This window comes from Rhodnius prolixus, unplaced genomic scaffold (assembly GCF_049639745.1).
Source record: "Rhodnius prolixus isolate KJV_2025 unplaced genomic scaffold, Rpr scaffold_3, whole genome shotgun sequence".
Lineage (NCBI taxonomy): Eukaryota > Metazoa > Arthropoda > Insecta > Hemiptera > Reduviidae > Rhodnius > Rhodnius prolixus.
The window spans coordinates 35,725,918-35,839,650 of NW_027411603.1; the positions used below are offsets into that span (position 1 = coordinate 35,725,918).

Here is a 113,733-nt window from a genome sequence, read left to right on the forward strand (position 1 = left end):
ATATGGTGTTTTACTTATTGTTCTTTAAATTATTTCCAAGAACTATAAATTTGATCTTTACGGTCAGAAACGATCCTTAATAAATGATATATAGCAATTTTCTTGATGAAAAACAAAATTGGAATAACATCATGTAAAATTTTAGCTGTATAATACAGAAATGAACTCAGGGTACGCTGGTTCCAACCGTTCTGTAGGAAGTAAAATTGCTTAATAGATCGAAGTGAAAATTTTACGTGGATTTCTTATCAAATTTTTACTCAAATCTGTTGCTCACAAAGCTAATCGAATGTAGGACTTGAAATTTAAAATGTCAGAATAAATTTTATAATACGTTTACTGTATTATAAACCTGATGAGTTACTCTCTCATTGCAAATTCTCATTAAATAAAAAATAAAATAATACATTTTGCTTCAGCTCTCAATTGGCTTCTCACCCCAAATTTAGTTATGGTAGGTAATTTAGATATCAACTTTGGCCGTGACGATACTTGATATGATCGTTTAAGACTTGAAAATATGTCGCGAAGTCTCTTAGCCGGATTTCAGCTGATAAATTGAAATCGTGAGTGACAAGACAGTATTGCAATTTCTGCATTAATTATTTTTGAAGAAATTGCGTTCAGTATGAACATATAAACCTTGCGGTAAAAATATTTCTTTATTTTTTTAAACATTTCATCTAATTTTAAGTAAATCAAAAAATATGCAATTTGGTGACTGTGTGTGATTTTTCTGCTTAAAAAATGAAAAATAAAAATTGTAAGCAAATATTTTGGATGAAATGGAAAATTAGAATTCAATTAAGTAGCTAGAATAATTAATGAAACTTCATACGACAAATGCCGTCAATTCGGATCAAAATTTGAAAGAGTAAGAATGTAATGTATACTATACAGTAATGGTAGTATGAAAAATAGTTTTTTAGTAATTCCCAATATTTAACTTGTACTAGTATGTAAAAGTACAAATTATGAAAATTTGTAGATTAAAAATGAACGATGAAACTTCTTTAATAACGTAATGTGGAAGAAAAGTTGTAAGAAGGACAATAGAAAATGGGAACTGAGTTGCTTTACTTTCACAACATACATTTCACTGATTAACCTTGATTTTAAAGATTTTGATAGTTTTCTTGCTGGATAATATTTAATCCGATCACTAATAAAAAGGTAATTTGTGGGAAACATGTGTATTCTTCAACAAGCTATCTGAACTGAGAAGTTGAACATATTCTTTTCCTATCTCAAGCAGTCGGAGATTAATTAAGATAGCTTTTTCCTTTCGCCATCTCTACAAAAAGAAATCTGGTATAAGCCCCATGATATAGAAATTTCTTGGAAACCACAATGTTCTGTAAGGAATCCAACTAGGAATCAGAGAGATTGCTGTGAAAGACGCAACAAATTCCTATTTATTTAATCAGCATTTTTATAGCATCTCAACCAAACAAACTCAGTGAAAAGAATGAATGGTTTAAGCTTCTAAATTCAGTTTACAGTAAAATCTTAATTTTGGAAAACAATTTAAATATATGCTCGTACTAAGAAATGATAACGTTTAATTATTTAAATATGATTTACTTTTATGTTTGTTGATATCGGTTCCTGGTTTATGAGTAATGAAAGAAGGCTGTCAAATTTCAAGATAAAATATGAATTTAGAAATGAAATCATTAATGCCTATTGACAATTACAGAAGAATTGGAGAAGTAAGTCTTTAGAAGATAGAAAAAAATCACCTTCTCTTCATGAACTGTACCTGTCAAACATTTCAAAGAAAGCTGATGGACTTGTATACAGTCGATGTAAGTACATCAATTAACTTTGAAAGATTAGTGACAGAAAATAGGTATTTCTTATTAGTGTGTGAGTCGTGACGGTTTTAACCATATATAGAAATTCTGGATTATTACGGAACATGTTTTATTAAAATAAATTCCATTTGCCTTTTAAAGTAACCTCAGATTTCCACAAAAACACATTTAGCTTTAACTGAAAAAATAAATTAATTGTTAAATTACAGAAAAAAAGTATTTAATATTTTTAAAATCTTCCTTTTTCAATGCTACTTGTAATGATGAGAAAATCAACATATGTCTTTGCTGCCCTAGCGGTGAATTGCGAGATGCTCTTTTTTTCTGCACAAATAGTGCAGCCAGTTGCTCTCGTTTTCAGCAAACTATTATGATCTAAGTGCATGCCATCAAAAAACCAAACTCAGTATTTAGAGATCAAGCCTCGACCACGCCTTTTAATAATAATAATAATTTAGTTTTATTCAGATTTTGATTACTTTTCTTTGCAAAATACAATATTGAAACATTAAAAGGAACTCTATGAGCTTTTGACATAGCCGTCTACCACGGACTGAGAGTCTACCAAGGACCTCTCTCGAACACTTTGTGAGGTGACTTCTCACTCAACTTACGGATTTAAGAAGTCATCTCATGCCCGATCCCTTTTGTGGGGTTCGTATTTCGAAAGAGGAAACATCCATCTGTTATGACGGATAGTGTAGGATATGAGAAGTTCTAGTTCAAGATTTTTAAAAGGAATAGATTCACTGTAGAGGATCTTAGGATGTTTCCCCTTTAGGGAACATTTCTTTGACTTTTTTTTTACCCATCGACTTAATCCTAATTTAAATAGATAAATGCTGTACGCTTTGTTACTAGTAAATATCCTCTTTTTAGGTTTAAAGGTCCAGTGACCATCCATTCCAGAAAACTCGTATTCAAAGATCTGCAAGAAAACAATGCTAAATAAATTCCTTTGTTACGGGGAAGCCGTTAAATAATATGTAGGTTTTTTTTACAAAAATAGTTTCGAACTAAGCGCGATTATTTAAAATAAGTTCAAACGTTAAAAAAAATAAAATAAAAACAGGAACGATAAAAGAAAAATGAAATATTAACCGTAGATTCATCTCGGATCCCAAGTAGGACTAAATAGAATATTAAGCCATACATTTTTTACTTCAAGTTTATATACATTATTTTTATATATTAAGACTTGCACTTTTTGTAAGATATATTTTATATCAGATTATTGGCAGAACTCATATTTTTCTGTCTTATTGCTTAAAAAAGTATTATTTTATTTCAAAACTCATTTTCGAAGATTGGATAAGCCCTAAAACGAATAGAACTTCAAAACAATTAATTAATTCTAGTAGATTGTATTTTAAATGTATGTCATGCACTTATCACATTTCATTCTTTAATGAGTTCAGAAAGTAATATGATACTTTGAAGTACCTGTTGGTATAGAAACTAGTAGGACGTGTATTGTTGTACCAAATGTTTTGAAAGGGTGTGACAAGTGGAAGTTGGGGGAGTTACCCCAAGGTCTCTTTTCCTTCCCATAGGGCGGCGGCACAAGATTCCTTCTCATATGCATTAAGTTTGAAGGGTGAACCTAAATCTATTATAACATTACAACACGGGTATGAATTTCAAAAAAGATGTCTATTCTATAGAATAAAATCTATTTCCCTCAATCTAAACATTAAAGATAATGCAGTTTATTTCAATTAATGAATTTGGGTGACAAACCAAAAAAAATATTGAAAATATTAATGCTTAACATCATTCAAAGTTGTTTACTTCAAATAAAAATTGTAGTAGAAAAAGAAGTAAGACAAATGTAGTTATTCCTTTAAAAAGTGTCTAAGGTAAGAAGCAGATAACCATATAGGCTGGATGCCAAAAGGTTAAATGGTCAGCAAAATGGGACGCTGAAATATGAAAGAAAGGAGCATCATTTAGACATCGACAGGGTTCAGTTGTCTGTCTGAATTGACAGATCAAGGACTACTTCGATCTGTACCGTCAGAAGAAGATATGATGAACCAATGATATATTTGTCCATGTTTTTTTTTTCTTACATATCTTTTTTCCGATTTTTCTCCAAGTATAAATAATAATTATTGAAGTCGTGTCGAATACTCGGATATGTGTAACTTAACAAATTAAGGTTCAAAACAAATCTGTATCGATACTAGTTCATCAAAAAGCTAGAGAACTGTTTGATGAAGTTGTCTGGTAAAGATTTTGAAGTGATAGTGATGAAGGCCGCCGCGCAGAAGTACCCTTCTCAAACCAGAAATACTCTGATGAGTGGTCCTGTAGGGGGCAATTCAGAAGACAAGCTCTACACTTTGTTCAGCGGCAGAGAACTTCATGGGCAGTAGGCTTTGATTTTGAAGCGGCAAGGATATGATTTCAATAGCTGAAAACCTAGATTAGCTTAAAATCGGTTGTCGTGCCCACACTATTCGATTAAAAATAGTTTTGTGGTTGCTTCTTTGTTGCAGACAATTTATTTCTCGTTTCCCATTTCTTTATAGTAAAGTTTGAAGTGGCTCTTCAGAAAAATAGTTAGTTCCTATGAATAATACGCTCCACTCAATGAGTAACACAGCTGACTGTACAGCCTCTATGGCAAACAGATTAGCCATTAAACCTGTGTGCACTGTGGCCCATGCAAAGTGGATGACCTAACTATTTACACTTGATTCAAACTCTCCTTCTCCTTTGCTCTTTCAATAAGAGGTAAGTGATTGGCAATAGTGAAGACATTAGCCACTGCAGAGGTTACCTTTATGTCTGTCTGCGCAATACTAAAACAAAATCGACAATAACTTTTTGACAAAATCAGACCTCTGGAAGTTTCTATTTGCTTAATTTTCTGGTTCAGAATTCGTTTATTTTTTGAAAACAGCTCCCACTAAGCAGGGTACTAAATGCGTTAGTTTATAAATTTATTATATGAAACGTACTCTAAAAAAAACATAAACAAGTTCATTATAAGTTACTTTTGGAGGGATGGCTTCCTTCTCAAGTGTAATTTCATGTAATGTACGGTCCTCACCACTATAAAAAATATTAATATCACATAGTTATTTTTTTGTTTAAATACTGAGAAGTTTGTCAAGTTTACATAGTACTGTAGTCATTGCAATAATCTTATATAATAAATATAAACAATTTATATAATTTCAGTTTAAAATTATTTCTTATTTTAGTTAATAAATTTTATTTAAATGGTTTTGTTTACTTATGTTGAATTTATTTTTCATGCATGCACATATTTAATTTATGGTAGAAAGCATTACCTAAGAGATAATAGGGTCTATTTCATTTGAAATTATACAAATGATATGAGATACATAAATGTGTATGAATGGTTCTTAAATTTAGAACTGTGACACCTGAATACATAAGTTAGCACTACCTTGAGCTCACACTTACACATAGCAAGAAGACTTATGTTACATGTCGTTGCCCTAACAGTATCTAATTATAAAGAGAGAGACTTATGTAAGTTGACTCGCTAATGATTTTCGTCACACGTGTTTGTGTTTGTCGTTTATAGTCTCACTCTAGCTCTTTCGCCATATTTACAATGTTCCTAATTTTCTACATTTACAGGCTCTATTTATAGATAACTCTCTGCAGAGGTAATTTTCACTTAGATTATTATTCTTAATACAACTGAGGACAAAATTTTATTTATTTTTGTTATTTAAACTATAGTAATTAGAATAAGTATTTCTTAATATTTATTGCTTAATAAAGCTTTCAAAGAACTGTCTTAAACACCTATTTCGCTAGAACAGGACAAAAAAGTTGTGAGCTACTTTGTACGAAATCGGTGGACGAAATAAAGAAGGGCATTAAACAATATTATTAATACAATTCCATCATAAAAATCAGAATAAGTGAGCATAACGTGCCACTTAGACGGATAGAATTTGATAAACAAAAAACATAAAAGCTGTATTGGATCTCGAGTGGTAGGTACAGGTAAGCATCATCTAGAAAGATAAATCAAAAGATCTATTATAAGTGCGGAAATCTTATTGGAATGCGTTTCTCTTTGCTAAAGTAAATGCTAACAATGGTTAGTAACAGCTGAAAAGTTGAAAATTCCATGATCTCCTCAAATATTTTTGGAAATAATCAACGGGAAAATTCGTGAAGGGAAATTATTCTTGAAAAAGAAAACTAATGTATGTTAAGTGATAAAATATCCTCATTTAGGGCATTAAAATAAAAAAAAGAGGGCATATCATGGAAAAAGAAGATAAAGATAAGCGAGTGAAGATAGACTAAGAATAATGAGAATTTGGTGAACCACGGATTGAAAGGGCAGAGTGTTCAGTCAGGCGAGAATCGGAACACGAAAAAAATTCATAAGATTTCTCAACGTCCAGACAAAATAACCAAGGGCTCATTCCTATCTTGCCGGGTAAAGTTGTGCGGACACCACTAAAGATAAATAAGAGCCATTCAAGTACAAGTGTAATTGTATAGAAAATGTTTGAGGGGCGCTATTGGCCCAGCAGCAGATGCGCCAAAAAGAAAAAAGAAAGAAAAATAACAAAGGTTATTTAGGAATTAGTAAGGTTATCGGGTATCCCGATTTTTAAATTGTCATTTTTGTATTTCTCTGCATCAATCTCATTCCTTTCTTTAACATAGTTTTCGGCAAATCAACCTATTCCTTCTTCCTATTAACTATTATTAACTTAATTTCCCTTTCAACCTGTTATCCTCTTCAGCTGTTTCTGTCATCATTCTTTTCAATTTCTTTTTTATTCCATCTTGCTTGTAAAACTTTTATCATTACCTAACCTTTATTTGTAGAGAGCCATGTGAGCGATAATGACTCTTTTCTTAAAGTAAATATTTCTGTGCTTTTTTTCCTTACCTACTCCACAGAGCACTTTATTACTATAAAAAATACAATTCAATAAAATCCAGGAAATTAATTTGGCGTAAAAGAAGTTGAAATAAATTGATTGCTTAAAGGTACCTCAAACCTCTCTCAAGACAACTTAGTCCTACCAAATAGAAGCGAAAGACATTCTAGACAGCCATCCTGACTGAATTAAACTTGGAAACCCAGCTCTCCTTTCTAATTCCAATTTATTTCTTATTTGGAAATAATTTCACTAAGGAGGAGATCAGTTACTCCTTGGGTATAGTCTTAATAATAGATTCATATGCCTACAAAAGTTCTGAAACTGAGTTGTGTTGAGATTTGATAACTGAATAAATTCTAAGAAGTGGTGGAGTTTTAGTTACAACTGAATATCACGCCAAAATCTTTTTGGGCCATCTCCCACTTAAAGAATTTTATAAAAGTTAAACGACAACAAATCCATCACAGTTTCTTTTATAATTCCCTGATTATCTTTCATTAAAGATAATTATTTATCTTTGTATACAAACATCGTATTACGAAGCAGTTTGATTTTGATATTTTTATTTCTGAGAAGCAGATAAGGATTATTAACAAAGGAGGAATACGACAATAGGCTATGTGTGGGATGTATGAATTAAGTGTGAAAAATGACGGCCCTTCAGATTTAGACAATAATTATCTCTGCTAGATAGAAGAAGAAACAAGAATTATGAAATTAATGGCTTCAACATCCCTTTATGCACTCTTTTTTTAATTAGTTAGTTTATTTTTTGTTTTCAAATTTTATTTTATTTTTTTAGGTGTTTTATCTAAAAGCTGAGCAGATGCTTGTTAAATTAGTTTTTCAATAGAGAATTTATAATTTCGGTTTCTCTCTTCTCTCTGGCTGTGGCCCATCGAATCGGATCGGCATGCGCAATATTCTGGCTACTACATACTACTACAAATACCTTGTCAGCAAGGCCAGTTGGAGGCTTGGCCTACAGTTGAGTTCTCCACACACCACACATCCTAGACAGGACAAATGAAAAGGCCTGAATACGGAAAAGTCTTGAGTACTGTGTCTTCCGATGATTTATAAACTTCTTTCTGTCTTAATTTCAGTGAGGTTAAATAGTAAACAATTCATATCAGGTTTTTCCTACAGAATGTCACTGTTATTCATTTTCCACCTTTTAGTTCATTCTTTCTACCGTGGATTAAACATTTTGGCCAAAGTCTTTGTACATTAATGTCCAGTTTCAATTTATTGAATCGATTTGTTATATTTGCCTGATGTTTGTATGTTTTCTACTGTGATGTATTGAAAGAAGAAGCATATGTTCCCAGAATAAAGGTGTTGAATAGAGGATCAGTGGACTTTTCAATCCCTTACCTTCCTGGCTGTTCTGGTTGTCAATAGCCCAACTCTGTTTAGCATTGTGCTAACACCCACGTACGTCAAGGTTGATTCAAGATTATAGAAATCAATGAAATCTCTGGAATAGAAAAAAGTGGATTTGTAGATTTGAATGGGGTTGCGTGATATAGGGTCTCCTAAGAATACATCTTCAGTAGCAGTAGGCTACCTTCCTTAGGATGATTTGAGACCCGAAAAAAGTCTAAAGATGAATAACTATATCAAGGCAGGCGCGACGGTAGCCAAGCGGTTAGAGGCGAGACCTGCAAAGCTAATATTGTGGTACTGAGTTCGATTCCCGGTCTTTGGCCTTGGATTTTATTTAAAGGTTAATAAAAGAAATTTACAGTAAAGTATGTTTGCTAGTCGCCTCCGTCCACGACACCTAATTGGTAGTTGGACGTTAAGCCCCGCCTGAAAAAATAAGCGATTACTTTACTACTTTACTTTTTACTATATCAAGGCTCCATTTATTCCGAAATTATTGAAACTTCAGTGCAACAATAATTTGTAATCGAGTTGCCAAGTAAATGTTGTATCTCTAACTTTTATCGGATTGCAACGGAATAAAACTAAATAAATGATATAAATTTTATATTGGATTGTATTATTTTTACTTTAAACTTTATAAGTTCAAGTTGTTGGTTACCCTAGTAATAAGAACATTTATTCAGTTACTATTGTAATAAACCATCTATCATAAACATTATTAAATAAGCAGCATTTTATTACATGCAGCAGCAGGTAAGATTAGATATTGTAGACGTAAAAGGAAAACCGGCTAAAGTAATAAGCTGGCTTGATTTGCCGGCTAGCTAGGAAGTGTCGGGTACTGCAGGTGTAATAAATTAAAGGGGGCGGAGCCTGAATAGGGGGCTTACCATGGGCAAGCAACGCAACACGACTTAACTTCTATTTCAAGCTAACAACAAAACTGATGTGTATACGTGATGTTTACTGCGGAAAGTTTTAAACATACTTTATGTATATAAAAGATAGTTGAAGCCTGAGGCCTTCAACCATGTTTCTCTATCTGTTATGTCCAATAAGGCATGCTATTTTAATTACAATGTTCCTTTCTAGTTGATAACATTATATCTAACTGGCAGTTTACAAATTATTTTTAATCTTCAGAAGTCTTTCGTCCTTCCTTTGATTGATATTGGTTTTATTTGGGGGAAAAATTGTTCCTAAGCTTTGAAAATTATGTTTTAAAAGTAATCTGATGAATAATTCGCACTATGGTTTTCTCTCACTACAAACAGATTCAGTGAGAGTGATAATTTACTTAAAATTCGCCTTTATAATATCAGGCGGGAATGCTAAATCAGTACATACAATGCACTGATATGTCTTAATCCAAAAGCTCACTGCAGCTTCGCCCGAATCTTCTGGAGTAAATTTAGAATAAAAATAAAATAATATTAGATTTTTATCTTGTCGTTTTAAAATACGATTTTTTTTAGATAGATATATTTTTTTTTGTTCCAGTAAAATAGCTAAAAATGTTTCCAGAAAAATGGCTTCAGTTTTTAGATTTTCTTTAAATAGGATATTTTTATTTTTTCTTAAATTATACCAAAAGGCATGGTCTTTTTTATTTTCCTAATGTATTTTCAAAATACAGCAAGAAAAGTTCACAAAAATTTCTCAAACTATAATTATTACAATTTTAATTGATATTTTAATATTAAAAGAATTTTAGTTAGTTTAAAAATTGCAGAATTATTTTAAAGTCAGCATTAGAATAGAAAAAAGTATATAAAGGCGGTAATGAGCCCACAGTCATGGCTTTTCATGACTATCTTTTGCAACTCCCATCATCTAACCAAAGTCAACTGATGGCTCTAAGCACACACCTGCTAAAGCTGCTCAGAGAGGATCACCTGTGTACCTAAACACTGCATGCGTTTCCATGTCTAGTTTGTGGAATCTCCTAATAGCAGAGAACGTGAAACGATGTCACTTTTTCTCAGCGCAATGGAGAGCCTGACTTGCATAAATGACTTCTGAACCTACAGTGCCCGGTGAGCAGACCAGAAGCAACTCGGCCTTTACTTAACAGGTCTGCTATTAGTCAAAGTGAGGATCTCTTACTGATTGACTGTTTTGCCTTGCAGGTAACAGATTTGCTGTGCAACTAGGGGACTATTTTATCACTTTCATGGCTTTGAAAGGTTTGCTAGAAGCTAACTGAGTCAGTTCGTTCGCCTTCTAATACCAGGATTTGATAAACTCCATGATTCTAACTTTGCTGAATGTTGAAATTAGTTTATTATTGATATTTTATATTCTTTTTCGCCGATTACTACTTATTGCACAGTCAGATTCAGTTCAAATGGACACAAACTAATAAAATTTAAATAGTTAATAACTGCATTACTTAAATGTGCAGGAACGTTAACTGTAAACAATTGAAGTAGGATTAAGAGGAACTTTCTGCGGGGCCAACATATGTAACATATTTTAGGTACGTTATATGGCAACAATTTTTATTTCACTTTAAAAGGAGGAGAAAAAGTAAGGAGATTTTGGCAGTCAAAGCAACAAAAATTTGAAAACCTCTGTTCTGAAGAATTATATTGCTGATATAATTATAGCTGTACTGAAAATTGAAATATTGGTTTCCACTAGTATTATATTAGAAATATAATGCTATAGTATAATATGCAATGTATGCTGTTAAAAGGAAGCAGGTGAGCTCTCTAGATGCTTGCTATTTTATGTATAGAAAAAACTTGATAGTAAAAGGAATAGAGAAAAGCGAAGTGAGGACAAACACTGGTAACCCAGTGTATATTGTTATTATTATTGTTGTCGAGAGAGAGGGTGCGATAGAATAAGAGTGCGTGTCGGGAAGAAGTAGTCAAGGTCGAGCTGGCCTTGGGCCTGTGCCCGCTCGCCCGGCTGGAGGCCCTGCCACTTGTATACACTCCAGCCAGGCAGTACTGCCAAGATCTGGTCAACACATGCGCATTAGTGTATTATTGCGCCTTTAAAAACTTTAGATATCAATGGTTCTATTTGTATAATCATCCCCTTAATGTTAATGATGAATAAAACTTTATATTTACATTCATCTCAAAACAGAACTGGAAAAGAAATAAATTATTGATTCAGTAAAAAAATCTGCAGCAAGCTCAGAAGAAACAGAAATTGGGATGAAATGGATATTAACATTAACCTTAGTTCTTAAGAATCAAACAACATTAGCCCCGCGATTCAGTCCTTCCCTATAAATTCTGTCATCATGAAAAAAGAAGGAGTACATTTGGCAGGTTATTCTTCATTATGTCTTACTTATATTTAACGCACAATCAATTGTCGCTGTAGGTTTCTGGAGATGACGTCGAAAACACGCAATAATATTTTTGTATGCTATGTAATTTAGGAAATCCTTTTTCAGGATTGTAAGGCTTTCCCACACACAGCCTTAAAACAGTTTTAATTGGGAAAATTTTCCTTCAATTTCCAAAATTATTTCATTCATCAATAGTCATTTTTCTGCCCTCATTTTCAATAATCGGAACTTAGCTGATCATTTTAAATTAACAAATCAATTTTTAAATTAGTTAATGATATTTTAACAATAACAGTTATACTCTGTTTATGATCACATAAACACACCACATATGTTACATAGAGTGTAAGTTGTAATTTTTTAATGTAATATTAGACAAATATACAACAGGGTACTTAAACCTATCTGGACATACGGACTTGAGCTGTGGGGTTCAACCAAACTTTCCAATTTATAAAAAATACAGTCCTTCCAATCAAAAATTCTCCGTCAGATTACGAATTCTCCATTTTATGTCTCTAACGATCTCAAAATCTCATACGTAACTGACGAATCTAAATCTAAATATAGAAAGTTCTTTGTCTCTCTTACATTCTCTACAAATCCTCTTGTTCAAAATCTTGCCTCCAAAACGATTCTAGATCGTCCTCCACGACAATTGAAACGCTGTTGGCCTCGTGACCAGCTTCAATAGTACAAGAAACTCCAGCGAGAGTGTTGCCGGTGGGCAGCTTCTCTCCTCAAGCTGATCCTGTCATGAAGTGTTCTTTTATCGTATTCACTTATTACATTTTATTCTTTTGATAGATTGTGAATAGCAAATAAATTAAAATATATATAATATATATATATATTAGAAAGAAAAATTTACATGCTTTGACTTAAAAATTTACTCCAATTATAAAAAATTTATTATATTTTATTAATTGAGCTCACTGGTATAACAAATGAAACACTGGAAACTAGAAGACAAAAATAAAAACAAAATTTAGTTAGTGTCAGTTGGGCACTTGAAATATAGTATTTTAAGGACTTAATAATTTAAATTTACTATTATTAATTATTGACTTATTAATTTAAAAGTTTTAATGAAGTATATGAAAAAGCTTTCTAAATGTTTTTAGACCATAAATCTATTTTTTATAAATTAGCATAATTCAAATATTATCAAAAAGTTTTAACAAAATTAAAATAAATCAATATTTTAATTGAAAAAAACAAATTGTTTAGTAGTTTAAATGTAACAACTTGAATGAAACAGCTAGTCAAAGAAAGCTAATTGATCCAAGAAATAGTGAATATAAACTAAAATATATACGTATATACTATAGTATATATTTAGGGAATGAAGATGGTAATAATGACTGGAGGCTAGCGGAGTACAAAGAGACTCGAGAGTTGCCAGACAGGTCAGCACTAGGTAAGAATTGTTACAGCGGTCAAGGTTAAACAGTTTAAGCACGAATCCTTACAAAGGTAGATAGAAGATAAGAAAGAAATAATCAGATAAAATAATTCACTGCGTTTTTTTTTTTAATAATTAGTTACGTGTTGAACATTAAATTTAAAACTGTTTTTTCGGAAAGCAGTTTAACTGCAAATGCACTGGTGTAGGATATGTGTGTATATTTAACTAATTACTAGTCTGAAATATCATTACGGTGTCAAAAAATTATTAGTTTTGCCCTGTTTATCGCCAATTGCATTCATTCAAAGTTGGCGAAAGTTTATATGAAGTTGGCAACTTCATTTACAACATTAAATAAACAGGATGTTGAATCAAAGTATAGTAGTATTTAACTCAAAGACGATGCATTTAAAGGATAGTCCAAAACTGCAAAAACCGACGAAAACATCAGTAAAGTGTACAATGCAGTTAAAAAAAAAAGATTTTCGCCCAGTTCTATCAATGTCAAAATGGAGAATTTCAAGCAAGCGCAATGATTCTTAAGTTGCAATTAAATTTGAGAAATCTGTGTAGAAGATAGTCCGTATTGATTAAATGCTGACCCAAAACAATTACAAATGCGGAAACGAATCTCACAGTAATGTTTGGACGGCTTAAAAAGAACTCCATTAATTATGTGCACCGATTGATTGCTGCGGAAATCATGTTAGTCCACAACACATGTCTCAAACGAAGTGAAGCCTGTTATTTAACACCAAACAAGAAGGAAAGTCTTCTTTTATTTGTGTGAAAGATGATGTCCAGTATTTTGCTGAAAAACAAAAAAGATTCGTTTTACTGAGTGCTTTGCAAAAAAAAAAAGAAAAAAAAAAGGTAAATCGGTAAATCTTTGAAAATAATTGGATAAAAACATTCTTACGAAGAGGTAAATAAAACTAAAGTAACGCCTATTTGTTCACGTGAGCTCTACCTCACGTGGACTAGCATACTTTATAATAAATTGCATGAGAACATGCAAACTTATAAACAATATTTAAAGTATAGACCAGGAATCGAACCCAGTACCACAGTACAGCCTATAATTTCTCGACTGCCGAAGCGCCTTCGAGAGCAGTGGTCCAGATTGCAAAAAAAAAAGTTATCTCTCATTATGAAAACGCACCTGCCCAAAGGTAAATTTGCAATTGAAAACTAAGGGGATTTGAAGTTCTAACTGATGGAATATTTAGCGTATTCACAAGATTTTGCACCCTCTAACCTATTCAAATGTTTGATTCAGAAAATGTGTTTTGATGAAAAGGAAAACAGCCTTTTCTTAGTCAAGTCGTCAACTTTTTAACTTGCTTTCAAAAACCCAATAAAACCCGGAAATGTTTGTGTTTTTAAAGGGTTTTTAATCCCGTGGTCAACCCTCTACTTCAAAAATCTCCTTTGATTAAACATATGATTTATTAAAGATATTTAACTTTGATACCTTCCAACAGAATTTCTAAAATATATAGCTTGATTATGAATGGTTAAATATTCAATATTGACCTTTTTAAAAATTTCTAAACAATCAATAATAATAATCAACCTGCTTAGCTATACATAAAAAAGCAGCAAAGTAATAATGTTAAAGTGAAAAGAAAAATTTAAAGTTTAATCAGTGTATCACATTACCTAATTAATTAATGAACAATGTTACAATTTAAAGAAGACAACTTTCTGTAACTATTAAAGTACATCATTTATTCTAAAGAAATAAGAAAGTCCTCTTTGACAGTATCAAAGTTCTGTTTACATTTGAGTTGAGTGAAATTCGTTGGTTTTAAATTATGGTTAAAAAAGAGAAATGCATTTTAAATCAATGCTACAATGATGTACCTTCTGACAAAAATACTGTCTTTTACACTCATGAACATACAAAACAGAACATATTGTCTATAACATATATATATATATATATATATATGCCAGGGTTCCCTTTAAATACATGCAAATAAAATAAGGTAAAATAGAAAGCATTGAAGTTATTGCATAAATCTAAAGTTTTATAAATCCACAACCGGTTTTCAACCAAGTATCTCGTTCCTATAATAAAATTAAACCAAATAAAACACTACAGGTCTACTATATTCTTTTTTCTCTTTTTACTTTCTTTTAATATAAGTAAGGAAAGTATTTTGTTCATGATTTAATTTTGAATTTGATGGCTACTGTAAAATTTTATTATCTAATATCTTCAAAGATCAACTTAAGATTTCAGTGGGCAACGCATCCAATATTTTATTTCAGTTAAATGGAAAATGTCGGAATGTAAAACCTTTCCCCTTATAAAAAAATACAAAGTTTAGTAAGTTAATTATAAAATGATTTTAAAGAATACATATGTCACCTGCACTTAAGGATTTCAACTGTTTCCAAATGAAAAAAGTGTGGCCATTTATTCTTTGAAAAATTATTACCATTTAATAACTTCTGTTAATTTTGTTAAATGCTTTTAAGCAGTATAAATTATTTTGTGGTTTAAGCTATTTACTATTTTAAGAATAGTTAAGAATAAAGAGGTACAAAGGTTTCGGTAAAGCCAAATTTGTTTAATGATACTAAGAGGAGCTATATCAATGAACTTATTAGAATAAAAGAAGGCGAAATTTTGTAAATAATAAAACGGGATATTGAGACTAGATATTTCGGTTATTTTATTAAAAAATCAGATATGTTTGTCATTTCCTTTATTTATTTGCATTTTGCTACTTATTAACAAAACCCAAGTATCTTTATTCATTTACTATAATTCACAATCGCAAAAAATGAATAGTAAGTACAACTTTATACACATTAAGAAACGTTGGTCCCTAAATTTTTCTTAATCGGTAATACTAGCGCTTGTCTCACTGTCAACAGAACTAGCGACACAAAGATGCCGAATTCATATCGTAGAATTAAAGACTATGAGTCAGAGGCGTCAACTTAAGGGGCTCCTACCCTTAGGCTTCTAAAACAAAACAAAAAACGGGGCCCAAATAATTTTGTTTTTTAAATCGATCCATCGACCATCTTGAAAGTCCTAGCCTCTAAAAACTTCTTTTCGTTGTCAATTTTCTCCTAATTGCAGAGATGAGCACGATTTATTCCACGAAGCTGCAGTAATAATATTTTTTGTAATTTTTTTTCTTCGTGTTTTTCTAAATTTTGTGAAAAACCTCTTCACTGTTCCTGAAGTGAGGATATTTTTTATGTGGACCGATACACCGCAATCATCTTAGTCTCTTTGCTAGGGAATTTTATTTTACAAGCTTTCCTGATGGATAACTCTTAATTTCATCATTTACCAAGAACTCTCTAGCAAGTAATTATTAAAATAAGAAATTCCTTTATTGTCAAAAAAATTACTTTCATCTTTAATAACACTAAACATTTAATCCTGCTAGTGTTAATAACCATTTCTTCTTTGCACATTCTTGAGGCTTCTAGCTGTGCACAAATGTAACTAGAAAAGGCAATTGGTTGTCCATTTATTTTTAAAAATCTGCTTAAGGCCTACAAAAATAGGATCATGATCCTAAGAGCACAAAGTCCAGTACAGTGTTCATCTTCTTCTCTTTATTTTAGACTATAAAACTGCAGAATAAAGTTTATTTGCTACCTTCAGAAAAGGAATTTCTTTATAGTATTCCTAATAACCTTTGTTTCGTTAAGTCTTTTCGCTGTTTAGAACATTTATTGGATATTACTTTCGCTTCTCCCTAATATTTTATTCTTGATAATGCAATTGTAATGACAAAGCTACTGTACTTACCTTAATTAAGTATCGGCCAAGGTATACCATTGTTATAAATTCAAAGCGCGTTTAAAAATGATAATAAAACTCTGAAACGAAAAACTGTGTTTTCTCTTAAAGTTATCAAAACCAACAGATACTAGCTTTCTTTAATGAACTGGATTGCATTTAACTTTAAATTATGGTTAAAGTTAGACACTTCGTAAATGCAAATCCAAAGCAGGCAATCGAGATAACAATGTTTACATCATCATGGCGGCATTTTTCAAGAAGAAATAAATTAAGGGTCTAAATAAAAAAAATAAAATAAAATGAAAGAGAATGGAAGGATGAGTGAGAAAGAAGAAAACGTCTCCATGGTTACTAAAGTCCTCAGCTGATACCGAACCTGGACGACCTCGGCGTTTTATTTGTTGTTGCCCGGTCTGTCCACTTCATAAATCCAACCGTCCTCTCTTTCTCTCTAGAGCTGTTCTCAGCCTCCCAGCGTTCAGCTGGATAACTGTCTTCCATATTAATGAATCAACATTTCAAACCCTTCTGTACAACAATGTGAACATATAGTTTTATAGATTTAATTCATTGATGTAACTTCACTAAAAATAAAACCTAACGTAACATATAATCAAAATGTATAAGTCTTAAATTACAAAATAAGCACTGAATACTAGAGACACTTGTTTAAACTTAATTCTCACAGAATTTTCTCATAAAATGCGAGTCCTTCTGCTTCAGAATGTAACTATTTTACTAAAATAACTAGTGCTTGTGATAAGATGGTATTAAACTCTTTAATGAATTACTTAACCCAAATATTAAACAATTTTCAAATATTTTAAATTGAATTTTAACTAATTTAACATAATGTTGCTGAAACGGCGGAATATATACATGTTTATGTATGATTATTTAGATATTGTGAATGTGCATGCTTCAATATTATGTTGCAAACCAATATTATAGTTGTAATATTTTTGTGGTACTCGTGAAAATAAATAAATAAATACAAATGGAAACGCAGGTGTTTTCACTTAAAGCAGGAGACTTTAAATGATAAATTTTCTTTTAATAATTCATTTTCGAAAATTCGACTCGATTGTAAAACTGACCCTTCAACTGTAATCGAAAAAAAAAAATCATTTACTATTCAGTTTAATGAAAGATATGCTTTTCTCAAAATTTGTTTATGGCAGTAGATATATATACTGATTCCTTTTTAGCTCTGGTCAAAAGAAAAATGTAACTTGCAGTAATGCAGTTAAAAACTATGTTTCTGCTTTAAGCTTTTTTATAATAATAAATCTTATACTTCTACAGATTTCTTTACCTGTTCATTTTTATACCAAAGATCTGAGAGCTCTCTTTAGCCAATTGCGATGTTTTTTTTGTACCTTCTTATTACATAATCTATGTAAACAGATAGAAAAGAATGCATTTTCCAGTTAAACTGGATTCTTTCTTAATTCAGGAGGTAACTGAAGTAATGTAAACAGTAAATAACTGCACTTAAATATATTTTATTTTTATCAAGTTCATTGAACATAAAAAATATTTTACTTAAATACATAGGTTTCTAGAATAAAGCATTGTTTGTTTGTTTGTATTTATGACCCTGGCAGTAGTACACCTTGATATTATCAAGTTAAAAGAAGTCGTACTTTATTTATACCGATTTACGCAGTTAAGAGTTCTTTTTAAATTCCTTTCCTTGTTTTGTTTTACAAGAAAAAAAAGATTCCAAAATTATGACAGAAACCTTAAGAAATTAAGAAGAAATGGAGTACTGCCCTTTTTAAGTCTAGAGTACCAATCAAACGGAATCTGAAGTGAAATGCTTACAATTTAGTTTAACCTACTTTACTTAGTTAATCGTTTTTGTAACTGAACCATTGATTCAAAAAGAAGAAACAATTTCAGTTATAATTGTGTAACTTGCACCGCTAACTCATTCTTTCGGAAATCTATTCTTATAATGTCCTACTCAGGTAGTTGAAATCTTCTTCTTTTCATTTGGTCCTGCATTTTAGCCTCATTACTTACTTTTTGCCATACAACCTGCGCCTGTCCTCATCAAGTGCACAAACCAGTCTAGCCTTCGTTTTCTCGGCAACTCCTGCACAGGTTTGACTTCCAGGGTGGACCAAACAGGCCATATCTTGTAGGAGCCTTTTCGTAAATAAAAATATAAGTTACGTTCATTCTTTGTTTAATGCACTTCTACTTCTACTTAGTTAATCCCTTCTCTCCGTTAATAATTATATTCATCTTAATTATTTGATTACAACAACGATAAGAATAATAGAATTTTTGAGAGGGAAAGAACAAAACAAATAGTTGGTTAAGCGCAAAAATATGCATACTTCTAAATATAAATATAAGATATGCCGGGACATGTTCTTACCATTACTTTGTAAACAAAATATTTATGAACAAGCCTTAAGCTGGAGAAATTTTTCTTGTTTAAAGCTAAGCAGTAAAAGCATGAAAAGTTGCTTTAAAAAATATACATATATACTCGTCTTTTTTATTTCAAACTCTTGTTTACGAAAATAAAGAAAACAAATCCATCCTTGAATAGAGAAGTTCTTTCCTCAGACTGCAGAGATCAGCACTCTATATTAGAGCATCTTGGAATAATACTTATAAATTGCAAAATGCACAATTAGTAAATGGGTTGGCAAATAAGTTCGTTCGGTTTTTATTTTTGTATAGATTCATTCCGATTTTCTTTTTTTATTTTCGGCGCAAGCGCACAACTCTATTGTTCATTCGAAAGATTATGTTAAGCTTAACCTTTCTATAAATTTCGGTTTAACAAACATTGTGCTTGCTGTGTAGCTGTAAAGATGAAAGAAAATAAAGTGCATTTTCGTCATATTTTGCTCTATTATTTTAAATAAGGCAAACGAGCTGCAGAGGCTCATAGAAAGATATGTTGTGTTTAAGGTGTTGATGCCTTAGCAGAAAGCGTGTGCCAAAAGTGGTTTGCCAAATTCCGTTCTGGAGATTTTGACATTAATGATGCGCCCCGCTCAGGTCACCCGACCGAGATTAATTCAGTTGATGTAAAGAGCGTAATCGATAATGATCCATGCGAATCGGTGAGAGAGTTAGCAACAGCACTTAACATATCCCATACGAGCTCCAAAAATCTTTTGCGCCGGCTGGGATACGTTTCTCGGCTCAATGTTTGGGTGCCGCATGAATTAACCGAGGCCAACTTAGCCACCTGCCGGCCTCCAAAGAAAAGAGTCCATCGTGCTCTTCCGAGGAATACCACAAGATAGATATTAGGGACTCGCCAATTTGCCCATTGTGCAATGACGGCATAATGATTTTTAACCATTTAAACGAATGCCCGGCACTACAGGGCATGAATACGCCATATGAAAGATATTGGGCTGCCAGACAGAAAATGGCTTAACGCCTTTGTCGCGAAATAAGAAAAAAAACAAAAACTCCCATATCCATTTGCGATTCGCTGCGGAAACGACCATTTTTTTTAAAGCGGATGGAAACGGGAGTTGAAAAATGGATCGTCTACGATTGTGTAGTACGTAAAAGATCATGGAAGCACTGCAGTGAGCCGCCGCAAACAAGCTCGAAGGCGAAATTGCATCCGAAGAAGAGTATGCTCTCCGTATGGTGGGATTATAAAGGTATCATCTATTACGAGCTGTTACAGTCAGGCAAAACAATTGATTCAACTGCATACTGCTAGCAGTTAACCAAACTGGACCATGCAATCCGCACAAAACATCCAGAATTGGAAAATCGCAAAGGTGTCGTCTCGCACCACGACAAGGCCAGACCGCATACGTATTGACCACTCGGAATAAACTGCTGAGTTGTTTTGCCTCATCCTCCGTATTCACCGGGCCTGGCACCTTCTGATTATCATTTATTCTGATAGTTGCAAAACACCATGAACGAAAAACTTTCGATAATGAGATGACTGTCAAAAAACATTTTGATTGGTTTTTCGACGATAAGCTACAGACGTTCTACGAACGTGGTATAATGAAGTTGGTGGAAAGATGGCAAGGAGTTATCAATAAGAATGGTCAATATATAATTGATTAAAATGTATTCTGTGTATAAAAAAAAAATTGCCATTTATTCCACTCTCAAAAACCGAACGAACTTATTTGCCAACCCATTATTTACTGTTTTATCTAGAACATTACTAATATAATACTACTTTACTAATTACTTAAACAATTAGGTTCTCCTAAGTATAATATGTTCTGTCTTCTTTATTTTCCTTTTAAAAATAAATTAATAAATTTATTATTTATTTTTAGGATGCTTCCTAGACTCTCGAATTTTGAACATTAACATATCATTTACCATAATTTTTTATGTTATTTACAATATTACTACTTATTTTGCAATATAATTATTAGTTACATCTAATTAATAACTTCAAAGTAATTAGCGTTATTAAAGCGTTATAAACAAAAAAGAAGCGGAACTAAATTCTTTTGCGCAATAAAAGAGTAAGAAAGCGCAGGTGATAAAACGTTTTAACAATTATCAGCAGGTGGTTTTTATCATAGTGGTCAAGCCTTTTGGCTAGCATTTATTAGCAGATGTAGGAAAAAATCTTTAATTATGAGCTCCTTTACCATGTGTTCTAAGCAATCTTCTTCTTTTTTAAGCTCGATAAATATTTAAAAACGACTTTAGTAAAAGAGGTTAAAACGCTATAATTGTATACGGTCTATTGTTTTGAAAACGCAACAAAGGAATTCGAATCTGCAGATTGTTTTTTATTTTTTCAGTAATATTCAAAAGTTAAATCCAAAAAGATCTAGTGAATGTAAGATATGCTTTTTTGTCATCAAAGAAAAGGAAGATCCATTTGAAAAATGGAATATATGACTGTATAACATCAAAAATATTATTTTAACACGTTAAGTATCACAAAGGAAAACTTAGCTATTTTTTTCTTTTAGTGTACTGGCGTCTTAAGTTGCACAATATTTTGCTGGCATTCCAAACATTCCCTCAAAACACTCACATGTAGTTGATGAATTTATCCATTTGGATTATCCCAGGCAAATTCTAACTCAATACAAAGAGAGAGGATTTGATTTTGCAGCCAAAGTTTCTGCTAAACATCTACTACTTTAATCATTGCTTAGTTTTGTTTGCAAGAGACAAGTACTTCAACATTGGGTAAACGACAAATTATAGTATGACAAATAGTTACTAACTGAAATGCCAAGCTCCCTCTATATCAGAAATTCTCGCATTGTATCTGTTATCTCTCCGCTTTGCTAGTTCTTCCCGTGGCCAGGAATAGAACCTCTTTCAAACGAAACATTCTCCAAACATGACAGTCCAAGTTGCCACCGTAGAACAAGTTATCCAGGTTCTTTTATCCTATGAAATTAATGAGGTCTTCATGAATACGAAAAAAAAATTATTTAAGTTTTCTTGCTTGGTTCTAATAATTGTTCTACTTCTAATGAAATAAGATTTCGAATTGTACAACATACCTTGTTATTCTTGTGACGTTACATCCCTTGCAGAACTCTACATTTTATAGTAAGATTTCTAATCCATCGAGGTTTTGTAATCTTCTTCCAATTCTGTCTATTCATCAATATTGTCAGAAGTATGTCCACTTACTAAACAAAACAAAAACAAAAAAATACAGTCATTGTACATAACCAATATTTGAGGTTAAATCAACGTTTTACAAAACATATGTATGTACATATGTATATAACCTGTAAATTTTTCTTGACCAAAATCTGCATAAAGATAAAGAGAAAAAACCAAAGGATATCTCTGACTGCGGTGAAAGCCAATGCCAAAAATTCAATAAAATGGAAAAATAAAAATAAAATTATGGGTATTAAAGTATAAATATAAAAATATTCTAAATTCCTGAGTTATGTTTGCATCATTTGAAGGAAATAGTTGTTACGACACAACTAAGTTTGTGCATTTAGGTATTAGCTATAAAAACTTCATCAAGACCAGTAAAGCTCAACTGATGTTGTTTTTAAAAATCTTGACTTGTTTTATAAAATAAATTGTTTGTAAATCGCGTTCTAAAACAAATAAGTCTCCAAACTTAAGTTTTAAGTTTTGTAAAATTACAAAAACGTGAAGCATTTGGATCAGATGGCGGTCCTTGTTACTAATTATTGTAGCTATAAACTAATAAAGCCATCGCTATGACGTATATGCGGAAAACTTTTAGTGAGACCATTCCTAATTATTAAACAAACAAGTTGATGAAATTAAATTTATGTTTAGCTATAAAATGTTTATTATTATTGTTGTCAATACTCATTCGCAAACATGATAAAACTAATTAAAAAATAAATTAATTTATTATTTCTTTTTATGATTTATTTATTTTTTATTTAAAAGATCTTTTGTTTTTGTAAAGAAATGTTAAGTGTAAATGACTTTTTCTGTCATATTTCAACAGTTATTGTTTATGTAGAATGTTTTTTTTTGCCCCTGGATTAAGACAGTACACTGCAATCTTAAAGATCTATTGAGCTGTCCACGCTGATGATAGACGATTTCCTACAAGCACCCCTTTCAAGTCCTAGATGTCAGAGAAATCTGAGGACATTGATGGTTTCAGGCAGAGTATGTCTTCCTCCAGTAATTGGTTGTACTTAATCTTCCTTGGATAATGTCATCAATGTCAGTTAGAAGCTATACTGGGGTTTCTTCCATCAACCATCACGTTCTAGACTAAGCCTATTCTCTGAGTCGACAATGCCTCGAGAGTAAACTGTAGTTTTTATGATGGCTCTCCAGATATAAAAGAGCTCTTTAGGGAAGTACCTCGGAGGTACTCCATTTTCGGCTCAATTACCAAATGTTTTATAGATGTTACATTTCCCTAAAACGGCGTTTACCTTTGGTAGACTCCTCGCAAAACAGAAACGTGAGCCTTGAACTTCAAGCAAAACTCACTCTTCTTATTCCTGAACTCATAAAATTGAATGCCGAAAAAGAATCATCAGAAGAATGACTTAGACTGGTTGGCCTTCCACCCACCCAATAATGTAAGCTGCAAAATCAAATTAATTAAATAGTTTTGTATCTTATTTTGTAATTTTTAATTGAATCTGTTAGAAAACGAGTAATAGCTCGAATATTTCGCAGCAGACATTTTCCAAATGAACTATTTATTTTAGCAACAACAAGAAGAAGAAAGAAGCAAAAGAGATAAGAAAGAAGAGCAACGGCATCCATTATCATTAAGCTGCTAGGTATACTTCGAATAGTATGTATCAACGCCACTTTATTTCAGTAGATAAACAAGGTAATGTATGTTGGTGATTTTGTTTTTGTGGAAAACCATACTACGTATTTTTTAAAAAAACATGGGTGTGGCCAATAAAAATATTTGTTGGAGAGCGTGAGTAGAATTACATTTACTTTCCCTGTTTTAAATTCACATTAGACGTAAATAACGAGTGGAGCCTCCAGCCTTGTTTATATCGATTAACAACAGGGACAGGTGATCTTAAAGAATATGTGGGGTGGATTATATAGAAGATATACATTTGAATTTCAAGGATATCTACTGAAAAAATAAAAATAAATAAACTACCGGAACAATCTATTTTCAACTTTTTAAATCTTTTTCTTTTTTTATTTATACAATGTAATGACGTAGTTTTGTCTGCATTTCTTTCTTAAACATTTTAGCAAGAATTATACGTTTTTGTATTAAAAAATCGTAAACTTCTGAATATTTGGTTAATTCTTCTTCATGTTTAATAATGTTTAAAACTAGACTATGGTCTTTTAAATCTCAAAAAAACTACTGCTAATAAACAATGAGAATTCAATTACCTCAATAAGAAAGTAGTTCTTCCCGATTTTATTCATAATGTCTATTTTATTAATCAATCTCCTTCCATTGAATAAACACGGGAGCCCTCAGGGTAGTATCCTAGACACTGTTTTCCAAATTACGAGTAAAACGACTAGTACTACAACTTGATTCTACTTAGGTTTCCATTTTACATTAGTGGAGAGGGGGCACATTTGAACAGGGGGGCACCTTTGAACAGTTTCAATTTCTTGCCAGATATTTAAAACATTTATGATTGGTAATTTTCTCCATATTTTGTGGTAGACCTGTTTTATAGAGTTTCCCTTCGTTTTCATTGTTAGTAAAGTCAGAATTGAGGAATGTTATAATATTTTGTAAGGTGGAAGTAAAAAAAAAAATTAAAAAGTATTGTGAAGGTTGCAGTGGACAAGGTGTGAGTATTGTTAGTCCATATTACCATTTGGAATACTTATATTTAAACCTAGTATTTACAAAAGTCTATTTGCTTGCAAAAAGTGTTGGCTATTATATTTTCTTTTATGGAAGGAGAACAACATCACAGTTAGAATGTGCCCTACCGACCTTCAAGTTTGTGACTTTTTTTTGTTTAATCGCAGAGTAGGGAAATATAGTCCGAACCTACATTGAGAAGCGCGACAAACCGAATATTTTGTTCAAACTTCCTAACCCATCACACTTCGGGTACATCATCCCGAACTGAGTCATTCTTGATTTTTGAACTAGATTTCAGTGGTTTAAAAGAGAAAGTAATGTATTAGTGAGAGAAATAACTGATAGAAGGTAGATTCAGAGTAAAGTAATATCATTTCTTTCTATATTTTATATTGTGTTCAAAGCTACCCCACCAGTGGGGCAGATATTAACATTTGACACATACATTTTTAAATTAAAAACATATAGATATGTATGTAAAGTACCAACTGTTTATTGATATAGATCTGTTAAGAAGACTTAAAAGTTGTAGAAAACAAAATAAAAAGGTTCAATAATACGATTCTGGTGCACTCTGTAACAGAAAATGTAAATTCTGTTCAAATGTGCCCCCCCTCTCCCGTACACTTAGCGGAAAATTCAAGGAAATGAAATTTTCACACTAGGCCTCTTATAGCAGATAGTCAAAAAATAATATCTTTAAATTAACTTGACGAAATACAAGGAAAACTTTGAAGAAATGACGCGTATATTTTCCTCCAAGCATTTTAAATAAAAATTAAGTTTAGATAACTGGATTTTATTTTCACTTTTTCCTCTTAGTAGGTGGAGATTCGCGGACTTTCCAGGATATTTTTAAAATCAATTAAATTTAAATTCTTGTTTCGTCAATAAATGGGCTCTTAATACAATGTGATCAGTTTTTTTCTTTTAGCACATGATTCAACTGCCCCTGAAATGTCAGGTGTACTTTTTCTTCTCTAGATATCCGTAGCCTACTATGCGTTAGGAGTATGGGCATTTCTGTAATTTGATAAGTTGGAGAAGTTATCCATGAAAAAAAGTTTTTTTACTTTATTTTTGCTAAAAAGAGTTTTGGTTTTCTTAGTTACCTCAAAAATATAACTGGCGAAGATAAAGTAATCATTTTACAATCACTGCAGCACAAATGTTTTGCAACTTGGTTTGACTAAAACACTGGAACCAGTTTTCGTTGATTTTACCGAAATATCATGTTTCTGATTAGCACTTTGGATAAGCCAGTTCGAGAAGTTTCCAGTCCTGAACAATGTTCCCTCGTTACAGACAACCCTTCAATCACTGAACAATAAGCTGCTTAAGAATGCAAAGAAAAAGAAAAACTAGGTCAACCGGATGAAATGGGTTCTCGCGTAGAATCTGGTGTTCGAACTTCTAAACTTTATAACCTCCTTACTGTTAGTTAATTTTGTTTATATTTTTGATTGAACGAGATTTTATTGCCTATTTTGTGAACATATTCTTAGAAACACTCTCATTATGAATGTGGTTGTGTGGTATCCTAGATGAAATGAATCATTTTTAATTTATAATTTAATAATAATTTATTATGTTCACATGTAATAAGATAATCAATTCAGAACTTATTTATACCATAAAAATTCATAATAGCTAAGAGATTCTATGCTCTCTTTGAATTACATTTTACATAACTAAAAATTACTTACGTATTCATGAAGTTGTTAAAATATTAGCACAAAATCAAGTCAAGAAGTGTATTTAACTTTGTTCCTGTTGCCTTTTGCCCAAGATGTCGGCTTCAAATAGTCACCGAGTTTTCACATTGGTAACCATCTGTCTGGCTGGTATACTTGATTAGCAAATCACTAGGAAGTTCTGTCACCTGAAATAGATTGAGAATTATTCAAAAATAAAAAAAAATGAACTCTAACTTCAATAAAAAATATAGTAAATTCATAAAAAATTCTTCTTTCTTTCCTGAGTGCAGAAATTATTTTAAAGAAGAAGAAGTGGGCGTCTTTTCAAAAAACCCTTCACTTCAGACTGAGTTGATTAAGAAGCATTTGTACTGATGTCAGCAGTCAGACACCCAACAAGTCTTGGTTACTACAATAAATGTTACCGATGTTTTGTAACAAGTGACAGTGACCACTATCTTACAATCACTTAGTCCCTCACAAGACCTGGAATATTTTCCACCATTTTTGTTATTCTACCTTTTCTATACGGTTGAATTAAAAGCCATATTGCCCTGACATCTGTACGCTTGTCTCTTCATTTCTAGAAAGGATCTGTCAAGGAATACTGGTTAAAGAACTAGCTTTGCCTTACAGTGTGTAGTTTAATGTTAAGCTACATCATAATAACTGTTTAGGATTCATGGAAAAGCGGGTTTATATAGAGGTGAGGGAAGGGGTGAAAACAATAGGGCTGGAAAAACCTTAGGTATTTGGTGAGTAATTGTAAAGTTACTGTTTGAAGAATGTTATTGTAGAAATTTTAAAACTGTCGGTTCTAAAGTTGATGGATGTTTGTTGTTGTTTAATGTGGATCATTTCTAATATGTTCCGTTTGTTTCTGTTGGTGTTCGTTGCAAGTACATATGGGAAGTGTTGACAAAGTCAAAATCGTGTTGCAGAACTAGATGATGTTTAGTGAGAGCAGATAATTTATTACTTTTATTTACTCTCTAATGAAAATGTATTTTGTTAGTTTCACTATATTAGGTGTGGCTATTAAATAACGAGACTGATGCTGCTGCAGAAGAACTATGCATGCGCCAAATCCTAACGACCGATAGCAGTGCAGCGTAAAGCCTTCTCTTTCGATAGCAGCGTCCCACGTGTTTGTAGAGAAATCAGTCTGACCGGAACCGTCGTTTGTGAAAGAGGTGTTAGTTTCGTTTTGCCGAAAACATGATACAACACATGTAGTAGAGCAACGAATTGTCATGAAATTTCACATGAAACTTGGTAAAACCGCTACTGAAACTTATCTTTAATTAAAAGAAGTTTATGGCGATGAATGTTAATCACGTGCGCGAGTTGTTGAGTGGTTCAAGCGTTTCCAAGATGGCCGAGAAGACGTCGGAGATGATGACCGCCCGGATCGCCCTTCCACGTCTAAATATCGACTATAATTAATCAACATTACTACCGTAAGGTGCTTGCTTAACTTCGTGAAAGAGTAAGGAAAAAACGACCCGATTTGTGGAAGAGCAAGTCATCAGTTCTTTATCAAGACGACGCGCCAGCTCACACTACATTGTCTGTCAAGACGTTTCTATCCAAGTACAACATCCCAATTTTAGGCCATCCGCCTTATTCGCCTGACCTGGCCCAATGTGACTTTTATCTGTTCCCTAAAGTCAAATCTGCATTAAAAGGAACAGGATTTCAGTCCGTTGAAGCTGTGAAAGAAAAAGCGGCACGCGTCATGCAGGAGCTGACAGAAAAAGACTTCCAGCTCTGTTTCGATCAATGGTAAATTCGCATGGAGCGTTGTAGGGATATGGGAGGGGTGTATATTGAAGGTGATAATAACTAAATATGTATAAATTTAAAATAAAATGTTTTACACCAATAGTCTCATTTTGGTCATCAAGGAACTGAATGGGTATCCACAAGTGGAAGTCAGCTCACCCAGAGTTAAAGAAAAACTCCTGCTGGAAAACATTTGGTGCAGCTAGCCAGCAAACAGTTACTCTCGCCCTAATTACAGATACTCTCACCAATAATACAGAAATCAATAATCAATAATATTGGTAAAATATCAAGTACGAAGCGTTGAGCCCGGGCGGCACTGAGCTCCACTTAAATCACTACATGGGGTGTTGTAAAAAAGAAAAAAAAAAAGAAGGCCTGCTGCTGTATAGCTGGCTGCTGACTGTGCAGACCGGTTTAGGAAGAATAAAAAGAACACGAACATGATTTAAAGATGGAGAAGGTCGCCCCTAGCCACCATCCCCTGGTCCATTCTCCGAGTGTATTTCTTTCTTCTCTTATTTTCTGGCTACTTTATTATTTCCTTTTTTTACCAACTTGAATTGCGTTTCTTAACAGGCATTTCCTAATGGCATGTTTTGATTTTGGTTGTTTTCAATGTGACAAAAATATCTCTATTTATATAGAGGTTTTCTTCGTGTTGCCTTAAGGTAGTATCTCTTCCTGCGCACAGACTTCCTAATCATAATAATTGAAAAGAAAACCTACTGGTACAAAGCAATGGCTCACTCACTTTCAAACAAATAACCTCAGTTTTGAAGACTCTTTGAATTCCCTGCATAGTTGGCCCACCCAGTTTGATTTGTTGTCCAGAAGTATCATCTGGAGGAATTCAGTCGAAGCGTTTTTGTCCTGTACAGCTACTTAATCGCTGAATACAGCCTTGCTACCACAGCAGAGTTTTCTGTCAAGTACTCGTTTAGCATTCCTAGAGTAGCGTTGGTTTCTTAAACTAAGAAGAGAACTTTACTTAAACTATAGGCCCTTGGATAGACAGAGATCCTGATTTAGAAAAATGCTCTCTATGTAACTGTGGTAACCGTGAGGAGAGATATTATCGCTTTCTTGGTGACTACCGGCTGTTAATAGAATTCCACCTTCTTTATTTTCATAAATGTACACTCTCCAGAACGGCTATTATTAACTGGCCAATCAGATCCTCGCCCAATGATCCGTTATGCTCGCCATGCTCGGGAATTTAACTTTTAATTTAGCTCATTTTCGTTTTTTATTTCAATTTTGTAAATATAAAGTTCCTTTATCTCGATGAAATGGGAAAAAATTATTTCGTGATTGGTTTTCTGTAAATTACTTACGGTTTATTTTATTGAATAGGTACTTGGTATCATTTGATACTACCGTTAAGCAGTGTTCTGTAGCAGACGACGTTTTGCCATTACTTAATTTATTTTGTACATTCATTTTGACTATGTATATGATTTCTAAATAAAATAATAATAATAATAATAATATAAGGGAAGGGATTAGCTATGAGGTTAGCATACTGGACTCCCACGCGGAGGTCCCGGGTTCGAATTCAGCAGCTGACCCTTAGATTTTCTCTTCTTAGGAGCTTCTTACAGCTCACTGTCCGGTGATGGACAGTGTTGTCTGTAACGAGAGAACACTGTCCGGAGGCCGGCAGTGCACTGAAAAAAGCTCCAGGCGCCAAAAACCTTAGATGTTGACGCGCCTTATATATATATATATATATATATATATATATATATATATATATATAAAAAATAATAATAATAGTAATAATAATAAATAGTTTTCTACAATATTGTAGGCACTTTATCTTTCGATTTTGATGAAACCATTTTAGACTACAGAAGTAAACTTGTATAGAACATGAATATACGTATAGGCTTCTTGACCGTAAATTATTAAACTAAGGATTCAAGATTGGCGAGGAATCCTTAGTTTACTTGTATAGAACTTCATTCTAAAATTATACAAGAGTAGTTGTGTAAATCCAACTGAATGCTAAATGCTATAAAAATTGTCGCAAAGATAATAACTGTTCATTATGCAATGAAGGAAAAGATATTTCTAGTTTTCCAGTTAACTGTCCTATTTTCCATCTTCTTATTGCTGAATATATTTTTAACAACAATCCTATTGAATCTCATTTACCTTCAATTGAGAATATTTTATTAATTCATTTGTATACCATGTCTACCATCTAAGACGATGTCAAGATAAATGGCCGAGTCAGTTTGTGGCCGTAATAAGCTATCATTTTTTTTACTTCAACTTTTTCCTGAAAGGATACAGATCTGAAATTCTGCTTTTAAAAGAAATCCAACTGTGTACAGTCGCCAAAACCTCATTTAGACTTTGATTCAATAGCATTTTACGTGACTGTTATTAGTCCAGATCACTAAATCATCTGCGCACAACTGTACCCTAATCCTCGGTATGGCTTCAAGAAATGTGGCTTCATCCTTGGATCAATACCAATATCTTGGATTGATCATGCAGAGAATATCTTGGGTATAAGCTGTAGCATACAAGGATCTTGCCAATATGAATGTGACTTCACTTAACGTGCAACAACTTTACAAGAGTTATTATTAATATAGGATATTAATATGGTCATAATTAACATAGAATGTGAGGGACTGTAGAGCGTCTCCAGTTTGCCTGTAAGGTTATAATTTATTCCTTCAAACAAAATAAGTATTTAAGGCTATAAACTTAATTTAAAACTACATTTAAGCACGTTTTAATTCGACTTGAAGGTGGACTTACTTTTTTTTATTATTAATTTAAGCTTCATTTTCTAAAATTAAAACTTTTTTTACTACCAGTTAAGAAGGTCTATATTGGCCTATAATTTTTAAACCAAAAGCCTTTAAAAGTTTTTGCTATCCAAACTTAAGAAGTTTGTGGATAAATGTTTTCAAAGTAAAATATTTTCCTTTAGAAGATTAAGAAATTTATATGGAAGTAGGATTTTAAAAGATATATTTTTTTCTATAAAATGGCCAGTATTCATTTTAAAAAGTTGAAAATATTGAAATTGAACTTTTCAAAGAGGGCACGTTTTAATAATTCCTAAAAAGAGAACGCTTAGTGTTTTCCAGGTCGAGGGACGTTATATCGATGGGCATATTCCAGCTTTTTTTTAAACATCTCAGAAAAAAAGGACGCATTTATTTGGAAAAAGGATTTACTGTACCTTTTGTTAGCGATAAAGAAATGATAGAGGTTATTTAGAATTTAATGTAGCCAGCGGGCTTTTTACTCTCAATTAATTTGTATTAATAGAAATTCAAATTTAACTATAATTTTTCTACTTACTACTTGTTGAGGTTTAAAAATAAAATTATGATCATATGAAGGCGTACGAACCAAAATCTCAAGGTCTAATGATCACGGATCGTTTTTGTTATTAACTTTTTTGACCAGCAGGTATGGTACTTAATTTGTTTTGTTTTAATCTAAATATAAATAAATATATTCATTATCTGATTACTATTAGCTCCTTCCAGTACAGTTTGCCATAACAGAAAAATTAAAAGAACATTAATTTGCTTATACTGAAAAAACAAAATTATTGGTACTAATATTTTTAACTGTGGCAACAGTTAAGAAGTTTTAAATTTCTTTGAGAGTATTTATTGATTCTTTTTTCCCTTATCCATTATTTATTTCTTAAAGCACATTTAATTTTCCCCATTTATTAAACTTACCAGCTTAAAAATTAATTAGATATTTTTTAAATATAGATGAAATGCTGTACCAAAATGTAAGCTTTCAAACTCCTCGTAATTCAGTAAATAAAATATAAATACATAATTCTATTTAGAGAGATAATCAAAAAAGCAAAAAAAAAAAAAACCACATCCTGATGTAATTTGATAATATGATGAAATTAAGTTAAATGGACTAGCTTTAAAATGGGAATAAATTTATGGCAAGTAAACTGCATTTTATCAGTAGTAAAAGCATTAGCTAGTTGTAAATATGAACTCTAGCATTCAATTTAGTAGCCTAATAAATTAAAGCATGCCATAATATTTACATCACTTGATATTCAGATAAAGTTAGTGAATTTATGATTAGAGAATTTCTTGCTGTAAGATGTAAATTTGTAGCACTATTTACAAATCATTAATATCCTACTCTTCTAGTTTTTTTTTTCTTTACCAAGAAGAGCTGAATGAAACTTTTATAAGGCATTACTAATTCACTAGTCTTGAAAATAATAATTACTGCTCCTGGTTTACAATATTTTGTGCCAATTCTAGTAAATCTTAAATGAAATAAATAAACAAAAATAAAAATTACTTTAGAAGCACATTGAGCTGATGAATAGGTATTGAGATACCGTGGAATTGATCTTCCGGCTGACTTAATTAAAGTGATTCATCAATATGAATCGTTGCTAATTGGGTTGTGTTTATTGCAGCACTAACAAATTCATTTTAATATTATTTTAGTCTTAGGACATAGATACCACTAGCGCATTCTATAGTTAGCTTTTAGTTAAAAATCCATCAAACTACAGTGCCACTTTTTTTTCATTAAACTGAGCTGATTTTTTTTTTCAGTTTTCTGGAAAACGGTTCTAAAACTTTTCTTCAAATTATTTCGCAATCATTATTCCATTATCAACAACTGAATAAGAAAACAATTTTAAAACGAATAAGAAAACCAATAAAGTTCTCAGTATAAAGATAAAGTTAGTATAGTTTCTCTTTTAAAATGATCATGTGATTAATTTATCGTAACTTGTGAAGGCCCAGGGTGGAAGAGAGAATTGCTCGTTTGAAGGCGGCTGAGAAAACGGACGGTCTGGGTGAACGTTACGAGATCACTCCTTTCATAATGATTAATCCATTAAAAGTTGTATTTTTAAGCTGAAATTTAGTTATAAAATAATCGCTAGTAAAAGCTTAGACCTTTTTTTCTAAAAATATTTTGTGATATTAGTGAAGACTTACCTTTGCAGCCTAAAAAGCTACTCCCATGGGAGTTGCTACAATAGTATCGTACTAGTTTCAAAATTTATATCATCGAAGAAAATTCTACAAAGAAAATTGGAAACGATCGAATTTTTATCCAATTTTAGCAGAAAGATTAAAGTGGAAATAATGTTTTCATGAATAAAGAAAACAAAGTGAAGAATCAGCTGGTTTTAATACAGAAACAAGGGTTAACAATAACTGCAGTAAAAAGTATTTATAGACATCATTAAGTTTAATGTTCGACTATACTTACGTGAAATCAACGAATCATTTGAATGTTGAAGTAGTTTTTATTAAAACAGCTCATTTAAAGCTACGCAGAGCGAATGCCTGTCTGGTTTAATGGATGCAGTAGTAATGATAATATAAAAAAATTAAATATGCAGTTTTTTCCCAAAGTAATTGTTACTGGAAGCTATAAAACAAAACAAAAATATCAGTAACTTTTTTGCCATTTTATAATTATTCCAAATTAATTGCTGTATTATTTTTTAGATCGCTGAATTAAAATGCTGAAAAAAGGAAAGCATATAAAATTTAATAACTAAAGAATTGTCTCTTGGATTTATTTCATTTTAGTTTTCATTTAAGATAAGGCACGTCACCATCTAAGGTCACAGTTGCTCGGAACTTTCTTTTTTTCGGGCCAACAGTGTTTTCTCGTTGTAGACAACACTATGGGATCAACTAACCACATTTTATTTGTAGGTAAAGTAGCAAGTGATGGCAATCTTTTTCCATACTTTACCTTCTTCATTTTGGTTATACTGGTTATGAAATTTATATTAAAGTCTAGTGTGGCAAACTGGATACCAATTAAAAAAGAAAGTAAAGTAGTGCCTATTTTTTCAGGCAGTTTTTTCGTCCAACTATAAAATTCTGTGTCTCAGTCGGAGATGACTAGCAAACATACTTTACAATGAATTCTTTTATCAACCATTAAATAAAATCCAAGAACCAGACCGGGTATCGAACCCGGTACTATAATTCTATCTTGGCTTTGCGGGCCTCGCCTCTAGCCAAAATATAAATTATATTCCTCATATAATATTGTTAAATCGATTATTATATTGTTGATAAATGTTTTTAATAATAACAGAAATTAGAGAATCTATTATTTGGCTGATTAATACTAATAATGATAAAACTTTTAACTATTAAAAAGTAGTTAGGGGTGTTAAATGAGTGTAAAAGTAATCGCTTAATGTACTTAGTAATATAATAAGGATTCTCTCCATTACAGCGACATTTTGGGCCCTATTGAACACATTTCGGAGGCCTACAATTCTGAAATGGCTTGTACTATTGCGTAAAAAAAAACTTACACTTTTTCTTACCAACTTTGTGATTAACCAGCACAGCATATTTCTTAAAACGCTGAACAGCGCTTTTCCCTTTTTGTGAAATCTCTTTTGCTGCTAAAGAACTCTTGCTAGTTGAACTGAATGGAGTCTCAAGAAAATGGAAACTGTCTACTAGTTACAACTGATAATGGTTACATAGAGTGGACTTATTTTTCTGATAGATTGCCCAAATATAACCAATCTGGTTATATCCGTATTCAAATTCAGTAATAAAAAATAAATATTTACTTGATCTAGTTCATTTTATTCAAATTTTTAAATGCCGTATTTCAAGCTTATTGAAAATAAGTTTCAAAGCATCACCATCACAATTAGACGCATTATTCTTCCTCTAGTCTTCTATGACTTGATAACTCTAGCAGCAATCAACGTTGCCCGGTAACGTGGGCTTACTTAGATCGAAGACTTTCTTGGGTTCCCCATAGAAGATTAAAAAGAACAGAACTAAACAGAACTTTTATCATTTTGATTGATAGAATTTAAAAACTCTCTTGAAAACATAAGACTAATTTTTTATTTTAAATCTTTTATTGGAATTTACCGCTGCAACGGTTGCTGCAACAAGCAAATATGGTAAAAGAAATAAAAGAAAATCATAAGTGGAGAAGGCACCCAGTGGTGCCATTCCAGTAACGTGCTTTGCTATACTGCTCTCACGATAAGAGTAGATCACGAGGCCATCTTCTCTTCAATCTCCTTAGAGGATTACCTGGTAATGTGGAGGAACATAGATGTTCTATGAGAGGGTTAGAATGAGCTGCTGCAGAGGAATGAAATTTTACAAAACGAGTGTTAGCAAGATCTGTAATGAAAGGGATTTTGAGGTCATTATGGATAGTAAGGTTAGATACATAGAACGGAGCGTTAAGAAGTTTTCGAAGTATTTTTGGACTGTAATATCTGAAGGCATAGTGAGTTGGAACGCTTAGTCGATCCAAATACTTTGACGCCGTATGACCAAATAGGACGCAATAACAGTAGATATGAGTCTTTTTTTATGTAGGTTAAGTTTCGAACGTTTGTCAAGTTGTCTGGCGAGAAGTTTGTAGCGTTGGTTAGTTTCTTGTCTTTTCAGTCTAGCATGGGGATCCCATGTCTACCGTTTGCCGAATTTAACTAATTTAAAAATAAATTTAAAACACGACAGGTAATTATTGAGCTATAGAGTTCTACTAAACGCACCAATATCTAAAGAATTCAATCTCTATAATCTAAAATATTTGGATCTGTATTAAACGCTCCTTTTGACGTCTCCCATTGGACTCAATATTCATAAATCACGCGAGAGATTAAACAAGTCCATTAACCGATGTAGGATACTTCAATCTGCAGTCACAACCAAATCATGTAGTTCAAAATCATTCTGAAAACTCAACTGACGTCTTAAACGTGAATTCTAGATTATTACCACTGGATATCTTCACCACTTGTTTGTGTTTAATTATTCACTTATCCATTTTACTAATAGCGCCCCCTCATTGATATGTAGCACAAATTAAACCAAAAAATAAAGTTGTTTACACGAATGTAAGAGTTTTTAAGTAAAATAAAAAATTGCCTTTTTTACAGGCTAAATATAAATCCATCTTATGATTAAACAATCAACTTTTGTTTTGAAAGCGGCGCTTACATAAGAGGAAAACGTCATCAAATTCTGTTGAAGATGCACACATAACCAGTTCGACTGGATTCAATCAATGCTACAAGAAGCTGACGTCATACTCGACCCTGAACTCTCCCTGCTTCTTAATCTTTCATGCTTATTATTATTAATTGAGAAATCGTCAACGAATTTTTTATTTGAAGAAAAAATTAGTCTTAAGTAATGCCCCTGATCAGTTTAACAATGGTTTCTTTCACATTGCATTATGGCTATTACAACAAATTAGTTAATACAAGAAACAATCAAGTGGATTTAATTTTTAAGCATAATGAATTGAAATAATGGTTGTATCTCAAATATAAAATAAAATCATTAGAATACAAAATTTGTACAAATATTATTGGTTTTAAACAACAGAAACGCCTTATGCAAAGAACATAGCCCATAATTTTTTTTTTATACGGGCCAAGTGGGTGTACCCACTATCGATTTTTAGCACATCGTTAGTGCCGCAGAACTGCAAAAAAAGCAGCGTTTGTTCTGCAAAATTAATAAAGATATTTTAACTGTTCATTAAAATGGCTCCAACATCATTAGGCAAGCAAACCAACTGCCTTCTGTATTATGAGTTATCGCGGTAATTTTCAGTTCCACCAGTAAATACGAGGTCTGTAAATTAAGTAATGAGACTGATTTTTTTTAAAAATTTTGTTATTCAAAAAGAATTACAATTCTATATTGTCACCTTCAAAATAACTTCCTTCTGAAGCCACACAGCACTGGAGACGTTTCTTCCACTCCTCATAGCAGTGCTCGAACTCCGATACTGGAATAGCCTTCAGCTGGTCGGTTACAGCCGTTTGAATGTTTACGACTGTCCCAAAATAAGTTCCCTTGAGGTGATTTTTCAACTTCGGGAAGAGAAAAAAGTCACAATGACTCAAGTCAGGCGAATAAGGAGACTGAGGAGCCACAGGAATGTTTTTACTGGCCGAAAAACTCTGTCGTGATGCAACACCCACTTGTTCTTGATGTTTGGTCTCACACGAATGACCCTTTTTTGAAGTTTTTCAAGAACCTCTCGGTAAAAGTGTAGATTGGCCGTTTGACCTTGAGGTAGAAACTCTTTGTGGACGATTCCGTGGATATCTAAAAAACAAATCAGCATGCATTTGATCTTCAACTTCGCCATCCTTGCTTTTTTGGGCCTTGGAGAGATTGAAATGTGCCACTCCATGCTCTGGTGCTTGGTTTCTGGGTCGTACTCAAACATTCCTGTGGCTCCTCAGCCTCCTTATTCGCCTGACTTGAGTCCTTGTGACTTTTTTCTCTTGGGAACTTATTTTGGGACAATCGAAAACATTCAAACGGCTGTAACCGACCAGCTATTCCAGTATCGGAGTTCGAGCACTGCTATGAGGAGTGAAAGAAACGTCTCCAGCGCTGTGTGGCTTCAGAAAGAAGTTATTTTGAAGGTGACAATATAGAATTGTAATTCTTTTTGAATAAACAAATTTAAAAAAATCAGTCTCATTACTTAATTTACTCACTTCGTATATGTAGTCAATTTAAACGTTATTTCTGTTGAATTTTCTGTAGTAAGGGTAAGGTTTTCATTTTTTGATTCTATTGTTGTTAAATGCAAATCCGTAAAGTAAAAGTGTTGTAAAGTAAAGAAATTAAAAAAAGCTAAGGTGGCTTTTTTCATGAATAATTTTCTTAATTTAGCACAAACATGGGAATTTTCACAAATCAACAGCAATATGATATTTTTTTTTAATTTGGAGCGTTCGAGTCGTGCGTGAGGTTCTGTAAAGGTCTTATTGTTACGAATAGTCTATGTTAAGGTTATACCCATCGTTTGCAGAGAGAGGTATATTTGATATTTAGGAGGGAGGTTTTTCGGAAAACTCTATTTAGATTCTAGTCCTAAATGAAGATGAGTAAATTATAATTAGAATTTAGTCACGAAAAATATCATTCTTAACATATAAAACCAAGGTCAAGCTTAAGCCCTATTTTGTGAACCAATGGGCAAACGACTTTTAATTAGTTTCCTTCTCTCAATTTCATAGCATTTTAAAGCTACGGAATGGCCAGTTCGACTATAAACGAACTATAATGAGTTCCATAGTTTTAAGAGGAACTATTAGTGGAAGACACTCAATTAGTTGCTCAATTTGCGGGTAGTATAGGCTGCCTTAAAAAGTCATTGTTAAGATACTATAATAGAATTATTTAATTTGATTTTTTTTTCTCTTAAATATAATAATTTAAAATACGTTCTGCAGCTAGCAACTAGATAACATAGTTAAAATTAAGCTTCTGACCTTGAAGGTGTAAAGCTAATAGTGGGCTATTCTTTATGTCAAAATTGTTTTTGGACCGTGCATTAGCAGTTAGTTGTGTACAATTAACGTTTACTAAAAATTAGAACCGCTGTAAGAAAGAGCACAATAATTTGATTAAATGCTAGCAAGGTCAAATGAATAATACTAATAAACTTATTATTTTGCTTTGAATTCAAATTAATTCGTCTGATTGATCATAACAACTGTTCTGTTTTTAGTTCAATGAAATTATTTTTAGGAAGTTTTTAACAGTGTTGTTAACTGGCCTCTTAAAGCAATAAACTTTGTAGCGTGGTCTCTAACTTGTACTACATCTTGTTGGGTAACTAAAAAGGATTTTTTTACTTTCATTTTATTTTCATAGAATATGATGATTTTAATATTCTCTTTCAAAAAAAATGAACCCACAAACATCTTTATCTTCTGTAAAGTACTATTGATGTTATTCTCGTGACTTCACTTATCCATAGTTAGAGTATGTATTGATTCGTTAGTGAGTTATCAAAGCAATATTTTCAGAGCAAATATTTGTGATATAAGGATTGAGGAAACAGTAACTACTTTGTAGTTCGGTGTGCCCGATTCACCAAAAAATCAGAATTAGTATTATCAGAAGGGATGAACTTCAAGCAAATGATTGGGAAATGTGGATATCTTACGATACAGGAGATAGACTGAGTTTATTCCTGGGCAGAGCCTATCAGAAGGAAGGTAATAGCTACAACAGGTTAGTCTTACTTACTTGCATTAGGTAACTGATAACCACAATAATGATAATTCCACTGAGATGGCTACAGGCCAACAGCAATGATAATCATTGGCCAATCAATCAAACAATAACCTTAGATGTTAACGTGCTTCAAATTAAAAATGTGCGTGAACAATGAGTACATGAATTGTGTAAACGAAAATCATCAAAAAGTCTTTATCAAAAAAACATCAAAAATCATTCCAGTTACCTGATTTTGATAGCTAAGGAACGATAGATTATTCCTCTGGTGTACCCAAACATACTGTAAAGTTTGATTTTTCCTTTTTTTTGTTTTTAAATATTTTGTACTTTGTATATTTTGACCAGTTTCTACAAACCACTTTTTCTGACCTCAAAACGAGCGTTTGAGGAGAAAACTGTATATCAAGAATTTGATATGATCGCTGATCGCAAAACTTTCTCGTAATTAGAAGAAATAAAAAAAACAAAAAAAAATAAGAAATTTTTAAATCACAGAATATAATAAATACTTGCTTTTAACTAGAAAATAATTTTATCGGTCTACATTAATCTAAGAAATTGTCTAAGTTTAGACTACCTTCCTAAAAAAAATATAAATAATAATAATGAAGACAGATATTTTGTTCCTTTACAAATTTGTAAACTTCAAAATTTGGAACTTTTAGGATTGTATCTGTAATTAACTTCTCTGTGCCAAATATATAATATTAAGAATAACTTAACATTTAAGACGAATTTTGTAAAATGCAATAACTTGAAACATTCAAATGTGTTAAAAAACATTATTAACTTTAACAAAATCAACTTTTCGGTAAAAATGAATCAACTTATCAATCTCTAACTTACTTTACTTTAATCAGGCTCCTTCCCAAAGGTTACTTTATACTTCCTGAATTTGATCCATCAATATATAAATAGTAATCTGTAGTAATCTTTGTTTTCATTTTTATTTCTTTGACGCACCAACATCTAAGGTTATCCTGTGCCCTTTCGGCCTCCAGAAAGTGGTCTCTCATTGCAGACAAATCTGTCCATCACCATACAATGAGCTGTAAGAAGCTCCTAGAAAGAGAAAAATCAAATGACCATCAGTTAAGATTCCAATTCGGGATTTCCGCGACAGAGTGCAGCATATGTTAACCACTAAGCAATCCCTTCCTAGATTAGAATAGAATTAGATGTTTATATTCAAATTATATGCAAAAGTGCATCACATACACTCTTACTATTTTACACAAAGACACTACCACGATGATATATGACATTCCCACAACCGTGGGAGGCCAGTTGTCAGAAATATGTTTTAATTTAAATTATATATATATATTTAAAAAAAAATCCAACAAATAAAATAAATAAAAAAAGAATCCCTTTCCTTTTACAAAAATTAATTAATAATAAGTTTATGTGATTATTTTTTAACCAAAATCCTTAATTCTATTGTAATGTACTGCAGAACTAACAAGTGATTGCCTGTATTTATAAATAAATACAAAAAAATAATCCATGGATATTTATATAAAGTAAAATTATTGGTAAGAGACTGCTAAATTTAAATTTTTATGTTTTACTGGCTCGTTTACAGTATTAACCTTTTTTATTTGAACTAATGAGGTGAGATAAGGAACTGATTTGACGCGTTGCATATTGTACCAATAAAGATAGTAAAACAAAAGAAATATTATACGAGCTAAACACCTACCAGAGAAAGTCGTTTTTGTGATAATATCTGTCACACTAAAAATTTACTAATCGACTGATAACATATATTAGTAACTAAGATAACTAACATTTCGTTTTACAATATTGTTACCTGCAACATGTTTTTATCTAATACTTTTATCATATCACACATACCTCTTCTTAATATTCTAAGCACAAACTAAAGACGATACTCATGCGCAATACCGGCATTTATAATTCTAAACAGATGTTATTGTATTTTATAAACTCCATATAGGAATAAAATAAAACTATTTTAATTTTTAATTTTTTTCTATTTGGAAATAATAAACTTTTTAAAGTCTCGTAGAATATGTGAATTATTTTAGATTGTAAACAGGTTTGCCATTACTTGATTGCATCTCTGATTTGTTCCCTAAATTCTTTGCTTTACTAATACCAGGGTTGGCAGTACAGTCTGGGGAACGCGGTTCAGTACAAATTGTGAGTGGGCCTTGTAACGATAAAGAAATATAACATAACACAGCTAGGATTATTGCAAGTTTATATCTTGCGCAATTTCTGCATCTACAAAAAAAAAATTGTTTTCTCTCAAAAAGAATTAAATATTACGCTTAACTCATTATGTGAAATGATATGATGAGACGACGTGAAGTTAAAATGGGCGATGTCAAAGCTTTATTTACATAGTTTGAGGAAAATTGTTATGCCTAGGAAGACTAAGGCAATTTATGACAAAATAGCAATATTCTAAGCTCTAGAGGGTAGAATTCATTCAGCTTAACGGTACGGTTTACAATATTAACAAAAATGAATATCAACAACTATTGTTTCAAGTAAGTAAATAAAATAATTGTAATAAAATGTTTTAAGAGTTCCGTAACTTCTAAAAGAGTAGGTTGTTCTACACTTATCAGTTCCAGAGAGAAAACCTTATCAAGAACGAATGTTTAGCTAACCCTAGCTGAATAGAAGTACACACTTAAGTCAAGTGAAAAAAGAATAAATATAATAGGGTTTTATTAAGTTGTATGAGGACCTTGAAAAACTATTATATTTTATTTTTGCTGTAATACGTATGCAAATTATAAAGTTTGAATTTTAAATTTACTAATTAGAGGAAACAGTTAGTTTTTTATTTTACTTATTTTCATATCTAGCTTCAATTTAATCTAACGTTTTTTCAACTTCCTCCTCTTTGTATAAGATTTAAAAGCTTTTCTAACTTTAACAATATGCTAATGGACCTTCATCCGCTTAGTAATTTCTTCAAGCCAATAGATTATTTTACTCTTCTATCAATACGATTTCTGAAAAATCTTTGGGTAACCTTAAATAACTCTTCTGGTAAAATGTAAAAAGGCTAAATCTTTTATTTCAATTCAAATATTATTTTACTTTAAGGAACAGAAAAACGTAGAACAAAAAAGAGTTACTACAAAAGACTTCATTAATATTGGTTGCGTATGATAAAATTCTCAATCGAAGCTCATTTAGTCTAGGACTCGAACTAGCAGTAATCTAACAGCGTTATAAGCAGAGCAATACTCCCTAACAATTTTTGTAAAAATCATGCAGAACAATGTAGATACCTACATTGGAAGTTTTTGCATACTGCGATCTGCATTACAGCGTCAGGCTCAAAATATTAATTTCAGTGTCTAGATTCTAGACAATAAGTAAATAAAATTCGTTCAACTGTTCAGAAGTTTTCAATCGCCACTTCCTTTTTGTATCCACAAGTTGTACAATCAGCTGAGCTCTATTTTATGCAAATTCAGCTTTGGTATTCTTTTATTTATTGTATTTCCGTGGCAGTGGCCTTTATTTACAATGTAGCTTGTCCATTTATTAGATAATTCCAAAAGCACATTCTACAAATCTTCTATTCTAAAAAGTCTATCGAATATTTTTGCAATAGTTACTGCCATTATTATTAAAGTGACACGCCTTCACTATTCTTATCACTTAAAAAAGAATGTATACATCATTTCCTTTCTTGCTATCGTGGAAGACACCAAATCAATATAACAAAAATACTTTAAATAAGTAGCTTTCACGAGCCATTTTCTCTTGGATTGTGTATGAAATTGCAGATCAAAATGCTATTGGCACCAGATGAAAACAGAGAGAAGTTGTAAACTCCATTTCTCACCGTAATTTTACAGCAATTGGAGCTACACTCTATCTTAGCTGAAATAATCTTGGCATTAGTGCACAGCTGATAGCGGCAGTAGATTACAAATGTTACAGCCCAAGCCTTCGGTAAACAATTCCGCTCAACTTATTCAAATTAGATTTATCAAAACATCTCCTAATCACATTTGAATTCATATCAGTACTTTAAAGTCATAGATACTAATTGTAGGAAAAATAATAACGCTTTACAACCTATTTCCATATACTAGTAATTATAACCTGATCAAATATTTAGGGAATTCAAGGTGAAAGGATCGATTAGTAAGGCGACTACAATAAGGCTCTCAGCTTCCCTACTTGATGAGAAGTAAAACGAACTTTCAATAAAAATACAATTTCTAAGAAAATTACACTAATCACAGTAAGAGAAAGAATTTGAGCGTGTAAGATTACATTTCTGTGCTCTTTGGAAAATTAGGATCAACATTTTAAGGTCAGCAATTGAAAGAATCGAAAACATCGCTTGACACTTCTCTGTAAGCATACGTAAATCATGACAAACTTTAAATTGAGAAAACATAGTATTTCAAGCGTAAACAAAAACCTATCCAATTATAACGGGTTTTACGCAATATTCATGTTGATTGTAAAATAAGATATGAATAAGATATTATGAGAGTCCCTTATATAGAATTTTCGTTAAAAAAAAGACCCTTAACAAATTGCACTTCTCGCTGTAAAATTTAAATTAAGTATTTAAAATGGATATTATCTTACTTCAGAATGTTTTTTTTATGGCCATCTCTAGATGTAACTTTCACTGGAGTACCAAACATTAAAACAGCAGATAGCTGTTAATATTATCTTGTTTAAACTAGTTCACTTAATGGATGCCAGGCAAATTATTATGAAGCGTGTATTTAGAACATGCTAATATAATGCATACTAGCGAATATGTATGCAGTTAAAACAAGCTTTAAATTACTAATAATAACAAGTCAAACTCTTTTTATATGTAGATAAAACTTGTATTAATTATTACTTACATTTTTATTAAAATTATTGGTTTAAAAAGTATCTAAAAATATTTGACTCCTGTTTTAGCTAAATGTAGGAAAGTGATTTAATTTATAACTTAAAAAATTGTAATCTTGTGGGTTCGGGAATAGCTTGTTTTTGCAGTATCCACCGCGGATTAAAGCTCCAATCCACGAATAAACTCTTTATTCTCAATTCTGGACCAGTAGTAAAACATCCAGAACTAATAACTATTCCCGATACTGACCTATCTTCACAACACTGCTCCATTGGCTAAAGCGATTCCTTTACTATTTAAGGATGTTGAAATAATACGTAGATGCATAGTCTATGCTCAGTATTGCGGCGAATGCATCCATGTGTGCACCTGGATGGTTCAGGGGCCAGTTGTGTTTGGGATGCGTCGCTCCAGTAGATGTTTACAGCTTAAAGACAGGACCAAATCCAGGGAGTTCAATTTTCAGAGGATTTTCGACTTCCAATTACAAGTTGACCGATATAGTTGGGCCGCCTCAGTATTAAGATAAATACTGAACGACTTAATCCAGTTAAAAGGACTTGATAGCCAATCTGGGAGACAGCATTTGATGAATGGAGTCAGTGTAAGTGGCAAGGAATAAGGAGTTCTCGTTTTAAGGAATCTCTTCAATTTAATAAGTTTATTTATTATTTAGTTTTGATGATAAATGTGAATTATGCAGCACTAAAGAGAGTTTCCGGAATTGCCATGAGTTCAACAGGAGCTGCAGCACCCCCTGTAAATGCAATAGAGAGAAGAAAACACCAGACAAGTGTTCGAGAAATGTCCTCAAAATATACTTCATATGACTCAGCTCAAGTTGAAGTATGCGATTATTGAATCTCTGAGATATCTACAGCACCTAATCCGAAGAAGCGTACTGATTTGCCGAAGAGACACGCGTACATTGTTGACCCCACGGTACGCTATGAAAGTAATTGTCCTGTAATTAAGTAATAGGCGGTAATAGGAAAGTAATTGGTGGTAAAGATAGATTGGAGAAGCGTTTCAATCTGGAAGAAGTGTGCAAAAAATAAAATAAAATTCACCGAGGTATACAGAGTGCAGTTAGGAGTACGGTGCTTGCAGTTTGTGGTCTATGGTTTGCAAGCAAAAACAAGAGCGGAGTTTTTTTGTCTAGGCTGTCCAAGAAAGGCAAATACTATCGCTCTATTTCTACTGAAATAGAGGAAGGATATTATTATCGAGTAGTTGGCAGTAGTTATTCAACTTGTTTAAAATTATTCTATTCCGGATGTCTTTCAATTAAATAATTAGTTATACAACTTATTTCATTTCTTATTTTCCTCAATTAGTGTCATTGATGGTTGTTGAATAAACTGTATCTCAGCAACTCGATGCAATCGAGCAGCCCTACTGACTTCTCTCTTGCGGAAGTACTATTTTCGCTGATTCATTGCTAAGAAACAGATGTTGATCCAAGCAATTAATGTTGTACGTAGTTACAATTTTGATCAGTAACAGTAAAAGTAAGAACCCAAAATGAACTCTTTTGGTGGTTTTCTGAATGGACAACCTTCCTGAAACCTCTAAAAAAAAATTGCAAAACAAATTGCTCGATTTTTTGCAGAACAAATCCATTGTTAAATGGGGGACTGAATTCTCTTAAAATAAAGATTAAACGTAAAATTTCAATATGAAATGCAGAATATAAGAAAGGTCTCATTTAAGATGTAGGCCAGAATGAACCAAAATTAAACTTAGGTCCAAAAGAAAGAAGCAATATTAAATCCTTTTAATTATTTGCATTATTTCTTTGTCTCTAATTTATATGGAATTGGAAATGATCGTATATTTTAGCAACATACGTGTATTGAAGTTATAATAGCGATAGTCTCATAAAAATAAAACAAGAGAGTTTGTTTTGGTTTGTCAAACACGTTCTTTGAAAACAATATTGCTGGTCAATAAGGTATATTACGAAAATGTCAGTTTCATGTCTCATTTTCTAAAATAATTAATATAATTCACTGATTTATATTTAGTGCGTGTTGGAACTCATGTATCCTCTATCAGCAGTCGACGTTCATTAAATGTTATGTTCTGGTTGATGATTCTGTAGCATAATAACTAACATGTTTTACGCATCACGTATTTACGTGGTGAAAATTCTCAGGGTGAACGCTAGTTCAGTACATTATGCATCAAATAAATAAGTACATTAATTTTGTGCACCCCACTTTATATTTCAAACATTAGACATGCGGCCAAAGGACTTACCGCTTCTTGTTAAACTTATTAAAAAGTAGAACGACAATGTTGACAAGAAAACCTTGATTAGGGTTTTGGATTATTTCTGTTTTTAAACAAAACAAAAAAAATGAGGTAAAAACTGATGTTTTGGCGGTTTCAGGTGAACATTTATTCTTGCCTGATGGTTCTAATATCGTGTTTTCGGAAAGAAACACTGGAAATCGTCCTTGGTGCATTATATCAGACAGATTGTAATCGCCAACAGAAAATTATATTTTTCTGGCAAAATCAGTAAATTTATTTTAATTTGTTTTTCAAATCCAAAATATTGAAATATTTACTAATTTGATAATACTTTTTTCTTTTCTACTTTGCTCTCAGAATCACATTGCATCTCAGAGTGCTGTAAACTAAGGCTTAAATCTTATTTGAGAGTAAACCAAAGTGCGTAACACATTGATCATTTGAAAATGAACCATTTATAGCAAGTTTCTGTTTGGGTTCCAAAAGTCTTCCTTTTTTTTCTCTCTAATACAAGCGAAAATAAAGTTATTGCAAAGAAAACAATTAATATAAATGATACAATAACTTAAATTAAATTGTTATTCAAAAATAGCACAGCATATCTTTGATAAAGTGACCAAGTACATAACAGAAGTAATCTTATATCTTGGAAATATAACGCAGTATTTTTGCCTTGATTGATACTATTATAAAAATAATAAATTAGTTTAAAAAATAAAAATAAAACTAAAAATAAATAAAAAAAAGAGTTATTATTATAGGTTAGCACTTACATGAGATCTTTAAAGATACTTATCTGAAACTCCTGTTGAGCTTTGAAAAGAATAATGGACCTATATACTCGGAACAACCTTCATTCTCTTCAGCGTAACTCATTGTGTTCCTTGATTACATAATATCCAGCTGAATAGAAAGACGAAAGAATATTATTATCAAAACTAATTTAAGACATAATAGGTTTGTTTTTATTTTTATCATTTCAGAATATTTTAAAAGATTGTAACTATTATTATTATTATTTTTTTTTTTTTGTAATTAGAAACTGAATAATACTAATGTGTTGTTCATTTAGTTTTTTTTAAATTAAATAATCTAAACCTCTAAATGTTATCTCCAGAAAATTGATACAATAAATGTGCAAGAATACTGAGCGTGGGTTTAAGTGTTTTAGATTAGATTTTGTAAATTAAATTTTAATTTAATTTCGTTAAATTAAATTTTAATTTAAACTGTAATAATTAAACTATAATTTTTAAATTTAACTGTAATTATTAAACTATAATTTTAAGGTAAAGTATCAGAAATAATAATTTTTTAAGAGACAATAAGTTTGTTTTTATTTTTCTAAAAAACATAATATTTTAAAGCAACCAACTTAGTTATTTATTTATTACATTTACCTCTGTTATAGCCTAAAGATATACAGAGGGGGTTGGCCCATTAATTCATAGAATAACAAAAAAATACAGAATAAAAAAACAAACAGACAAACAAAGATGATAATGCAATGTAAAAAAGATATTAGAGAAGAGAATATATAAGAAAATATAACAAAATGTATTTACAAAATAACTAACTAAAAATACTACTTGCAACTGAAAAATATTAATAAATGAGGACTTCTTAATAATAATAAAAATATATATGTATATAAAAAAAATAATGGTTAATAACCAAAAAAATAAATAGAAAACTTGGAAAATTCTATTAGAATAAACAATTACTATTATTACAATCGTTTCTCGGCCTTTTGGCTAAGATCAAAGTGCAGTAACCAACTTAGTTACATTATTACTAAACCTGTTTGATGTTGATATAGTTTATTTAACATTGTAATCTTTGAGGTTTTGTATTAAGCTTTGCCTTGAGTTTGAGTTCTTATGGTTAAACCTTACGATGAAGACCCTATGAGGCTGCAACATTGCCTAAGTAAGAATGGTGTAAAATAAATAACTCTTTATGGCTCTCAATATAGGAGAACGTAAAACTTCTAACATTCTATAGAAGAATAGGACGATTATTTTTAACTACACATTGTTAAATATACAATTAGAACGTGTGACTCAATACAAAGATCTTGGTATTTTTATGGAGCCTAAACTCATATTGACCATATCAATGTCAATAAGATACCTGGGTTTTCACCAAATCTATTTACAGGATTCAATAATCTGACAACCATAATATTAACTTAACTGTGCAGATCTCAGGTTGTTTCTTCGAATCCAGTCCTTAAAATCCCGTTGACAACAGGTTGAACTCATTATTATATAAAGATACATCACCGAGTGGACAGTTCAGATGTAGTGAATCTTCTAAATTTCAATGTCCCCAAATGCACTCTAAGCAGAAAAATACAATGCGTATTAGTCACTACGGATATAATTACTTAAAATGGAATCCCTACACTAAAATAACGTATTCTGTAAATAGCAATTGTAAATTTTGAATTATTTAGAACAAGTTTTTTACAAAGAAAAACAAAAATATTGTAATAAAACTTTAAGAATCATTATTTTACCATTTATTTATCTAGTGAACTTAGCAAGCTTGTTTATTATTAGATGGAACTTAGTCGAAGAGAAATGTACTTACAACATCTAGGTAGCATAGTTGAATGAACATACTTCTCGGATGTCTTATGTTCAATTTCAACTTATTCATTCAAAAAAAAAAGAAAGCTGACACAAGCAACATGTTTAGGATGTTGATTAAACTATTACATTACTAAATTGATAGTTAAGAATGACTCCGTACAATGTGTTCTTCGTTTTGAATAAATTAAAATAAATTGACTTTTTCACGCTAAAGCTGATTAAGACGAGTTTAATATTCAATCATTTATCTTTTATATTTTAAATTTAGAAATAAAACTCTGGTGAAATCTTATTCAAAATCAGATTTTAGCTAAACCAGATCTTAACCAGATGATAACAACTACAATTCTACCTGCTTAAAGTGATGATAATGATAATTAAGAATACCGATTTTCTTTAAGTTTTATCCCATTATACAAACAAGTGTATATGTTAACGTGAAAGACCGTATATTTTGGTTGCTATAAATAGGATTGTATAACGTCGATCAAATAAGTTTATTGTTGGTATACAAATATTACATTAATGTTTAAATCATACTTTATTATTAAAACATATATGTCATAAGCTTAAGTAGCAGCAAATATTCAACTTAAATTCAACTTAAAACGGATGATCTAAAGCTATAAGTACATTCTAAATGGGAAAACAAAATAATACCAATGATAAACTTAATTATGTGATTATAAAATCCTTAATTGCAACAACTTAAACCAAATATTCGGTCTTTCACATACTACATATTTGGTGAATATCAACATTCACCGAGTGAATCTTGACAAACCATGTTTCTCCCTTTCTTTACACAAATTTTATTGTCTTTGGCTTTTTTCTTTAGTTTGTAGAAAAATCTATTGCATCATTCTAGGACCAAACACTCTTTCAAAGACACATTAAAGGGAGCTGTAAAAATGGTGAATGAAGTATATACTATTCTCGACTCATCCCTATATGTATCTTAACCTTGACAGTACTAAAATGAAGGAGCGAAGTCTTATCCTATTTAGCGAAAGATGGCAGCATAAAACCAGTGCCTATTTATAAAAATAGCTAGTTATAGATTGTAAAGAGGCACTTTCAGAAATCTTATTCTTTCACTGTAGACATTTCTTCTTCAGGCACAGAGCCTTAAATCATAGAACATTGATGGATTTTTTTTTTGAGAGAGAAAGAATTCTTTATTTTACTTTAGCACTCCTGCTTTTATACTCTCAGTTTTATCCCTGCCGTTTGGTTAAAAACCTTATCTACTCTAGTTATAGAAGAGATGGCGCTAGTGAGGTAACGATCCTTTCTTTAATTGACTTTTAAGCCGTCAGCTTCTTGCCGCTTTTGTAACGATATCACAAAGCAACAAAGGAGCTTTAATAAAATAGAAATGGATTTTATTTTGTAGACACTTCCTATAGAATGGTGTAAAATTTATTCTCATAAATATATACACATACAATAGTTTCCACGACATGTGCAACGATACAAATTCATTAAATTGATATTTTTTTTTTTTTTTTTTTTTAAAGAAAGAATGAGAAAATCTTTAAAAATATGAGAGATTTGGGATTTTTCAAATTACAATGAAGTGTTTTCCCATAAATATGGCAATGCTTCAAGAAATATAATGATACTTAAAAAACTAGTGAATTTTGTTTTCACCCTCTGGCTAATTAGCAAGAACTAAAGGCCATTTAAGAAGAAAAAAAAAAAATTTTTGTTTTCACAAAACTAAATACTGAATATTTTTTATCGCTCCATTATGGGCCCAAAAAAGCAATGGCAAAAGGAAGGCGCAATGAAAGCGAATAAAGTTGTGCTTAGTGTATACATATATAAACTGAAACTGACGATGCCTCACGAATAAAAGGTAGTACGTGAACATTATGAAAACAATTTTTTTCAGCACATTTCCTGTAATTTACATTACCTGTAAGACATCCGATTACAATCCTAATATTGGTACAATCTATTCAGTTTCACGGCGTTCTCTTAAATAATGGCATCTCACTTTCAAATCAGTAATAAAAAATATATAATGCAGTCATTAAAATCATTCTAAATTAAATAATGGTCACACGTATTGATAACTACTTAACTCCCAGGCTTTTTTGGGGGATGGCAAGGCCGTAATGGGGCGAATATCCTTAGGGCCGACTCTGTGTGGAGCACCCTTTTGTTATTATCTTATAGAATTAGTCAAGTAAGAGTTGCACTCAAAAATTAAGATGATAAGGCCATTTTTATTCATCTAGAAATCTATTTCTAACAAGTTAGTGTAGTTCAATGTAATTAGAACACCGACGTATAATAGTACGGTAGTAATTGTTACACCGCAAAGGCCATCCGTTCTTTTTTTTTTTTGTACCAGTAATTATGGAAGGTTTGTTCTGGGTGTATCTTGCATAGAAAGGACTGTGACTGAGGGCATTCTAGGTGCAATGCAGTACAAGAATAGGACGGTACTGTTTAGTTGCTGCACTGGGCTAGGCTAGCTAATGGCTCTAAGAATGCTACACAAAAGGAGATCCTTACATTGTATACACAATAGTCTGAAACCACTCAGCCGGTACTAACGGTACATGGGGCCCCCTACTTGCCACTTTAACCTTTTCCCGTCCCTTTAAGTACTTCAACTTCAGTCCTTGTGGCGCCCGAAACTATTATTTAATATGATATCCAAGAAAAAAAAGAATCTTCTCTCAGCGCTATTAATCTTTGGTAATTTAAGCGAGTACCCACTTTAAAATTAAGTATTTTGATATCATTCCATCTGTTACGTGATGAATGCTGAATACTAGTACCGGTGTACTTCCTAAACCGCTCTATTCTCTCTTTATTCTTGGTTTTCTCAGCCCAAAATCTGCGCTGTTAATTAAGCAAAATACCTCATGAAGTTACGTCCAACCGTAATTTTCATAAGAACTGAAAAAAATATAATGAAAAATTTGATGAACAGATACTTGATGTTAGTATTACGAAGTGGCTAAATTTTCTTTCAATGGCAGTAGGAGCTTAGCCTTACACCCCAGCTTCTCAAGTGCCTTGAACACGATTTTTAAAAAATCAAAAACCTTAAGAATTTAAACTTTCTATTTATTATGTACATATATATATACATAAATTTGAAGCAAGTTAAAATATTAATTCATTGGCGCCGAGTCTTCGCCGAACACTGAAGGCGTTAGGATAGTATTCTCTCGTAACAGACATTGTGCCGAAAGAGGATCCTAAAAGGAGAACACCCAATGGGAGTCATCCATTCTCCCAGGAACGCAGTGTGGGAGACCAGTGTTCAGTCTCTGAATCCCTATCACTTACGATTTTCTTAAATTAAGGCACACCAATAAGCTTGGTTTAGAGCTTTCTCAGTTCACTGCCTGCACTAGACGAGTTCTTCACCATCACCAGCAGAGTATGCTGCAAAAGTTCTGATGAATGCAAGATCTAGATCTTAAGAGCTACTGTTCTTATTGACGTACTCATTACCAAATTCAAAATTTCACGAATATCTGGGGTCACTGGCGATTGAAACCTTTTTCCAGTGTTCTGCCGGGTCTCCGGATAGTGTTCTCTTGTTACAGACGAGAATGTTCATCATCAACACAGTACAGTGAGCTGTTGGAAGCTCATAGTAAAAGAAAATCTACGGGGTAAATAGCTGGATCCGTTCACAGAATCTCCGCAAGAGAATCAAATGCTCTAATCATTCAACTAATTCCTTTCTTACATCTGGGTATTGTTATTAATAATGAATGTTGTGAATAAATACCTCTTAAGGTTCTTAAGATGTTCCTTACTTCTTCAATTGAGAAATTCTGTCAGTAAAAATGACTGAAATATGAATGATTGAATACTTTCCTGCAAAAGAAAGACAGAAATATAAATGTGGAAGTAAAATTTAAGGAGACTGTTGAAAATTCGAAACTGTTCAAAATTGAACAATATAACCTAGCAGAGACGAATAAAAAAAAACAAAACAAATAGTTCCATCTAAGACCTCTACGATTCCTGTGGTTATCGATAAAACTGTTATCGATCGAAAACAACACAATATAAATTGTTATTCTAAAATTATCTCAGTTAAAACGAACCAGATGGAGACAGTGGGACTTGAAAACCGGTTCTTTTCACAGATAACCAAGTCCAGCTTTTCGCACTTACTGCCTCATTACACAATTTAAGAGGAAATTGTATAAAATTTGTATAAACAATACCTTGGTTTGACAGGATAGGATGAGAGATCAGTTCAGCGGTTATTGCAACGGACTCCCACGCAACGATCCTGCGTTTACAAGTCCTTCTTTCTCTTTTAGAAATCTCTTAACAGCTCTCCACTGTCCGATGATGGATGGTCAGGGATGTCTGTAACAAAAGGTCGAAAGTGCAATGGAAAAAGCTCTAGGCGACAATGACCTCAGATCTTGACACGCCTTAAATTAAAACAGAAACAAAAAATCTGGTAGGCGGATTTAAAATAGAGGAACACGCCTACAATCATTACAGTGTTCTTGCAGTTTCAGCAAGACACAGATATAGTCAATCATTAATGTATTTCTTTTTCATTATTTACTCTCTAAACACTGATTGGATTAGCACGCCTCTGCACTTTCTTATGTATACATATATATATATTTGTATAACTCTTTGTTTGAAAACTAGTTCGACACTCTCTCACGTAGGTTTTAACTTGGCAATTTAAATCTACACTCAATAGTTGCATATACGCACTGTTTGTAGATACAGTGCTTTATTAGGTACGTGTCTGACTGTGGTTAACTTTATCGCTGTTTACTTCCTTGTTTATATTTTTCACAATGTTTTTTTTTTTTTAAGTTAGTGGGAGAATATTAATTGGCAAAGTGGTTTTTGAAAAAAAGGCAATTGTACATATAAGGCTTCTTTTTGATATCGCTAACCTTGAATTGCTGAAAAAATGAATAAATAAAAATAACCATTAACAAGAATTATTTTTCTTTTTTTTTGTGGTGAATTAAATTATATTTTTAAAATAATCGATTAAAAAATTTCTTCGCTTTTAGTTACGTTGACTTCTATTTTGAAGAAGGAAGACTACTAGTTTATTTTAATGAACTTGGCTTCCCTACAGTATCCCTGACTAGCAACACTTTTACAGTATAAAGACACCAATAATCTCTTGCAGGAGTTTATTCAAGGCTGGAATAGAAGTAATGAGTGCAACTATAGTACCAGAAGAGAACCATAATTGTAGGTAAATTTTTAATTGAAAGTGTCTTAAAATTTGTATTCCTGATGTAAAGTAGATTGCAATACCGTCGCTTACAAGGGATAACAGAAAGTAAAATGTTTGATAATTGGTGTTGATATCTTGGGGCAGCATAATGGAAACTATACCTTAGTTCAAGTATGCCATTTACCTTTTTTCTATTTAAATTTAATATAAACTTCGACAAAAACTACACTCAATAGTTAAGTATAATGGTTGATTAAGCACTAAAAGGTTGTTCGACATGAAAAAGAGTTTTAAAACTCATTGTTTACAAAACCTCCAAATTTAAACCTTCTGTATGTCAATATCTACTGTAATTAAAACATTGTTATTTACACCAGCTATAGAGCTCACTTTTCTCTACAATTCTGCAAAGAATTCATTGAAATCTGATCAATATGAAAAGAGATATCGCGGTTGACGCGACGATAATTTGAAATGATTGCAAAATTTCACTTTAGTAAGTGTAAGAGCAGAACGTCGCTTTAATTTTACGTTGGAGAGCCCTACCCCTTTCGTCCTTCTAAATTTCATCGCAGTTGGGTCAAGTTTTTTTATAGAGTAATTAGTAATAATAATTTTGGAGGGGACCTCACATACTAGGGGCTAACTGTTCTGCCATCTGTTGTACAGCTTCGAGACCCCCAAAAGCTACCTCTACATAAAATTCCGATTAGAATGACACCTCATTCATTTTAGGCGCAGCGTGATTACAAAAAAGATAACAACAAAGAACTAGAACATTTTCTGAAAATTCATTTTCAGCTACTTTTTTCACGAAATCTGTTAGATTTGGGTTGTTTCAAAACAATTACGGTTATAAAAGAGGATTTGCCCAAAATTATACAGGAAATTATGTAATTTTATCTTTTACAGAAGAAAAAGGAAAAAATTGTCAATGTTGGTTGTTACGCTTTTTCGTGCAGTTTTTGACGATCAACCCTTATACAACTATCCTACCGGACAGTTTTAATTAAATTTAAACTTTATTCAAAATTCTATTTACCCTGACATTTATAAAAATATATAATACTTTAGGATAAAATATTAAGTAATAAATCAAAGGTACTTCTTCCAATGTGTATTTAAAAATTATTCCTAGCTTTCTAAACTCTTACATTAATAAATTATACTTGAAATGAAATATTTCTGAAGTCCCATACTAGCAAACGGCTTCAGTATAACAGTGTGAACTACAGGTCGGATGCATACACTTACCTCTCATGGTTGTGATGGAAAATTATAATATTTTCAGTGAAATGCTCTTACTGAACTTTATACTTATATTTTTTATATATTATATAAAAAAAATTTGAATTGTTTTAAAAAAATTTCAGTTACCTGTTAATTCTTTTCGAGAGTAAAATCAACATTGCATGATGACGAAGGCTATCAAAAAGAAATAAATCACTTTCCGCAAGAACATCTGAAACACATACAAATATATTGAGAAAATATAATTAGTAATAATAATAATAATGGAACAATTAGAGAAGGAATTAGCTGAATGGTTAGCGAATACAGGGTTCCAACGCAGAGATCACGGGTTCGAATCCAGCTGCTGGCCCATAGATTTTCCCTTCAAAGCAGCTTCTTACAACTCACTATCTGATGTTGTCTGAAACGAGAGAATACTGTCTGGAGGCCGGCAGTGCACTGAAAAAGCTCCGGGCGCACAATAACCTTAGATGTTGACGCGCCTTAAATAATAATAATAATAAACCAAAAGCTTCAGTTAAGAGAGTTTTTCTGCCACGAGATGAAGGATATGTTGGACCGGAGGATTCCCTGACTTATGCAGAAAGGCGAGCTATGGATGGACTTATTTTCTAGATCACGCTGAGAGGTCTCTTGAAAGTGCTACAAGTTACAGGAGGCAAAAAGGAAAAAAACAATAAAAATTAGGTCAAATGAAGTAAATATTAGCAAGATTAAGCAAAATAATTACTTTAATTCAAGAAAATGGCATAAAACTGAAAATTCTTAAATTATTTATTTATTTTTTTTAATCTATTTTTTAAAATTCTCATTATTTTAATTAACAAATAATTTGGCCACAAGCCGATCTTCACGAACTGTTTACTACTCAAGAGGGAAACCCGAGCAAGTCCTTCTCGTGACGTTTAACAATTTTCCAGAAATAGGAAAAAAAAAAAATTACATTATTAATAATAAAAGTGAAAGGATATTAGTCCTTGATCTTTACCCTATGTGGATATTTATATCTAAATATTGTGTTACTGTGGACAAATAATAGGTCGGAAAAATTTAAAATAAAAAGTTGTGATCCTACACAACTGTCTCTTACTTCTAAACATTACAAGTAAAAATTGACGAATTTAAACTGATCTACAACGAACTAAAACATCTATCATGAACTGGTTAAGTGTGATTGTTAAGGTGTTAAATAAATACATGTATATTCCGTGTAGAATATGTGTGAGAAATGATGATCTAGAGTTCGCTAAACAGAAATAGTTATACACTATATTATTAGATTAGATTAGACTAGGGCGGCCTCTGGGCCTACGCCACTGCGACCCCTTTGGGTCTATTGTGGCTCCCCTAACTTTAAAGCTCACCCTCCAGACCCGTCCTTTTAATTAGAATCTTAATGCTGGAGAGTGACTTTTGGGTACAACTCACAGGCCTTGGTTTTTCCTCCCCGAGAAGTAACATCCTTAGCCTCACGAGCCCCTCACACTGACACAACACGTGTAGTGCCGTTTCCTCCTCTTCCTGACAGAACCTACAAAGGCTATCATCTGCCAGGCCCATGCGATGCATGTGTTTTCTGAGTCTGCAGTGGCCAGTTAATAGGCCTACAATCATCCTGATAGCCCCACGGCCTTGACGGATTAATTCTGCAGTCAGCCTCGGCGAATAGCCTTTAATAAACTCCTTCGCCTGTCTCTGCCCAGTGGTGGCAAGCCACCACTCCTGAGACCTACTCTGCACCCATAAGTTAATGGTCGCAGTCTTAACACACTTCGGAACCCCAAAACAGGGCTCCGGGCCAACGAAGTATCCCGCAGAGCCTTCCCGGGCCAATAAATCTGCCGCTTCGTTACCCTTATGTCCTGAATGACCAGGTACCCAGACCAGAAAGACCTTATTTTGGTCACTAATTTCCTTCAGGGCACCCAGACAGTCCCAAACCAGTTTTGAGTTAACCTGATAGGAACTAATTGCCCGTAGAGCAGCCTGACTATCCGAGAAAATTACGACCTTAGAATTAATAATTCCTCGCCCTTCAATCTCGGTAGCACAGAACCTAATTGCAGCTAGCTCAGCCTGAAAAACTGTAGCTAGTTTCCCTATGCTAAACGAAAAGCTACATTTCGGCTTCACCCCGTACACTCCCGCTCCCACACCCTCCTCCATCTTGGAGCCATCAGTGTACCACATTGAATCTCCCAACACTTGGGGTCCACGTCTCCAAGCCTCTCGGTCTCCAATACAGACTTTGAACGGCTTGTCGAAGTTATATTTGGGAGTCACAAAATCCGAAGGCAGGCCTAAAATAGGATCGGCCTCCAGCTCCTCGTATAACTCTTGATATACTCCTCCATGCCTGACGGTAATAGGAGCTTGTCCTTCCATAAGCCTAACGACAACGGCCCTTGTAACGCCCTGAATATATATGTGCAGTGGGGGCTACACTATATTATAGTTAGTATAGAATGGAATTCCCACTGGGATACTTGGCAAGCAAAATCCTTGAAGAAGTTTCCGTCTAAGTATAAGTACTTGTTAGATAAAAAAAAAAAAATTCCAAATCCAGTAACTCAATTTTTTAAAAGTTTTTCTAAATTTCATAAACTCTGTTCCAATGAATAACATGGAAAGAAAAACTTAGACATTAAATTTCATTTTGAAAATTAATTCAGGAAGAATTAATTTTAGGTAGTTGTGGAAAAGTGTCAGATCCCTAATTAAAGATTACTCATCATTTTGATGTTTGAACACAATCAATAAATATACTGAGTTTCAAAAAACTTTCTCAAAAAAAATAATGTACTTGGTCATGTTATCGGTAACTTCTTCACTCTGAGTATGTTGTACAACTATTATTCTTGTTGCTTATAATGCAATGAATGCGTAGATTGTAACTAAAGATACGATTTTAAAAAAATAATAATTTAAGGCGCGTCATTGGTTCTTCCGTTAATACATCCTTCACTTTTATAAGAAGCTCCAATGAAAAACAACTCTGTTGGTCGGCAGGTTCTCTGCATGGGAATTTATTCAAGATATTCTGAAGAAAACTCCCCCAAAGTAAAAGAAAATGGAACGTCAAAGGAATCTAATTGTATCATTAATGTAGTAACTAATCAATTTTGAAATTAAATGTACTATAACCCTAAAAGTAACCAAACAGAATTAAAATAAATAAATAATAAATAATCTTGAAAAATAAAATAAAATTACATTCTAAATTTCCATTCAAATAAAAACAATAATAATTATAAAAGCTGTATCTTCATCTTTATAGTTTCTTTCTAAAGGTAATTATTTTTCATTTAATTATTAATTTTTTTCAATATTTTATCTACTTATTAATTAAATGATTTTTTGTACACATAAATAAATAATATAAAATAAAGAACTGGTTGTTATAGTAATTTTAATAATTCGCATCATTTCTATTTATAGATATTTCAATTTACAATGAAGATATCCAATTAATTTGTTAATCATTTCATTATTATTAGAAAAATGACAATATTGAATTATTGCATAACGAAGCAGTTTTATTTTATGGAATCAATAATCCGGTTCTAAAGTCTAATGCGCATTTGCAATATCTTACTAACAAGTTCTAATTCCGACCATTTAACAAAGCTATCATAAAAAATGGTTCTAAATTTTTATTTTTAAAACAGCCTCGAGGTTTTCATATTTTTGCACTAAATGTTGGTAATTCTCGTATTGATTTATTTACATGTTAGTGAGAAAGATTTTTGTCATTATTATTCTTTTGCAGTGAGCATTTCTTTCAATTTTGTTATCTATTTATTTTTATTGTATCTAGTATTAGTCTTATTATTTAAATAATAATAAGCCAGTTCAAATATAACCAAATAAATACAAACCGAAAGGAGCATGTTTCATGACATAGTCCTAAATAATTATATTTAGAATATAATGAATTATGTTGATATACTATTAGAATTATTAAATCATGAGGCAATTTTTAAAAATAAATCTCATTATTATATACAGTATTACAATAATAATGCTTACTCTAATACATTCATCATTCTATTTTGATATAATATAGAGATTGAAATTCATAAATATAATTATATGTACATTTAAATAACAAATCTGACCGATCGAAGATTATGTATAGAATTGCAATAAGAAAGCAATTGCACTATATATAATATCCTTATGTATATATTTCTTATAACAAGACTGTCTACAGCAGGGAGTCTTTCCTGAAATCTGGTTCGTTTCGAAGTCTTGGCAAAGGTACAGAAGTCGTTTTCTACCCAGCAGGAGAACCGGTCCCAGCGGGGCACTAGTGAGGTGCATGTGGGAGAGCAATGCACACACGCTGCATGTATTATAAAAATTAACTCTATACTTCCTCATCTGGGTTTTATTTTAACTTAGTTTTTAGTTTTATTTTAATAATTTCATTAAAAGAAAGAAGTTGTTTTTTAATTGAATAAAAATAAGTAATAATGAAATGAGTGACCTAAAACAAAGTTTAAGAGAAAATAAGGTTATACAGCAAAGTTTTTATCTTGATTTCTATTCCATGTGTGCTGGTTGGATTTCCTTGAACCATGAATTTGTTTAGTAGTAGTAAGTAGTAAAGTAATCGCCTATTTTTTCAGGCGGGCTTAACGTCCAACTACCATTTACTAGGTGTCGTGGACGGAGGCGAATAGCAAACGTACTTTACTATTTCTCATTTAACCATTAAATAAAATCCAAGGCCAAGACCGGGAATCGAACCCAGTACCACAATGCATATTAGCTTCGCAGGTCTCGCCTCTTAACCAGCTCGGCTACCGTGGCGCCTAATGAATTTGTTTATTTCTGCCACAAAAAAAGTTTCACATTAAAAACGTAATTTAAAATTTCCATCCAATAACTAAACTATTCCCACCAATTACATGGCATAAAAGATTTTGCTTTCTTAGGGACTCTGCTGCGAAATAGTGGAGCAGTTTACCATATCTGAATCGCCAAGTGAGAATGAACAAGTGTTAGCCAAAAAAAACAAAAAAAAACAAATTGGACAGAGAATATTAGTGGTTGGTTATCCACAATCTTTCCGTTTATTCCTCAATAACCTTTAGATGTAATATGAAGGCTCAATGTTAGCTTTCTTATTTTCATTTTTTTGTCAAATATTCATGGTCCTAATCTCATGCTAAAAAACATCTGGTAGGTATTATGTTTTTAATAATAATAATATTTTTTAAAAATAGGTTTACCAACCTTAGGTCGCATTCGATACCTGCTAATCTAATTTCATCCATATCAGCCGCAGAAAATTCTTTGTTATAAATGTAGTGAATGAGGATTAACCAAGGACGAAGATACTCCGGCTTAATTAGCTATCTTTTAATTAGGCGCTTCTACAGCTCAATGAATAATGGTACGTAGAGGTTCTCTATCAATGTCCAAAAATCTTGACGCACCTTAAAAAAAAAAACAACGAGTTTAACGAAATAGAACAATAAGTTATCTACTTATTCCCCAATTGCTATTGAAATGAAGTGGGCCAGAAAATATTTATTATTAGAAATAATTAAGGGTCATTAAAATAAACTTCATCTAAACAAATTAAAAAATTGTAACCAATATAATGTTTGGAAATATCTTTTTCCAAAAAATAAATATACTGCATTGTCTGTCAAGACGTTTCTAGCCAAGTACAACATCCCAGTTTGTAGGCCATCCGCCCTTTATTCGCCTGACCTGGCCCCCATGTGACTTTTATCTGTTCCCCAAAGTCAAATCTACATTAAAAGGGACACGATTTCAGTCCGTTGAAGCTGTGCAAGAAAAAGCGGCACGCGTCATGCAGGAGCTCACAGAAAAAGACTTCCAGCACTGATGCATGAAGCGTTGTAGAGATAGGGGAGGGGTGTATATTAAAGGTGATAATAACTAAATATGTGTAAATTTAAAATAAAATGTTTTACAGCAATAGTCTCGTTATTTAATAGCCACACCTCGTACTACCATAATATTATTGAACATAACTATTTCATAATTAATTCGCTGTAAATTATTGCGACGAATGTCTGACACAGATATCTGCTAGAGTTCTACAACTTATTTTTGTATGGTTTTATATCAAAATAATTTCTGAATCATAAACCATTCTATTAAAAGCAAGTACAAAGTTTTGGCAAAGCTCATTAGCTTAAAATTTTGCTACAAAGAAGAATATAGAAATATAAGCAAAACAATCAATTTAAGAAAAAATTAAAATCAAATTAAACTAGATAAATGTGGTGGTTTTAGCAATTTTTCGTCTTACTTGTAGTTTCAAGAACGATGAAATGGTGGTAAAGAAGTCCGGGTAAAAATTATTCAATTCATTAAGAATTAGGTACTTTATTATTCTATAACAATACCTAAGGGAAGTTCTTTAAATCATAGAAAGAAATTTACTGCAATAGTAAATCGAGGAAAATAAATAAATTCTTATTCTAGAAGAAAAAAAATAATAAAAAAAAATAAATATTTCCTTACAACATGACTGCAATCTGCATGAACTCTTATTTTTAATGCTTTTGAGCAATTGCTCAACAATTTTATTTCTATTTCTAGACTTTAGTCCCTGAAATGCGTATAGTATACTAAACAGTCAACGCAATGCAGATAAAATGCATTGCAGTAGAAAAGGAATTGTGACGGAAACATTCTGCATTGATTACCCAAATTTGTTCACGCTTTACCTTTATAAAAACTTCTTTAACCTCGCATTTTGCAGTGGATACTCTTTGGACAAAGTATTCTGGTGATTTTTGAGAATTCTCTTCGAGATGAAAACGGTACCACAGGATGTTCTCCAATTCTTTTTTATCATCGGATTCTGGGAGAATTATGAAATAGATCTTAGTTATCTTCTAAGAGATCTTCATCCTTCAATCTCTCACTCCTGAAAAAAAATTAACAAAACAATAATAACTATAACAATATTATTAACAATAATAATAATAATAAACAGCAGTTATAAGAGACTACCTAAGATTTTCAAGTTACATTTATTTTTATTTTTTTAAATGAAGGTTTTTCTGCATTAAGAATTAGCATCTAATGCTACTAAATAATTTTATAGTGTTTCTGAGCTGAATGGCAAACATTTCTGAAAACCATATCACCTGATTTAGCACAGAACATTGACATTTCGTGGCACTTTTGCTATCATATTCGGCATAAAATGTTAAAGACATAGTTTGTATCTACTGTAATTGCTAACATTCCGCTCTTATTAATATGCATTGGTTTGTGGGTAATATTGAAGAAAAAAGGTAATAATAAAACATCCAATTTAGTCCAAAATTTCTACTTAATAAAATCATAATAATTGAAGAAAGAAAAATTTGAGAGTTTATTTGGAGGCTGCTCCTGAAACTAAATAACTATGAAAATTAATCATTAATCAAGTTTTGTATTTGTTTTAGTGCTAAATTAAATAAAGTAATACAAAACACACGGAATAATAAAAATAATTAAGTTAAAATTTAAATTAATTTCAAGGTTAAAAACACAATTTTAGTAGACAATTTTTTCAATAATTGATCATTTGTTACTACATATTAATAAAACTAGTTTCAAATTGAAGTTTTATTGTTGATAGTTTTTTTGTTTGTTTGTCTTAAAGACCGATTTAGCAATTCAGTATTCAGTTGTTAAGAGTTGAAACAAGTTCACAATGTTAATTTACTTCTGGTGTGAATTAACAATTTGCATCGGTTTAAGAGACACAACGCGCCCTACATTATTCATTCAACAATTGAATAGACCTCACATATACGAAAAAAAAAAAGAGTTAAAATGTTGTTATGTAATATATGTGTGTCGTATGTATTGTTTTGTATGGTGAGAGTAGGTTGAATTACTAAAAAGAAATATACATTTAGAAAACTTCCTTGTTCAAAAGATATATGTATATACATATTACAATAGTTGGTTTTAAAATTTATGGAAAATTTAAGTTAAGTAAGTGTCAGTTAGACATTCCAGCGAAAAACCAAAATAACAAAAAGCAAGGACAACTTGTCTGGTGAATAACTTTAGGCCTTTTAACCAACTCCGGTTACCAACTTAATGGAGCTACTGTCTAAACCATTTATTTCTATTGCAAAGATGATACGATGTCACATTAAACTATTTTCTATTATTTTTAGAGAAAATTACCAAGTACTGAGAGAATGTAAAACGTTTGGTGTTAAACATTCTGTTCCCAACATTACCAATGTTTCAGCACCATTTTGAACTAAATGCAATATCTTAGTTGGGAGTTAACTTTTTACAATTCTTTCTTCTGGAGTTCATCTAAAGAGCTACACCATGCTTGAGGTCACCACTAGAATGGATGCACTTCTATGATCAGGCAAAGACTTTTCGGAGATTCTATTTACCAATTTCGGATGGATGAAGCCACAAATTCGTTAGCCCTAACACTTCTATTAACTTCGCCATAATAGCTGATTATCTCACACTGTTGTGTCTGTAGACTGGTATTTGGAAAATAGTTTATAAGTTGTACTCATCTTGGAGACAGACTCAATTTATTTTTAGTAGCATTCCAGCAGCTTCTTGCACCACTGCTGCAGTATTTCATACCTTACCAGCAAAAAAAAATGGTATTTAAATTTAAACACGACTCGGGCTTATTCTTTGGTAACCAAAGTTTATGTGGGTTCCGTTGGGCGTTAAATCCCATATTGCCCTTTTTAAAACACAGTTAATACCATTTCTAATAGGTTTCAAGCTCTAGTGAATATTAGGATTTGCAGTAATAACCTTTTTTTACTTTTAATTAAAAATCTAATGTGCGCAAGTTTGAATACAAGTTATTGTCTCATTCTACTGATGGCGTATCATGACAGAAACCCCTCTTAAACCAGGATTAGTTCATTAAAAAATGGATTCAAGGTCAATACGAAACAATTAAAATTCGAAGCGCATAATACTTTTATAAATACGAACATCGAAACGTTCTACACTCAAAAAAAAATCTCTTTCTTTTGTTTCAATAAATTATTGAAGACATTAAATTAATGAATTTATTTGGGAACTGTACTGAGTACACATTTCGTTCTTACTGCTTAGACAAGTATTCTTGAGTTCTCATTAATTATGTATAAAAATTAAAATTCTCGGTCAGTTTATTATTTTCTACAATTTTGAGTTAGTGAATACCAAGCAAATGTTTCATTTATTTGTATTTTTTATAAAATGTTATTTCCTCGCACGAAAATAATTGTTAAATTCTTTCTGTTGGCATAAACTTTATAAATTAAATTTTTCTCTCACTACCTCTCAAATTAAAAATACATTATTCATAGACATTGGCGAACAATAAATAAATAAATAAAAATAAAAGTATTTGTAGAATAAATATACATCTAATAAAAAAAGAAGTATTTCTTTTTCCGCAAATTTAATAGACTCTATACATTTTTCCAATAGTCAATTTCCCTCTGAGTGTTTCTTAAATTGTGTTACCAACCTTGAATTAAAACTACGCAAACAATGCACGTTGGAGAATCTTGCAGGCTACCGCAACCCACTAGAGATTTGAGGGAATTCTTATTATTGATTCTCCAGTATAATTGTTAAAAACCTCTTATGAATAATTTAAAGGTTTTCAAAAATGAAACATGCATAGAATACTCAATATGTTCGATGGGAGAATATGTTTCCAGAAGAGAGAGAGGGAGGATTTGGATCAGATGTTTGAAATAGCGAAGTTAAAAATAATTGGAAAATCGTTGTACAATTGGTTGGATTCTCTGTTCAGTATAAAATCGTTTTTATTTTTTCAGAATGGTTTCAGGTTCTTGTCAAAAAAAATAAAAACAGAAATCCGTGAATTCAGCAAGTATTGGGTGTGCCAAGAACATTACAAGGGACAATCGAATTCTCTGCACCAAACTGATGAATAAATGTCTGATCATAAATGAAAATCCATAACCATGAAAGTTTAAAACTGGCCAATATCAATGACGTATAAAAAATTCAACGATAGCTGGACAATTAATTTAAAAATTAGTTCTAAAACTGAGTAAATTACGTCGAACTTCCAAATTAGGTGTAGTGGACTGATCCGCTTTCATGTTTTGAATCCTTTGCCAGAAGCAACAAACTTGCTTCTTCGCGTTTTCTTAAAGATTTGATTCTTTATCGCATGCTATAAGTAGTGGTCTATTGTATTAGAGCAAAAGAGGTTTTTTTTAAAGATTTAGCCAATATGTGATGTGCCACTATTCGGCTGTGGTGTGTGGTCCTAGTATCGAAGATCAACCTCCACCGACTGGATGCACGCTAATACGAGTGCATTCAGTTTCTTACATGTCTATTCGAAAACTGGACGATAAAAATGTAAATATGTTCTTCTATTTCGGCTTATCAAGGTTTAACATAATGTAAAGAAATGCCTATATTTACAGGCTGGCTTCATATTTGCAAACTATTTGGCATAACATAATATTACCTAATATAAAAATGCCCAAACAAATTCTACAAATTACTAGCCCAAATACTTACTTTTCTCGGTTCTTTCTAGCTTTTAAGGTTAGCCTTTTTTTATCTTTTTTGTTAGTCGATCAGCAATTTCTATTCCACCCAAATACTACAGCCTCTGATCTATATTATCTTCTCATTTTTTTATTCGGAGAATCTCCTCACGATGATGTTTTGCAGGTGACCCGAGCCCTCTTAGCCCATTTATAGATTGCCTTCATTAACTTAACCGCACCTCATTTCTTTCACCAGCCAATTGTTTGTTTATTTTTGCTTTTTCTTCATGAGCTTCTCCAGAACTTTATTTTTTCATGAACTGCCAAGAATCATATCTAAAAATAAGAAAAAACTGAAAACTTTTGGAGGAAAAATTATTTATTAGAAAGCATTTATGAAGATATTTCTAGCCAATAAATTGAATAAACCATGGATTCACGAAGGTAATTACCCGTTAATTCAATACTTTTCATAATTAATTATATAAAATGAAGTCAGTTAAACAGTTTACTGTAGTGAAATTCAACGTATTTTTACTTTAAGTCTAAGATTTGTTATAAATTTTGCTGTTTTAAAAGATAAAAAATAAACAACAGCTTTATTTGTTAAACAATACGGAAGACTCAAAACAAAACAAAAGAACAGAAACTAAAGCAGAAAAGAGAGTACTTAGAATGTTGACAAAACATAAGGAGAATACTTGGCTCGGTAAAGAATTTATTTTTGTTTAACTCCCTAGAAGATTACGTGGCTGCCAAGTTGTATTTTTATTTAGGCCTAAACTGTCTTTTCTTTCTAAATATATATTTATTTACTCAGTTTTTTTATTTTATTTTACTTCACTTTTCTACGTATTCATCTGATGTGTACAGAAAGGTTAGCGCAAGATGTGCTCAAACAAATTGTGAGACTTGACATGCTCTTTTAATGTTCTGATTTAATAGGTAGCAAACCATAAACTGGCAAAGGTTTTTTAGTGTTCTAAATAAAGCTTAAAGTCATTTACACTAGAATTATACGAAAATAAATTGAAGTTTGAAAATCTACTAGAGATCTGCTGCTGGCTCGTTTGAAAACAAATAAAAATAAATCCTTTCAGAAATATGAAATGATCAGTTTTTGTAGTAGTAACCAAAATTCAAATTCCAAGATATGTTTAAGACGTACAATACAACGGTGTGCTTGGAAATGTTCTTGAAATATGAGAACAACTAACCATTCTGGCGAACCGCAAAAACAGTGATGAAATGATAAGAATTTTCAAATAAAAGTGAAACAGACCAGGAATTTAAAAGGGAATTCCCAAAAGAGTTTTTCAGGGAATGGAAGTAATCCAACGGCTATTGATAAGTTGCAAAGAGACAACTCAAGAATTAAGTATATTTTCTGAATGATTCCTTCAGTTTTTTTCGCAGATTTCCCCATAAAAAAAGAATCTAAAACGTTACCTTTAACACTGGAAATATCATTCTTTTTAAAACGCTGATGCAAAAATTGTTCAACTGCTGTTACTATTTACGTCTTTCCGTCAGGTTATCACAGCAGGTGCACAATTAGAGAAGAGATTGAGTACACGTGTATTCATCATTTTTACTTTCAACATATGATAGTAACTTTTTTTTTTTTTTAGCTTTATATTCAAATCATAGCTGACCTTACACGTGGTTTTATTATTAGTGATTTATGTTTGTTCACAAAAGGATCCTACGTTGTTAACTCTTCTGTGCCAGAAAATGTATTACTCTTGAATAAGTAAAGAGAAAACTACTTTTAAAGAAAGTAAAATTGGTACTTAGAAGGTTATACAGTTAGAAGGTTATTCAGTTATACTTAATTGATCATTTGGTTCACTCAATTTGATTCATTCCTAATGTAAAGCTTCTTTTATCAAATCTCTTCTCAATTACCCTTATTTCTAAATTGATTCTTCTACGAAAATACTGTTAATCAATTAATTAATAGTAATAATAATAATAAAAAGAATTTGGAACATAGTTATCGGGTTTTAAAATTTACTAGAGATCTTTTTAAAGACAACTACGAGTAGCTTTCTTTTAAGGCTGAGCCTATTCAAAATATTTTTTGAAAGAAAAAAGACATTACTTTAATTAGTATTTCAATAATACCAATATTATTTGTTTAAAAAAAAGGTATTAAAAAAAGCTCTACGAATAAACGAAGATTGAACGTTCAATTATTGCATCTAGTACTGGGTACATTTCGCAATGGTCCATTCCTGATTTGATGATACTGCTTGATAATATTGTGGGTCCGAAGTTAAGTCTTACGCCTTCCCACAGTGCTTATGCTAGGGAGTTGTCTGTGAGATACCTCTTATAACACTGTCAATTTGAAATGAAACAAAATTATTAAAAATTTAATGCTTAATTCTTGAACAATCTTTAATCAGAAAATTCGTTCGTCAAATTCGGACAAGGGTATCACATCTTTCATGGTTTATAAGTTTTTTATTTTTATTTTTTTAATATAAGAGATTTAGGCAGGTGGAAAAGTAAAATCAGTTCATACAGCATTATTATTATTGTAATTATTATATTATTATTTTTATTACTAAATTTTTTATAACAGAGAGGTTGGCTTTAATTGAAAACAAAAATTAAACGGATATTTTAATAGAATGTCTTTCTTACTCACTAAAAAACAATAAGTACCATAAATCTACTCGTAAACTATTTAAGGATACTTGAAGAGGAATTAAACACGTCATTTCTAAAAACTATTTTGTAAGTAAAAATTTCCTGCATTTCTGTTAAAAAATTGAAAATATTATTTTAATTTTTTTTGTACTCATGTCCTTCATTTTATAACTACATACTTCACAAATAGTCCGATACTCGGAGAAGTTTTACTGCTATAAAATTGAAGATTCAACTTGGCTACATATAGCTAAAATAGTCACGTTACTCTATTATTTAATATACACAAAATGAAAGAAAATTTAAATGAATTCCAATTTATATACAATACCAAAAAAATAGTACACATAATTTAAAAATCGCAGCACATTAAACCTATAAATTAGTAAATATGTAATCGTCAGAAGTATATGAGAACTGATACTAACCCGTTCAGTGGAATAAAGTAAACAAATTAACTATTTAAATTAACTCGGTTGTTTTAACAATATTCCAGAGATAGAACATGTGAATGTTAGCAATCACTTTAAAAATAAAAATAAAATACAGCTATGAATATGGGAGCTCATGTGTCACAATCACCTGACGCTACATTATTCTAAATAACTAGGGAATACGTTTTTATCTAGCTCATCTTTTGAGATCAATCACATTTCTATTCCTTCATTAATATATTTAATTATAATGCCTTAAAAATTGCAGCTACTTTATATCATGTAAATGAACACAAAATTCATAATGGTGTAAAATTTCTTTCAAGCGGAATATGTATATATTTTTAATCTCTTTCTTTTTTTTTCTTTTTATCAAACTAGAGGTTACAGCATCCAATGCAGGGCCCTGGTTCCCCAATAAGGCTGGCAACCATCTTCTATACAAACTAGTTATTTAACTTTGTCTTCTTTTGGTGCTGGAGTTCACTTTTACAAGCGTAACTTTTCTAAAATGTTGAAACCATAATTTTACACTTTTCTATATAAAATATTTTTTTTTTCTTTTTTACAAAATATCGTGGACAAGAATATGAAAATCGAAGCCTATGTACGCGCGACTCTATTATAATTAATATTTTTTGTTTTCGTTAAACAAAAGGGTGTAAATATTTTCTTTATTATTTTGTAGTAATTATAATTTTTAACCTATTCATTGAGGTTACATGCGACTCATTAGTGGGTCTAAATATAGAGCTTTTATTATCATTAATTAATTATAGCAGTTATAGATAAAACATGAAAATATGGTGATCGCATTAACAAGTTTATTCTCTTAATGAGACCTTTTCTGATTCATATTAATGCTTATTACCATTTTATTTTGTCTGTATACCGTGATATAACACTGAAATTTGGCATTAGAGGGAAGGCTATCCCCCCCCCCCAAAAAAAACGATAAACGACAAAATCGTAAGAGAGAATCTCAAAATAAAGAAAAATGTATTAAAATAAAAAGGGCACTTAAGGGTGAATCGTTTTGCTTCGATTTGTTTCTTAATATTACACAGGTTTATTGAAATATTTCAATACAGCAATGAAAATTTAATGGAAATCCTAAATACTTTTCTTTCCTTAATCAAATTTTTCAAATTCTATTAATAAGGTGAGGGAGTGCAAAAATAGAGAATCTACTTATTTAAGACAAAAGCACAGAATTTTTAGCGATTATCCATGAGTGAAGGAAGGGTATACATAGATCTCTGATATACCTTAGACAATAATAATAATGTCTCATAAAACATTTCTCCCATAGTTATCATTATCAGAATAGAAGTCATGTAAATTGAAAACAACGTGTTAGAATGCCAGAAATGTTAGTCAAAACTGTTAAAAATATAATAAATAATTACTTGTCGTTAAAAAAAAGGAAATAGTTGACCTGGTTAATGTAGCTGGGAAAAAAAGATGAAGCATCCTCAACATTGCAGAAGTATACTTCAGTCTACTTGCTAGAGTGTGCACTTGGCTGGGATCCCAGAACATAAGACTAGGGCTAAAGGTGACTCAATCGTGCCTTTCAGGAAGTAAATCTTCGGTACATATATATAGTTCAATTATTTTAAAATTGTATCTATTTCTTCTAAAGAAATATTCTCAAGAATTGTTTTTTAATGATTAATTACTATGATTCAAGGCGCGTCAACAACTGCGGTGGAATTCTTATTCTTTATTTTTTCAAATGTAATAAAGAATTTTTCAAATGTATTCAAATGTTAATGTCAAATGAGTAAATAGTATGATAGTACACAATTTAACGGAAATACTTGAATAATCATCTATCTATAAATAATTACTTTTGGCAATTATAAGGTTACGAGGTCTTCAAACGCCCTAAGTGTCATTGTGGATTTCCTGGTAATGACTGAGACATTAGTATCCAGGAAGTGAAGATTAGGTAAGTCTAGAATGGAATCTGATATTAAAAAGTTAATTAATTACCACTTGCTTGAATCCCGCATTTGAATTATATCGATTATCCGTTCGTTTTACAGAATGCTTGAATATTAGGGCTAAGCAGTTTTTGTCGAAAAAATAAACCTAAACTAATTAGGTTTAAATTCAGTTTACTAATCAGTCACTAAAGTATCAATTTTTTAAAAAATATTTTCCCAGAAATACTGTTATACAAACATGAACTCATTGATCCGGAAGCTGGGCATCTAACGTTATTACAGAATTAAAGCAATAAAAACCTGAAGTTTCCACAACTTGACACATAAGCAGGCATGGGAGGCATGCATGCTCCAAATGAACTCGTTATTCTTTACTTACTACAATCATTTTGTTTGTTAAGACCCACCAAACTTATTAACAATTTAATAGTTAAATTTTAATTGCAGCGAGAGAAAATTTTTCATTTTTCCACACCAGAAATTTATTCCCCCCATCCAGAAATAATGTCCCTTAGACCTTCTTTCGTAAAAGTACCTTTTTGTCTGTTTATTTGAACCACTTAGAGGTATCTTACCTTATCATAATACAAAAATAGCTGCAATTTAAGAATCCCTAATATATAATGTAAACAATTTGTTTTTAGATAAATATATATATCTTTTTTATTTTTGATCGATTCTTTAAACATAAAGATTGATTAAGATGTACTCATTATGTTCTTTATCTGGCTAATATTCATTTTAAAATGATAACATAGCTTGGTCTTTAGATAACAAGGGATCGTTCGATCGTATTTGTTATCCGCTTAGAAACCCTTATCAGTTTACACCAATATTGATAGCTTTTAATTAATTTATATATATATACATATTCTATAAATATAAAAGTAGTTTGGTAATTAAAAATTCCTTCATTAATGGGCAACATGATGCAATCTTTAATGATAAAAATAGTAAAATAAATAAACAAACCCTAATTGGGTTTAGGCGTATTAGAGCTTAGAATATACTCTGCTAGGGTTCGCAGATAGAGACAAATCCTAGTTCACAAATTACCAAATTAAGCTACATATTTCTCTGATACAAATATGAACCAGTACTGTCATCGAGCAAATTGTCCATTTAGAGTCTACATTTTGAGATCCTCCTAAGTCCGAATTAGTAATTTTTTACAAATTAGTCTTAATAAGAGCCTGTCTTTGAATGTATCACCGTTATTAAAAAACGAATTATAGCAGAAAGTTTCATTTTATTTCAGTCAAAGTAAAGCTAAGTGTACTTTTTCTGGAGCGCTTTTTGTCCAACTCCCAAATTAAGTGTCGGTTGGAGGTAACTATAATCCGTACTTTACTATAATTTCTCCACTTAACCATTAAATAAAAAAAAACAAGCCTTGGACCGAGAATTGAACTCTGTATCATAAAACAAGTCAAGATTTGCGAGACTCGCCTCTAACACATAATTTAAGCGGCGCTTAAATAAAATATTAGAGTTCTTTAGTTTTTTAGAACATTAATTAAAAATTAACACACACCCAGAGAGAGACAGTAAAGCTTCACTTATCAAACAGCTCTGAATATTTGACTAATCAGTATCCATAAATTCAGGTAATGAAATCTTGCTCAGTGATTTCTGATTGTGTAGGAACACCTTGCAAAAATTTTAGTTTAATGGACAAAGTTAAAACTTACATTTTTTAATTTACTCAAAAAATAAATGATATAACTGAAATAGGTTTTGAAAATTTAGATTTTTTTTTTTATTGTTTTGCAATTTAGTTAATTTATGTATAAGGATTGATCGTCAAAAACAGGACAAAAAAACACTGTTTCTAAACACCCAACTTTGCCAATAAAAAATGAAATTTATTAGAGCAAAAACTTCTGTCAAATTTTCATTTCAATCAAAGGAATTACCTGTCAATGTAAATCCATTAGTAATAATTTCAAATTTCCATCTCCATTTGGTCGAAAAGCGTATAAAAGAAAATAGATATTAAGAAGGCAAAATAAACCCAAAAGAAGTAATAAGGCAGTGATAAGCTTGTAAGCACAATTGCTGGGCAACTGTGCTCGCTTTTCTTGTGCTAAAACTCGAAGGTTTCATTGCTGTTAATGGGGCCTCGAATGAAAGGAAAGAGCTGATGAGAAACAGTATTCGTGAACCTAACACTCATCAACATGCTTTTGCATCAAACACAATGATATGCATTGTTTTATATTTTTGTTTCATAATAATAAATGACCGTTGAATAGTTATTATATACAAGTATTTAATACAATATTATTGTACCTATAACAAATTTTTTTGGCCAAATTAGGCTATAAAATGCTCTCTTTCTCTCTAAACAAAGATAACTCGCAGCAATGATTGTGCTCCAATCTTTTAGTGGAGAATTCCATGATTTGTTTCTTATCAAAGTAAATAGAAACAAATCCTCGAACATATACCTTTTTTTATGTGTTCAAACGTTTCAGGATATTTTTTATTGTTTCTACTGTAATTCTAGGCCATATTGCAATAAACATGGTAAATATTGTAAGCAATGCAGGTGTGTATGTTGGTGTGGGATGTTGCGAAATTGTGATTAAACTTAAAAAAATAAAAATAAAAACAAAACAAAATGTGGGACCATATTTAGAATAATCTTCAAGCCGACTCATAGTAGACATCACTACTATCAAAGACAGGGCTTTAGATAGCTGTTTATATGCTGGTTTAACAGCGTATTAGTACAAGTAATTATTGTTCGGATTATATTATTTATGAATCTCATTAAAAATAAAGTTGACTAAAGACCACTGCACTGAATTTGGAAGTTGAAAGTAAGGTTAGCATAAAAAGTAGGCATTAATTTACATTCACTTGATAACAACTGGGAAGGGATTGGCTGAGTGGTTAGAATATACTAGACTCTAATGCAAAGATCCCGGGTTCGAATCCAGCTGCAGGTCCATTAGATTTTCTCTTCCTAGGAACTTCTTTCAGATGAATGATTGGCAGTATTGTTTGTTACGAAAGAACATTTTCCGAAGACCACCATTGCAATGAAGAAAGCTTAAATAAAAAATAATACGAGGGTCGTTTGAAAAGTCCGTGCAAAAATAAAAACTACTTAATTTTTTGGGGTAAACCTTTTTTATTTTTCAACATAGTCTCCTTTTAGGCTTATACACTTCGTCCAACACTGCTCTAGTTTGTTGAACCCTTCCGAATAATAGGATTTGTCCAAGTCTGAAAAATAGCCATTCGTTTCTGCAATCACCTCCTCGTTTGAATAAAATCTTTTTCCCGCCAGCCATTTCTTCATATTGGGGAACAAATAGTAGTCCGAGGGAGCCAAGTCTGGAGAATAGGGGGGATGTGAAACGAGTTGGAACCCTATTTCCATTAATTTTGCGACCACAACTGCTGAGGTGTGAGCTGGTGCGTTGTCGTGATGGAAAAGGACTTTTTTGTGGGCCAATCGTGGGCGTTTTTCTTGCAGCTCGGTTTTCAAACGGTCCAATATCGATGAATAATATGCACCTGTAATAGTTTTACCCTTTTCCAGATAGTCGATGAGGATTATTCCTTGCGAATCCCAAAAGACAGTCGCCATAATCTTTCCGGCCGAAGGAACGGTCTTTGCCTTTTTTTGGCGCAGATTCCCCCTTGGTAACCCATTGTTTAGATTGTTCTTTGGTCTCAGGAGTGTAGTGATGTATCCATGTTTCATCCACAGTGACGAAACGACGTTTAAAGTCCTGCGGATTCTTCTGGAACAGCTGCAAACCGTCCTTCCAACACTTCACACGATTTCGTTTTTGGTCAAGCGTGAGCAATCGCGGCACCCATCTTGCGGATAGCTTTGTCATGTCCAAATGTTGATGCAAAATATTATGTACCCGTTCATTCGAGATGCCCACAGCACTAGCAATCTCACGCACCTTCACTCTTCTGTCATCTATCACCATATCATGGATTTTATCAATGATTTCTGGAGTAGTAACCTCAACAGGGCGTCCAGAACGTTCAGCGTCACTTGTGCCCATATGGCCACTCCGAAAATTTTGAAACCACTTATAAACTGTTCTAATCGAAGGTGTAGAGTCACCATAATGTTTATCAAGCTTCTCTTTAGTCTCCTGAGGCGTTTTGCCTTTCATAAAGTAGTGTTTAATCAACACACGAAATTCTTTTTCGTCCATTTTTTGAAAATCACTCGACTTCCTCGATTCAAACGAATGCCAAACTCAAAGAAATAGACCGATCTGGCTGAAACTTGGTGTGTGTTCTTCCAAGAGATGCTACTAACTAAACATAACCTCGATACGCGCCAGTGGTGCTATCTCTCTGACTTTGCACGGGCTTTTCAAACGACCCTCGTAATATTAAGGTTAAAAAATATTTTAAAAAACATCTTTTATAGAAGAGAATACAATTCACATAACAGAGCAAACAAACCGATTGCGTGAGTTGATTAGCTTTGGTTTCGACGAGCAAAATGTTGCAACAAAACAAAATGTTGGAGGTACAGAAATTATTTTCCAGTAATTACAAACAGCGACCACATATCTGGCAAAAAAATAGTTAATCTGGACCATTCAGTGATTCTGCAGAAGAAATCAAATGAAAAGAATCTTTCCCCAAATACTTATCAGCAGTACGTGACAAAAATTGGATATACGGCAACAAAGTGACACGTATCTCTTTTAATACTGTAAATTGTAGAGTGTGCACTCCAGCTGGTCATTTGGAGATAGTAGGGTTTTGTGGTCGAGATCAAGTAATTCACCTCTCAGCTTAAGTATAGCCATCTTATGGTAGCGACATCACTTAGTACCTCACCTCTGCCAGTCAGTTTGTATACATCTAACACCGAGATTAAGGAGCAGCTTGTAGACAGTAAACCGTTGGAAAGCCAGCAATTTTCGGAATTTTTTAGTCTCAACTAAAAATATTCTTTAGAACAGGAAATTATAGAAAAGAAACCATCTAGAAGATCCTATTGTTCCATCCTACAAAATTCAGAGTACACTGAAGTCTGCGCAGGCAAATCTCTCTAATCAGCAGCTATTCACGTCTAATCTCAAGACTTCTTCCGCAATAACACGCAGAAAACTTGATTGGTCCTTAAGTAACATTTCTATTAGATATCAATATTTAATTCTAAAGTGTTAAAAGAAAGAAGTTTTAGGTTTTATTTTAGGCTCTTCACGGTTTTTCCAACAAACCATTGTCATTCAAGGTGATTTCTTTGAATGTTAAAGAAAACTGTTTTTGAAATTTCTATTTGAAATCTGTGAAAATTTATTTCCAATTTCCTCTAAAGTATTTTTTTCTTATTTTCCAAAAAAGTTAGTGTATATTAATTATAAATTTACTATAATTTTGTAGTTTGAATAAAATTACTCGATCACAAGGGCAATTCTTTTGATATTTCTTAGGTTCCTAATTATCTAACACAAAAACTTTTCTAGAATTGCTAAATATAACTTAATACAACATTCTAAAGCCCATACATAAGCATCACTTAGTAAATACTGACTGAGTCGGCTAAAGTAAAGTAAAGTTGTAAAACTTTACGGTTACAGCTTCAAAAATAAAATTATTTTTGTCAGCAAAAATGAGCTGTAAATTGCTGAAAGTTTAAAGAAACGCAACAACATTTTACGGTTGGTTTTGTTTACTCTTATAAAGAAACAAAACTTTAAAAATCTTGATTTTTCTGATTAGAGCCAATAAAAAATTGTACAAAATTTTTTAAGCGTCTAACAAGAGAAATCTATAAAACTTCTGCTGAATATTCAACGCTTTTTTTCAATAAAACTAATGATTCTGAAATATTGAACAAACTTCATAAAAACATTTTGTTACAATTCGGCTCTGAATGATTTTATTATTTTTTGTGATTAATAAAATACATTAATCGAATCAATTAAATTATGTAATACTATTCATGTACAATAATAAATGTTAGTCATTTTCAATTCAATTTTTCTCTTTTTATAATAATTATTTTTTAACTGTCTCCCACATTTTTTGAAGAAATAGATTCTTTTTTTAAAACATGATAGATTTGCCGCTTTGCAGTACTACTTCTTTTTTTTACAGCCAGATGCCCTTCTTACAATACAGCATTCTAAACTAGGCTTTCACATATGGTTACAATGTTAACATATGACAGGCTAGTCTTTTGATAAAGTTACTCAAAGAAAGAATCTCTGGAAATAGCAACTTTTACAACTTTTTGAAATAAAAGGGTAAATGAAGGCATCTGGACGGTAATCTGCCAATTAGGTAGGTATTTAAGTGTATATATTAGTTGTAGTGGTTGGCTTTTTATTTAAAAGTAATTGTTTAAAACTTTGGAAATCTTGATTTTTGGCCTTCACTTTAAATTACCGATAAAAGTTCTATTATGTGCACAAGGTAGAAAACAGATTTTACTGCAGGACAATGCGCGTATTAACAGATCTAATTACTATGGTAAGTATGATGCCGTCTACAGATGTTCAGAACTTTTTTATTGCGTCAGGTTTAACAAGTATTTTTTTTAAGGACTCAGTTGGAAAAGAGAAAACGGATTCTGGCTCCAAAAGTTTCCCAAATTGAAATAGGTAAATTATTTCAAAATAATTTTCAGCATACGCAAAATAGTAGAGAATAACGTAGCCGATAAAACAGTTCAACAAGTTACCGAGAAAAATACATCTTTATATTGTCAAATGAATGTTGCTAAAAGGAGAAAAAACAGCAATGGCAAATCCGAAAACATCCTGTCTTCAATAGAAATCTATTTTTCAACTACCAATTAGGCTTCGTGGACGGCGGTGTCCATCAAACATACTTCACGGCAAAGTTCTCATATTAACCATTAAATAAAATCCAAGGCCTAGACCTGGAATCGTACCCATGCTACCGTGACGCCTAAAAATTGCCCTTAAATAAGAGGAAATTAAGATAGACAATTGCAGAAAGAGGGCATCAATTTCCAATCATAAAATAATACACTTTGATTTAATTAGCAGTTACATTAACGGCTCTTCAATTATTGTAAAAATCAGAATAATTTTTTTAAATTCCACGTCTTTAGAAAACAGACTCTAATAGTCTGATATCATCTATCTATTTGATACCAGACAGTAGAACCTATTGCCAAAGCAATCAAGTCAACTGTGCTGATATTGCAAGTGATACGGCGAATGTAATTAAATATTTATATTGGATGAAGTCCAATATAATAAAGAATATGATGTAATATGAGTGAGGTTAGTGTTGTTAAACGATAGCTAGTTGAGTAAATACAACAATGTATCGTTTGTAAGTGTCAAGATGGCTGCCAGGGTGTGGTGTACTGCTCACTCTATAGTACAAACTGTTGTTGTTGGAAATAACAAAAGAGTGAAATGTCGCTGACATAACATTCCTTTAACTAAAAACAATCTATAATCCTGAGCTTTCATATTTCTAGTTTCTCACATTATCATCTATACTGTAACTATAATCTTAATCCTTATTCTACCGTGGATATAAAAATATTTCTTGTAATAAACTTTGTTAATATAGCGTTTATAAGCTGATAAGTAAAAGATAATTCATTACTTCATTACTTTATACTATATTTGAAATGGGATTTTTCTTATCTGGGCTTTCCCTAAAAAGCCTCAATTCACTCTATGCGCTGAAGGAATTAAGGAACTTATATAGTAATTATATAGCAAGAAAGTTAATTAATTAGAATCATTTGAAAATAAAGGTACCAAAGACGAAAGCTTGGAAAAAATAAATACAAAATAACGAGTAAAGTAGTAATTGCCTATTTTTTCAGGCGTGCTTTACGTCCAATTACCAAATTAGGTGTCGTGGACGGAGGCGACTAGCAAACATACTTTACTGTAAATTTCTTTTATTAACCATTAAATAAAATCCAAGGCCTAAGACCGGGAATCGAACCCAGTACCACACAATACTCACTAGCTTTACAGCTCTCGCCTCTGACCGCTCGGCTACCGTGGCGCCTTAACGGTTTATGTAATGTACTACTATAAGGGAAATTGTGGCAATTTCAGTCTTATTTTGTATTTATTTTTGCCAAGCTTTCGTCTTTGGTACTACGGCTGGGAAACTTATTTCCTAATGATTCTAATTAATTAACTTTCTTGCTCATATGTTTTCTATATAAGTTCCTATGTTATATATTATACATTAAATTATATATATTAAATAATTTGTTATATATATATATATAACAAATTATTTGAATAATAATCAAATATTACTTTAATCGATGGTAATTTCATTTGCGATAAAATATAAATAATTCTGAACAAACTTGACATTTCACTCTGTCTAGATAGATTAGAAGAGATTCGGATATGAATAGAAGGGGATCTTGTTTATTTCAGATAGAGAATGTGTTTAGAATGAGGCGAATGCGGGAAGTTAGTCGGCCAACAGCATACAACATGTTGAATCAATTGATTAGAAGGAGTCCTTGGTTTGGTTATCGCCACTTTTTCATATCCAGAGATACGTGGCCCACACACTTGTACACAAAAACACTTTTGACAGCCTCTCCTTTTCTACTTCAAATACTTAACAAATGTCGTACGCTGCAATATGTCAGGATAATCAACACATGTTTATCTCTATTAAATAAATAAATAAAACTGCCAACAAATCTTGTTTATATCATAACATCTAGCATAAATAAATGTATACACAGAATCTTTCAAAGAGGTTATACTACGAGGGATTGGGCTGTGCTTCTAATGAAAAGTAGATAAGAAATCAATATTAAAAATTTATTAATTTTAAAAAATTTTCTTCATCAGAGCAAGTTTTTAGAAATTTTGTTTGAAGATATTTTTTAATCGGTTTTACATGAATTTAATTTCCATTAACACTGAAATTCACATGACCATCGTTTACTAAGTAATGTAGTCTTAGTGTGCCTATTTTTTCTGACAGGCTTTACGTCCAACTACCAATTAGGTGTCGTGGACTTTTACTGTTGTAATTCTCACAATTAGAGAACCAATTTTATAGAATTAGCATTTCTTTCTTAAATTTAGATTTTATATATTATATAGATAAGGAATTGTATACAACATGAAAAGTCAGAATTTTAAACGTATCGCATCAGAAAACTATAAATTATTAACAGAATAATTTAATTATTATTACCAGATTAACGGCTCAAACAATGACTTTTATTTCTTCATTATTTGATTAGAGCTCTAAAAAAGTGGATGGCTTCTCCAATCTGATCCCTGAATCGTCAGGCATCGGCCTTTAGTGATAAATTTTAATGTGAACTTGGTTTCGTGTCAAAGAATCGAAAAAGCCGACTGGAGATAATGATTGAATTATTTAAAAAAAATATATAAATCAATTAATTCATTGTTTATTTTTAGAAAATCTTATAAAGAAATAATTAGAACCATGTTGATATCCACAAGAATCTTAAACCTTAGGTTACGATCAATTTTGGTTCAAAGTGCATAGTAATATGCAATGAAATTAGAATCTGTTCATTGTCAACAGTGCAGAACATGTAACTTAAGTTGATAACCCTTTTTTTGAAACTATTACCGTTTTCGTGGTGATAAGGTTTCAACCGAAACTGATAAAATTCTTGAATTTTTCACGATTTTCTCAGAGAATGGCTTTAATGATTTGATTTCTTCCAGGGAAGGTTCTCAAAGAAACAGTTGGAGCTTAACTATTTAGTTTCTCTCTAGAATATAGACTTTATTATTATATTTCTGAGGCACTGTGCAACTATTGGAGAAGGCTTTATCTAGAAGGTGCTTCTTCAGACGGCTCAGAAAGTATATTTCAAGAAAAGGTCAAAAAACTCCGAGAAGAAACTAAAAGAGAATTAAATACAACATTGATTTCAAGCTCTTTGCTGGTAAATAAATGCACTAACATTCGTATACCGTACCATATTTGTGAAAAAAACTTCAAAACGTAATATTAATGCATCTTTTGAAATTTAACTATTTTTATCAACAGACAAAAAAAATAATCTAAACAGTATTAAAGGAAATAATTTTTTTCACTCAGTAATCAGCGATAATTTTGTTTTGTTTTCTCATATCTGTCGGAAATGTTTGAAACCGCCATTTCTGAACAATAAAAAACTTCTGATAAAGAGCCCAGAGTTTAGAATGAATTTGTTTTTTACCAACCTTCAAAGATGATTTTTTAAAAATAAAATAAAAAAAAAAACTACCTGATTGGACCTCGCCTCAAGCGGATTCCGCAAGCCGACATTTTTTTTTTTTAAAAAAAAATCACATTATCCCATGAAGAATGAACAACCACATCCTCATGCCTGTTGGCATCCTACAATTACTTCAAAAACTTATTACATACAAAGTTTTTACACTTCTGCACTTTTAAAACCAGCAAATATGCATCTAAACAAGAAAGAACATATTTTAATGCTCCCTTTATACTTTTCGTCATTCTAAAAAGCCTTACCCGACACCCTAATCCACACCCAGCTGAATATAAAAAAGAAGAAGACTCACATCTATTCGCATAACAATTCCAAATTGCGTAGCTTCATAGTTTTAGCTTCTGATGTGAAACGACTCCGCTCACAAAAGATAGTTTACTTATTTTAAATTCTGGTGGTCAAAGCCAGATGTACCTTTTACCTTTCCTTCGGAACGGCAATTGTGTCTACCCAAGATTACCCATCGCCAAGTCTAATGCCCTGAAAACGATGAGTAGAGCATCGGATACACGTCTACAAACTGTATGCTGCAATTTCCTATCTACATACATTGTCATCAGAAAGTTCCTGTAACTAATTAGCAATTTGTGTCTGTTTCTTTTATTAATTTAACCCTTTTTAGAGAATTGCCATATTTTTTTGCTTACTAATATAATACTTGAAAATATTATTCCAAAACAGGAAAGCGAGATACTATGTTAAACAAAATATTTATAGGATTTAGTGAAATAACTCAAACTAGCACTTAAAGAATATTGAAAGCAATGAAGGCTTCGAAATAGAAAGAATCTAACATATTACTGTACTAAGAATAGTGATCACAAAAGTGGATTTGTAAGGGGAAGATCCTCAGTTCGAATCCCGCGTGAGACTATTTTTTATTTGTTAGAAAAAATTGTTTATAGTAAAGTATTAGCTTCCGCCGCCATCTACAGCACCTAATTGGTAGTTGGACGTTAAGCTCCGCCTGAAAAAAAAAAGTAGTCGATTACTTTACCAAAAGTACACGATTTCTTTTATGAACTTTGCGAGTTAGAAAGTGTGCAGCCGTTCGTACTGGAGAATATGTTCAAATTGTAGATGAGGCTGAATGAATTGTTCGAGGGAAGAACATATGTAAACATTCCCAAGAGGGTTAAACAGTGGATTGTATTCATGAGGGATATGCCATTGGGTGTAAACTTACTCTCAACACTCAAGAAATAAAGAAACCGGCTACAGATAAATTTATGAGTGAACATAAATATCTCAATAACTAAAATTGTAGGAAAATCAAAACTTAGAATCCCAACTAATACAAGATTTTTTTTTTGTTAGCACATACTTTCTTTTGAAATGTCTCTTCAGAACTCATTACTGAACTATGGCCTGTATTAGTAAAGAGCTTTTAATGAAATTTTAAATTTGTTGAAAAATGTTTTTTTTTTACAGGAGTTCAGTATATTTTAAAGAGGAGTAGGATTCTAACTTGGTCGAATTTGAAACTATACGATTGAGGAATTAAGACTGAGATCACTATTATTGTAGGATACAAACATGAACTATTGTTATCATTTTTGTATTTGAATTATTCTCTAGCTTAACATTCATTTCTTCAAAATATCATTTCAATTACTCTCATTTGTCTATATGTTACTGTCTGATAAGGTTTCTTATACCCATATAACTTCTATTATTTTACACGATTTCAAAGAACCCAGTACTACGTACATTTTCAAATTATTTCTATTTTTTACAATTTCAAAATAGAACAGAAAATAGGTTTTATGTTAATTATTTTGTGATGTCACCCCTTGTTATGGTTGCAACTTGAAAGCAATACATTATTATTATTATTATTATTATTAATATTATTATTGGTTCAGTACAGTTGTTAATGTTTCATGCAATTTTCTCACACGAGATCACTATAACTACATGTCACTTTATTTTGGAGACAATCCCACAAAACAAAAAAATAAATTATTAAGTTGAGTTCTAATTGTTTTAGTATTTACTGTAAAGCTGAACCGTACTTAATGTTAACAGGTTAATGTCGCCATGTACTGAGTAACGCTGCATATAAAAAGGTATTTTCAGTTATTTCTAAACATAATTTTCAGGTCTTCTATACCATCTAGTTATTTTGGATAGTTTCGGTCAAATTCCATGTTAAGTACACTTTTGAGTACTAAATTATACTTACTGAAGTAAGGGAAAGTTATGAGCGTGATCAAGCCAGTAGTTTCTTTGATTAGGTGGCCACGTTTCTCGCTGAGGAAATCTTGCAAGATCGCAACATTTCTGCTACTTTACACCTGAAATAAAAGAGAAAGGAAAAATAATTAGTGCGATAATTTATAAAACTAACAGCACTGAACAATTGTGTTCAATGTTATATTCTAAACCAGAGGTTACTAACTGAATACCTCTAAGGTTAACCCATGTTGACATCGTTTGATTGGAGCAGTTTCTTATCTATAGCTAGGGAAAAATTGATGATAAAAAAATCGAAGAAATCAGAACGTATGATCTCTTCTCATTGCTTAATATTGGAGAAAGTTAATATTTTATGATTAAATTCATTTCTACAAATACACTGTTACATCAAAATTCCAGCCTTTTATAAAGAACATAAATTTCAAGTGAAAAGAATCGAACTACCCAAAAGAAGAAAAATTTACAGACATGATATTTTGAACTATTAATTAGTAAATTATTTCAATTTGGAGAAATATAAATATATTTATACAAATATGAACAGAGGCGCCACGGTAGCCGAGCGGTTAGAGGCGAGACCTGCGAAGCTAATATGTATTGTGGTACTGGGTTCGATTCCCGGTCACAAGGCCTTGGATTTTATTTAATGTTAATAAAAGAAATTTACAGTAAAGTATGTTTGCTAGTTGCCTCCGTCCACGACACCTAATTTGGTAGTTGGACGTTAAGCCCCGCCTGAAAAAATAGGCGATTACTTTGCTTACTTACTACTACAAATAAAGACAGCAGCTTTAATACTGTTAAGTCGTTGTGTGTTAACTAGGTAACGAACTTAAAACACACATTGAAACATACAAAATATTTATTCGACTAGGTTTTTATCGTATAAAATAACAACAGCTAGAAGCAAGTAGTAACAGTACAAACAATAAAATGACATTTGACAATACAGGTTGCAACCTTAAAGTATTATGAATACGAAAACAACGGGCCTCCTTGTTGCCGCGACCTGAGCACAATCTAAAAACTCCCCCGGGTTATCTCCTGTTCACCACAAAAAAGGAAGGTGGTAAACATCGATAGCCATTAACTATCGATGTGCCTTAGTCACTATTCACGGATTCCTCTGGGAGCTAGACGGCATCATTGTTAGCGTTCTCTACAATACTAAGACTGTATTGCTAGACAAATTAAATTTTCGTGAAGATTTATTCAATAAAATCATAAATCTTTTTTCAGTCTAGAATTTTTTTGAGAAAGTAGAGCTATATTCTTCCATTATGCCAAGAATTGTTAAATGTTATACGGATTGAACAATTTTGAGAAACAAAAAATTGTCTATTTTTTTGAAGTTGGTCTTAAAAAGAACAAACTCTAATGGATCAAAATGTAGGCCCATCATTGTCTGCGACATCCAGTCATCCATTCTGAACCTGAACCTTCTTAGGCAATAATCAACTCTTACTGAAGACTCTACTGTCTATGCGCCACTGTAGAATCAGCAGCATACTAGGAAACGGTTAAACATACTGGATGTTTCTCTAGACTAGTTCTGCTAGACAATTACAATTTTTTTTTTCAATAATTATTATCAACTATATCCCTACGGATAAAAATGTTACATCTTATTCTGTTTGCCTTCTTCTCCTTTAAACTCCATTAAAGCTTTATCATCCCTTAGCTTGGAAGCAGGCAACGTCCATGGTCTATACTAATAAATGTTGGCATGTTTTACATTGTAATGTTTTTGTTTTACTAAATAACCATTGGGCAATAGAAATAAAAAGGTATAATTAATATTTTGGTAACACATGGCCCAAAGCTAAATGCGCAATTTATCCCTCTCCTAGCCAAAGCAGGATGCCAGTTTTAGAGGTAGGGCTTTGAGATGGGGCCGGGTGTTCCTCTTCGTACCTCTGGCGGATCCGCTCTCCTCCGGATCGTATGTATGCTGTAACAAACACACAGACATAAAATATATATATATATATATATGTATATATACATATCCCCCTCCTCTTCATCCTTACTTGACCTTGGCCTTTAAAAATGGCGACCCTCGTCTCGCGAAAGGATAGGGCTGTTTCTATCCCACTTGCACAATCATTCTTTCTCATTGAGTTGACCTTGAGTTTATATATAGCAAGAGAAGTGTTTTATACTGGCAGGAGTTCCCCCCATTCGAAGACCTCTCAGAGCCGTCCCCACTTGTTCTGTGTTCGTACACATCTCTCTCTTTCCCCCTGAACATATACCATAACAAAACAGTTGGTGGCTAAACTAACCGCAGTAACATGATTTAACTTATACCCATTGGAACCATCCACCCTCGTCTCGTCAACCATTATATTAATTAGCCATAGGTCGTCACTTGGACATAGCCAAATTGTCAACTAGCATTACTTTACAAGATACAGCGTCAATTAAATATAAGATTTATTTTTTTCTTCCAAAAACAAGACACTTCTATGTACAAGGCAGTATAAAATCTACATTAAATTATAAATTCAACAATTTTTTCATGATAATGCTGAGTACTTTCTCATTTCTTTCTTTCATTACTTTCTCATTTTGAGATTTTTTAACGGCAAAATCAATTTTGAGACTTTAGTAGCCAGATGCAATGCCTAATAAAAACTTGCCTCATTTTCTTTATTTGTTTTATGCTGATGACAACACACACGGATAATTTGTTGAAAAAAAAACGTTTTTTGAACTCAGGGGATGTCAAAAAGTAAATTTTTTTTATATTCTAAAATCTGCATGATCCATACATTTCAACTTTAGGCAAGAGGAAGAAAAAATAATTATTAAATTATTAATTTCTTACTTAATTCCTGTTTTGAGAGCATTTAATGATTAATTATATAAAATAAATTCAGAGTGAATTTTTTTATTTGATTGGCAAAAAGATAAATTACTTTTTGTTACCATTTCGGGAGTCCACGGAACAGCTTCTTCAAAACATTACTTAGTAAAAATGTTGGGAGGGCAAACTTGGTCATGAGATTATGTTTTGTAATGTATTAATAATTGACTTGAATTAAGATTAATGATAATGTAATATTATTACCATACTGTAATAATTTAAGCAACAAGTTTATGTAATTTATTTTAACTTTATAGAACTTTGTATTCTAAGCATTATCTTTATTATATTACTGTTAAAATTAAGGACTCAAACCTCTGTTGTTGGAAAAAAAATGGATGCCAAATCTCTAGATAGATTAGGATAGAAAAAACACATTAATGCTAATATATGCCCAAAAGTAATTGTGCTTATAAAATAATTGTAGTAATAAAAGTAAGGTTACTTACTTTCATGATTAAAATAATCGTCTTTCAAGGAGAATGCGGTTACAGTTCAGGATCTCAATCACCTACAAAACCTAGGAATAATTTTTTTAAAATACATTTCGAATATATTGTAAAAACTACAACTTACCAATTAATTCTGTGAAATGTGTACATATCTTAATTTTAGCAAATTTTGCCAAAGTAAAAATGTAAAGAAATGTATATTTTTTTTCAGGCTCTACTTCTACTAAATTTCGTATTGCAGACGGAATTTAACATATACTAGTATTTACTCAAATGATTGCCCCTGTTGACTTTTCGCGTATTACTAGCTTAGATTCGGTTTCAGTAGTTATAAATGAAATTAGATAAGAACTTTAGTTAATGGAGTAACAAAATGTGTTCAGAATCAGACAGAATTCCTTCATCCTTTAATATAATATTACTTAGCGGCACTCAGGAGGGATTTTAGAAGAATGGACTGACTGCTAAGTAAAGATTGAAGACTCAACATAAGTACCATTTCTACTTCTACCTGAGAAACTTAGTCATGGCCCGTCAGAGGTCTATGATCATCCGAATAGCCTCCCAGCCATTGAAGGTAAAACATATGGGAGTAGCTAATCATTAACTTATTCACCTGTCTATGGCCTGAGGTTTTTACACATCATTTCTATGACTCATGGTGTGCCCACGATTTTATTTACTTACCTACTGATGCATTTCAAAATGTCACAAATGGTTTAAGTTCTTTGGAAACTCTACCAGATCCTGCATGTCAGATACTATATCCTCATCAGAATGTACGAGACATCCAGGCAGTTTCATACTGCCCTCAACTTCGTAGGACATAGACAGCCAAAAGGCACAATGGTTTACGTAGTTTACATAATTAATTCCTTCTCTTACTATCTCAAAATAAATTAATTGCAGCTGCAACTGGATGAGAGACTGCACCAGTTTTCCTAACCTCACTTAATATTCATATATTGGGTTATAACTTATAACCTTCAGCTCCGTCTAGGACCTCAGTGTTATAAGTTCAAAATAATGATTAATTTCTGCCACTTCATAATGCTCCAAAACCTCTTCAAATATTTTGTAAACATATTCTTGCCTGGTTTTTTTTTAATACATAATAGCAATGCATATTAGTCAGATACCAAACTGTAAACGGCACACAACTAGTGCTGTAATAACAACACTATTACAATCCTACAAAAATACAAGTTTTCGTGGAAGCCTGTAACATTAATAACAAACCCAATCATTCACCTGTCTATAGCCGTTCTATGTCAATACAATTAACTACATATGTACATGTATACAGTAGCAATGAATCTTATGACAAAGAAATTCTTTATTTTAATGCCATTATTGATGTCAAGAAGTGGCTGTAATTCATGTAAAATTGTAAATCCGTAACAAAAAGAAAGTGATTAAAAGCACCTCTAAATGAGATTAAAGTTACAAAAACTATACAGTCAATAAAGAAGAACGAAAGCTGTGACATATTTTACTCATTTTTTATCAGGCGCCACGGTAGCCGAGCGGTCAGAGGCGAGACCTGCCAAGCTAATATGTATTGTGGTACTGGGTTCGATTCCCGGTCTTAGGCCTTGGATTTTATTTAATGGTTAATAAAAGAAATTTACAGTAAAGTATGTTTGCTAGTCGCCTCCGTCCATGACACCTAATTGGTAGTTAGACGTTAAGCCCCGCCTGAAAAAATTGGCGACTACTTTACTTTTAATTCTTTATCTTGAATCCTCTTGAATCAAGTTAACTCCAACAAGCAGAACTGATGAAGTAAGGTGCAACAACCTAGATCTGATAGATTTTGAGAAAAAAGTTGCCGAAAATGTGCAAAAACGGCATTTTCAAAAATTGTTCTTGTTCTTCTTCTTGTTGTTGTTGTTGTTACCTTTTTTGTAAACAACGTAGCGCCTAAACGCGTGAACCGATTTTCATGAATGAGGTATCATTCGAGTCGGAATGTTATGTAGATGTGCCTTTTGGGGGTCTCGACCCTGTACATGGAAAGGGAGAGGAGTTAGCCCCCTTTATGTAAGGCCCCCTCCAAAATTATTATCATTAATTACTCTGTAAATCTTAGCCCGATTTTGATAAAATTTGGTAGGATGACAGGGTTAGGGCTCCCCTACGTAACATTAAAGCGACGATCTGCTCTTACACCTGTTAAGGGGAAGTATAGCAATCGTTTGTTTAGAAACTAATGGTATTTCCCATCATTTTGTGTTTTATTTCATTATAGAAATATGAGGTTTTACTATTTTAACTTACAATTAATTTTAATGCAACGCCATTATAATTTTATTATTTTTTTGCCACAACACACTTCTACCGTAGCCGTGGCACAGTTGTGTGCCGCGGCGCATAGGTTGGGAAGCACTGCTTAATAGTGAAGATAAAGAAATATTAAGAACTAATTGCCAATAATTTAAACTATGTCAGAAAAGATATTTTAAAAGTTAATTATGCACACTTATGAATAAGTTCATTTAAATATGGATTAGTGCAAAAACGTTTTTCATGTTCTAACCTCACCACATATAAACAATCTCCTTAACAAAAACTTACAGTTTAAAATGTTAAGTATAAGGGTTGATTAAACGCCAAAAGGTACACAAATCAGCGAGTACCCAACATTTCATTAATACTTCATTAATAGTCAAGTAATTCTACTGCATTAATTTTCATTAATAAGTTATTTTTTAGAATTTATTAGATGTCACAGACCCTTATGCTGGCCATTTTCGTCTACAAAATATATGTTCAAGTAGCACTGTAGATTGACTGTAATATCTAGTTATTTATAATAATCAAACTATTAATTACAGGTTAAAAACAAAAAAAAATATGAGGCTAAAAAATTCAAAACTTTTTTTTATAAAAAACTTACATTAATGATTTTATTTTATTTATTTATTTTTATTTTTAAATAAAAATCGTCGGTTTAAGTTCATTCTTCGATTAAAGTAATTGTTATTGTATGAAGTAGTCAAACGTTTATAATAATAGGTAATAATTATCTGGCTTTATCGCAAATAATATAGTTTTCTTCAATTACATTCTCAATCTAGGTATTCATACCTCAATGTTGTATATGTGTAATATAAAGTAAATAAGATATGCATATTTTTAGGACAGCTAATTATTCCAGGATTTTACTATAAGTAAAATTAGGGGGACTAAATTAAATTACAATTGAGAAATGAATAATTATTGTTGAATAATCTACTTGTTATTATCTGTGTATTATTTGTGCTCACGAATATTTCGGTAAGACGAATTCAAGACAGTAGCCTACTCTAACTTTGTCTTTTTCTACTTTAACATGCATGTACGTATATATGTGATTTATCAAAATTATAACAAAAAAATATTATAAATGAAGTGGCCAGCATAAGGGTCTGTGACATCTAATAAATTCTAAAAAATAACTTATTAATGAAAATTAATGCAGTAGAATTACTTGACTATTAATGAAGTATTAATGAAATGTTGGGTACTCGCTGATTTGTGTACCTTTTGGCGTTTAATCAACCCTTATACTTAACATTTTAAACTGTAAGTTTTTGTTAAGGAGATTTTTGTACCTTTTGGATAGATTTTCCTTTTTGTCTATTTTACAGTTACATATCTTCTTTACAGATTTTTTTAAAATTTGGAATAAGCAATTCTATCATTATAATCTGATAAGGTGTTAAGTCGGAACCGTAACTACCACTGGAGAGATCTTTTTATAGAATGATTATAGTTGCGTTCCCCCAAACCATCCTCAATAACAATTTTTTTGAAAAAGCGTTTTGAATAACATAGGAAGGTATTTGTACGTAAATAGCAAAATTAAACTGCGATTTCAGTACTTCCTTTTAAGAGGAGTAAGAAAAATAAACTACGTTTGCAGTACTTCTCCCTAAAAGGCAAAGAGGAAAGATTTTTTAATCGAACGACAATTCATTGATTTAAATCGGTTCACTCATTGATAATTTAAACGATTGCAGTACTTCCTCTTAGTAGGTGTAAGAGCAAGATGGCACTTCACAGCCACGTAGAGGAGCTTTAACTACTTATTCGGGCTGAATTTTATCAAAATCGTTATAGAAATATTCGTAATAATAGTTTTAGAAAGGGTCTTATTTGGGTGGGGCAAACTCCCCTCCTTATGAGGCACGCCGTCGAGACTTTTAAAGTGCAAATCTGTACAAAATTTCGATTCGAATGACACTTCATTCATGAAAATCGGTTCACGTGTCGATAATTTGCAACGATTGCTATACTTCCCCTTAAAAAGTGTTAGAGCTGATCGTCGCTTTAATGTTACGTAGGGGAGCCCTAACCCTATCACCCTACCAAATTTTATCAAAATCGGGCCAACATTTACAGAGTAATTAGTAATAATAATTTTGGAGGGGGCCTTACATAAAGGGGGCTAACTCCTCTTCCATTCGATGTTCAGCATCGAGACCCCCAAAAGGCACATCTACATAAAATTCCGAATCGAATGACACCTCATTCATGAAAATCGGTTCACGCGTTTAGGCGCTACGTTGTTTACAAAAAAGGTAACAACAACAAGAACAAGAACAAGAACAAGAACATTTTTTGAAAAAGCCGTTTTTGCTCATTTTCGGCAACTTTTTTCTCGAAACCTATTAGATCTGGGTGGTTGCGAAAAAATTACAGTTATAAAGGAGGGTTTGGAGTAAGATTTAAAGAAAATTTGGGAATTTTATCTTTTATAGAAAAAGAGAAAAAAATTGTCAAAGTTGGGTGTTTTTCAACGTTACGCTTTTTCGTGCAGTTTTTGATGGTCAACCCTTATACAACTGTCCTACCGGACAGTTTTAATGAATTGATTCTGTTGTATACAGATGGTTACAAGTGAATGCCATCTATACTGACCTACCTAAAGCATTTGATGTTGTTTCCCTTTAAAATTCTTATACATAAATTAGTCGATTGTCAATTATACGAATTTTTTACATAACAAACGTCCTACACTCTTAACAGAGTATGGCTGGAGATGGACAGGAGACTGTTTCAAAAGTAAAACATTTAAAATTTGATCATTATTTTCATGAGAATTAGTGAGTAAGTGAGTTAAAAAATCCTTGACTTTAACATTCGGTAACATGATAAACAAACAAGTTGTGGTATCACTGATTTTATCTATCGCTTCCATAATCTTTTTTGTATTCCTCACCGATTTTGGAGTTTCATTCAAAGAATTTGACTTTAACGATGATGTTTTCTTTTTGCTGAGTCTGGTATGATGAAAAAAAAGAAGCGTATCCCGTTGGATAAAATAAGCGATATTATCCAGCACTGTGGACAAATAATATTTTCACCAGAAGTTGCTATAATTCGTTGTTGTATTCTCTTTTAAAAGAGAAGAAACTCTAAAATTATCTGACAGAAAAAGACATTAATTTTATTTACAACCCGAGATTGATGCGCTTTGCACTTTTGCCCCGGTTATCCTGCTGATAAAAACAGTGTTAATTGTTACAAGATAAATAATTCTCAGAACAAAAAACATCAGTATGATTAACACTTTAAATTATGTAAACTCAAGCGACGCTTTCACACTTATTGCCATTTTTGCATACAATGATTTTTTTTTTTAAGTTCGAATTCCTACTTAACTTTCAATAAAACACTGATGGAGGAAGCTTAACCACATAAGAAAGTACCATACGGGATTGTCACTTAGACTTACTGGATGAAACACTTTGAAATTACATTTTAACGAATGAACTTTAAACAAAAGCTATATTTCAAAGTAACGTTTCATCACGTTCAAAGAAACGTGTTAATGTTAAAATTAGAAGGTTAGTGAAAAAGCTGTTGTGTTTATACTTAGCTATTAGGTTATGACGAGAAATATAACATCTACTGCCCATAGGAATCGATCATCAAACATTTATACTAAATACAGTGTACAGATAAAGATTGAATACAATCGAAAATCCCAAAAACTGAAATCAAGTAATAAAGAAACTGCCATATTGCAAAGTCAACCGCAAAAAACTTTACGTTTTCACATAAACCATTAATTATTTGAAGAGTTTAAGGTTACTAGATTTATTTAAATGGTAGAAGCAAATTCTATTTAGATTAATTTGTATCTAATAATAAAAGGAAATGAGAATATGACTCACTTGGCGCCTTCACACTAATTCACCGACTTGTTTACTGTCCAGCTTCTTAACTAATTCACCCATGACGTAATCCTTCCTTCTTTTTAATCTCATCTTAAATAAATTTACTACTTCATTAAAACTTTTTCTACCAATTATTTAAATTACATAGTAAGGGATTATCGTTTTATCCTTATTTTAGAATTGAATTTTTGGTCTTCTTCTTCTAATCGCAAAGAAGTCAAAATATGTTTATTGCTTTTAGTAATTAATTTATGTATAACTTTTCGAAGTTCCAATTTTTTTCAACATTTGTTCTTATTTTCGTTCGTTTGAATCCTGTAACTGTTAAAATTAGCTCTATAAACATTTGCTTTAATCTCAAATTTACCTCTGGATACATCTAAGAATTATCGAATTAGTTTCTAGCAATTCTGCAATTTTTCCTCATTCAGAGGCTTTGGGCCTTGGGCACACAGAAAGCGGTCTGTAGCAGCGGGCAACGATCTCCGACCAAGGCGGTTAGGCGGTCTAGTTGTATTACACAATTTTGCATCATCTCTACCACCGCGGGCTAGTCTTTGTCGCGACGACAAGAGATCTGGAAGTAATAGGAAATAAAGAATCCAATGTTAAGAAACTTTATTACTCATTTTTTATTTCATTCTCGCGACAGACGAAAATACTAGAAGAACCTATCTTGATGTGACTCCAGTTCGACACATAAGCGGTGATATTCCCCTAATTGTTCTCTCTTCTTAATAATTTCATGCACCCAACTTCGTCTTTTTGCTTTGTCAAGCTAATAGCAGAAGGAGTTGTTCTTCGTCCGAGCTCACACTCAATATATAAAAATTAAAAGAAATAATAAAAAAAGTACTACTTCTGAAGAAGAAAACTGCCAAACTGGACCTCTCTATAAAAAAAAAATCGCGTCCTGTGTGACGTCCCCATGTAGCAGACCACCGCGACGACCGCTGGAACGCTGCCCGACGCGACAGACCGCTTTCTGTGTGCCCAACGCCTTAGGATTTATATAAATTAGTAAGTAAACTTAAATAGGATTAATTACCTTCAAAATTGGCTGTAGATCAAGTAGCACAACTTTTTAAGACGCTGAATTGTTGGGAAATTTTACTTTAGGAGTACTTGAAGCTTTAGGGCGTGAAGCTAAGTAATAGAAATAAAAACACACAGCATATAAGAAATAATATAAATGAATGATCTAAAATGGTGTAAATACAAGTAGCATAGCATAATAGATTTTTTGTTTGTTATAATAATGTGCGATTAATTAACAAATCTATCTAAAAACTCTAAACTGGTTGAAATTTATATTTTGTTCCAAGCGAAAATGCCCAATTAGAAAAAAATCCAATTTGGGGCACAATCAAAAATAAAACAACTTCTTCGGGAGATTTTCTTTTTGAGGTAAGAAATAGGTTTACTATACAACAGTACTAATTGCAGTAAATAATTGGATCGAATTTTTTTAAAAAAACATCAGTCAATATTATTGTAATATCTGTGAAATTAAGGAGCTTTTTGTTATAATTAAAGAAGAACACGCGTTCGTTTCACAAGTCATTTGTTTACTCACATAACCATCCCTATAACCTTCTTCAATACATAACAATTATGGTCACCTTTGAGCCTGGGTTAGAAAAGTGTAAATCAATAACTGTTTTTGTTCGTTTGTAAATATTACTTCCCGGTAGCCCGAAAAGCTAAGATTTGTAAGTGTTTATAGGTACTGGGTTCGATGCCCGGTCTGTGGGCCTTAGATTTTTACTTTAATGGTTAATATGAGAATTTAATGGTAAAGTATGTTTGCTAATTGCCATCATAATTTGGTAGTTGCAGATAAAGCCCGCCTGAAAAAAATTGGCATTACATACTTTGTTTTTTTTAATGTTATATTCTGTGGCTATTTCCCCTCCTAGCTTGAACAGACAATGCACTAAAGAAAAAAAGTCATGACCTTGAAATTACGCGTAGTAATGGAATAAAAAGTTTTATATCTATATATATATATACACAGCCGAGTCAATGACAACAGCGTTTTTCTTCCTATAGACTGCTGTGTTAGCGAGGAAATTAAAGAGCAACGTAACTCAGAAAGCCAACACAGCACACCTTAACCACGTTATTGAACGCAGTTTTATTACATTCACTGTAAAAAAAAATATTCACTTTCTTATATTAAAGATAATAAAATTAAAAGAATTGCAATATTTCCTTTTGTATTTTTTATTATTTCCTTTTATATTTTCAGAAATTTAAATCAGCTCTTAAAACAACTTTACTTTTAGAGATCTACTAACATCTTTTATAATTTTCAAATATATTAGAGGAATTGGTGATAATATGGAACCCTTCTTGGTTTTTGACTTACCTATGCTAGACATTCCAAAAAATGGTATTGCTTTCTCTGGTAATTACGAGGGTCGTTTGAAAAGTCCGTGCAAAAATAAAAATTACTTAATTTTTTGGGGTAAACCTTTTTTATTTTTCAACATAGTCTCCTTTTAGGCTTATACACTTCGTCCAACACTGCTCTAGTTTGTTGAACCCTTCCGAATAATAGAATTTGTCCAAGTCTGAAAAATAGCCATTCGTTTCTGCAATCACCTCCTCGTTTGAATAAAATCTTTTTCCCGCTAGCCATTTCTTCATATTGGGGAACAAATAGTAGTCCGAGGGAGCCAAGTCTGGAGAATAGGGGGGATGTGAAACGAGTTGGAACCCTATTTCTATTAATTTTGCGACCAAAACTGCTGAGGTGTGAGCTGGTGCGTTGTCGTGATGGAAAAGGAATTTTTTGTGGGCCAATCGTGGGCGTTTTTCTTGCAGCTCGGTTTTCAAACGGTCCAATAACGATGAATAATATGCACCTGTAATAGTTTTACCCTTTTCCAGATAGTCGATGAGGATTATTCCTTGCGAATCCCAAAAGACAGTCGCCATAATCTTTCCGGCCGAAGGAAGGGTCTTCGCCTTTTTTGGCGCAGATTCCCCCTTGGTAACCCATTGTTTAGATTGTTCTTTGGTCTCAGGAGTGTAGTGATGTATCCATGTTTCATCCACAGTGACGAAACGACGCTTAAAGTCCTGCGGATTCTTCTGGAACAGCTGCAAACCGTCCTTGCAACACTTCACACGATTTCGTTTTTGGTCAAGCGTGAGCAATCGCGGCACCCATCTTGCGGATAGCTTTCTCATGTCCAAATGTTGATGCAAAATATTATGTACCCGTTCCTTCGAGATGCCCACAGCACTAGCAATCTCACGCACCTTCACTCTTCTGTCATCCATCACCATATCATGGATTTTATCAATGATTTCTGGAGTAGTAACCTCAACAGGGCGTCCAGAACGTTCAGCGTCACTTGTGCCCATATGGCCACTCCGAAAATTTTGAAACCACTTATAAACTGTTCTAATCGAAGGTGCAGAGTCACCATAATGTTTATCAAGCTTCTCTTTAGACTCCTGAGGCGTTTTGCCTTTCATAAAGTAGTGTTTAATCAACACACGAAATTCTTTTTCGTCCATTTTTTGAAAATCACTCGACTTCCTCGATTCAAACGAATGCCAAACACAAAGAAATAGACCGATCTGGCTGTAACTTGGTGTGTGTTCTTCCAAGAGATGCTACTAACTAAACATAATCTCGATACGCGCCAGTGGTGCTATCTCTCTGACTTTGCACGGACTTTTCAAACGACCCTCGTATTAGCCTTATATATTAGTCTTGCAATATTGTCTTCAAATTTACTCTCCTCCAACCACCAGGTGAGCAACCTTCAATTTTATGGAAAAAGTGAAAGTGATGCCTCTAGCTTGAGGTGCGGGTAATATGGTATTTTTATTGCAAGTCGCCGAAGAGTGGGTTTAGGTACAAGGAATAGTTTTGCAGCTTTTTTTAGCCTTATTTTAGAATCTTTTTCTGTTTTTTCCTCAGAAATAGTAATGATTTGCTTGCAATATGTAACCTCTTGAAATTTTCCTACTGCAAGTGTAGAACAGGGTTCCTGAAAAACAAAACAAATTATTATAGTATCATTTCAAGCAACAAGTATAATGAAGTTTAGTATTATTAAGATCACCATAAATTAATGTCCTTTACTATAAAGTATATGAGATGTTCTTTGATTAAAATATGTTTGGAAATTTTTGGAACAACATAGAAACCTACCACAGTAACCAGATGTAAAGGAACACGCAAGCACAGTTTGAAAGAATAGTCGGATCGACAGGCAAAAGAAACTTCCTAAATGGGAACTATAGGTATACATAAAATTACCTAAACTTCTCTAGATCCTATCGAAAGAGAAAGCTACAAGAAAAAGCCCTGCAGAAGTGGTATCAGACTTATTCTAAAACCCTAGTACCAACAGAACATGGACAAATAATGTTAGGACAAAAAAAAAAAAAAATAGTAGTAAAGTATGAGCTTCCGCCCCCTGTCCATAACATCTAATCGGTAGTTGGACGTTAAGCCTAACCTGTAAAATAGGCGATTACTTTACTTACTTGAACATGGGTAAATAATATCCTGTCTATGGAGATACTATGTTTTGTCAGACAGGTATTGCCTTGTAAAAGTGAAACTAATCAAAAAAACAGTCGACCATTTACTTGTTCTCCTAATCCCTACTGAACCCTGGCAGAATACTTTAATTAGATAAGCTAACAGGCGGAGACAATGGCCAGTTTCACATCAAAACCTCATTTCATCGGTTTTATTACAGAGTTTTATAAATTTGTCGAGCAGACTATAAATTTTATTTAATAATTCAACTTCACTCTAAACTGCCTACGGACAAAGGCACAGTTTGGATTTAAAATATCTGATTTCTGTAGTACTACGGAATTTGTATACATCAAGATGTCAAGAGGGTTATGCGACTAACCACACTTGCAAGTTCTGTAACTATGTAGCTCTAAGGTAGGAGTGTCAATCTCAATTAAACCACGGGCCACTTGGTGCAACAGGCTAGATTCACGAGGACCACAACATATTTACAAAATGTTTCCTAGTTTTCCAATATCGGGGGATTCAGAGACTGAGAACAGACAATCTTCATTAAGGTAGATAGATGTTTATAAGTCAATCTTGATCTGTATGCTGTTTTATTTAATTTAGACGGAAATAGTTGCTCACGCAAGGACGCACTCCAAAAATAACACAACATTTGTACAGCAAACATTTTTGCAAATTTCTCACCTAAATAAGAATATATTTTGGGGAATTCCTACTTCGTCTTATAAAACCGAATCATTCTGGAATTCCACTGATAGTGGCAGACATATCGCTTCCAAACTGATCTCTGGAACTAAGTCAGCGCGTTTATACAAGCCCACAGGGCCCCCAGGAAAGGCCCTAGGGCCAAGTGTACACTCGTCTTCAGTAGTTAAACGGAAACTAGGAATTGTGTGTACGATATTTTCCCTCGATCTTCCCCTAAGCGCTATTTCCTTCATAATTTTTTTTTTTTATTTTCATTTAATGTACTCTCTTCATTCCACTAATTCTGAAACGCAATCATTTATTATACCCAATTTTCTGATTAGTATCGCTACACTACTGGATCTCTCTAAAAGGGCTGTAACAATAAATGAAAAGCAACATCAATAAAGCGTAGAAAAAAATAAATAAGAATTTCTGAACGTTGTTTTTTAAATGTGCATTCTCGTAACAAATTGACGGCGACATCTTCTCTTTAAAAGGTTTTATTACCCACAATAAAACATACAATTACCATAAAGTGGAAATAAAAATCAAAAGTTGATCGCCTTTTTTTCTTTCACGCATTTCTTGGTTATAAAACTCCAAATAAAATTTTGTAACTCGTAGTTAATTAAAAATAGAAAAAGTAACAAAATAAAAACCTCTTTATAGTTTGTATTGAACACATTCAGCTTCATGTTGTACACGGCTACTTTTCATTCAAATTATATCTTAAGCATTATTTATTGTTTCAAAACGAGTGAATCATTACGACAGATTTATAACATGAATCATACGAACTGTATAGGTAAAGACTACAACAATAGCTCCACAATTTAGCGTGTAAATTTTAGTAAAAGAAAGAAACTTTAAAAAGCATTTCAGTTGGCGAACATTCTCAATCAATCAGATGATACTCTATAGCAGTGTGGAAGACAAAACAGTTGATTCCTTGAGACTGGCTCTTTGAAATTGTGCTCACACAAAAATATTAGCAAAAATCCAGCTTTGGATAAATGATTTATGGAATTTTTCTAAATTGCAGGACTAAACACATTGATACATTAATTGTTATCTGCTGATGAATTAGGGGGAAAAAAATAAGTCTGGACTAATCACTTATTTTCATTTTCTTAATTCTTCAATGGTTAGTGATCACAAGAAGGCAGTTGCTTCCTAATATAATGGCCAACAAAGAAAACATTACAGTTTAGTAAGAACTTTGTTAACATAATACATGTTATCATGCTGCATTTAAAGAGAAATGCACACAGAATGGCACTAAGCAATAAATATTTTTAACTGACGCTAGTATTTATTTTATTTCAGCTTCAAAACAATGAAGTTCGTAATCTATCATGTGTTATTAAATTCTGATAACTGATATTCTTAACTTCTGATTCTTTTTGACCAGAATTGATAAAACAAAGACAAGAAAGTTAAAGAGCGATTCACTGATAAAGCAAAGCAAAGTAACCAACAAAAAATTATTATTATTATTTTTTAGGCGAAGCTGAATTCAACGCAACCTGTTAAACCTGAATTAAAACAATACGTTTTAATAATTTTCACTAAATGGGCCAAAATAAAAGAGAAAAACTAAGAATTCATTACTCAGTAGTTTGCTGGATCTAGTGACATCATTTGTGCTTGGAGGATTATCCATAGGTTGGCCCCAATCACGATACTTAAGACTAGATTAAGATAAAAGCCTGCCTCCATCAATAGAGCTCACAATATGTTAAATAGTGCTCTTTAATTAAGTACTGTAGATAAATTGTTTTTAATAATCTTAATTTAAAAAATAATACTCTTCTAAAGCTCTTTTTTTCATAAAAAGATTTCTTATAACAGAACAAAGTTATGAATAGATGGAAACACGCAGAAGATGCGAATTTAAATCAATCTACTCAACTCCTTACTCTGGGAAAGCCGGATCCTAAAAATAATAAGAAACTAACTAGAATTACTCAATTTGATTGTTAAAATACGAAGAGCAACGTCTAACATTTCTTTCCGCTAATAAATTAATGTATTAGAATTTAAATAGTAATAAAAATAAAAGGACAATTTTTATTAGAAGGAAGTATAAAAGTAGGAAATGAATATAAGTATATGGTAGAGTGGAATATATGTCTGCCATATTGTCTCTTTCATTATGACAACAAGGAAGATAATTCGCTTCCTGTTACGAGAGTTCAGTGAAGAGTCTGTTCTCCTTCCTAGTTAAAGAGATCAGGAACTTTTTCATTTATAAAATATTATAAGACAGATCGTTAGTCATCTCACTTTAGTTCCATAATACCTAATTAATTATACTTCTTAAAACGTTCATTCTATTTAATCTGCATGAATGTCAAACGGAACTTCTGATTATTCTTGGTGTTTAGTCAAAGTTTTGTCGTTTAAATCTAAAAAATTTATTTATTTATTTTGCCTAGAGCAGTGTTTTCCAACCTTTTTTGGCTGCTTACCACTAGACGGTACATCTTGCACTTCGTAAAAATGATTGTATTTCGTGAAATTTGTTATTCCGAGTGTGTTATTTTATTATTATTATCTTTATTTGTATAGAGATACAATGTATCTGTAACAAAGGAGTTCAAGTTCATGTTCACTTTATAAACTTTGTGAAGTGTAAGATCTTAGTTTTAAAACAATTAAAACTTTAAATCAATTAAAAATTACATGCATATTGTACACAACCTTGTGCTGTTAATTCAACTTTTAATTAGCTTTAATAGCTCATCTGGATCTTCCACTGGCAAGGGCCGGGGGCTCCTAGAAGCGATGTAAGCCCCGGCACTAGCACGGGTAAGCCGGGAGCTGACGGTGACCCTACATTGTGTATAACCCACCTCTCGCTTAATTATTAACACACTGAAGCAGAAATTTCTATATTTCCAGTCAAACTGGAGAAGAAATTCCTATTTTTTCTTTTATTTTGTAATTGTCACTCAAAATTCAGGCTAGCCATAGTGTACAAACCACCTCTGGCTTATTTAATGATTCACAAAAACAAAAATCTCTATCTTTCCAGCTAACTAAAGGAGAATTCCTTATTTTTCCTTTTATTTTGCAATCGTAACTTCAAATTCGGAGTAACATTTGTACAATCTGATTCAAGCATGAATTTCGAATTACCATTACAAAATAATTTTAAAAATAAGTAATTCTTGTCTAGTTTTGAGAAAAAAATATTTGATTTAGCTTTAGTGTATTATTAAATGAGACAAAAAAGAATTGTAAACACAGGGTAGCCTTTAATTAGAACTTACGATTGCATAATTATTGGAAAAATAAGGAATTTTCGTCTAGTTTGACTGGAAAGATTGAGATTTTTACTTCAGTGTATTAAGAATTACGCCTCAGGTAGATTGTATATTTCGAGTAGTAATTTGGAATTACCATTGCAAAATTAATGGAAAAATGAGTAATTCTCCTGTAGATTTGTACAAAAGAATGAGATTTTGACTTTAGTGTATTTAATAACTATGTCAAAACAAGATTGTACGGACAGGGTAGCCCCAAATGAAAATCACCATAGCAAAAATTAATAGAAAATTAAGTAATTCTGGTCTAGTTTGATGTAAATATTGAGATTTCTTGCTTTGTTCTTTGGCAATCTTTCTCCTTCATTTGTTCAAAACTAGGAAGATACCTTCCCTTTTTTTTATTTATAAAAAAAATGTCTTTATTTCGTTTATTTTAATTTTTCTGTAAAAAAAATCTTTATAATATTCAAATATAATTTTAAGTTCATTGGATCTTGAAAACAAAAGGCTTTCCAAAACCTAAGTCGTGACTACTCAAGCTTCGATCTCATTAGGGGGCAGCTTCTTGGCTGAAGTGCACCAAATAAAAAGAAGTTACTGATATGTAAATCTGATTTTTTTAGAAGTTGATGCTGCTTAACGAATTTGCTTTGAGATATTATAAAGTACCTTAAAAGAAAAAATACTTATAAAATAGAATTACCAGTTGGATAAAAATTAAGCAGCGATTTTGTTAACTAATGTGGGTATTTTTTTTTCAGATATAGTCCTTAATTATAAATATTACTCACATAAAAAATAAATAAACAAAATAAAATAATCATCTCTAAGGACATCAACCATGATCACAGACCGTCGTTGGATATAAAAACTAGTTAGGTTTAAAGCTGCAGCAGTAAACTAATTCTAAAACTGCTAAATCAGTTGATGACCCTTTTAACAATTGGGAATTTCTAAATTAAATAAAAATTACCTTAAATATTGTGCAAATTGGTACAGGAATAATATTATTACAAAAGAGTGTTACATAGATTTCCCGAAATTGTAACTTAAACATTGATTGAATAATGTACTTGTTATTATTGCCTTATGTTAGAAATACACTATCATAGATGGAGTTTAATGATTATGTGATCATATAAATAGAACGGATTAATGATGCGTATTAGTCATTAAACTGTAGCACCAGATGCATACAAATAAGTCCCATTCATACTTTAAAGCAGCAATAAACTGAATTCATTAGCCAACGACATTGGATACATATGACTAATTTGACAATATTTAACAGTTAATGTATGACAAATAAAGAGAAAGAAAAAAAAGAGAGTGATAAACGTAACTAATAAAATGAACGAAAGACAATATTAATTGAAAAGGCTAGGCTATAAATGATGCGGGCAATTCTGTAGGGGAATTTAAAAGTCATTCAACATTTCAAGTAAAAATGATATTAATACCCGCATTGGTAATTAACTACCATCAGTTTTCCTTTTCAGTCGAGAATGTCATTTTTGCAAATTACGACAATGATCAGATATGTTATTGGTTGCATTTAAAGAACTAGTAACAATTAAAAATTAGATCGTGTGTTAAAACAAAAGAAGGTTATGTTCAAGTGACAAGAACGTGATTGAACGAGAATTGTAAAAAAGAAGAATACTTCAATATCTTTAATTATAACTAATTTTTGTTTTCTGTTAAATAAACATATTTTTAAAAAAATCTCGTGGGAAAACTCCTACAACTAAAATTCTTATTGTCAGTCCAATCTAATACACAACTTTATCCTGATACTGTATTTTCCAGGACATGCGTTTAAGTTATTTATTTATCAGAACGGCAAGTCATAAATTACTTAATATGGGTAAGGAAGCTGATGGTTACTCTATTTAACAACAAACTGCGACCACCTTGAATATGGAATTATTTTTCAGAATGATTCTATTGCTTCCAAAACAGATACTAAGAATTTGTTATCCGAAGAATTGTTTCAATTACACGTAATTACAGTACTACCCAGTTGGGACTGTCAGTTCTAAACTAAGAGGTGAATTTAATGTACCTGAACTATACGTTCAAGGGTTGATAAAGTCAAGTGTGATAAAGAAAACTGTGCGAAAAGTAAAGAGGACATTTAATACTTCTTGAGTGAGTGACCCACTCTGTCTGCAGTCCGAAAGAGATATGTCTGGGCTTGAAATTCGTATCAGGTTAGTCTGAAATAGACACTGAATATTTGTACTAATTTCATCAGCTTTGTCAGACGGGCATGGAAATATACGTTCCATCTTATTAAGGAATATAACTATATATATATATTACTTTTCCTTTCTGTTTTCATATTATGTTCACACAATGTCAGAAAGCAAATTTTACATCTAGATTTTATTTATTTTTTAAACCAAACTCTGGCAATATAATTAATTTTAAAATAGAAGCACTATTTTATTTAATTTTTTTAAAGGCGAATCAATATCTGAGGTCATTGGCGCTCGGAGCTTTTTTCAGTGCACTGCTGGCCTCCGGACAGTATTCTCTCATTATATACAAAAGTGAGCTGTAAGAAGCTCCGAGGAAACAAAAAATCTAAGGAATAAAACAAGCCGGATTAGAACTTGTGATCTCAGCGTTAGAATTCCGCACATAAGAAAAGCACTGTTTTTTTCCGACGCATCAACTACTTATGAAAATTTGTTGAAGCTATTTATGAAAAAATTCTTTAAGTGAAAAAAAGCTCCTGTAAAGTCGCATTTTTGGGTAAAATGTAAGTTTGTGACAAAAAACTTGAAAGAAAACGGAATACTAAGTTTGAGTTATGTGCATCTTATGATTTTTAAGAATTTTTTGTACACAACTTGATTTAAACAAAAAAAACCATGTATTTACTTAAAAAATACAATTTCGAAAATTCGATTCGATCGCAATACTTTACCCAACTTGTACTGTACAAAGAGAACTTTATATTTGCACACCACTTTATTTTCAATAAATATTTCCAAAGACTACTGTGAAACAACTTCAACATATTCCGATTTTAAAAAGTAAGCAAAATTGTTGGTGTAAGCAGAGAAATAATCCTGCTTATCCCCTCCACGCAGTTAACTGGCAGTGTAAGTAAACAGTTGGCGACCCTACAGCCATAGCAAGCATGTACTCCACTGTCGCTGACCTAGATTCTCTATAAAACAAAAATCCAACCAAGAGAACAAACAATAACTGTAGGCTGTAAAAGTTTTTTTAATTTTTTTTTTACATCAGATAAGATGCAAGTTTATTACACTGCCTATAAAAGTTGTCTTACACATAATGTATACTGTTAGTAGAACACTTTCCTTATGTAAGTTTGAAGTAAACATGCATCGACAATTTATCACTTGTTCAAAAATGTTGTGAAAATAGCGAATTATGTATGTATTAAAGAACAAAATAAAAGTTTTAGCAATTGAGGTTAGATTCATTTAAATATGCCAAATAATAGACAAGGGAACATCATGTAAGTTCTGCTTAATGCTGGGTGTTTTACTTTTAAAGTGGGCAATCACTTTTAGGGATTCTGCACAAGAGCGTTTCTTATCCATCAATACATTTCTCTTTTCCTAATCCTTTAGCTTCCTCTCTCTTACCTTTAGTCCATTTTAGGATTAAACATGAAGCTGACTCCCATTGACTGGTATCATACCAAACACCCCAGTCTATTTTTAAAAATCGAGGATTGCCAAGAATACAAAGTTGAAAACTCATGACTCACCTGCTTTTGCCTTCTATCTTCCTTAATTAATCCATTTCTGAGGCTTGGATTTTTGAATCATTTGATAGGTTAGGGAGTATTTCTTTTCACAGCCACTTTTTCAATTTCACTTAATTCTTGGCGATTTAGGAAGCCATTATTTTTTAAAGTTTTAACCATTTTAACATTTTGCAAGCTGTTCCTACACTATCGGTGATTTTTTTCTGTTGAGAATAGACTGTATTGCATATAAATGGAGTATTAAAATAAATGAAAACAAATGTAATAACATTAAAATTCTACTTAAGGTGAACTATCCTTCGACCCGTTTACCTAAACCTCACCTCTTCCTACAACAGATTGTGTTAAGTACCTACTCTTCATGGACAGACACCTAACCTGGAATCCACTTACCAAACAGTCGATTCAAACTTCTTGATAAATGATCGAAACTTTCATTAAACAACAATCGATTAATCTACACAATGATACTTAACCCTGTCTGGACTTACGGAATGGAACTTTAGGGCTTAGCCAAAGCTTCCAATATCTACAGAATTCAATCTATTCAATCAAAAACAATCCATCTTATCGCAAATGCTCCTTACTTTGTTCCTAACACTACCTTGCACCAAGATCTCCTTAATCCCTCATGCACCCGGCTATTTTAAATTCCACACTTCAAATTGATGGTGATCCTAACCCTTCTCCAGTTTCCCAACTGGATTACCAGGAAATCCTTCAAGGCGGTTGAAGCGCCGGTCATCACGTGATGTTCTTAATAAAGTAAGGGCAAGTACATAATAGTCAAATTTTCTTCTTCGGGAGTTTCACCATTGGTTGTATTCTCCCATCATGCTACACACGAATGTTTAGGGTTACCATTCGTCCTGGATTTTCCTGGACAGTCCCGGGTAAAAGCCCCATATTAATATATGTCCTGGCAAATGTCCCAAATTAAATAATTCTTCATATCGAATATTATAATATTCGATTATACATATGTATTCATATTTATTTTTTTTGAATCCTATTTATATTTATCAATGTTTACTATTTGAATAAATATTATATACTCGTAAAATGAATATTTTTTAAATAAATTTATGTTTTAAAATGACACTTTAAAGAATTTAAAAAAAAAAAAATTACCTGCACGTTTTTATGTGCGCTTTGCACAAAATGAACCCTTTCTATCCCGCATTATGCACGATATAAATGGTCACCCAAATCATGTATCAGCTTCACTTGTTGAAAAAATGTACTGCAGTCTTGAAAATAAATAAAGTTATAATACTAGTTTTAATTGGAGTTTTGCAAACGATCAACCTAAACATGAGTCGCCACTGGCGTGAGGTGAGAAAAAAAATGCAAATGTACCAACACTAAAAATACAAACTTTGAAGCAAACAGGATACTATACAAATTGCAGTATGATAAAAATAACAAGGGCTTTCACGATAGTGTGTTAAAAAAAACAAACAAACAAAAAACTAATTTGGCAGTCACTCTATTGTGTTTAGTTAATTTAGTAAAAAGTCATTTACCTAAAGAAAGAGCGAGGAGAGGGAGGCAAACAAGAGAAATTGATTTCAAGGTCTGTTAACAGAATAGATTAGCCAGAGCGACACTGACAGCCTCATAGTTCCCCTCATAGATATTCTTCTTCATATCTTCTTTTTGAAATATAAAAGAGATGCGCATGACAACTGTGCCTGTCAGTCAACAAAATTTACACTCTCTGGCAAATTTTCAATTAACCCCTTGCAATATTAAGGCGTAACTTCCTTACTAATAATAATAACAATAGTATTAAGAACACATCTATTTACAAATACATTTAATAGTTAATACATATAATTGTATGTAAAGGGTGTTAATAATCTAGTAATTTAAAGTATGAAATGCTTTAAAGTATGCCGTCTGCTAAAGCTCATTGCAATACTGAAGTTGTAGAAAATCTTGAAGTTGTAGAAACATCCGAAATGGATATGAATAAGAGTGTGACAAGCCCAAGGAAGGCGATTGGAATGCTAAATTCTGTCTTAAGGATGCCCAGATTAGCACCAAGAGGCATATTTTTGAAATGTTGGTTCAAAGCATCTCTCTACGCATAGAAACATGGACAGTCAGCAAGAAAATGCAGAAAAAAAATAGAGGCGGCTGAAATGGATTTCTGGAGGCGTTCCGCGAGAATATCCCGCAGAGAGAGGAGGAGGAATGTGGATATAAGAAAAATAGTGGAGAAGCACAGCACAGTGACAGAAGAAACTGATATGGTTCGGTTAAGGATGCCAGAAAGTAGAATGGCCGAAGACTGCCATGCAATGGAGCCCGCCCAGGTACGCGGAAAAGAGGCAGGCCTAGGAAAAGGTGGCAAAATGGCATCGAAGAGCTAATGGCTGGACGAGGGCTGTGCGAGCAAGACGCGCTGGATAGATTGCACTGAAGAAACAGTTTGATTGAATATGGTAAATATAATTCCTGCAGTGCACTACATTATTGGTATATGTGTGAAGTGTTTGTTTTATAGTAGGGAAATTGGTCTGAGGAAACCTCAAGGTTAAGGGAAAATCCTTTAAAAAAAAAGTTATAGAAACAAAAAATCTGGTTTTCTATGTTTTAATTCGCAAAGTTTTTTGGTAACTCCGAACATTTGGAACGCATTAAATTGTTACCAACTCTACAAAGTTCTTAAACTTTCATTAAATTGAATTATAACTTACTAGGGAAGCGTAACCAACTACTTAAAACAAATTTTTATAGAAACATGATAAGACTAAAAGCAATAAATCTGTATATACGTAATGTTTATACGAAAGATACCGAAATCCTCTACTTTGGAATTTGATTTCACATTATTATTATTATTGTGGAGCCTATAGCCTTATAGTAGGACCTGGACTTTTTTTGCTTTAGGATGAAAATGGCCTTCCTTCCTTAAATTAATATTAACAGTAATTTTATGCATAGTTGATATTATAAAATAACTTTTACATTAAATGAGTGTACTTATAATACTTTAAATTAAAGCTTAAAATTAATAATACTTTAAATTACTTAAAACTCTCTAAAAAAGAAAGCACAGAGCTTTACTAAGTAAACAAGTCTAAAAAGAAAAAAACTAGCAGAGAGAAAACATTTTCTTAATTAAGGATTAGTTAATGTTTTTCTTTATATTAAAAAGGGTAGTTTCTTTTTTTTAAAAAAAGAACTGAAGTTCTTTATTAAGTTTTTGTTTTTCGTTTCAGTGTGAGTGAACAAAAAAGATGAGTTAATGACGAGGTTTAAATGTAGAAGAAAAAAATAAATAAGAAATAATAAAGAAGATTTTTTGTTCTAGAAGAGATTTAAGTCTGTTACATGTGTACCATTTTGAAAGCAAAAAACATTTTGAAGCGTTAACACAACACTGGCACTAGGATATACGTTCTTCATTAGATAACTCGACATTTGTTGGAGAGATATTAGTTTCATTACATTACTTACTTCTGAACACTTGTGCGTGTCTATTTGTTTTTTGTTTTTTTCAGGCCAAGGTTTTATTTCTACTAAAACAACTTTAATTTCGGTTAGATTGATTCAACATGAAATTGGGCTTAAAATGGTACCGATCTAAAGTAATAAAAATGTAGTTTGTTTAATCCAAAATAGGCAATACTCACTAATTATTCTTTACGAATATAATGTTTTACGGGCATTTTTGCCAGGGTTATGTTTTGCTACAACGTTCTCAGTCGTTACGATCGACTGAGATTGAAACCAGCCATTGGGGATTATCATATCGACTAAGACGCTTTTTATATTAGATTAAACAGAAATAAAAATAAATAAAATAACTTAAGCTTTCTCGATATCATGTACATATATTCTTTCATATAAAGCGTTTTTTTATATAAAGAATAGGCTTGAAAGAGAAGCATTTTACGGGAAATACCTAAACTCTTTTCAAAAATGTAGTATAACAGAGTAAAATAACCGCACCTTTTTTAAAAAACCTGGTTCGGTTCCCTTGACTTGATCTGGGATTTTATTTAATGGTTAATATGGTAGATTTACAGTAAAGTATGGACGGAAAGCCAGCCTGTAGTAAAAAAAGGCAATACTTAATTTTTTTTTAAACTTCAATAATTACACACTGATAGTATTTTCTCTAAATTCACTTTTTCTATCTTCTCTGACACATTATTATTTGAGAAGAACTCAAGTTAACATAGTTTCAATGTGCTGTTTGGTAATACTATCACTGTAAAAGAATATCTACTAAAGCTGTAATCTCTTCATACAACTCGAATCTTTCTAATTAATTCAGAAATAAAATTAATCATTAATTTTAGTAATTAATAATGAGAATACAAACTTAGAAAGAAAGAAGGAGAAAACAATTAAAAAGGCTTATGTACTAATAATGTGTATAGCCTGCAGAATGATGCCCGAACAATTTTATATAAAGCAATTGAAATTAATTAAGGCTATTAAAAAAATATTAAGAGTTCCATTAGTCTTAATTAAAACGAAAATTTACACGATGATTTAATAAAAGGTTATATATTTTTATTTTAAATTCAAAATTCTCAATACACAGGTGAAGTAGAAGAAGTGAATCTTATTAAAGAATACTTAACAACTTTTCTTAGCATTTTTTATGGGATTAAGTTTATGTAGACGGAGCACGCGGTTATTTAATGAGCAGAGTGGCAAAAAATAAAACTTTTCCTTTAAAAAAATTTACAAAAACGAATAATAAAAGTTAAATGTAATAATTGTAAATTTGACTTAAATTGGAGATCAAAGATGTTAGAATATTCATGAGTCGCAAATATTTCATTTTTAGTGATAAATCTCTAAAGCAGTCTCTCTTCTACAGTTTAGAAGGGAAACAGTAATAAACAGAACATGATTCAAAACAGCGACAAATAGAATAGTAAAAAATACTATAATGATAGTGTGATTAAAGAATAATTAAGAATCAAACAACAAAAATATAGTAAATATTGGTAAAACAGAACGGTATAACCACTTTTCTAAAATATTGCAATTTCTCCTTAGTAAAACCTTAACTGAACACCTCCTAACAAGCAAATTTCACCCAATATCTCAAACACTAACTTAGTCGAACATAAGCTCCATTTTGAGTTTTAGAAATTAGGTTATAATTGCTAATTAGTAAGCGTTCAGTTTAAATCAAGTTATTGCTGTGTTCTAGAATAGTAGTTTTTAAGGATCAAGTTTTTAAATTTTATGTTCAGGAGCCTCAACATAAAAGCCACTGGAGCCATTTTCTCTCAGTAAAAAGTGAGTAACAATGAGCTTCTAAAAAAATGAATGGAACAAAATGGGATCTCCACATGGAGGTACAATCGACTGTACACTGAATAAATCTCTTTACAACAGTTAGATATTATAAACAAACCATTTAAAAAAAAAATCCAGATTAAAGGATTTTAGGTCGATTCACAGCATAAGAATCCGCCTTTACCTCCTCTTGCAGCTTATTTTACTGCAATAATTAACAAGAACAAGAATTAACTAACGCAGTGAAAAGCTAATTATTATTACAATAAATTTTTTAATAGGCGCGAAAATTCTAAGATTTTAAGCGCCCGGAGCATTCTCAATAGATTTCCTGTCTCCAGACAGATATTCGTTACTCAATCGTGATGCGAACATCGCAAGATCTATCAAATGAATAGGGAATAAGCTTACTAATCATAATCAAAGCTAATCTCTTGTATAATTCAAGTAATTGATCAGGACAAACAGCTAACACTTGCTAAATTATGCTTCTAAAACAGTATATTTGAGTGGAACAATAACTATTAGACGTGAATTTAACAATTTTTTGTATTAAGCTAAAGCCCTTTGTTTTGTGTATAATAAACTCCTTGAAAAAAAATGAAGGTTGATCATAAATAATAACAATAAAGTAAAGAATTTATTTATAAAAAGATCAAAAGAGATGTTAAAAATGCTCACGTTCAAGAAACATCAACGTAAAACACGTACATGAGTTTTTGTTTTTTTTCAACTTAAATTTATTTTTATATTCAAAAGGTTATATTATTGTGAAACATTCCTAGCAGAATATTTACACAGGTGCTCTTTTTCAATAAGCAAACAGGATCTAATGTGTCGCTTTATGTAAAAATAGTTTACATATATTATTAACTAGTTAGTATTTAATAAGAATGTTCACATTCCAGGTAAAACTGGAAATGAATGAATTAATGATTCATTTGAAATACCATCTTAAGCTGATAGATGAATTTAAATGTGTGGAGAAGCAATTTATTTATTTTCGTATTATTCTTTTCAAAAAAGATAACGACTACATAAGTACTAGAATGAATTAGTAATAATTTAAATACAAGCAATTTAGATCAACACATTAATTTACAAGATTTGAAATCAATAGATCTTCTAAAAAACTATACTCGCATTCAATGAATATTTGTTTTAAAAACAAGAGAATAATGACGTACTTTCACACATTATAGTAGTTTTTCCCTAATTTTCAAATCCTAGGAGTTGAAAATTTATTTAAAATAATTGTTTCATTTTAATAATCTCCATGTATAAAATAACAAAATATTTAATTTGATACACATAAATGGAAAAGTGCTGGGCGAATTCTCTGGCCACCCGTTTACATAGAAACAAAAGTTAAATTGTTTAAAAGAATTTTTAAGTAGTAACACTGCTGTAGTTGTAACTAATTGAGTTAGATGCTTTATAATCTATTTGCAATGTTACTCTTAGCTCTGATTACTTTGGCGAAGACGTCTCTAATAATCTGTGTATTATTTATTCAAATTAATTATTTTAGATTGTAAGGAACTAACTTCGAAGTATTAACATCATTTAAGTTGGTTCTAAATTAAGAAAATTTAATCAGTTGCTGTTAATCAGTATACACACAGGAGATGGAGTTTTACATGAACTGAAGTGCCAGTTAATGTATTTAACTAAAATAACCACTCCCTCTGCATTTCACTGCAATAATTAACATTCAATCGAAAATAGAATAAAAATGGAATATGAATTTCATTAAATCCAGATCAAATAAAGGCAATATTATGGCTTTCAGATCCCTCAGTCACCGATACGAAATATTGCTGATAAATTAATCGATTGAAGAAAGATTGGCAAAGTAATTATTTTCCAACCAATTAAAACACTATTTTGTTTTAACTAAAACGCTTACAATCTGTAGAATAGATTCATAAAACCACAAATTTTTGAAAATGTGAAAAGTGTGTGGCTGCAAAAAAAAGAAATAATAATAATAATAAATTGTTCTGTTGACGAAATATTATAAATTACATCACCATTGAGAAGCTCTATTCACGCTAACTAGTTAAAATAATTAGCTGGCGCTAAACTCTAAAGGAACTAACTAATGGTCTATTCAAAATATTTCTAAAGCCGGGAATTAAAATGATTAAAATGATGACGTAGCAGAGAAACCAGATGTCTTACATATGTCAGACTTCTATCATCCTTTTTTTTCTCTTCAATAGTTCATTTTTTTTTTATTTTTTTTTTTGTCTTCCATTCTCTATGTTATTATAGTTTCTCTTCCTTCTTCATTTCTCTCGTAGCATAAAGACTTTTGTGTAGTTTAAAGAGAAACTCTAGTCTCTTGTTGATTCTACTCTTTTATATTCTCCTTTCGTGCAGAAACCGCAATGACAGACGTAGCAGTTGGTTCTCTCTCTTTTTCTCTCAATGAAAAAAGAAAAAAAGAACGCATATGGTTGGTTACTAAGGTTACTGAATGAAACATGTGCACGGAACGAGCCCACTCTTCTGTCACCAAATACCATTTCTTCAAATTTTTTTTGCATGTATACTGAATAATTTCTAAATCATTTACTCTGATTTAGTACTCATTGTCTCTATTTTGTGGAGGCTGTTTTTAAAGAACTGTTGCAGAATGTAACTTAATTTAAAATGCCTTGATTTTTTTTATTTTATTTTAATTAAACAACATCAGATGTTTGTTTAGTTTTAATGCTTTTTTTAAAAATATTTTATTGAACTTTATGACTGCAACAATTGTTGCAACAAATAAAGTGTTACATGATAAAAAAAATATCAGGGAATACGAGTGAAGGCACCCAGTAGTGTCACTCCATTATCGTGGACATATTATTAATCTGCTCTTATGATAAAAGTAGATCGAGAGGCTTTTTTATCTTTAATCTTCTTAAAGCAATACCTAGTATTGCGAAAGAAGATAGGCGTTCAATTAAAGGATTAGGATGAGCTGCGGTGGAGGAATGAAATTTGAGAAAACGAGTTTTTGCTAGATCTTAGACGAAAAGGCATTTTGAGAACATTATAGATGGTGAGGTTAGGAAACATAAAACGGAGCGTTCAGGCGTTTATTTTTGTCAGTAAAGTTTGGATGCGTAGAGAGTTGGAACGTTTAGTCGATCCCCATACTGTTTAAAATTCTTTCTTAACAATTTTAACG

General features: G+C 31.9%; 2 long non-coding RNA genes across 21 annotated transcripts; one reads left to right on the forward strand and one right to left on the reverse strand.

The window, feature by feature from the left end:
- Positions 1-12,388: 12,388 nt before the first annotated feature.
- On the reverse strand, positions 12,389-106,270 carry LOC141452250 (uncharacterized). 18 transcript variants are annotated; one of them, XR_012457290.1, is made up of 22 exons: positions 105,276-106,270; positions 94,089-94,186; positions 93,038-93,361; positions 86,871-86,941; positions 83,539-85,503; positions 66,104-66,411; positions 62,284-62,486; positions 60,812-61,014; positions 55,694-55,778; positions 53,319-53,466; positions 52,874-52,962; positions 48,710-48,855; positions 40,243-47,416; positions 33,599-33,760; positions 26,570-26,745; positions 25,976-26,403; positions 24,428-24,534; positions 23,482-23,636; positions 22,093-22,224; positions 21,808-21,976; positions 18,629-18,754; positions 12,391-13,633 (listed from the first exon to the last, which is right to left on the reverse strand). It is a non-coding gene; the product is annotated as an uncharacterized lncRNA (long non-coding RNA). The 18 variants fall into 18 exon arrangements; XR_012457286.1 differs by lacking the exon at positions 12,391-13,633 and having other exon boundaries at positions 17,897-18,754; positions 25,976-26,144; positions 26,235-26,403; XR_012457296.1 differs by lacking the exon at positions 18,629-18,754 and having other exon boundaries at positions 12,389-13,633.
- Positions 67,720-81,254, forward strand: LOC141452251 (uncharacterized). Of its 3 annotated transcripts, none has more exons than XR_012457299.1 (7): positions 67,720-67,891; positions 68,666-68,820; positions 71,037-71,121; positions 77,216-77,401; positions 77,534-77,590; positions 77,663-77,721; positions 80,797-81,254. It is a non-coding gene; the product is annotated as an uncharacterized lncRNA (long non-coding RNA). The 3 variants fall into 3 exon arrangements; XR_012457301.1 differs by lacking the exon at positions 80,797-81,254 and adding an exon at positions 79,510-79,801; XR_012457300.1 differs by lacking the exon at positions 68,666-68,820.
- Positions 106,271-113,733: the final 7,463 nt, after the last annotated feature.